The sequence below is a fragment of the Molothrus aeneus genome, chromosome 4 (genome assembly GCF_037042795.1).
Source record: "Molothrus aeneus isolate 106 chromosome 4, BPBGC_Maene_1.0, whole genome shotgun sequence".
Taxonomy (NCBI): domain Eukaryota; kingdom Metazoa; phylum Chordata; class Aves; order Passeriformes; family Icteridae; genus Molothrus; species Molothrus aeneus.
Genome location: NC_089649.1, coordinates 12,423,197 through 12,567,375, shown reverse-complemented (window position 1 = coordinate 12,567,375; position 144,179 = coordinate 12,423,197). Strand labels below are relative to the sequence as shown.

The 144,179-nt window shown below is 38.4% G+C and overlaps 1 pseudogene; it reads right to left on the bottom strand.

The window, feature by feature from the left end:
• Positions 1 to 80,676: 80,676 nt before the first annotated feature.
• Positions 80,677 to 130,039, bottom strand: LOC136555844 (uncharacterized; annotated as a pseudogene).
• Positions 130,040 to 144,179: the final 14,140 nt, after the last annotated feature.

Below are 144,179 nucleotides of genomic sequence, written 5' to 3'. Positions count from 1 at the left end.
GAGTTTCGCTTGGGTCAGACCTTTTATGTGCTTGTGAACAATAAAATTCCAGGATATCACATTCAGATTAGAGGAATGTTTTACATAATCCTCTGAGAATCCAAACCAAAACTCCATTAAACCAAAAGCTTTTTAATTCTCCTGGAATGGAAGATGAAGAATATTGTATCATGCACCCATATAATTGCAAACAAGATGATCTATTAGTAAAATCAGATTCTGGCATGTTTTGACATATAATGCTATAAAGAAACCATTGAGCAAGTAAGGAAATAAAATCCCAAATCCAAAGCAAGAATCATTATCAGAATACCTAAATATAAGTTGCATATGTTACTCCAGACTGAAAATATGTCCTAGAAAACAAACAGGAGATGCTTTAGTGGCAGGAACCAAATACAGAAACAACAAGAAAATAATAACAAGAAAAAGAAGACAACAGCATAAAAGAGACAAAAATATTTAGAAGTATGATAAGTAAATATATACAAAGTTTCTTTGGCCTTCATTTTGCAGTGGTTTTACACTTACATTGTTGAATGGCTGTAAAATTCCTGTACTCATATAGAACTCGGTTCTTTGGAATATTCATCACCATGTCAGGGGGAAATCCTTCAAGATTTATTCTAGTAGCTATTTGGGTTACCTAAAATTTTTTTGTTTGTTGAAAGGAATATTAACTTCTCATTCATGTGTGCCAAAGAGTAACAACGATTAAAAGCCACCAGTTTTCCTGAAGAAGAAATAAAATCAGACTTTCTTGCTTACTGGTACTACATAGATGAATATTACAGCCATAGCTATGAGAGTTTTTTTATCTATTACATATAAAAGGCCAACTGAGGAAAAACTGATGGGAAAGCACTCTGTAGGCATTATGGGGTTCTGGTAGTAAAAAGATAAAAACATGAGTAGTTTATGATGTCTTCAGACTCCAAGGACACTTGTACACCTATATCATGTTTTTCTAGTTTGAACACTTTCATTATCCTATACCACCATGAGGAGCAACATAATTTTCCTACGTTTATGGCTTGTAGCAGCCACATATACACAGGCTACCGACTAAGAAGGTCCCCACCAGTGTAGTATTTTGTGTATTTTGTCTATAAAAATGTCTTCTCCTTGTGTGCTAAATCCTAGTACTGGGAGGGACCAGGAAGCCTGAAGATATTTCTTCTAGAACAGAAATCCTCCTGAAGTTTAACAGAACTTCAGGAAAAAAAGGAAAAAGACATGCTGGTTTTATTTATTTACATTGAAAACACCCAATTAGAAAAAAACCCCAAAACTCCACAACAACAAACAAGCAAAAATTCCCCAACAAAAAAACCCAAAAAACCCAAACCAACCCAGAAGAAAAAGGGGAAAAAAGAAAGAAAAAAGGAAAACAACCCAATTAAAAATATCAATAAAGTAATTTTCTGCTTTTTTCATTTGCAATTGTAGTGATAATAATTCAGTGGGAGACTCAATAATAAGAAGTACTGAGTTTTTTTACCAGATATGGGCTGTTTCTCATAGCCCAGAAACAGTGCATGGATCATCCTTTGCTCCCTGTGCATGACAGACTCCTGACTGCTTTTAAAGAGTCCTGATCTTTTTTTTTGCTCAAATAAAATATTTTCCATCAAGTCTTCCTGCTTCGTTTGGGACCCCCCTGAAAAGCATCACACACTGTGAGACTTGGTAACTTGTAATTTCTAACTTACTTTTTTGTAAAAATCAAAACCAATAATGCAACAGGCAACACTAGTAGTCAATATTTTATAAGCCAGTGTTCTTTTGGTAATGTGCTATTTTTTTTAGGAAAACACTCGACTGTTTGCCACAGGAGAAGGGGTAATAGGCTTAAAGGCTACTTTTTAGCCTTTTCAGCGTGGTTCCAGTCGAATTGCAGGCGCATTAGAGAGCTGGGAGGATACTGGATTTGCCTCAGCTGCTTTGTGCTGCCTCCCTGCTTTGGCTCTCCCAGCGATCCCCACTAGATGGTAGTGTCAGCCCAGCTCCGAATTCCAGCTCCTCCAGCCATGGGCTTTGCCCTTTTTTTTTTTTAATTATTTTATTTATTTATTTTATTTTTTCTTTTTTGGTTTGTTTTGTGGAAGGAATCTCTGTTCTTGCCGTTCTGAGGTGCTTCGTGCTGCTTCTGGGGTGGTGTCTCAGCAGGAAAGGTGACAGCAGTGTTTATTGGATGGGGTTGGTGCAACCCCCAGTATCAATCCAGGCTGGGGATGAACAGATTGAGGACAGCCCTGCCCAGAAGGACTTAGGAGTGCTGGTGGAAGAGAGGCTGGACACGACCCAGCAATGTGCACTCACAGCCCAGAGAGCCAAATGTGTCCTGGGCTGCACCCAGAGCACCGTGGGCAGCAGGGGAGGGAGGGATTCTGTCCCTCTTCTCTCCTCTGCTCTGCTGAGAGCCCACCTGAATTGCTGCATCCAGCTCTGGGCTCCTAGCACAGGAAGGACATGGAGCTGTTGGAGTGACTCCAGAGGAGGCCACAAAGATGGTTGGAGCACCTCTTGCTGTGAAAAATATTTGCTCAGCCTGAAGAATACTCTTGCTGCCTTTTAATATTTAATGGCAGCTTATAATAAGGGTGCAGGCGCATCGCTGGCCGGAGTCTGTGTACAAATCACAAACGGGACAGGACTGCTGTGGAACTTGCCTTGAACTGTTTTATTTTCCAGCATCAGTCTCATTCCATGGTTTGACAATGGGAAGATGCCAGCAGCTCACATCCCAGGCAGCAGACAAAGAACTTAATGTTACAACTTACTTTAAAAGGTTTCTGACCAATCACACCAAGCAAAAGCACATTGACAGTAGTTCTATCCAACCTCTATAAACACAGGTACCTTTGGGTAAACAATGCTTGCTTATTTCGAATACAATACCTGCTTGTAAGCCTTAAAACACAATGCACAGATCTCCATTATTAAGCTTCAAACTTCCTAATATCTTGCTAGATAAACTTTTCTGTAGCTTAGAGAGTTATTCTAGACAAGCGTTAATACACAGACCATTGTTCTATTTGTCCTTGCTTTTCTACTTTTTAAATAATTTTTCTGCTGACCAATCTCATGGCTGCTGCTTAGCTCTAATCACAGTTCTACTGTCTCTGGGGCCTGCCTTTTGAATCTTTCCCAAAATCCTCTGATTTTGTGGATTCCCACACAGACAGACTTCTTACCAGAGCCCATTGTGATAAACTAAAAGAAATTTGGTTTAGACTGGATATAAGGAAGAAGTTTTTACTGTGATGGTCGTGAATCACTGGAGCAGGTTGCCCAGAGAGGTGGTAGATGTCCCATCCCTGGAAACATTCAAGGTCAGGTTGGATAGATCATTTAGATGCACCTGACCTAATTGAAGATGTCCCCGCTCATGGCACAGGGATTGAACTAGGTGACCTTTAGAACTCCATTCTAAGCCAAACCATTCTATGATTTTCTCCTTAGGACTAGGGATGCACACATGGCAGCTTTGTGCAGATCAGGCTGAAGACTATTGAGAGAAATGAAGGAAATAAGAATCATCTCTCTAACAGTGTTGGTTTTTTACCCTCAGATCTATTATCCCATATCTTTTGCATACTCTAATTTTGCATTGCAATATTTAACATAGATAGCAGCTAAGAGGAGGACCATTAATAATGTCTCAGAATGAGCTATATTTTAGCAGTTGTATTTTTGCAACATAAAGTCCTTACTGGTGTTTAAATTTATCTTTTGTTCAGATGCATCATTTGGGTCAGAAATCCTGGCCCTTGTTCTGCATGTGTTTTATACTTTTATCACTGTAACTATTCAAAATCAGTATTCTTTCAGAAAGTGCAATGGAGCAAGTTAAAATGGAGCCAGGAGTACCAGGTCCTGCTTTTCTTCTTGAGATTCAGAGAATATCTAGACTGATAGAAAAATGGACTCCAGTTTCCCAGGCTAAATGTTACCTGTTTTGCCTTAAAAGACAGTTATCTTTAATTTCTCCTTTCCATTTTCACTGTCCTCCTGACCTTCTTAGGTCATTTAGAGTGGCAGGTAGGGCTAAGTATTTTGGTGATGAAGATTTTGAAGATGTTTGGCAAGTTGAGCAGAAACTTTTAAAGGGAAAGACAGAGGAGTTTTTTTGTCCATGAATAAACAACTAAAGCAAAACATTTACTGAAGATTAGTGAGGAATAAGGAAGGATCCTTGTGTGTGCAGTCAGTATATTGCACAGGACATAGTAAATGAGAAAGAGATCAATATGCATTCTTCCAGTCATGTTTTTTCTAAAGTGTTTTAAATTATGGGATCTTCTTTTATTCAGACATACTCTTTTAAGACAGAAAATTACATAAAGACTAACAGTGGCAGTATGTTAAAACCTCAGATATTTTGCTCATAAGGTAGGTAGTAACTAAATTAAAGCTTTATCTCAGTCATACTAATGAGACGCAATTGCATTGCAGTCTTTAATTACATGATTGCTTGGACCAGACCCACAATGCATATAAACGACTTTAGCTCCCTCAGAGTCAATGCCAGTGTACACTAGCAGAGAATGTAATTCCTTTCCTTGAACAGAGTAATTTTCCAGAGAAGAACCTTCATTTACTTAAATTAAAAAAAATTCTATGTATTTTAATCTGGTCTACTTACTCACAGGAGTACGGGGCTGCATAAGCTTATTAAGGGCAGTACACCAGGAAATGTGTTGTTATTATTTTACATCATTAAAGACTGATAATATACTTAATAAACCTGTATCATCATCCATATGGACAAGGGGCAGAGTCCTGGAACCCATTTTTGGCTGGCAGCTGCCTAAATGTGCAGTTTCCCCACTCCATTAATGTGTAATTTTATAGGGATGCTCTGGAGCCCTCTTCAAGTGTTATTGCAGCATTTCTTTCATATACCTCTCTCATGCCAGGATGCAAATATATTGCTCTTAATGCTTCAACCTATTTTTGTTTTGCAACAGCAGTTAGGGTAAAAAAGCTAAATCTAATATTTCCATCCCTCCCCATACAATTTCCTTGATTATAAATACATAATGGTTTTGGATTCCCTGTGCTGAATTGCTGCAGGATCCCTGTGAGCATTAAACGTTGCTCTTAAATGCTGACCAGTTTTAAAGACCCCAGCAGGCATTAAAAGCCTGCCAATGAAGGCAGTGACTTGGCCACATCTCTGATGCAGTGCTGGGTTTAAGCAGCAGACACTACAGAGATGACTCAGGTACACCCTGCACTTGCTGCCATATGCAGGCTACTCTTGCCTTGATTTTTTATGAAAACTGTTGTGTTTTTAAACTTCCTGGAGTTTAATTAATAAACATGACAACAAAAGTGGGACTTGGCACAAAGCCCTTCCCCATCCAGCACATGGGCATAGTAGGGTAATTGCAGTTATTTACATTTGGCATCCAGCTGACTGAACTAACAGCACAGTATCTTTTTTTTCCCTCTTGGAGTAGAGAGGCTATTAAATTAAACAGGTTAATGTAGCTGCAGCATTTCACCCCCTGCTATCCCTGCAGCCATAGTAAATCTGCCACCTGTTTATTTCCATAAAAATTCAATTACAGCACCACGAGTTTATTCTTCTTATGTGTGTTGTTAACTTGAGGCAGTTTCAGACTCAAAGTGCGTGGCCTGTTCCTTTCCAAAGCTGTTTTTCTGATGCTTCTCTTTAGCTGATAGCTTTTCATTTTGTTAAGTATCCCAGCCCCACACCCTTTGAAAATGAGAGAATAGATTTCTGCTGTGGTGCTTTGCCTTGGTGGTGCAAAAGGCGAAGCAACATGTGCACATACACAAATTTATAAACAAATTTATACATATTTGCACACCTCTCATCCCACTGTAGGGCACAAGCAGAGAACAGGCTGTAGGCTCCCAGGAGCAGCAGTTAAAAGAGGTTAGCAAAACAGGCCAATGACTTACAGTAAACCAGACATCTTTTAAAATCAGGCATAAATTCTCCCTCTCTCTCTTTCCTGACTTTCTCTTCTGAGAGATACAAACACATCTCTCTGCAGCAAGGAGGTTCTGAATGAGATGCCGCTTCCTATTTGGGCTGCATTAGGTAAAACACAATCTTTACAAGATCATCCTTGAGGCTTTTGTCATTGAGTCAGAAGCAGCAAATGGCCTGGAGTGGCTCTGTCCCTGCTGGCTGCAGATGCCCGTTTGGGTAGGACAAGAACTGGACGTGGTGAGACTCTCAGAGGGAGGAGAGAAAGGGAAAGTCATGAAGATAAGTCACCTGGCAGAATTGTTTCATGGTATCACCTCATCCCCTCAGGATCCCGAAGGGAATGGTAACATTTCATTCACTCCCTTATTTCTGCTGGGACAAATAAGTTGGAAATGTTATTCTTACAACAGTGTAATTTCTGGTCAAATGCTTGCCTTTTTCCATTTCATCACTGTTTCCTCCTCTTCCTCCAGCTTCACCTGATTTTGTGGTTAAGAACGTTTGCTTCTGCCAAAAGCAACATTTTTAATGGGGAGGGGGGAGGCTGAAGGTCAGAATTCAGAGAAAGAAACAGTGTTTGACTAAGAAAGGCGTGTGCTGCCATCCCTGGTTCTGGTATTGCTGCTAGCACAGGCATTGTGGGAATGAAAGGATCTTTTTCCATGTGCTGCAGCTGGGAAAGCATTTAAGTGATTAAGGAGAACAGGAGCAGGGTGCTTTTTCTGCAGAGAAGGGATAAACATGGTTTTTTTCTTCAGGAGCTGGGATAGTTTCATTGAAAAACTGCAGGAACTATAAGTGCCTCTTTTAGGACTTGTGCAGAGATTCAGGGGCTGATTTCCTCATGCTTCATGTCTGTGCCATGGGACATAGAAAGTGGCCAGAAAGCCTGTGATTTTCCCTAGTGGCAACTTTTGGCAGAAGAACAGACTCATCTGCTCTGGGCAGAGTAGTCCACTGGGCTTGTGGAGCTCTTGAGAGAGACTATAGATTTATTAGCCCTTCTTCAGTGGCAAACAGGCAGGTGTTTTCCTCAAAAAAATACCACACTACCAAAAGAACATTGGCTTATAAAATATTCACTGCTGGTGTTGCCTATTGTGTTATTGGTTTTGGTTTTTACAAATACAGACCCACTCTGAACATGTTTTTTGACTGGCCTCTTCCTCCTGAAGTCAGTCAAGAGAAGATGCTCCAAAGCCATCTTCTCATCCTGCAGTGGCTTGGAGGCTGATTGAAGGTGGGGGAACCTCTCATTGCCCCTCTCTGAAAGGGAGGATGCCTCATCCACTTGCTTCATCTCACTTTCCATGAAAATACTAGTTATAAATCAACTGCGTTGCATTTGGAGGAGAAAATTGGGGCATAAGGAAATCCTGCTGCTACTGAATTATATGGGGTTTATGTCATGTGTTCAATAGCCTTTGACATGAATATGGTGTCTACTTTCATCTACTTTTTCTGAGTTTTGCATAATTATTTATTATGCATTGCTCAGGTTGGATTACACTAACTGTTTTTGGAAATTCCCCTCAATTTTATTTTACTGTTTTCCTCTCCAGAGTTATATCCTTAGGAGAAGAATGGCTGCAGAATTTTGTGAAAAGATTTAAATTTGGAATGACAATATTTTCAAAGGACAATTAAGAGAGGGTAAATGAGGTTTATGTCTATGTTATGGTATTTTGTTAGAACCAGACATGGATGAGTTTTCTTTGGATACCAAATTACTCAACTTCAATACAGTTAAACAGTAGTAATTTTTTTTCCTTATGGATGATTAGAGTCTTTCAAGTAAAATTCTAATTAATTTTTTTCTGTCTTGACTATCATCTTAAGCAAAATTCAACAAGGAATTTATGCCTCTGCTTACATTTAAGAATGCAATTAACTGGAGGTTTCTTTACCTGCCAGAGTTCGTTTGCCTCCTGGTTCAAGGATTTGCATAACCACATTGAAGTCAGAGTAAATGTTTGTGCAGGAAGGAGTTCTTGGCAGGAGCGAGAGCATCAGAACTGAGTCTTTCTGCAAAACACAGGACAGCAAAACATTGCTGTTTTTGTTGTTAAGTAGTAAGGGCTTATTTAAAAAAAGAAAACTGTGGCGATGTGTTTGCTCTTGCTGCAGGTGATCTCATGTGGTTGTTATGAAACTCTTGGAGTCATAAGATTATGTTATCTGTATTAATTGATCATGAGCTACATTAGAAAGGTTGTTGAAGAAATTATTAAAGAAACCCAAAGAAAATGGAACAGTTTCCAAATCTTTCTCATTTGGGGGTTTTAGGGTTTAAATGGAAGATTTAACAGCATCTCTCCACAAGAATGAGTAGGAAAGAAGTTATTTTATCATTATAGAGAAATTGTCATTGTGCTGGACAACTATTCCACGTGATGTCTGAGAAAAAATGGTACATCTTTATATATGTTCCTTGTATCCTTTGTAAGGAACAATTGACCAAGTAGCCCTGTGAAGCTTTTAAAGCTTGAAATTGTTTGCAAGCAATACACAAGAGCTGTTCATCCCTATTGGAATGTGGCCTTTTGCAGGGTAAAATGTGACAACTCTTCGATGCAAAAGAAAAGGACCATGTAGTAAAGGTAGATTCTGTGGGCTGTAGTGAGGCACTATGTAATTACCCCAAGTAACACGTAGTCAAAGAAGTCAGAGTCCCATTTTATTCTAGAGACACTCTTTTTCGTTATGAAGAATGATACAACTTTGATTTTGTTTTTGTCTTTTTTTTAGTTGGTTTTGATTTTTGTTTTTTGTTTATTATATTCTAAAAATTAAGTTTTGGGTTGGCTGAGTTCTTTTTATCGTAGAGCACCATAATTTTAGATTTTTAAAATATCTTTTTATATAGGTTAAATTTCTCAGCCACTATCCTTTATGTGACATAATCCCCTAAAGAAAGTTTTAATGCAGTCAATAAAAGACTTAGGCATGGTTTTTATCTTAATTCAAAAAGGTACTCTCCTGAATCCAGGACACTGGATTCAGATGATCTGATTTTACCAATTCCTTTCAGAATTTTCTAGAAAGGAGGAATGTTAATTTATTGTGCTGAACTTCCTGGAGGAGTATTAATAAATGTTACAGAATAGAAATGTGTTACTATTTATTGATGCTATAATTTCTCAAGCTGTACATAGGAAACCATCCTTCCTGTTATCTTCCATGTTAATTTATTTTAGCTTAGCACATGCATTTATTTTTTGCTGTCTACAGCTTCTTCATAAGAAAAAGATCACCTAAAGATCACTAAAGATCATCATTATCCTTTATCAGGACACACTTGCTATTAACTAAGGCATACTGAGTGCTCTTTGTCACCATACAGTTTGGATTTATTTATATATAATTTATTCTCCTGCTTTTATGGATGGATAAAGTTCAGTGACAGCTGGATCTCGAGTGCTGCTCTGATGAATAGATAGAACAAATAGGGCATTTAGAAGAAAAGCTATATAAAATCCTCAGCAGATTTTTCATGGGAAAAAATTTGGAGACTGCCTCTTATTGTTACACAAATTATCTGGAAAAGGGAAAGGTCTTATTTCTCTTTACCATACCTACAAAATGAAGATGGATTTTTCCAGATTATGTGAAAAGAATGTATGGTTTATCAATATTTCAAAAATAAAAGAAGTCTAGAAATTGCTTCATTCACCAGTCAACAGGAAGCAACTGATGATTTCTAACTATCCTTATTTACGTGACCCAAAATATAACTATATAAGAATTTGATATCAGTGGAAAAGTTGAATTTTGAAAAACATTGTGCAAATATTTTAAAAACATTAAGTATATACATAAGGAAGGAGGGAACTCTACTTTCCCTCCGCTTTTCTTATCCATTTTTCTCAATTTTAATTACTTTTGGTGATGTAGTTTACAAGAACTGGTAGAATACATTGGGAATGTGGGAATAGAACACTGGGAATATGTTTCCTGATTTGACTTCCTGTATCACTGTGAAATCAATGCAAGCTAAAGTTGTGTAAGAAAGAATAGACAAAAGGAAAAATTTCCTGACTGTTGTTGTGCACACAATTTTAAGAGTGATTCTTGATCCCATTAGTGCTAAATTCTCATGTAAAACTTTGTTTTAGCCACTGGCCAAGAAAAAATGGCTGAGGGTTGACAGTATTGCTCAGTCTACCCCTTCTTTCTGTGAGGAACAGATGTCACTATTCCTCTTAAGGAGTAATTGTGTATATACCAGTGGAAAATTACTTAGAAGAGCATCCAAATGGAGTACGCCATTCAAATAACTGCAGGAAGACTTTAAAAAGCTTTAAAACCCCACTGACAGCCAGAACCTGGGGTGTTTGTGGGAAACACTAAGATGTCAACAGCCTGCCAGAGCTTGTCTGTCATTCTAAAAGGAGGTAACACATTTGGAAACTTGTGAGCTTTAAGAGGTAATGACTATAAAGGCAGTCTGGGAGATCACTTCCTCTATGTGTCCCTTCCAAGGACAAGCTGAAGGCTAAAAACTGGTTTCCTGCAAGTTTTTGATCAGAACTTCTTGGAGGTATGAATGAACAACAATGCAGTGAATTTGTGTTTTAACCCTCTGATTGAATTTTACTATTTGGAAAACAGGAACACAGCTCACTTGAAAACTTCAGATGGCATATGAAATTCTCTATGTTTGACTTCTCTCCCTTGTGCTTCATCAAAGTTTTTCCACCAGTGGCAAGATTCATAGTGCAATTAAACTAAATTAGTGATTCCTGTGTGTGGTGGTGTTTGCAGGGCCCCCAGAATGAGGTGAGAGATGAGAATCTTGACTCCATGTTTCAGAAGCCTGATTTATTACTTTATAATATAATATAATATAATATAATATAATATAATATAATATAATATTATATTATATTATATTATATTATATTATATTATATTATATTATATTATATTATATTATATTATATTATATTATATTATATTATATTCATATATTAAAACTATACTAAAGAAAGAGAAAGGAAACATCAGAAGCTAGAAAGGAATGAATAATAAAATCTAGTGACAGACTCAGGGAGTCTGACACAGCTGGCTGTGATTGCCCATTAATTAAAAAAAATTCACATGCTGGGTATACAGTTCTCCAAATCACATTCCAGAGGAGCAAAACATGGAAAAGCTGAAGCTTCCCAGCTTCCCAGGAGAAGAAATCCTGGCAAAAGGATTTTTCATAAAATATGTCAGTGACACCTGTGTGGTCTCTAGAAACAGTGATTTCAGGATTCTTAGATTATATTTCATGTGAAAAATCAAAGGAAACAACCTCCCCCAGTATTTAATTTTGCTTTCAGCACTGTTGGACAGTTGCATTTGCTGTGGCAGAAGCATTCCTGTAAGTTCATTGGCATACAGTGACTTGATCTTTTTCCTCTTAATATTTCAGGAGGATAGCCAGTTGGCTATATAATAATTTATTGTTAGTTTCATGTTTTCTTCAAACAATAACCAAATAATGAACATAGAAAAACAAACAAATATATATATATATACATATATATATATACACACACACACACATATATATATATATATATATATGTGTGTGTGTGTGTGTGTGATTTTTGATCAGAAATGTTCATTTCTTATCTTGGATGTGATTGGGCCACAATGGGGCACAGAACACGTGTGCATAGTTCTATAAAAATGGATTTAAACAAATCAAGTTAGTTTAGTCTAGAGAAAGTTATGTTAGTTCATCCCACTGAGATTTATATCTTTGTGTCTTCTAATTAGATGTTTGTGTGAAAATTTCTTGATGGTTACTAACAGAAGATTGTTTTGTAGACATGCAGAACTTTTTATTTTTAAGAATGTGAGCTGCAGGGAAGCCTTGAAAATTCCTATTAGAAGTGTATTTGAAGACATAATAATTTCACATGGGCTGCACCTTGTACTTGAAAAACAGTGTGACAAGGTGTAGTGATAAAATCAGATAAGCTGTGTTTTCAGTGTTCTTAATCTTCACTGATACTCAGAGAATATCAGTCACAGTTTACCTGTTGAAGTCTTGATCTTGAGCATCAGATTAAGGTCCCTGATTTGTTGCATGAATTAGTTTTACTGTTTATTATTGCTATTAATAAGTAAGATATAAACAGAGGGCTGTACACTGTATTGCCAGTTAGTTACCCTTTGTAAAGTAGAATCATCAGTTCCTGCTACATTTTATGGACTACATAAGAAAAGAAACAGCAGTAGTGTGTGTGTGAGAGAGAGCTCATTACTTTTAAAGGTGTTTTGCAATTCTTTTATTGATGTAATTAAGTCAGGAGAAGAAGCTGTGGAAAGGCTATTCTAGATAAAGGCCCCAGAAGCCCATGAATACAGATGTTCAGTGGCAGGTAGGGATGGGTAGGCAAGGGATCAAGTATAAAAGCAGATATCTTTGCAAACAAATCTGTTGAAGTTTTGCAACCTGCTAGCAAACTAATCTTGACAAATAAGGGGCAGTGGATCTGTGTGAGAGAGATGTACTCCTTCAAGTCCCTGTGTTTCCGAGGTCTGAGCAGCTTCCTGGAACAGAAAAAAACATACAGAAGGGTATGTGACCACTCTGGGAAGGAGGAAATTAAAGCACCATATGAATTCTTCTGCAGAAAAGAAGGAATAGCAGAGGTCTGTGCGGGTGATGCAATGACCTAGGGAATGCAAGAAGTCTCTAAACGAAAATAGAGTCCTTTCATTTTAGGCAGAGCAGATGTTTTACTGCTTATCTTATGGTGAGAATAAAGTCCAGCATTGTGTATTGATTTCTGCTGTTCTGTAAGGAATAAGATGCCAACAAGCAATTTCTTGTGATTCGGGCATTGGAAACTTTGGATACAAAATACTTTCTACATCTAGATAGATGTTTGTTACTCTCTTTGTAAGATTTTGTGGTAATATTACTGATATCATCCCAATTGCAAACTATATATAAAAAGAAACTTGAATATTCTAAAATATCTTCTGTTTTTGAACTCTGAATGCTTTTTAAATTTGAAAAAGTTTGAGATGTTTTTACAACTTAAGAACAAAAAACATTGGAAAGATATTTTGGATCAAAATTATCACTTTTTACACTTTTTCTACTTGCTCTTATTTATCTCAATAGATTTTTTATAATCAAAATGTGTACAATCAATCTCTATGTGTACATTCTCCTATCATCCATTCGTTCAATTTCTTTCAACAGGATCAAGGAAGACATGTGAGGGTGCCAAGAAGAGAAGCAATTACAACAGAAAGAAATGGGCTTGTTAACAAGCCTACAGGCAGTTAAAATGTTATTTGTTCTACTGTGAAGCAATTAACAGCTAAGACTGTAGGAAATTTTTAATTGAGTATTGATTTGAAACAAAAGCAGTGATCACTTAAATAGTTGTGTTCTGGTGAACTGCTCTTATCTTGGCTTAATGCAGACCTTCAGACAACTGTGTTAATTAATCTGTATATGGCATTTGCCTTTTTTAAAACCTTTTGGAGGATCAGGATAGGGATTTTTTTGGATGATCAAAAATGGCAGTGTTTGGAAGATGCTACTATAAGGTTATAGGTGACAGCTATGGAAATTCCGTTCAATTATGTAACAATATTGAAGTTTCATCTTCAAATAACAAAACTGGCATCTGTATTAACTCCAAATGCAGTTGGAGAGTCCTTTGCAGTGTTTAAGTTTTAAATGATATTTGTGGATGTTATTGAACATGTACTCAGGAAAAGGTAACCTGAAATGGAGTCCCAGTGGAGAAGTTGTGTTCGAAAAAGTTTATCATGTCTTAGAAAAGCATCTGTGTGAGACTGAAGGTCTTTCACTCCCTTCTTAGCCATAAAAGCTCAAAAGCTAGTTTCCTGGCAATCCCTCTATGCTTTTGTTTTGTTTTGTTTTGTTTTTTCTTTGTGCTTTTTTGTATTTTTTTGGGGTGTTTTTGCCAGGAAGTGAAGCAGCAGGTTGTTTTTCTCCAGCCCATTTTTTTTGTGTGATATGTTTGTCTCCTTTAGTTTTACATTGCTTCTTGTCAAATAATTCTCTTTGCACACCCTTATCTATGACTGGTTGCTACTCTAAATCTAGTACAGCATAGCTTTTACTTTCAGCTGAGAAATCAAATATCTAGTTCCAGTCAGGAACCTTAAAATATTGATGACAAACACTAATTTATGTTGATTATAGTATGCATGTGAATTGGAAGTAAAATATCTTTGGAAAAATATTAACTGGTGGCATTTATAAATGTCAAAGGGATTGAAAGGCTTTTTCTCTCTTCTTAATGTGCATATAGATTTTAACAAACTCATTGTATCTTTCTTTTTGCTTCTATTTCTCTGCATTTCCTCCTCATGATAATAGTGTCAGCATAGGTCAGAATGTTAACTGTGCTCCTATGGAGCTCTTTCCAAATTCTAGCTTCTTGCATGGTAGGCTGGCCCAGAAGACATTGCCTATCCTAAACTACAAGCAGGTTAGCAATTTTATTACTAAAAAGATATATGAATTGCAATCTTATGTTGCTGACTACTTAGAAATTCACTTTTTGTGTGCATGACTGGTTGCTACTCTAAATCAAATATCTAAGGGTATTGAATGACATTTACTGTGGTTACCACTTGATAGATGTGAAACTCCAGCAGAGTGGCCCAAAATTATACAGAAATATCTGAGCTTAGTGTTGCATCCTCTTCCCTGAACAGTTTTAAAAATGGAGTCTGGAGAAAACTTACCATTGTGAGTCTCTGTAAAGAACTGTCACAGACTGAAGGTGGAACAGTGAAATTCTGGTGCACACACCTCTGCTGTAACCATTTTAATTTAAATTTTCTTGTTAACAATGAGATGCATAACATTTATAATTCAACAGACACTGCAGTAGAATGTGTTGCTAATTATGATGAATTAATATTAGGCTTATTGTGTCTAAACTCGCAAGTCAAAAGATTGAAAAAGTATAAACTATCTTTTAGACAGAGGAAGAAGCATTTAGCAAAAGTAAAAATTCCATACATTTTCCCATATTCCATTCAATTTCCCAAGTACATTTATTAAGTTCTTTTGCCTCCAAAAAAAACCAAGAAATCTCCAGAAAACCAAATTTGACCTGACTGAATTCACTAACAAAGCTGAATATATGTTTCTGTCCCTAGGAGCTAGATTTATTCCTGCCTGAAACACCTGTCAGGCATGTCATGCCTAAATTGAGGGAGACTGAATAACGACTTAATTCAATGAAGAGCAATAATACAATTATTTTGTGATGATCCTGAATATCTGAATATTCTGTAATTACCTAAGCTTTTTGCATACACAGCTTCAGAGTAGAGAGGCTGTTTTGGTTTTTTTTGCTATAGAGCATATCTGAAATTTCAAGTAAAAGGACTAATGTTCATTCCTACTCATGTATTTTCATAATACTTTCGACCCTTTGATTTTAGGTGCCCTCTGTTTCTGTTACAAAAGCAAGAAATTCCACATAAAATATACCTGTCCAGGAAGACAGCACCTGTGCTTCTGACCATGCATCCCGGTGTTCCTTCAGCATAACTCTTGAAAGCAGCTGTCCTGTCACATAGTGGGTGACAAGGAATGACAAAGGCATTGGAGGCACGTCTGATGTCTTCATGCCATCTGGGACCATCTTGCAAGTTAATGTGTGTCACCGTCATATTTTCTGAAAAATCCCCTTGCCCAGGGTTCTTCTCCTGGGAAGCTGAGAAGCCTCAGAGATAAAGGAAAACAGTATTAGCTCATTTGCTTCTCCTGTGTTTTGCTGCTTTGGAATGTGGTTTGGACATTGTTTATCCAACAGGTGCATGTTTTGTTGGTTTCATGTGAATTTGTTTTTTCTTAATGACCAATCACAGCCAGCTGTGTTGGGACTCTGGAGAGAGTCATGAGTTTTTCATTATTATCTTTTAGCCTTCTGTCTGTACCCTTTCTCTATTCTTTAGTATCGATCAGTTTAATATTCTTTAATACAATATAATCTAATACCATAAAATAATAAATTAGCCTTCTAAGAACATGGAGTCAGATTCATTCATTCCTCCCTGTGATGGGGACCTCAGAAAACACCACAAATGTGGGAGTTCATAAGAACAGTGACCTGATGCTTCAGAAATGGCAATTCATAATTTATACTGGAAAATATGTGAATGACAACAAGCTCTGATAATCCAAATATCATTTTTCTTTAAATGGTCTGGTAATTGGTCTGTTACATGGATAAGAAAGTGGTTGGACAGTCACATCAAGAGGGCTGTGGTCAATGGCTCAGAGTCCCAGTGGACATCGGTAACAAGTGGCATCCCTCAGGTCTGTATTGGAACAGTGTTATTTAATATCTTCATTAATGATGCTGGCAGAGGGATCAAGTGCATCTTCAGCCCATGACACCAGGCTAAGTGGTGCAGTTGACACACCTGAAGGATTGGATGCCATCCAGTGGGACCTGGACAACCTCAGGAAGTGGGGCCATGGGAATATCACAAGGTTTAACAAGACCAAGTGCAAGGTGCTGCACCTGGGTCAGAGCAACCTCCAGTATCAATCCAGGCTGGGATGAGCAGGTGGAGAGCAGCCCTGCCCAGAAGGATTTGGGGATGCTGGTGGAGGAGAGGCTGGACATGCCCTGGCCATGGCACTCACAGCTCAGAGAGCCAAAAGTGTCCTGGGCTGCATCCAGAGCACAGGGGAGGGAGGGAGGGGATTCTGCCCCTCTGCTCTGGTGATAGCCCACCTGCAGAGCTGCATCCAGCTCTGGGCTCCCAGCACAGGAAGGACATGGAGCTGTTGGAGTGACTCCAGAGGAGGGACACCAAGGTGACTGGAGGGAAAGAGCACCTCTCCTTGAGGAAAGGCTGAGCATAATGGGTTTGTTCAGACTGGAAAAGAGAAGGCTTGAGGGTGACCTAATTGAGGCCTTCCAGTACCTGAAGGGAGACTACAAGAAAGATGGAAAAGGGGTTTTTATAGGGACATGTAGAGACAGGACAAGGGGGAATGTCTTCAAACTGAAAAAGTAGGTTTAGATGAAATATTAAGAAAAAATTCTTCACTGTGAGGGTGGTGAGGCACTAGCATGGGTTGCTCAGAGAATTTGTGGATGCTCCATCCCTGGGAGAGTTCAAGGCCAGGATGGATGGAGCTCTGAGCAAGCTGATATAGCAAAAAATGTTCCTGTCCACAGAAGGAGGAGAGCTAGGTCATCTTTAAGGTCCATCCTATGATCTATTCCACATTTTTTCTCCAACCCCCCATGTGCCATGTGACAAACACATGTCTGCAGAAAGGCTGAACAGATTTTTGATTGATTATTTATGAGACAAAAATAGTCTCTACCACTGGTACCAGTGGCCCTTTATGGAAGAAAGAGCCAGCAATGTTTAATGTCAATATCTGAGCACAAAGTGATATAAATGGGCACCTGAGTGCTGCCCATGGGGAAATGAAAATCCCAGGCACAGATTGCCTTGGTGTTGTATTCATTGACAAGGGATTTATTGTAAGAACTATTGATTGCAGAAAGTCTTGGGGTCTTTTCCCTCTGGGTAAGTAGATTCTGCTTTAAAAGAGAATAAAGTACTTTAGGCAAAGTTTTATCTGAAGGCAGAAATGTCACAGGGACATTCAGAAATCCATTTTTGGTGCAGAGGACAATGAAAAGAAGATGAACAAAACTCATTCTTCTGTTTCTGCCAATTTTCTACCATTTGACATTGATTTTATCTGGGATACACATAAGAAGACTTTGCTGAAGTGCTCATGAAAGGCAGTGAAGGAAAACTATGTATATATGTACTAATGGTATTGTTATACATCTCATGTGTAATAAAAACATGTAACTCATGTTTTCTGGATTCCAAAGCAGTTGTACTACAACTTACAGGTGCAAATTGGCTGGAAAGGAGTTGTAGCAGGAACAGATTGCTAAATGCCTTTTAAAAAATATTACTTATTTCTTAACAAGCTGCTTTGTGTGCAGTTTCTTTAGTCTCATGAGAAAAAAGTGTAAATTGGAGTTCATGTTTGTCTACATAATTTCACTATATTTTGGTATAGTAACTCAGTGGAGTGGTGAGGAAACATGACATATTTGGCTTAACCTGATGTTTCAGTTCTTTGGCTGGGATGTGAACACAGCTAGTTTTTAATACAAGCATGTAAGTGGAAGTGGATGTATTTGTGGGGTGTGGGGTGGTTCTTTTTGATCAGATTTGTATTTTCTACTAGACCTATCCAAATGTCAGAAGATACAGAGCCATATTCCTTACGTGGGTTCTCTGTCTTTTCAGGATTTCTTGGGAACCCCAGAAATGTCCTTCAATGTCCTCAGATTTTCATGTCAAGAAAATCTGCAGCTTTCCTTCCCACCTTGTTCTGTGATCTGACAGATTTCACAAGCTGTTTTAATCATGGCTTTCCCAGGTCTGTGCCTGTGTGGGGAACTTAATATTCCAGGTAGGGGATGGCAGAAAAAATGTTGCTGGTGGTTTGGAAATCCTGATTCACAATCCTCAACAAGTCTTCAGCCACAGGCAAATATATTTTTTTTGCTCTGGGGAATATGCTATTTCAGTCAAAAGGAGGAAGAGATGTTATTTTTGGAAGCCATTACTGACCATCTTCAGCAGCTTTAGGCACTGAAGACTGGACTGCTTATATTTGGGAAAAGATAGTCTACAACCAAATTTCTCCTCTTTATTTTGTATTGCTGTGGTGGGAAAAAATAACTACATTCATAAAGAAACATATGCTAAGTAGCTTTCCAAGTACTTTGGGCTAGCAGATGCTAATAGAAGTGCAGTTTTTCAAAATTTTAGAGTAATTTCTTTCCCTGCTGCTATAGGAAGCAAAACGGATTAAGAAAATACCTTTGGTCTTGTGAAGTTTTCAAATTTACTTTGTTATGTAGTTTAGGTATTTTGTAATTTGTACCTTTTTTTTTTGGGGTAAAAGTCTTAAAGTTATGAACATACCTGAAAATTCACTCTGACTTACTCTCACTTCTGATTGGTCCAGTTCACTATAACCAGGTGTCCCACCTCACAGAGTCTTCATTAGGATTTATATGTTAGACACCCTTGTGCTGTACAACCCTTCACTTAGAGCAGCTGACAGAGTTAACTCTGGCAGCTCTAAAGTTTACATGATTTCCCACTCCTGACGGGGCTCTTAAGTCTGCATTTCATTTTGTTCAAAGTGAGTGAAAAATCAAAGGAAAAGGAAAATGAAGTAGAAAAATCAGAGTGGCTTGGTGAAAAGGATGGACATCCATCCTCAAATTAGTCAGGAGTTTCAGAATCAAGGTGATGGACTATCATTATTACACCATTTCCAGTTTTTCATTCTTTCAGACATTCTGTACCATGACTTATTATCTTGTGTCAACATCACCTTCTGCCATTTTGGGGAGTCAAATAGTCAGGGTAGAACCAACAATTACACTGAAAGCTGCCCTAAGATTAAAACCATGTGAAGTTTCCTGCATTTGGTGATGGTAGTGAATGCAAAGATGCTCTTACTCTTCTCCTGCTTTTCTCCTCTTTTCAAAAAATTGTTACTCTGAAAATTTAGATGAAGGGTTTTTTTGTAATAAAGGGGCTACAATAATGTGCAAAAATGTCTTAAAGGAATTTTCTCACATCATTCTAACAAGATACTACACATTGTTTGAAATTTCAGAAAAAATTCACTGTATAACTTCACAGCAAATTGTTAAAATGCAGGTTATAGAAAACTATTTATATTATTTTCCTCCTCTAAACTCCAACACACTGGAAGGAAAAGAAATTTTGGAAAATAGTGTTCACTTGTGTTCTACATAGCTCAGAACTACATTATCCATCTGGTGTCTATATGCTCAGTGTCTTCTCACATCTAGTAATTTTTCTGTGCTATGGGACACATTTATTTCAATGACAGGATGGTTTTGGAATGAGATTCTAACCATAACCAGATGATATGATAAGCTTAGACATACTGTGATACGCTTACCCACTGAAATGTTTCCTTAGGTCTTGTAATAACTTGGATGAATAAAGCAGTCATTCAATCACTCAACCTTCATATTTCTGCTTTTTTCTTTTTAGTACAATATATGCTATAATTCAGAGATTATTTCAAGAAAAGAGGTACATCCACTAGGTATGCACATTGGCATATTTTGGGGGAAAAGCTAGTTCCAGAAAAGTCCTTAGTCTTATATATGCTTCACTAGAGAAATAGATTCTTGCAGTTCACAGGTGAAAGAGCAGTGTTTTGAAAGAGGTTTTCAATATGTATGAATCACAAGCAGAAGAACTCTAGTTTCATATTATACTTTAAGGACCACATAAATGTTTTGTTATTAGGCTGCAATATAAGGCTGCAACATATTAGGCTGATCTATATTTAAGAAAAACATGAGGGGTGAGTTATGGCTTCACTGGCTCATAATCTGAGCCATATTTTGCAACACCTAAACAACGAAGTCTCCAAGGTAGTTTGGATTTAATTCTGGAGTGTCTAGAGTTTACCTTGTGAGCACAGTAAAATCTTTTGGGTCTAGTGGTGGGTGGGCTCTGTGCAAAGGCTGTCTTGCTTTGGGGTAGGGGTAGGAGTTTGGAGGCTTTTGGGTTACTTTATTTAATGGTCTTGCTCTGCAATCTGAGGCCAGCATGCTTAGCAGGGGGAGGTAATTATGTTCTCTGCTTTTCTTCTGTAAGTGTTTTGCTTGTTTGATTTGGAAACAGGAGACTTCATGCCAGGGGAGTGGAAAAGGAGTTGGGGTTCAAGTGCATTTTGTTATGCTATAAAGGAGAAAGCACAGCTGTAGGAGCAAGTGGAGTTAGACCCTGAGAGAAGATGTGAGAAACCTGAAACATTCCTGTGGTCTCCCCAGTTGAGGAATTGCACACACCTTATCCGCTGGTCTTCTGTACATGGGCTGGATCTTCTTTTATCAGAATTGACTCTTTTATTTTCTTTTTGTAAGTCTCTAGCATCATGGAATATTATTTAAACTCTTTTTTCAGTGTGCTTTGCAATGGAAGCAAGGCCATACACAGCCAGACTAGTTATTGCCTCCTTTTCACTGAGGTTAGTATGAAGGTATATACATACTTCAGTCTCTCTGGAAAGAAATATTTCAATTCCACAGATGTTACTGGAGTCAAACCCAGTAACACATAATTTCCTCTGCTCTCCAACTAGCCCTGAGGAATTCCACTGTGTATGTAAAACTCATCAGCAACGGTTTAAAGTCTGTACCAAAACAAAAGTGTAAACGTCACCTAACAGGCAAGTTTACAAAAAATCACAGGGATGTTAAGTCCAGGAATAAGTGCCCACTTTCTCAGAGCTTTTTTTGTCATGAGGTTGGGTCCTGAGCATTGGGCAAACAGACCTGTGGACTGTATGGCAGGATTGTGAGCTACAACTTGAATCTGTGTTATAATAGTTGCTAAAAAAACTACAGGTTTCTTCAGTGTAACTTCTCTGAGTGTCCCTTCCCTTCCATTTCAGAGGTTCCTCTGAGAGTTTGGTGCCAATTTAGGGAAAGTTTCAATATTTCTTGCTTTACTTAGTGTCCTGACTGTAATTCAGATTCCCAAAGTATTTAAGTGACCAAATCCAAGGGAGAGAAACTGTGTTACGTGCTTACCTACACTTCGCAGACTGTCAACTGTCAGGCATCAATTCCCAGTATTGCATTATGAGATCTGAATCTCCGTCAGTTTTAAGTTTCTAGGCCCTATAAATATAAACCTCTTGCCTCAAAAATAAAAAAAGTAATGGATATAAATAAACAGATTCTGAAGAGCAGTTGATGCAATGCTCTTCCACTCATTTTTATCTATGTATATCTCCGTCTCATGGACAAGAGATGGATAAAAGATAAACTTGACAGGGCATGCTACTTGGAATATGTCAAAGGCTTTGGCTTACTCAAGTTTGGTTCTGTTCCTGTGTGTTGTTAGTAGGGAAATCTTTAACACCTTAAGGCATAAAATTTGCGGATTGAACTCTTATTGCTAAAGTAAGAGGAATTGTGTTTCAGATGCTTCATGACAGAATTTACAGCTCTTAGTGAGGCATTGGTGATGAGGCATTTCTCTATTCCAAATGGAAAAATTATATTGGCAGAGGTAACTGCAGGAAGATAAGTGAAGCATCTTATGCTTGAAGGGGAAGTTGTGGAAGTATGGAGGGCATATTGCTGGTGGCCTTCTCTCTCTGAAGCGTCCTCTGTAGCTGGAACAGACTTTAACTACTCTTCAAAACTACCCATGGGTGTTTTAAAATATTTATTACTTTCTCCCTCTTTGAAGTTAAAGCCTGCATCTGCCCACCACCAAACAAATCCTTTAAGAATAGACATAGCTTGCTGCTTCTCTGCAGTTGGTACTTAGCAGTGAAGAGACACTTGTGTCTGCAATTAGAAATTAAATTCCTCACCCCCCCCTACTGTGTGGGAAGTTCTCATTCCTTCATTCTTGCCCCCTTGTTGCATGGCTGAGGCATCTGGCTATCTTGAAAAAGCCTGGGACTCTTAAGTCAGACATTTCAACATTAATAGTAATAATTAAGAAAGGTATTCAGCTTGCATTTTTAAGCACTGAATAATCCTTGTCAAGTAGCTAAGAACTGAAGATGAGTACTTGTTATAATCACCATTTTTTGGGAAAATGGACATGGACAGTTAACTACTGAATAGTACCAATTCTTCTTGGGAAGAGCAGGTATAATGACCCCCTTCTTGGTATCTGTGGATATAGAAATCTAATTATAGTGTATTTTACTTAGCAGTTATGTAAGCAGACAGATTTGCTTTTGACCTACTCTTTTCAATGGACCCAGTTAAATCCTCCTGATTTATTCTGGTAGGCGGCACCTTAATTCCAAGTTAGATAAAATAACAACACTTCCATTATGAATAGTATTCTTTTTTTCCAAAGTTATCTCCAAGTTGGAAGGGAGGTGAATAACTAAGCTGAATTACTGAATTCTGACTGTTTGTTCTCAGATTAAGCATAGGTAGCAAAACTAATCACTGCTACTTAACTGCTACTTAAAATATGTCCCTATTGCTGCAGTATTTAGGTAAAATCTCAGATTCTGCATAATTTAAGAATAAGGCTTCAAACCCTAGTGGCACAAGCTCTACAGAGATCAGAAAACAGCTGTTTCTTGGACATCAGCTCCAGAACCTCCATGAGTAGCATTAGTGAGAACATGTTTTGCACCATTTGGAGCACAAGAGAAAAGCTGTTCTGCTCTTTGTTCACCCAGAGCAGACTGGGCAGCCTGAGGCACAGATTCTCCTTCTGCCTGGCCACTAATCACAGGTGTGTTCAGACTCTTAACTCAGTACAAAAAGCTTGCCTGTAGCCACAGAGTAAATTTGGGAGCTTTAGTCAGCCTCTCTTTCGCACAGCTTTGTATTTGGGAGAATAACAGCTTCATCCCTTTTCCTTTGCAGAAGGAAAGCAAAACAGTTCAATAACACTTGCTGTCCTAGACATTAAGCATGTAGGGGGTTTTTCCCCCTGCATCTGATGTCACTTTTTCTAGTGGCACTTGCAGGTGGGGATGTTACTGCTGCCCCAGGCTGCTGCTTCTCTGCTTTGCTGGCAGAGCACTGAGCACTCTCCCCATGCCGGTCTTGTGGGTCAGTGTGCAGTGGCCAGAGGTCTGGGAAAGGTCCAGTTGAGGACACAGAGCTCAAGTGTCAGAGCAGATGTGTGGAACAAACAGGCAGAGCTTCTGGGAGTGTGTCCCCCATGCTTGGCAGACATGGTGGGTACTTGGTGCAGACATCTTTTATGAAAAATCCTTTCCTTAGGATTTTTCCTCCTGAGAAGCTGAGAGGCCTCAGGAACAAAATGTAAACATTGATTATCTGCTGCTGTGGAATGCAACAGGTGGATCTGTGATTGGCCCATGTTGGATGTTTCTAATTAATGGCCAATCACAGCCCAGCTGGCTCAGATTCTCTGTCTGAAACAAAAGCTTTTGTTATCATTCCTGCCTATTCTATTCTTAGTTAGCCTGTAAGATGTATCATAAAATAATAAATCAAGCCTTCTGAAACATGGAGTCAGATTCTCATCTCTTCCCTCCACCAAAAACCTCTGTGAACACCATCACAGGTACTCATCAGTCCCTGGTCAGCAGAGTGCTGGGACTTCCAGTCAGCAGCCTCTGTCAGACTGGGATCTACACCAGAGCTACTGCCCTGAGCAACATAAGAACACTTTGCTCTGTTATCTAAATTTGTCTCTATGGTTAGAATGCCTTCTGCAAAACGCAACAATCCCCTTTCTTTTAGAATAAGCCCACTGATTTCTATATTCTCCAAGTAAAATCCAGTGAAAAAGCAATTTTGGACTAGTAATTATTTCCTTTCAATATTGACTTATTTCTACAGCAGTAGATGATTAAAAAATACTTTGGGGAAAAACATTGAGAAACTTGTTCTGGGAATGCCAATAAGAATTTTATGCCATTACTATAACACTACTGGTTTTTTCTTGTTTCTCTAGTAAAATTTGGTAAGGATCCACCAATTCAGTTTTACAGGACATTGTAAAGTTGTAATTATTTTTTCTTCTAGCAACTTTCCATATTGTATCTCTGCTGCTTTTCTCTGTGCATCAATATCTGAAAAGAATATCTGTCATATTTGTTTTGTCTATTTCCACACAAATAAAAAGATTTTATTAAAACAGTGTCTAAACTTACCCTTCATAGAACATCTAAATCTGTTTCTGAAAGTCAACAGATTTGTTCACCAATAGAGGAACTCACTAAAGTCTGGATAACATCTTCCTGAGCATGAACAAGACTGCTCTGCAGGGACTATGTGGTGCTCCATTAAGAGCCATGGCAGTGAGGATGCAGATTTCTCTATGCTAATCTATAAATATGTAAACTCTGATCTCTGAGTTGAGGGCTCCTTTTCCTTTTCTGTGTGGGCTGTGGCATGTCTAGCACAGTGTGTGATAATGTGTGCATGCCAGCTTGGCTGAAATGTGGTGGGTTTGTTTTGTGCAGAGGCTTTGCAGTTATTAAGTGCACCTTCCTTCTCTGCCGGGTGTGCTTGCCCAGGAACAACAGGCTCCCTGTTACCTGCAACTAGTTGGGCATCCTGACCAGCTCAAGCTTTGAGTCAAAATTTCTTGCCCACCAAATAACTATCAAGTGACTTTAGGTACTGTGCTATTAACTGAAAAGTTAAAGTAACATCATGGCTGCGTTTGACATCGCTGACATGACATTTTCTAAGTTCACACTCATGCCAGCGCTAAATTAACTATGTGAATTCTGACAACCCAAATCAGGTTGCTTTTCCTCCAGACCCCTCCATGTACAGAAGGATCACTGCAGTTCACAAGGGTCTCAAGCATGGATTTTGGGCTGTGCATCATTCTTGTCTGTTTGAAAAATGTAGGCAATAATGAAGCTTATGTTGTTGACTTAGAATTGTTTCTCAGGAAGGATATTTGCTTGTGGTCAAGGTCAAAGCAAAGTAGAGGAAAAACATGTTGATTTTAGTTGGGGAAAAGAAAGCTGTTTTTGAATGACTAAGATTCTGTCAAAAATGTATTATATAATCACCCCAAAGTGGCCTTTGGGTGACCCATTTATTTTGTTTTGCCCTGGCCCTCCACAGCACTACCCATGTGAGTCCATTTCTTGTATAAACTGCTAGGATGTTGTCATTTGGTGTCATTCCTAGTTACATGCTTGCTTTGTCTTTATTTTTTTGAGACTTTGGGGAATAAAACTTTAAACTTCCACTGTGTCTGTATCATAAATCAAACATTTCAGTGGAAGATAATGGTGCACTTAAAAGTGACAGAGACTTCAATCTACATAATACCTAAAGAACAACAGCTTGTTTGCAGCTTGAATTGTAGTTAATTGATTAGAGTCAGAATTTACATATTTAGTGTGGTGTATTAGTTTAGAAAACAACAAAAAATAAATTCATCCTTCTAATGCTTTTGATCAATGTATGAAAATCAGAACAATTTTTTTTTATCTTGTTTTTATTTTATGTACATTATTTAGGTAATGTACACCCCTGGGTAAAGCTTATAGAGAAGTTAATTCAACTATTCTATCATTTTAATTCACTTTCTGCAAATGTTTGAGAAGAACTGGTTTGTGCAGAAATCTCTTCTTTCAGGATTCAAATGCTTCCCACTTCAGTCCATGTACTCCCATGCAATAGTTTTTGTGGGACTGAACCTGCAGAGGTAATTCTCTGCAGGAATATGCTTTTCTATGCTCCCTAGGATGCAGATGGTTTTTGGAGGCCTGTGTGGGGATAGGCTTGTGTCCCTTGTGCTACATAAGGGGTGCAGAGTCCCTTTTTTAGCACACAGAAATAGTGTCAGAGTGCTTGAAGCAATGAGAAATAAACTCAACATGGATAAGGGTACTTTGGCCCTTTGCCAATATTGTGCAAAACTAGGAGAAATTGTTTGGTGCAGTATAAATTGCAATAACCACACTGGGAAGATTGACTATAACCTGGTCTGCTCACTCTGCAGGAAAATGGTTGTCACCAAACTTAAATGCCATACTTGCAGTGAGTGTTTTTGTATACCAGGCAGCCCCTGGCATCAGGAAATATGTCAAAAGGCATGTGCCAGTGTGGTGAGGACCAGCCCAGATTGTTTGTCTCAGCACAGCTCATATTTATTTAAGCAGAGGGAAGAGTGCCACTCGCTCTGAGACAGGACCCTACTCCCCTGGAAGCCAAGAAGAGTATCTGTAAGCAGACAGAATGATACATGGCCAAGGGACTTTGAAACATTCCATTAGATAATCCTTTTTCCCCTTCCAGATCCCTGCTTGCTCCATGAGTACCTCTGTGGTCACTGCCAACCCAAGTGCTCCAGTCTAGAGCTGTTCATGAACACAGTTCTCTGGGTGTCCTGGAGAAGGGAGTGTACAGATCTGTAGAACACCAATCTTTGGTGCCAGTCTATTAAAATACATGCTTTTTCTTTTTCTTTTCTTTTTCTTCTTTTCCTTTTTCTTTCTCTTTTTCTTTCTCTTTTTTTTCTTTTTCTTTTTCTTTTTTTTCTTTTTTCATTTTTCTCTTTTTCTTCTTTTCTTCTTTTCCTTTTTCTTTTTTTCTTTTTCTTTTTTTCTTTTTTCATTTTTATCAGAAGAGCATTAAAAAGGCTAAACACCAAAGGAACTGCAGCATTTTGCTCTACAGTGCAACACATATGACTTACTAATTATTTATGACTATACTTAATGTCTTAATTAATTTAAATATAACTGGTTAACAGGATGGGTCAAGAGAAAATTTAATTTTGAATTGACTATGAATAGGCAATACTGACCATGTGCCTGCAATGGGAAGGTGAAGTATTCAGGACCATTAGCAGAGGTCCCAGACTTTGAGTATATATTTGCAGATTTGTGTTGCAGTGCAGTTTCCTTTTTGACCTGTCCCAGCCCCCTCAGGTGTGCCAACCTTTCCCCCTCCCCCTTTTGCCCTCCTGCCTAAGAGCTGTCCCTCATTCTTAACATTCCAACAGGGCATCGTGAGGTTGGCAGATGCTCCTCAGGTCTGGGCTCATTGGCCTGTCCAAGTGTCTGTATCCCGGGAGCCTTCCCCTCCTCCCACCTGGTTGGCCCTCACCTGTCCCTCCCCTCCCCCTGTCCCTGGGGCTTAAAAGGACATGAGAACATGCAGCTGGGGTGTCTGTCTGAGAGCTGTTACCACATTCAGAGGTCTACCATGCTGAAATAAAACTCTGGATTAAAGACTCTATGACAGAACCTGCTTCTTTTCTCTTCACTGTCGCCTGAACCTTTTCCACCAAAGGTAAACTGAGTTCCTATTTTGCCTGGATTTGTTCTGGGTGCCCAGATGCAGCATCCAGCCAGCCAGAGGTATCTCTGCGGTGAAAACACCACAGCTGCAGCCTTTGGTCCAGCAGCAAGGCCAGACGAAGCCAGGCACCCCACACCCGGAAACATTCGGGGTCAAATATTTAATAGATTTGCAAAATGAGCCAGGTGAGTTCACTTCCCTGTGGGTGATGTCTCTAGGGCCATGTTGAAGGGCTGCATTTGGACCTTGCTGTGATTGATGGCAGCATCTGGATAGCACTTCTGGTGCACAGATGTGGGATTAAAGGTCTAAAAAAGTCAAACTCTCTGAGCCAAACATTATGGAACTACTATGAGATCAGGAGAAATATAAATCTGAATTTGAGTATCTTTAGATCCTCTATCACCTCTGCATTGATCAATTTTTTTTGCCAAAGCAGAGTTTTAGGTGTTGTACTCCACCTCATTTGACTTTCAGCCCTGCAAACTCTCCACCCGCTCATCAGCCGCAGCCAAAGAGTGGCTTAGGTACATATTTATGGTATCCTTGCTGTAGAGCACTTCAGAGATGATCACTGTGTTTCTAAGTGATAACTCAGTGAAAACATAAATTAATGCAAAGGATGACTCTATTATCACTGCTAATCAGGTGAAAAATAACCCAGAAAAAGTTCATCTAATGCATTCTGGATGAATATATCTCTATAACCAACAGCTTTTATAAATGTCTAATTGCTTTTAAAAGCAAGTTTAATGCGCACAAATATTTTTTCTTTAATAAAATATGTGCTTTTCATATTGAAAGTTCTGAGCTTTGCTGTAGGTTCTTCATTGTTCACAACTATATTACTTTTAAAAATTATTACAAAACTAAACAAACAGGCTTCTGTCATAGTTAGGACATGCTCTTACTTTAATAAATTGTCTCCTTGGTAAGTAACTCCATGTTGAGCTCTCAGTATCTCAAGCTTTTCAAAGGAATGCCTTATAAGTTCTGACATTTAGGACATTTTTAAGAACCTTCAAGATGTCTTCTCCATTTTTTTTCTCCTAATTTCCTGTCACACACTGAGTTTATTTAGGAGACTTCATGAGTTTCAGAGACTTCCTCAAAGGTTTCACTGCTAGGAAGAGTGGCATGCTAAAGGCTGCCACCTTTTCTGTAGCTACTTGGAGGTACCTGAAATAAAAGCTTGTTGATAATGCAGTGTTTTTTGTCAATAGTTTGTGACTTCTTTGTTATTCTGGTATTCAAGTAATCCTGAATATTGGCATAGGAGATACTTATATCACTTGTCAATCTGCCCCCTGAATTTCACAGGGAGGGAGCAGAAATGGCAATATCAATATGAAATTTTTGCATATTCTCTTTTTATTGTTTCAATATTGACATGAATTCTAGAAAAATGACCACAAGCCATGACTGTCTGTAGTTAGTGAAGTCTTCTTTCCCCATTGAAGGTTTCATTGTCTTCATCTAGGCATGCTGCTTGTTATCCTGAGCAAAACTTAATTTCAACAAACCCACGGCAGTACATATTTTGAGGCATCACTTCTAATTGTTTTACAATGGCAAGTATAGGTCAGAGCTAGCAGGGAAGCCTGCTAAGTCAACCAAGGTAATAAACTGAAAATGAATCAGAAACTAATTTTCATGACTGACACTTCCTCTCTGAATCAGAGAAGAGAGCAGAATAGCTTGAGAGGAGTTATGGAGAAATATCAGTTTGATTTATGGACAGTAAGCTTGCTGTATATGAACATGGATTTAAATAAAAGCTACCACTTCTTGATTGAAGTGAATCTTTAATGTCACTGTAAAACTTGAAGAGAAAATATAAGAAAACACTATTCCTCCCACTAAATAAGAACTGGGGGTAGAAATGTAAGATCAGTCAAAGAAACTGGATTCAGAGGTGGCACTTTTGCTCTATATTCTTCTTGTGTAAAGATTTATTTTTGTCTTTGATGAATTCAAACAGATGCAGAGAGAATGAACTAGACTGATTTTGTAAGGTTAACACAGCAAAAACCCTGAATTCCTTATGAATATGATGATGATGCCAAAATATTAGGCCTACAAAAAAGAGGGAATTTCATGAGGTGAGTTTATATCTAGTATTCAATATTGAGCTGAGTTTCACAGGTTCAGTTCAGAGTTCAGTCCCCTTCTCTAAGGGATGTTAAACTCCAAGGGACGAAGCAATTAACACCCAAATGCAAATCCTAAAGCAACAGATGACAGAACTTCCATATCTATCTTTCAAACTTATGGCCAGTTTTATGACAGTAACTTCTGATTCTGTAGCTATACCCCCCCAGTCCCCCAATTTATTCTGATGTAAACTATCTTAACTCTCTTAAATTTACTAGAGAGGGAATAATTTTCTCAGAATGAGAGCCAGTGGATAATGACAATGCTCTTGGGAGCATCTGAAAAGGATGCTTACAGAGGAGGGGTTGCAAAACCTGGATTCAGTTGGGTTATCTTTAAACTCTTTAAGATTATTTTAATAGTTAATATGGTTGTATAATCAATAGAGAATTCTCGGTATGCATTAGAAAGACTTTTTTCTCTCTACCAATATTTTCCTTTTCCTTTGGTTCTTTCTCCTGGATAAAGTAAATTATTTGCTATAGATTTATTGTCCTCTTGTCTCTGTATCTCATCTTCTATATAATGTTCTTCCTTACTGATAGTCTAAAGGAGTATTGGCATTGGATGACAAAAAAAAGCAGAATATTCTGACCAGTTAAAATAAAAGAATGGGGATAATGAATTTTCAGAATTTATGGCCACTTCACTTACATAAGAGCATAGAAATAAGCAACCTACCCTCTATCCAAGAAGTTTGATAAACCAGGATGTATACTAGGGAGTTTAAGACAAATAAAGCTTAATGGCAAGTACTGTTGATTTTTATAGGTAGTAATTCTATTTAACTGGATTTTTTGCCAGAGTATTTAGTGGTGCTCATTATCTGGTCTTTATCAGCCTCATTACCCACTTCTTACCATGCTAAAGAAGTTTTCACTTTCATCTTACCTGAAATTCATAAATGCAGTAATTTAATTCTCAGTTCTCTCCACCACTATGCAGCTAATGAATCAAAATGCACATGAATCAAGACTATAAAGAAGTCTTTTGTAGCTTATTTCTTTTATATGCCCCAGGCTTCTTTTTCATAAACTCCTGTGTAGCATGTGAAAACCAGCCTATTTGGGAAGTGACCTAGGATAAACTTCATACATTTAGTTAAAACATCTGTCTTCCAAGTGTTTTGTACTATTATAGTAAATAGTAGTTGATGTGTACCTTTTTTTTTCTTTTTTTTTTTTTTCTGTAAAGATACTCCCCTGTGATAAGAACACCGGGATCCAACACATCTCTAGTGTGCACCTCAGTTTTTGTAGAATATCTCCTCATACCGCATACCTTGTAAGGACTTATTTTTGGAAAATGCCTGCCATTGAAAGGTTGCACTAAAATTATTGGAATAAAATTGGAAGAAATTGCTTTATATTTTGAGTTGGAGTAGACATCTGCATGCTATAGTGCTAAATCTGGAAAGTGCTGGCTCTCTGAGGCTCCTGATTGCTCCTTGACTGCTTGGACTTTTGGGGCCCTGGCTGTCCTATCTTGTCTCTGAGTCCTTACAAAGAAGCTTTTGGGATGCCCATTTTGGTTCTAAATGGAGGAGAAATCAGGTGTTGCTGCATGGAAATGCCAAGGTTTTGCATCCTCCCAGTTCTGCTCAAACTCATAGAAACATAGAATGGGTGGTGTTGGAAGGGACCTTAAAGATCATCCTGTTTCAATCCCCCTGCCATGGGCAGGGACACCATCCACTAGACCAGAATGCTCACAGCCCCATCCAACCTGGCCTTTAACACTTCTTGGGGTGGGCACCAACAACTTCTCTGGGCAAAATGGACATATGGAGATATTCACTACAAGTGAGTATGATGATTATAGAGATATAGGCAGAAGAGAGCAATTTGTTTGTTGCTGGACTTCAATGGAAGGGCACATATCTGCAGGAATATTCAAAAACTGTTTCAGACAGCAGCAGCTTCTGAGGAACAGACTCCAGACCTGTCAGTCAGAGGCAAGTGTTGTGGAAGGAAGTTCAGTGATGGAAAAGGAAGTGGAAGGATGACTTGAATCCTTTGAAAACAGCCAAACTCCCCAGCACTGGCTCACACTATCAGCAAATAGCCTGCCAAACTTGGTTTAAAGAAATAAAGCTGTTTCTGAGTTTTGAAAACATGGAGTCAAAACTCATGTCTGATTCTATGACTTAAAAACATTGAGGGTTTTTTTTTTTCTTAGTTCAATTTAAGAAAGAAAAGAAAGAACCCTTCTGGCTATGGCCATGTATGCCAGCCATCAGCCAGGAGTAAAGCTTTACAGCTGACTTATAAATCCCTGAGAGATGGGTTTTCTAATGGAAATACTGACAGCCCCTGGACTAGCAACACTAGCAGGTACCGTTGTAATAAATGAGACTGTGAGACACATGATACAGGGCCCAGAAGGTAATTAATGGCTAGAGTGAAATAAAATATAGACACAACATCCCGCAGAGAGCATGACTCAATGGAATAAACTTGTAATAAAGCACAAAGAATGTCTGTTTAGTAAAGAGCTGTGTGAAACTGCTTGTAAAATAAATCATGAGCTAGTGCTAGAGACAGCTGAGCTCTCTGTATGTTTCTTTTAAATAGGAGGATTAACAAACGGCCCTTCACTGTAAAAAAACATTTTTGGCAATGCAGAATTGCAGCTAAAATAAAATGAGAAGAAACTAAATGCTAAGTGCATCTATGCAAACAAGATCTTAACACACTTCTCAGCAGAAATAGGACAGAGGGAAGTTATGACTGCACCTACCACCTCATGTTTTTAACCAAGTAACTTTTGGGCTGGCTCTCATTCTGATTTAATCCAACTCATTTTCTCATTTGGAATACTTGACTTTATCCTTGTCGCATGTTGTATATCAAAGCAGGCATCAAAATAGTTCTTACTTCTTAATTTCCTTCTTTAAATTCTAAGCTTTAAAAAAATTTTAAAATCACCATCACAAAAACCTCCCCAAGCCCAGACTCTGTGTCTTTGTTTCTTGCTGTGCTCCCACTTACTTCAAGATGCCTTCTCCATTTTCATTCTCTTCTTTTGCTGTCATACACACTGAGTTTATTTAGGAGACTTCATGAGTTTCAGAGACTTCCTCAAAGGTTTTACTGCTAGGAAGAGTAGCATGCTAAAGGCTGCCACCTTTTCTGTAGTGACTTGTAGGTACCTAAAATAAAAAGCTTATTGCTAGTGCAGTATTTTTTGGCCTGTAGCTATGATACTTGAAGGTAAACTGTTGTTTGGGATTATGCACTATGATGCCTGATCATAGTTTATTATTCTTAATTTACTAGCAATGTATTAATAAGCTCCTACCTTATTATTGTTAATGTATCCTATGTTCATATTTCCAAGGGAGAAGGGTAAATTGTTCCAGATTCCTAATCCAGTAGAGTTAGACAAAGCAAGGAATGTATTCCCAACACTACCAGCTCCCTTACTCTAAATCTTGGAAGGTTTCAGACTTAGAGTGATGCAAGCACTTGCCATGTCACTGCTACTTTAATCTTCATCAAACAGTCTTGGCAAGCCTCAATCCAAAATTCCTTGAGTTAGGACTTGATGAATGATTAATTTCAGCTTCTGTGATTTCTATCACTAATTAACACATAAGAATATCAAAGCCCACTGTTTAAAACTGATGACTGAACTTGAAATGTTCAAGCATGGCAGCACTACAATGTCAAAGTTGACTTTGTGATATGTGAATTGTGTAAAAAACACAATCAAAAATATCTTATCCAAATACAATTTTGTAATTTTCTGTTTCTGTTTTGTTTCATTTTATGTATCCTTAGAGGGGAAAATCAGAAATTGCTTTCTAGTTTCTTATGCTGCAAATCTTCTGTACTGGTGCGTTTCATTGTTTTTATTTCTTGACTGAAGAACAGGGACCTGTTTAGTGTCAAGCTCTGTACAACAGGGGAATACCACACACATCATCTTTTTGACATACTGTTGGAGAATAAAAGACTGCCCTTACAATATCTACACTACAAAAGTTGCTGCAGAAGTTTGTTTTGTGATTTCAAGCAGTCTGCTAGTTAGTTTTGCCACAGTTTCAGCTCCCTATCATTCTCAGGAGGCAAGATACCTTACACTCAGTACTGTATTTTTTTCATGTTAAGGCTTTACTAATAGTCCTTTAATAATTATTCTGAGTGTGAAACATAGCCAGTCACAATAAATAGTTTTATATAAAGTTGGGATCAACTTCAGAACAAAACCCACCAAAACCCTTTAGAAATCTAAAAAATTCTTGAGCTGTTTGAAGTGTAAAATGTGAGAAGTAAACTGGAAAGACCCCCACCTACCCTTGGCAGAAAGTTTGGAGGCTTCAATAAATGAGCTCTTGCAAATTGCAGAGGGTGATTTTAATTATATTTTTTCTGCCTTTCACTTTGCTTTGACTATGACATGAGGGTGCTTGGAAAAATGTTTTCTCAGCTGCTACAGTCACGTGATGTTTATGCTGGACATTTACTAAAAGTGTAAATCCCAGCTGAAGTGAAGTCTGTGCCCTGATTCCTTCTTATTCTGTGTGTAAGATCTTGGACATTTGTTTCATTCCAGAGACAGATTATGGACTGTGAATTATTTTGCTGAGTGAGACCATACTAAAATCCTTCAAATGTGGACCACCCTCTTTCCAAAACCCTAATTTCTCTTGTACTTGAGCAAAAATTATTTAAAATCATTACTTAATTTTTTCTTTTAATTGCCTATTTGCACAGACAAAAATAATTTATGCCTCCTGCTTGTACTGTCTAAGTGACAATTTCTTGTCTGCTATTTCATGTCTTAGATTTATAACTGGCTGAGTCTCATTGCTTGATTTACAGAGGCTGCAGATGAGCGCCCATATATTGCTGATTTAACTAGATTGGTAATCTAAATCTTTATTGTGCATACAAAAAGCCAGGAATTAAATTTAATGCCCTTGACACTTCAAAATATCAGTGAGAGAACCCAGATGTACAGGAACAGTGGCTTTTTATCATCATTATTTATGAATTTTTACATCCAATGTCATTTGTATCTTAGAATTATGTGGCAATTGGGAAACTTTATTGATACCAGAGCAGGTTCCACAGTCTTTGCACTGGGAATTAGAAGGAATTTGAAGCGTTTTTCTTTGATAATGTCACTGTAGAATCGGAAGCCTAATTGTTCATGCTGGGATTTTTTAATATTGCAAAACCAGTGCTTTAATCGTAGCATTGGAACTTTACATGTTTTGTTCAACCTTATAAAAACTGGACCATTATTTTTGATACATTTTGATCACAGGAAGTATTTAGAAATAATGTATAAATAGAAAAGGCTAATAGACATGAGTAGTGATTGAAAAATCAGATAACAGCACTATGGCAAAAATATTCATACCCATTTTTGTCACCCCACTGAGTAGCTGTGTCTTTCAGTGAATTTCTCTGAAGGTTATCAAGGTTTGATGGTAGAATTTGAAGTGTGAGAAGTCTGTTAAAACAAACATTTTCCCTTTCCTCAAAAAGCATTTAAATTCAGGTTCAGAAAGGCTCACTGGTCAAAAAGGCCTTTTGACACCCTCAGTCAAGCATCACCTATTCAGCACCTGTGGGAGGGGAAAAAACAGCAGTTTTATTCTTAATGTTTAAAGAACAATCCAACTCTCTTGTAGCTGTGTTGCACCAGGAAAATTATGATTCTTCCTTTGCAAGAATAAAGGCAGAACTGGCAGAATTGCTTCCACTGACCAATGCAATGACACCCAGACTTAGGAGAGGCACAGACTAAGGAGTGCTCCCTTTGAAGTTATGTGCAAGGGGAGAATTTACAGATCAAATAATTCACTCCTCTATCAATCAGTAGGCAATTAAGTCACATGGTGTGATCTGAAACTGGATTTGTGCCTTTTTTAAGCTCTACAGTGTTCTTAAAAAAAAAAAAACATTGGAAGCATTGAAATGCACTTGAGACATTTTTCCTAATGCTCATCTCTAGATTTGCAATTTATATGCTATCTGAATGAAAGTAATATATACAAGTAGTAAACTGAAAGGAGAAAATGATAGACTTCTAATCCTGGGTACCAATACCTTAAAAGGAAAGGGAAATCACCCTGTGACGAGCCAATCCATTGCTGCAGTAAAAATAGTCAATTTGGTTATAAACATCATGGTGAACTGTGGATTGGTTTTAACAGAGAAATTCTGTGAGTATTTCTAATGTTGATCTTTTAAAACTAAAAATTTATCTTGGGCACTCTTAACCTGAAATGGGAGTATTAAATATCATGTGGAATAAGACATGAAAATTTCATTTCTATCTGGATATCATTCATGTGGACAGAGCTCAATATCCAAGAATTAAAGCAATTTTGGACCATCACTATACAAAATTAAAGACTTTTACTCATATATGACAGTTTGGCATAAAAAATTAGACTAGCACAAAAAAAGACAAATTCCTGAAGAACAACTTCCTTTATGGTTACTCAATGAATTTAAAAAATCTTCAAAGAAAAATAAATATATAAAGCAGAGAGGGAAAATATTAATATCACCAAAACAGTTGTAACTCACAGAAGAGTTGTAAAAATTATCAGCAATAACAATGTAGGTAATGCTCATGAGGAGAAATGCTGAAGTACTGAAATAATAAAATATTTCAGTTTTTTTTCTACTGGCAGATTATTCTTTATGACATGTTATATTGGTAGACCCTCTGTTCAGAAGAATGTATTTTTTAAACTATTTCTGACGATATTTTCCATTTCCTCTGAATATACTTCAGACTCTCATATATGAGACCTTTTATTTCTCTACTTTGTAGACTCTTCTGCAGTCTTAAGTGTTGTGCTGGTCAGGTAGTAATTTCTCTTTAATGATCTTCCTTTTTTGTGTGTGATGAGTACATTGTTTGTGGTGAACATAGCCCTGCTTGATGTAGGCTGTTCTTATTTCATTCTTGAGTACTTCACACACTTTTCTTTTATACAACCTGGTCATTTTATTCCTGCTGTCACTTGAGTTCATGACTGTTTCTTATGGCTGTTTCAGTGCCTGCTCATTTTCACATTCATCACAGGCAGAAAGGTTATCGAGTGCTTAAACCCATAGTTGTTACTATTGTCATCAAGGGAATTCTTAGTTATGATTTCTAAATACTACATATACTGGTTGAATCATGTTTGTCTTCAGAAGCAGAGAAAAGCCATTTATTGTTGAAAATCTCAATAGGAAGATGACTTTCAAGTCTCCACCTATTGATAGCTGGAGTTGACAAGTCTCTAATTCTTCAGAACTTCCTTGCAATCTCTCTTCAAATAAAACAAGTGGCAAACCTGCATACAAAGAGCCAGTACAGGCTTTTTTTCTCTTGAGGGTATGTTGTTAGGAGTTAAAGCAGTTTGATGCAAAAATGTTGATTTTAATTCACTTTAATTAGATCTTCAGTTTCTGTTTCTCTTCTTTTCACTGGCTGCATTCACCAAAATGTATACAATGTATTCAAATTTTTATAGTTTTTCTCAGAGATTCTGTTATTCTGCTACATTAGCCTGGTCATATTTGATCCATGGCATGAATCACTGTTGCACATTTTTCTTATGGCCTTATGCTCTCATTAAAGATAATGAGAAGTGAGAACTACCTGCATGGCATGAGAAGTTACTTGTATCTGAATCTAAAGTGCTTTACAAAGGTTTTTTGAAAAGTAGTCCAGATTTTGCTCTTATGTTGTTCCTTGGCAGAAAGATGTTTTTAATCCATTTTTCCATATTCTCACATAGAACAAGTCAGTCTTTCAGTCTAATCTTGATTTTTCTCTCTTATTTCTATCAGTTTCTTTGCTCCTGTTAGGAATATCTCCACTTCACTTCCTTAGACCCCCCCCAAGTTTATTTTGGTAGGTTTACTTCAGTTAATTTACATAAACCAGCCTCAGTGGTACACATAAAGTTCACTGCTGTTATATTTCTACCAACAGTTACGGGGGGTATTGATGTTGATGGGATCTCAGGGTGTTTGCTGATCCTATCTGATTCTTGGGTCAGCCAGGGTAAAACACTTGGTATGTTGCATTAAAGCAAAAGAAATCCCTCAGCTGGGAAACTGAAGTTCTTTTTGAAGATGTAGTTCACAGTTCACAGATTTTAAGGCATAGTTTGATTGCACCCTCACACTGGACAGGTTTTGAGAGCATTGAGGCTGAGAGGAGGAAAACTCCACATTGTGTGTCATTGCAGCATGTCTGTGCTCTTGTCTATGATCCATTCTCCGCATTTGCACTAGCACTGGGATGCTTTAATGAATTTCCAAGGTATTGATACCTTATTTTTGAATGGGAAGACCTGCCAAGAGGCCTACATCTGCACCTTACTTCACCTGATGTGGTCTAAAAACCTGGGGTTATTTTCTACTGCATAATGTCTGCCGAGAGATCTTGTGTTTTATGTAACAAGGTGAAGTAGAATCTCTCTATGGCAACTCAGGTGTTCTAAGTGTTCTTGTCTTAAACCTTTCAATGTAAATATCCCTAGGGATGATACCACAAAGGAACTTCTAGATGACTGTACAGCATAGGAATTTAGATGAAACAGAGCTTGGGCAGTTCAGTGAACATTCTCCTTCTCCTTGTTAGCCTTTATAATAATTATGGTATATATGCCATGTTAGGAAACTGTGAGCCCTTCTACACCCAACTGTGTTGGACTCTACCAAAAGAAAACATTCTGATCAACAAGAAATGAAGGACAGAGTTCTGTGAATTCTGCTGTGTCTAGTTTGAGTGCTCAGAGACAGAATTGGGTGGGAAGAGAGAAGGACTGGAAGTCTCCTGGCCTTTACTTCTGAAGAAAACTGTAGGTTCGTAGGTTCTGCAAATGGCCACCTCTTTTGGGATCCCACTCTCCAGTATTTTACAATATCCTTAGGAAGCTATTATTTTCAAAAGCTCCAGAAGGAAAACTGGAAAATAACAAGAAAAGGGCAGAGAAAACGTTAATATTCAGGAGATGTTTTTTCCCTATAAAACTTTCTTCTGCTTTAAGAGTACCAAAATCAAGTACATCTATAAAGCTGTTTCCTAGGTTTAATATCACCTTGGAAACTAAGTTCCCTCAGGAAGTTAAAGATGGTTAGGTAGATGATGAATCCACAGTTTGGAAACTGGTTTGCTCTGTGTCCTTTTCCAAAACAGACGTACATTTTGGAAGCAATTATACCCAGACTATAAAAAAAAAAGGGATTCTGTGGCTAATGTAAACCAAAGGATTTACCACTGAGGATTGTTCAGAGACTTAGGCCTATCAACTTAAGCCCTATGAAAGCAGCACTAACACTCTTGGACTTTATTAATTTTCAAGTGCACAAAAAAACCTCAAAAAATCCCCAAACAAAACAAACAAACAACCAAGAAAAAACAACCCCTCTCCCCCAAAAAAAACAACTCCCAAAAAACCCATCAAAACTCCCCTGCTTCTTTCCCTCTCTTGTTCCTTTCTTTCAACTGACATTACTAGAGAATGAATAGTCATGCATTATGCAGCACAATTATTCTATGGGAAATGTTCACAGTCATCTAAATTAATGGAATAAGTATGTAAGCTTCCAACTGCTAGACTCAGAGGATTTTCAAGCACAGATACAGTAACAACAGCTGGTATCTTTAAGAATTCTAAGTAATTTAATTTTAAAAAATTGAGTATGCAGCATATTTTGACTGAGTTGCAAAGAAAGAATCCCCATTGCTTCTGCTCTTACTGTATCATATTGCTTTTCATGCTTTCCCCAGAGTATTGAAAGAATGCTGCAGATGTTCTCATTTAAACATTCTGTGTCCTGTTAAATAGATGAGAGAGAAGTCTCTGTGCAAAGTCTCCATGTGAAGTCTTGACTACTTTTCAGAATGAAAATTGTGAAATATTTTCCTTCTCCATCAGTTTTTTTTTTTTCTCATGTGAGTGTTGAACTTCTATAAAGAATACCAGTTTTCACTTTTTGGAGAATGTGAGGAAGCAGTATATCCAAACAAATTGATAAAATTTAAATTAAAGTCAAGATTTCAATTGAATTTCAGTATTTGTACTAGATCTTGTGTTAGTGTTCATGAGTTAAATAGTGTAAAATGGGGAACTGATATCTAAGGATTTATTTACACCATAATTAATACTTATAACTTATTTATTTGCACATTGAAGTTAATACTAATGAATGAAAACTGGGAACATCAGCATTGATTTCAACCTGAATGGAACTGTAGAGGCAGTTTCACATTTAATGTAGGAACATCTGCAATTTAACAGTATTCACGGAATCACAGAATGAATTATGTTGGAAAAGACCTTTGAGATCATCAAGTCCAACCTATGACCTAACACCTCCTTATCTAAACCACGGCACTGAGTGTCACATTCAGTCTTTTTTTAAACACATCTAGGGATGATGCCTCCACCACCTCCCTGGGCAGTCCATTCTGATGCCCAGTTACTTTTTCTGTGAAGAATTTTTTCCTGATGTCTAGCCTAAACTTCCCCTGGCACAGCTTAAGACTGCGTCCTCTTGTTCTGTCAGTGGTTGCCTGGGAGGAGACACCAACGCCCACCTGGCTACTGTCACCTTTCAGGAAGTTGGAGTTGTAGAGAGTGATAAGGTCTCCTGTCACAGACATCTTTTATGAAAAATCCTTTCCTTAGGATTTTTCCTCCTGAGAAGCTGAGAGGCCTCAGGAACAAAATATAAACATTGATTATCTGCTGCTCTGGAATGCAACAGGTGGATCTGTGATTGGTCTCATGAGGTTGTTTCTAATTAATGGCCAATCACAGCCCAGCTGGCTCAGACAGAGAGTTCGAGCCACAAGCCTTTGTTATCTTTTTTTTTTTTTTTTATTCTTAGCTAGCCTTCTGATGTAATTCTTTCTTCAATTCTTTTAGTATAGTTTTAATATAATTTATATCATAAAATAATAAATCAAGCCTTCTGAAACATGGAGTCAGATCCTCGTCTCTTCCCTCATCCTAAGACCCCTGTGAACATGGTCACAGTCTCCCCTGAGCTTCCTTTTTTTCCCAGGCTAAACAACCCCTGCTCCCTTGGGCAGTTCTTGTGGCCCAAGCCCCTCACCAGCCTTTTTGCCCTCCTGTGGACATGTTCAAGAATCTCAAATTCCTTCCTAAACTGAGGAGCCCAGAACTGGACACAGCACTCAAGGTGTGGCCTCACCAGTGCTGAGTATAGAGGAAGGATGACCTCCCTGCTCCTGCTGGCCACACTATTCCTGATCCAGGCCAGGAGCCATCGGCCTTCTTGGCCACCAGGGCACTCTGCTGGCTCATGTTCAGTCAGCAGCTGTCCAGTACCCCCAGGTCTCTTTCTGTCTGGGCACTGTGCAGCCACTCTGTCCCAGGCTGTAGTGCTGCAGGGGGTTGTTGTGGCCAAAATGCACAACTTGGCACTTGGACTTGTTAAACTTCAGGTTGTTGGACTTGGCCCATCCATCCAGCTGTTCCAGGTCCTTCTGAAGAGCCCTCCTATCCTACAACTTGGTGTAGGATAGGAGCTTGGTGTCATCTGCAAATCTACTGATGGTGGACTCATTCCCCCTCAATCCAGGTCATTAATGAAGGTATTGAACAGAACAGGCCCCAGCACAGACCCCTGAGGGACACCACTGGTGCCTGGCCACCAGCTGGATGCAGCACCACTCACCACCACTCTCTGGCCCGGCCATCCAGCCAGTTCTGAACCCATCACAGAGTGCTCCTGTCCGAGCCGTGGGCTGCAGCTTTTCCAGGAGTGTGCTGGGGGAGACAGTGTCAAAGGCCTTGCTGAAGTCCAAATAGGCAATATCCACAGCCTTCCCTGCATTCACCAGGCAGGTCACCTGGTCAAAAAAGGAGATCAGGTTGTCCAGGCAGTACCTGGCCCTCCTAACCCCATGCTGGCTGGGTCTGATCCCTTGGTCATTCTGTAGGTTTGCTGTTTGATCTCACCCAGGATGATCTGTTCCATCATTTTGTCAGGCATTGAGGTCAGGCTGACAGGCCTGGAGTTTCCTGGATCCTCCTTCCAGCCACTCTTGTGGCTGGGTGTCACCCTGGGCAGCTTCCAGTCCTCTGGGACCTCCCCAGTGAGCCAGCACTGATGGTAAATGATGAAGAGGAGCTTGGTGAGTTCTCCTGACAGGTCCCTCAGCACCCTGGGACGGATCCCATCCAGTCCCACAGAGATGTGAGTATCTAAATGGCTCAGCAGTTCTCTGACTGCTTCCTCCTGGACAACAGGGGGGCCATTCTGCTCCCTGACCCCACCTACAAGCCCAGGAGGAACATTGTCCTGAGTACAACCTGTCTTCCTGCTGAAAACTGGGGCAAAGAAGGTGTTAAGTACCTCAATCTTTTCCTCATCTTTAATTATTAAATTCCTTCCCACATCTAACAGAATGGAGGTTGTCCTTGCCCTTCCTTTTGTGATTAATGTATTTATAAAATATTATTTATTGTCCTTCACAAAAGTGGCCAGATTGAATTCTAACTGGGCTTTTGCATCTCTGATTTTTTCCTACATGACCTATCAAATCCCTTAAGCATTTCCTGAGATACATGAGCCTCTGTCCTCACACCCTCTGGGTATGATTTACCCTCTTTTTTTTCCTTAGTTCCTTGCTCCTTGCCTATTCAGGCTGGTAATTTTCCTTGTTGTCTCATCTTTTGGCACATAGAGACAGTCTGTTCCTGTAGATTTCAGATTTTCTGAAGCCTTCAAGATTTCTATTTTGAAGCATGCCCATCCTTCCTGGACTCCTTTGTTTTTAAGGGCTGCTTCCCAAGAAACTCGCCGAATAAATCTCTTGAATAGGCCAAAGTCTGCCCTCTGAAAGTCCAGTGTGGAAGTTTAATTGGTGTCCCTCCTTGTTTCACCAAATATTGAAAACTCCATAATTTCATGATCACTGTGCCCCAGAGGGCCTTCAACCACCACATCTCCTTCCAGCCCTTCTGTGTTTGCAAACAGCAGTTCTAATGTAGTCCTTCTGGTAGGCTCGCTCACCAGCTGTGACAAGGAGGACCTTCCAGGAATGAAGGACTGGACTGTCCTAGGCTGTCTCTTCTCTGCTGTGTTGAGTTCCCAGCAGATATCCAACAGGCTAAAGCCACCTACAAGAAAAGGGCTGGTGATCCTGAAACTTCCTCCAGGTGCTTTTAGAATAATTCATCCAACTCTTTTACCTGGTTGGGTGGACGATAACAGACTCCCACCAGGACGTCAGCCTTGTTGGCCTTCACCCTGATTCTTACCCATCATCATCATCATCATTATCAAACTTATCATCATTAATCTCAATTTCCACGGCACTGAGAGCCTCCCTAATAAAGAGAGTCACCTCTCCACCTCTTCTCCCTCTCCTGTCTCTTCTGAAGAGCTTGTAGCCATCCAGTGCAGCACTCCAGCCATGTGAGTTATCCCACCACATTTCTGTGATGTTGACGACATCACAGCTTTGCTGTTGCACCATGGCCTCTAACTCCTCCTGTTTGTTACCCATGCTGTCTGCATTAGTGTACATGCACCTCACCTGGGCTGCTGATTTCACCTCTGACTCTGGCTTTTACCACCCTTGGGCTTTTTCTGGAGAGCCCAGTTGCATCCTCTTTCCCCTTCAAACCTAGTTTAAAGCCCTTTCCATCAGTCCCCACAATTCATGGTCTAGAATCCTTCTGCCCTTGATAGATAGAAGGACCCCATCTGGCTCCAGCAGGCCAGATGCTGATCAAAGAACCCAAAATTCTGCTGATGACACTAGCCCTCAAATCACTTGTTGATAACATGGGTTCTCCTGCTCCTTTCATCATTTGTCCCTGCCACTGAAGGGACTGAGGAGAACACTACCTGAGTTCCTGCCCCATCCATCAACCAATCCACCCAGAGCCCTGAAGTCCCTTTAATTGCCTTGGTGCTCTTCTTTTAAATCTCATCCCTGCCAGCCTGGAGTATCAGCAGTGGGTAATAATCAGAGGGCTGAATCAGCCCAGGGAGTCTCCTGGTGACATGCCTTACCTGGGCCCCAGGGAGGCAGCAGACCTCCCTATGGGATGGGTCCCATAGATGTTTGGGCCCTCTCTTTCCCTTGGAAGGGAGTCACCCACTATGACTGCCCTTCTTCTCTTTTTAATGCTAGAGGTAGTCTAACAGGCAAAGTGTAATTGGGAGGCTCTCCGGGATTATTTTCTTTGGTGTTGTCTGGCTGACCCTCTGGATCCAGGGCCTCACACCTGGGTAGGTGATGGGGGTTGGGAGGAATTTTCATTAACTCCCCAAGCAGGGATCCATTTTCACTCCCCTTCATTTACTAGGTCTCCTCCTTCAGCCTGATGGTAGGAGGCATGGGAGTCCTCTGACTCCTGGTGGGCTTCTCTCAGGGATGGAAGGGTGAAACTCCACCAGTCTATTTCCCTTTCACTTTCCTTAATACTCCTTAGTCTTTCTACTTCCTCCTTAAGCTCAGCCACCAGGCAGAGGAGATCATTCACCTGTTTGCACCACATGCAGGCGTCTTTTGCACTGACCCCTGGTACTACTGACAGCCTCAAACACTCCGTACAGGAAGGGGTCCAGACAGATGCATCCTTCTTGGGGGGTTCTGTTTGGGTTGGTACACTTTTACTAGCTATAGCTTTTGATTGTTTGGAGACCATTGCTGAAACAAAAAAAAAAACAACAACCCTAACAAAATTTAAGAGGTAAAGTTCTTCTCAAAGCAAACAAATAGTTATCATGTTAAAGGATATAGATAGCTAGGTAGATTGTATCGCTGGCTGGGGTCTGTGTACAAATCACAAACGGGGCAGGACTGCTGTGAAACGTGCCTTGAGCTGTTTTATTTTCCAGCATCAATCTCATTACATGGTTATGACAATGGGAAGATGCCACCAGCTCACATCCTGGGCAGCAGACCAAGAACTTAATGTGACAACTTACTTTATAAGGTTTTTGACCAATCACACAAAGCAAAAGCACATTGACAGTAGTTCTATCCAACCACTATAAGCACACGTACCTTTGGGTAAACAATGCTTGCTTATTTCGAATACAATACCTGCTTGTAAGCCTTAAAACACAATGCACAGATCTCCATTATTAAGCTTCAAACTTCCTAATATCTTGCTAGATAAACTTTTCTGTAGCTTAGGGAGTTATTCTAGACAAGCGTTAATACACAGACCATTGTTCTATTTGTCCTTGCTTTTCTACTTTTTAAATAATTTTTCTGCTGACTTATCTAATGGCTACTGCTTAGCTCTAATCACAGTTCTGCTGTCTCTGAGGCCTGCCTTTTGCAGCTTTCCCAAAATCCTCTGATTTTGTGGATTCCCACAGACTGATCTGAAGCATTTGATAAATACATGGTATAGAGGCCTACTCTGAGCTCCTTACTGTATCATTGGGAATTATAATTGCATGAGGTGAAAAGTGTTGGACAGTTCAGAAAACCAGGCAGGAAAAGGATGTGATTTTAACTGGATTGTTTTCTGAGGAACTTTTCTGATCTCACCTGGAGAGAAGCGCCCTTCACTATGTATGAAATCATGCTTCCAAGAAAACAGTCCAGCAGCTGGTATTGACTGGAATGGAGGGAAAAGCCTTCCTTTGCTCTAGAAGGAAGGAGAACTTGCAAAAATATCTCTGGTATCTGGCTGGCAGCTACAGCTGGCAAAGCAGATTATCTTTCTGAGATGGGATAAAAATGAGAAATATTTTTGTAAATACATTTACCTACTATTTATTTACAGAAAGTTGATGTCTACACTTGTATATGAATGCCATTAGTTCTGTGTATAACTGGGGACAGGTACCTTAAGTTGCTTTGCATGGATCTTAGGCAGTAGATGGGGTTTAAATGTGGTCGTAATTTCTAGACATGTGTGGAGGTGACAGGAAACTTAAGCATTAATTTATAAAATGTCTTGCTTGTAATTAATATAAGCTTTTTTAGTTCTTTAGTTTTCTTCTGTCTTGGATTACTTGTGATCATGGTTTAAATTTTTTGTTTGTACCAGGTTCTAGTTGCATTGGTTGGGAAAACCAATGATGACAGCAAAGAATATGGAACATTTCCTACTAAGGATCCCCTCTCACGCCCTCAAACTCAAATAAGAGATCACAAATATCTTCTCCCCATCTTCCTCCTGCCCCCAGATTTGTGAGCCATTTAAACTTTGGAGTATGAATGCACAGTGTGGAGCAGAGGCAGGATCTCTCCCAAGTGGTTGATCAATCTGCCACCTCATTTTTACTCATAAATTCACTCATTCAGTGCAGAATTCATGACAATTATAATAAAGCAACATTGCCAGTACAGCTACACTGGAGCCTGACTGAGCTCATTATTGCAGACAAAAGTGCATAGTGAGTATAAGAATTTATTTTGACCTTATGTAAGGGATTTCAGTTGTGCTTTTTTTTCCTAAAATTCTCTCTTTAAACAGTGAAAGCGATTACCATACACAAGCTTCAAACCAGCAGCATTTTGCAATTGGATTTAAAATATGTACTGATAATGTTGTTTTCTTGCCTGTGAGAGCTTAAAACTTTCTAAAGAAAAATAATAGGTCCACCTTATAAATGACTTTATGTGGCTTTTTCAACCACATAAATAAATACATCAAGTGTGTGCTGGATTGAGCTACTTAGGCCTTATTGCAATTACTTCTGAGTATGAGGATTGATAATATAAAATTATATAAAATTCAGAATGGGGCCTGCTCCAAAGCTTCCTCAAGTAGAGAAATGACACCTTTATTCAACACAGATTTTTAAATGATCCAAAACTCTGGAAGCCTCTGTACAGAGGACCTCCAGGGTGGGTACATGAGTCTGAAAACAATCATGAGCCCTTTACAAGGTTGGCTGTAGGAACTTATCTATCATTCTGACATACTGGAAGAAATCTACTGGAAATCTTGGTGGCGAGAACAAGAATTGGACTTGTTGAGATTTAAGATATCCAAAAGCAGATTAATGTGAAGACATCCCATTAATCAACCTAACAAGAGGAAAATCCAGACAGAGGGAAAGCATAGAGCTGTCTAGCTACAGAGTGGCCCACTATTTTTTCCATACACATTCTAGTGCTAGAGTGTTTCTTGAGCTATTCTCACAGATTTTATGTATTGGGCTTTAGCACATAGCACTTTATAATCAGATTGTACTCTTTTACTGTCCTTGACCCTCTAAACCTTGAGCTTCTTTTCTTTCATGCAGCACTGGAATCAACAGGGCACAGTTTCTGGGGAAAAGTAAAAAGAAAGAGGGGCTTGTGCATGTGGCTTGTGATTCCTAACTATGTAAACATGTTATTGTCAGATTTTGTTAGTCTTCCCATTGTACTGAGTAAGGCAAAACATTTCCCTGCATCTTCGTTCCTTTGAGGTCCTGGGCTTAGCTGGAGGTCACACAACCATTTTTTAATGTTAAGGTTATATATTTGGACAGGTAGGAAAAATACCAACAGCTGAACCACCAGTGAAATTTGCACAGGTGCTTTATCTGTGTAAAGATATGAAGAAATATGTTAGATCACCTTATTGCTGCAACATAGCTTTTATCTTCCTGATATTTGGTAAAAACTAATCAAACTATGGATAACTTTGAAAATTTATGTGTTTTCAGTCTTTTCTCTACATTGAATAAAGTAACAAACTCTTAAAGCCAAGAGAATATATATCTAGCAGTTTCTGTTTAAAAGTGAATTCCACATTTTAAAAACCTTTTGTATAATAAGCATTCTTCATACAGAAGTGCAGTAACAGCCTTTAAGTCACTGTCATTTTTCTCAAATCTATAGTCCCTGCATCAAGAATTTGCTAGGCACCATTAGAACTGCCTCTCTGTTGTTAAGGACTGATTGTGTGCAGAAGTGAAGGTACTCTCTTGTCAATTTGTATGATGCCTGTCTGATGTCCTGAAATGTGGATTGGTGATACATACTAATGAAACACTGCTAATGTGCTATAGCAGTTAATAGAGAAATGCTGTCTCATCTTCATTCCAGCTGGCAGCCAGAATCCTTTGGAATGATACTACCAACACCAATTTAGGCAACAGTAATTTCATGTTCTGTAGTTTTCTGTAGTAAAGTAGTAAACAATAATGTTTTAATACCAGAACCCATGTCTGGAATGCTATCCATGAATGTGTTCTAAATTTGTTCTGAATGTGTTCTAAACAGCAAGAACTTGAAATGGTTTCAAGATAGCAACTATGGAAAGGAAGAGGCTACAGTTCACTCCACTGTCTTTTCATCTCTTGTCTTTCAGCACGTCCCTTCTGTCTCCTGTATTCTTCCCTTTATTGCCAAGGGCCTAGAGTTCAACATTTATTCCTACAACAGTCAGTCTTCTCTGGTATCAAGTTTTCATAGTCATAGGAATCCAAATTTCCAACCTAAATTCCTTGGCAATACAACGAACTTTTACCTTAGTAAGATGTGCTTTCTTCTGCTGTTGGCATGAGTTGCTTTAATCAGATTAGGAAGAAGGTAAAGTCAAGGAGACAGGAAAAAAGGTCTGGAAAATAAGAAATCTGGCAGCATGGAAATGTACAACTAAAAAGGAGCAAAGTAGAGTCAGCATAACTTTTTCTGCTATAACAAAACTGAAGTTTCTAAAATAAGTGATTTAAAAAAAAAAGTAAAGCAAGCTGCCCACTCCCTTTAATGTCTTCTATAATCCTATGTTGGAAAGTTCTCCTGTTCCCCAAGGATCAAAATGGCATGGATTTTCATCACATCCCATGGCAGATTAGCCTGGAAGAATAACTTCTTCCTGCACAGGAGCCAAGTAGCTGGGGAAAAGGCACCAGGGAAGTGACAACCATACAGAGCAGCACTCCTTGGAGATGCTGCAGGCCAGGAACGGAGTGCCTCTGCCTAATTCAAGCTCCATTAGAAGCACTAATATTCCATAGAATAATAAAGTGCTTCTAATATTCCATTAGAAGCACTTTATGACATCAGTGAGGACTGCTGTGGTCTGGAGGCTTTCACAGTTCATCTAGAAGCAGCTAGAAATTTGTGACCATGTTGGATGAAACATTTTGGGACACTGTATTCCAGAAGGCAGAAAGACTTCTCTTTGCTTGTGCTGAAACACTAACTTGTCTTTTTGTAGAATAAAGTGTATTTTCAAGACTATTTTATCTCTCTTCTAAATGAATTCATAAATCTCAGATAAAAAAAAAACTGTTGATCAACCCCTATATATAAAATAAATTGTTGTTATGCAGAAGTGGGTTTTGAAATTAAAACCCCTCACAATCTGAACAAAAAATTTTTGAATTTTTTTAGCTGAATCTTTAGTAACAGAAAGCACTTGAAATGCCATTTTTCTTTGCCTCTACTGTGTGGCATGTTTTTTACCCTACAGTCTTTGCTTGGGATTGTTCTTGCTTAGAATTTATAATGTTGTTTCTTTTATTTGGTCGGAGCTCCTCCAACCCTTATGTGAACTTGCAGTTCTGAACTGGCTTCTATTACAGAGTTCAGTTAAAATGGCTTTTTTAGGCCATGAGTAAATCATACTATGATAACTTAATCATCTCTTACATATTAATTTTTTAAAAATAAAGTAATTTCACAGTTTGTTTTTGTTATTCTCAGTTTCTGGCTAAGCAATGTGAACTTGGATTAGCAGTGGAGAGTTTGGTACTTTCTCTTTGGTACCTCAGAGGAATGGGTTTTTAGGAGGGTGTTGCCTATTTAATGCTTTATGAAGAAACATGAATGAAGAGCTGAGGGAATTCTTGATGAAATGGTTATACAACAAGAACAAGCAAAAAATGTGTGAATTTTTGATTAATATCTTTAGATGTGAGGTACTTAATGAGTGTGATCTACTACAAAATCCCTTGATAACCAGGGGAGTTGTGCCAGAGTTGTCTTTCCATTTAAAGATTAGTGTACATCATATTTGCTGAATCATGAACTTTATTTCAGCACACAGTCCTTATTTGACTTTGAAAAGACAAAAGAAAGCCAACCTAAGCCTCAAAATAGAATATACTACATGATCTTTTATTTGAATATTCTGGACAAGGAAAGACTGAAAGAAGTATTTTGTGTGACAAAAGAAATTGGATTTGACAGTTCCTCTTTGAAGAACTGCAGAATAACCAACAAGTTTGATTCCAAAAAATGACATTAACAAAGTGGTAACGTTGGCTGGCAGTTTATAGTGCTTTTCCAAAATGAGAGTGTGGGGGCTTTAATAAAAATAAATATAAAAAAAAGAAAAAAAGAGAAAAATAAAAAGTCCTCCAGGTTATCTGGACAAGCAGAAGCAGGGGATGAAGAAATTAAACACCTTTGCAATGTTGCCTTGCAGTAATGCACACTGAATATGTGCTGTGTCCGTAATTGAGAGTCAGGAGCAGCACAAAAAGTTTAGCAAGGAGCCACCTCCACGTTAATTATCATGCTTCAGTTTTAAGTCTTTCATCAGGTAACCCCATAATTTTAATTTTCTTCAATAGAAAGAAATGTTTTTAAATCTTAATGAGGCTGATGCAGTTGATGTGTATGCATTCACTTACAATGCTCTGCGTCTCATTAAAGGTGATTCATAAGTGTTTCTCCATACTCCTGTACAGTTCAAAGAGGAACAGAGATAAATAGAGTATATTTTGAAATATTTTTAGGTTTTACTGCTTGACAGCAAAAGTAGAGAGTTCTCAATAGCCAAAAGAACTGGACAGTTTTGTTACACAGTAAAGACAGTAACTAGAAACATATGAGAGAAGATTGATGTGCTTCCAGACTTCTTCCATAAAATACAGCTCTGTCTACCCAGGACAATTAAACTTCTCTTTTTTAGTCTGTTGAACTAGATGCTGTGGAAGCTATGACCACGTGCACGAAGTTGCTCCATGCTGTCTGGAGTTTTCTTTGGCTGCAGGCACACTCATCAACATGCAGCCTTGCTAGAGTAATTTGTGGCTGGAAGGTTGCATGGTACAATGGTTTAGGAAGGACAACTTGGCAGTCTCAGATTTGGAGATAACTTTTCTTATGCTATTACTACACAAAACCAGCACTCTTTACCTTCTGTGGAGGAGGTCGAGTGCTTTCAAGAAGCCATGATTTACTGCATATCTGTGGCATTCCAGTCCTGGAGATGATGTGGTGACCCATGTTTTCAATGGAACGAAGTTGACAATGAATGAAAATGACAGTCAGATGTGTGATGTGTTCATTAAATTTGATATTCCAAGGAGATAGATATTTAACTACTTTTTAATTATCCCATTGAGTTAAAAAAAAGTTTGATCTTTCTTTCAAATAAAATTGAGATAGATGTTTCACCAGTCATAAAAAAGTATGTGTAAATATATTTATTTCAATATGTGCAACATTCCTGATATCTGCTTCATTAAATTTTTTTCTGTAAGATCTTGACAATAACCGTGCTATTTTAAAAGCTCTACACAGTTTCTTTTCAGTGTTTTTGTCTTTATTTCTCTGATCTCAGCAAAATCTCATTAAAGTGACATATTTTAACCAATGAAATGAAAATTTAAACACTGCTTGTCACTTTTTGGGGGAAGGAAATAAAAAGAAATTTACATATACCAGTAAAGAAAAGGGCACGTTCTGCAAAGAGTATTTGAAATGCTTATTAAAAAATGTTAGGAAAGTTTGTCTGAAACTTCAGCACAGTTTTATTCCTAACTGGGGAAACTTTGTTTTGAAATTGTACTTTCTGTTTACTTTTCAAAGCCTTTTTATTCATCTGGAGGCAGAATTCTAAATCATACTCTTCTACAAGTGGTGTTTTCTTTTTGTTTTGTTTTAAAATTAGGACTTTCTTAATTCATCATAAACCCTTACAAAGCAGGTGCTTCATGGAATGTGATAATGTTATTGAAGGTGTTGTTTTGAAGAGATGATGATGGGAATATTCTACATGTGTGCTGGCTGTGTTACATGCAGATATATTAAATGTTGCTGCAGAAAGGAAAGATCATGATTACAGGAAAAGTATCACATGTTATTGTTCACACAGGTGATTCACTTATCTTTTCAGCTGCCTCCACATAAAATCCTTGTCTCTGTTTCCTCCAATGAGGTTGGAAATGCTCCTGTCAATTTTCACCAAAAGTAAACACAATTATGGTACATGTATTTATAGTAACTGCCTTTGTTTTTCAATCTAGAATGTATTTTAGGAGGATATGATTTTCTTCTGTACTTCTGCTGCCAGCAGACACATCAAGTGCATTACTAATGCTGTCTTTTACGTTTTCCTTGCTGCTTCTGTCACAGACAATTTTAGAATGTGTGTAGGTTTCTGAAAGCTGAGCTGGCACACTTAAACACTGCTGAGTGGCTCCTCTTTGGGAATGGGGACATCCTGGGTTCACCAGCTCTCCCTGGGCTGAGTCTCTGAGCACTGCTCTCTGTCTGTAGATGGCAGTGGGCATACACTGTGCAACAACTTTTCCAGTGCAGCATCACAGTAAGAAACTACTTCAGATTCCTAGTTTCAGACCTCTTCTCTTCTCTTCTCTTCTCTTCTCTTCTCTTCTCTTCTCTTCTCTTCTCTTCTCTTCTCTTCTCTTCTCTTCTCTTCTCTTCTCTTCTCTTCTCTTCTCTTCTCTTCTCTTCTCTTCTCTTCTCTTCTCCCTTCCCTTTCCTCTTCCCCAGGAAAAACATGATTTATCCTGAATATCACTGTCTTTTACACTAAAGCTGCTTACCCTTTAAAAAAAAAAATTTTCTTCTGAGCCAAGTAGACAGATTGAAATATGACCAGTCTATGTATTTGCACTGACAGTTCTCCAGTCTGATACTCAGGCAGTAATGTTTAGCAGCTTCCAGTGAGAAAGCTGAAGTGGGGGTGGGTGTGCAGAAACCCAGTATGTTGGTGTACACTTAGTCTCTGTAATATTCAATGGATACTGTGTTGTTTCTCTCAGTGAGGAGGTATTTTATACAGGTCTTTTATTTTACATCTTTTTCCCCACTTTACTATTCATATTGCTCAACTCTAGGCTCCAAGTGGGACATTCCTAGTTTTCAAATCCTGTCTTTGGAGTTATTTCAATCTCTCAGGTAAGTATGAATGAAAGTAAATAAAATTAAATGGCCAGCAGGTTAAAGCAGGTCATTCTTCCCCTCTGCTATGCACTTGTGTCACTTCACTGGAATGCTGACTGCAGTCCTGGTGTCCTCAAGATAAGGACATGGAACTGTTAGAGAAGGAGGCCTCCAAGTTGCTAAGAGGACTGGAGCACCTCCCCTATACGGACAGGCTGAGAAAGCTGGGGCTGTTCAGCCTGGAGAAGAGAAGGTTGCATGGAGACCTGGAAGCAACTTTCCAGTATCTGAAGGGGTTACAGGAAAGCTGGAGAGGTATTCTTCATCAGGAACTGTAGTGATAGGACAAGGAGTAATGGGCACAAATTGAAAGAGGGGAAATTGATACTGGATTTTAGGAAGAAATTCTTTACTGTGAGGATGGCAAGGTGTTGTAGTGTGTTTTTATACTTTGTAATACTTTGAAGTAGTTTTGTTTTGTATCCCTATATTTTTCCCAAATGGTTTATCCCAAACTGTACCTCCCTCCGTTTACCTGTGGTATCCCTCTCCTGGGACGAAATCATCCCCAAGCCCCCACCCTGGCTCTCTGTCAATCACTCAGCCTCCCATCCCCTCCATCCAGAAGTTTTGGTCCAAGTCGTCGAGTGATTAGCCAGAGGCTAGGAGTCAGCCTGCCAAGCCTTGCCCCATACGCTGTCCTAAATGTCTATCCCCCAGCATCCATCCCTTAGAGTCACTTATTGGTTGGTAAAATGTTATCTACTTTTGGTTTCCACCTCCCTTTAAATGTAACCTTGGCACATCTCTCAGGGCTCTCAGCAGGAGGCCCCCTGAGGTGCAGGAGCTCCTTTGGGACTCCTAATAAAACCTTGGATTAACCCCTGCTAAGAGTTGGCCCTTTATCTTCTACCGATGTCTCTGGTGTCTCTTGTGCTGCAAAGACGACCAGCCCAGGTGCCCTCAGTACCCTTGGGGCACAGAGAGTGTCTCCCCCTGTCGGCCGTGTCAGGGCTGCCCCCTCCGGTGTCTGCTGACTCGGGACTGGCCCAGGGTTCCTGAGAGGCTCGCAGGGGGACCGAGACAGCAAGGCACTGGCACAGATTGCCCAGAGAAGTTGTGGATGCCCCATCCCTGGAAGTGTTGAAGGCCAGTTTGGTTGGGGATCTGAGCAACCTGGTCTAGTAGGAAGTGTCCCTGCCTATAGCACTGAGGTTGGGACTAGATGGCCTTTAAGACCCATTCCAACCCCTTAACATTCTGAAATTCTGTGAAAAAGCCAGTGGACCCACCCTCCCCATGTTGCGTCTCATGTATTTCAGTACCACAAAAAGCAGTATCATCACTTTTTCCCCCTGTCTCCTGAAAGGAAGTTTTCTGCATGTCATCCATACTTGTGTATTATGCAGGGCTGCAAGTGTGCTGAAATAAATCTTTCTAGATTATATATCTTTTTAGCAACTAGAGAGATTCTGTCAGCATAAGTTCAGAAGGTTCAGTAAGGTCTCTTATATTTCCTTAAAATCTTTTCTATTTTAAGGTATGTGTACATGTAATGCCAGTGCAAATATCCAGAGGGCCAAAAGGAAAACATGCCAATGTTTACTTTTCTTGTTACTGGGTTTTAAATACAAACAGGCAATATGTAAAACAGAAAATAAAAGAAGAGGCAGGAATGCGGATAAAGGGTTAATTTGGAATATGAATGCCAGAACTTGGTGCTGGTTTTCCACTTAGGTGAGAAAAGTCCTGCCTTCAAGCTGCTATGGATACGCAACATTTTGTGCCTGGATTTCATATCCCTTCCTGTAAAAGCATTATTTTTGCCTCTGGGGCTTGATGAAATAGGCATGTTGAATTGTGAAGTACCAGATGTTGGAGGAAGGGAACATAATGGGAGGTGAGGAAGCTGCTTTTAAGCTCTCCATGGCTATTTTGGGAACTTTATCACATAAACAATGAATCCAAAGTTATGGAAGCACAGGATGTGGAGCGAAACCACTAAAAACCAAAAAACATGCATGAGAGAAAAGTGCATGTAAAAAGCATTTCCAAGATGCTGTTAGTGAATGAGCATAAAAGGAAATGTCTTTAAGATGAACACAGAAAAGTAGAAGTAGCAGAGTCAATTACTCCAAGCCTGCAAAAGCAATTTGATATCCAACAATCCACATGAAACTGTGTCTCTTGAAGTCAGAGCTGGCTACAGGAGGTCTGTGTAAGTAGGATTTCTCCTCTCCCCATTCAAAAAGTCTGTTAAATGTTACTGGAGCCCTACATTCTTTCAAAAAAACAAAAAAAAAAGGTAATTTCATAACAAACATATACTAAATTCTATATTAATTAGATTATAATTTTATAAAGTAAGCTGATAAATGTGCCCTGGGCCAGGAGGACAAGGTAATTATTCCATACTACAGGACCTTACCTCTGTGGCTGTTTTGGCTTTGATCCTGTGAGCTCTTTATGTCACACCTAATCTGAAGCAGATGGGCTGCTCTGTTGAAGTCATTGCTTGCTGACCTGAAGTTTTCCACTGAACCAAGCTAGCATCAGATGAAACATTTGGCATGAAGTCTGAAGAGTAATAAATTGAACTATGCAAACTTAAAAGTTGATTCATGTTTGAATCATAAAAGATTTTGGGTTGGAAGGGACCTTTAAAGGTCAATGTCCCTGCAGTGAGCAGGGACATTTTCCTCTAGAACAGGTTGGGCAGAGCCCTGTCCAACCTGACTGTGAGAGATGGGGCATTTACCAACTCTCTGGCCAGCCTTTTTCAATGAGCTGGACACAGTGCTCTAGGTGCAGTCCCAGCAGAGGTGAGTCATCTCCCCTAACCAGTGAAATTCTTTTTAACATTTACTGGAGAGAAAAAAAAATCTTAAAATATTTCCTCAGTTTTTGCCTTATTAATTCTCACTCTAATTTTTTCCCAGCAAATATTCATCTGAAGACACTTGGAAAATTGTTGTAAAGGGAACACTATTAGGTCACAGTACCTGTGAAGTGGGATGCACTGTCATTACGTGTTACAGCACACACACTCCTTTGCGGGGGATAGCACACCTCCCAGAGATAAACAGCAGGCCTGGGCAACTTAGAGATTAGAGATCCAGGATCCACACTGTTCCTCTAAAAAGGTAATGTTGACATTTGTCTGATAGAGCAGGTTGCTTTTCTGACTGCTACATTCAATACTGCTACACTTCATACTGCTACTGCAGAAATGAAGGGGTAACTCTGATCTGTCTAAAGGGGAATTAAAAGAAGTCAGAAGTAGATCAAATAAAGGCCAGATCTTCCCTCCTTGTTCATGGGGAAGCCCACTGAAGGTCATTTGAATTTGAAGTCTGTAGGACTGAGCACCGAAGGTGCAGAGCTCCAAGCAGATTTTGGTTGCGGTTTTAAATCTCAGCTTCATTTGATGTCCGTTGTTTGTATGTGATTGCTAGCAAAGTTTTAATAGCTGAGTATGATTTAAGATCAAGTAGGAAGTAGCAGGAAGGGATCAGTTGTGACTTAGGAGGCTTAACCAAGCCATATGTGAAGATCATGAAGTTATATGGTGACTTTTTAAATATATAAAACATAATTATACATGCACAAACTGCTTAAGTCACCACAAAATTAACCACTAGGAAAGCAAGTATACTTATGGCACGACTAAAGTAAATATATGTACATTTCAAGTTATTACAAAATTCCAATTCTGAAGGAAGTATTTACTTGTATACACCTATAAATATGTGACTTGTGACCAAACTGCTTCCAGGAGTGAGGCTAACCAATAATGGAAAAGTTTTACTTAAAGATGATCTGCATCCATGTAACTGGAGTTTGTCAGGTGTTCCCAACCAGGATCCCATGCTCCTTTTAGTTAGGCACTGAGTTACTTTTATACCTTTTGGTGTAGAAACATAACTGTGTGTAGGTCATCAGCTCACGAGACAGCTGTTGCAAGCTTGTGCTTTCCTAGAAGGCAAATTTGTTGCTGCAGTTTTTGTCTTACTTCCATCAAATTTTATTTTTATCCTGCCAACTACTCCCCATCAAGGAAGCTTAGGGTGAGCTTGCCAGGGATATCCTTCACCATCAGTATGTTTACCAGCTTGTACATGTAGGAGTCCCATTACTAGGCAGAGATCATAACATGACAAACAATAAGACATGCTTGCAGAAACCACTTAAACTTTCTTAGACTTCAAGATCCAAGAAGATGATATAAGTGCTCAAGAAAGATACCCCTGGCCCTTCCTTCAATTTTTTTTTTTTTTTGCAGAGAAATCTTCATGAAGTAAATAACTACCTCAGCTATTCTCTCTCTCAGCCTTGGCTCCCTCCTTGTCTGTCCAATGGGACTAAAACCAAGCCAGGTAATTTGACTCAAATGTTATAAACAGCATACAGTGTTAATTTTCAGAGGTATGGTGTTTACTGTTCTTTGTTTTAAAAGTTTATGGCTAAGTTCACAAACCTTGAGGATACAAAATTAATTATTCCTTAATGTACTAAGGAGCTTGTGATTTGGGACCTCTTGTGTCTAAAATTTATGGTATTTAATGTTTTCATAGTTAAAGCATTGCAACCAATCCTCAGAACCCATTTCATAGAGGCAGAAATGCATCTTATTTGCTTAGCCACACTGATGACAGGGTAGTGTAGCAAAATTAGCAATCAGATAGCACACAATCATTGTGGACTTAAACCTGGTTTTTAAATAATGAGCAGCATATAGATAAGATAACCAGAATATTCATGCAACACTTGATATGCTGAGAGGTCTCAGCCAAAAACCATTCTCTTCTGGGTAATGAGTAAGTAGGGTTTTGGTTTTTTTTTTTTTGATAGTAAGTTATTTTTGTTATTTTCTCAAATAAATTAGATTTTTTATTTGGCAGAAATTAGTATAAAAATGGGTCCTTTTATTTCAGATTATAATGGAAAAATCTATACTTGTCTTCAAGTACAGTCACAGGTCATTGACATTCAATATATTCAAGATCTTCAAATCTCACAGCAGTATTACCTTTTTTCATTTTTTTTTCTTTTACATGCTTTAGACTGTCTCTGGCCCAAGTCTAGTGATAGCAGTAAGGAACAGCAAGTGGGAAAATCCAGGCTAAAAACCAGAATATTCCTTATGTTCTCTCCTTGTTTTAATGGTTGTAGTTTGCTGATGTTTAGTGCTGCTGAGAAAGCAGCTGCACGTACTTGCTGTCAGTGTGTCCTGACAGGGAATACCTGTAAAAAGCCTTTGTTTTTTACTAGTAACATGTGAGCCTGGCTTAGAGTTGGAAAAGACTGCTTCACCTGTAGGACCCATGAGCAGGATGATGCTCTTCAAGTGCTTCATTTTCAAATAAGACAGAATAAAAAGTAACAAGCTTTCAGTTGGATTTCCAATTAAAAGTTTAAGGGCATGTGATGATGGTGTTTTGTGGTCTGTCAGTGATTTGTCCAATAATGCTGGGAACCCCTCAAATAAACTGTGAAGTTGGTAGATGATGTTTGAACTCTGAGAAAGCTGTTTTCTCTGTTTTTTTGTTTGTTTGGGTTTTGCTTTGTTTTGTTTTGTTTTTTGCCAGTGGTGAATCTGTAGACCTGGAATGACGCCAGCCAACAAAGGCCATGAGTTAAGAGCCTCTCAATTCTAAAAGGCAGGTGGGAGGAGAATCTGTATCATAGGAGCACTCTTGGAAACTTGATGCTGAGGCAATAACTTGAAGTAGAAAAATATGTTAATTAAAACACTATATGAGACCAAAACAGCAGTCCAAGGGCCCAGCAGAGCACATTCATGATGAGCTTTACTCTGGAAGTTTTCCTTGGCTGATTCTCTTTATTACTATAATCCAAGCAAATGTTAATATATATCCTGAAAAGACAAGAAGATTCCCCAGAAGTATTCATGTACTAACACTATTAACCAATCCTTTAATGTATTCTGTTCTTTTTTGGCTAAAGAATAGCGTGATAAATTAATGTCTTGAGAATCAATAAATCTGTTCAGTATGTACTTTTTGGAAGCCCATTGTGGTGGTTTGACAGGAAATGTGTTTTTTGGGATGCTATGGTTGGGCCAATGGACGTTCAGACTTTAATATTGGCATCTAACCTGGCCATTGGGACATGGACACGCCTCTGAGAACACGGGGTTAAAAGCAGAGCTCTCCCCTGGGAGGGTCTTCTTGGGTTTCCGGCGGGAAAGAGTTCGGGTCTCTCCCCTGGCCCAGCTGCTGGCTGGGCAGGGGGAGGGAAAAGCCATGAGGCCGAGAGAGGTAGGCCTGGGCCCGGGGGTGGAAGGGTGGAAGAGAGAGAGAGACCGGGAGCCATCGGGCAGCCCCCACTGAGAGACACAGAGAGAGAGAAAGAGAGAGAGCCGCTGCCTGAGACTGTAACCTTGAAACTGGATAAACATGGGCCTGTGCCGGCAGCACGGCTGGGACGGAGAAGAAGGGGGGGGTTCAGCTGGCTGCTTGTAGGAGCTTTTAACCCCTTTTCGGAGAATGAGAACTTTACAGAACATTGACCTTTCCTAGAAGAGAGATAGAGTGGAAGATGAGGAAGGAAATGTGCAAGTGTGAGAGAGGTCTGGGCGAGTGAGAGATAGTGGAAGAATAGAGAAGAATCCTAGTGGGAAGAGATGATGGAGTGGCTTTTGCTGGACTCTTTTTGTACAGCCATGGACAGAACCATGTTCCTTGTGATACAGAGACTGCATCTAGGGGGAGGCAATGCCTCAGAACCAAGAGGGTTCAGTGTTGGTGCCCCTCGGCCCCAGGGGGTGAAAAAATATGGGGGGGACAAGTGTCCCAAAGGAGAGATTGTGGGGACAGGTGTCCCAAAGGAGAGACTGTGCCTTTTTTGGATCGGGACAAAGCATCCTTAAAAAGACAACCCTAGAAGCAGCTCTGGTCCGTGTTCAGTGGTGAGAGCACTGGACATGAGAGGAAGAGGTCATGACGGTAGATGTACTCCGGGCAGTGCCATGAGTGACACGTAAACAACGAGGCTTCAGCTGTGTTTCCAGGGGAAGCCCATGGTACAAGAAGGACTCCTCTCCTCTTGATGAACTGAGGATTGATTGTCTGAAGGGTGGTTCTGGACCAAGAGTTGGTGATTTGGGGAATAGATGTATTGTATTGGAAATTTGCTGCGGGGAGGAGGAAATGTATTTGTAAGGTTTTCATTTTCCCTGTGTGTGTTCCTTTTTATCTATAGTTGTAGTGTATTTAATAAAGTTTTGTTTTCTTTCTTCCCTAAGTAGGAGCTTGCTTTGCTTATTCCTGGTCACATCTCACAGCAGAAACCAGGGAGAGGGTATCCTCATGGGTGCACCGGCATTGTGCCAGTGTCAAACCATGACACCCATGATTAAGTAAACCTTAGTAATTTGGTACTCAATGTGTTGCGGGTTTTTTTCCTGAAACAATCAAACTCTTCTAGTTTTCCTAGGGAATAATATTGCTAGTAAAGTCATTAGTGTTTGCACATCAGTTTTGAGCCAAATTATGAATATCCCTGAATGCAAAGGGGTAAGTTTCTAAACTACATCATTACAGAACAAGTGTATTGAGAATAAGATCTTTTTTTAATCCAAAGTGCTTGGGGAGTTTACCCCTGAGTATTCAAATTAATCATTAATCACAAAAGCAATTTGTTGGGCATTTGAAAATCGTTACCAGTTTAAAAGACTTAGTTTCTATTTCAAAGCTTTCAGTGGGCAAAAAAGCTGCAGCTGTCACTTGAGAATACCCAATCTACAAAGCAATTTAAACACTGTGTTTACAACAGACATATGTGGTTTTAATTTTCACGTTTTTTTGTGATCTACTTTGATATGTATTATTCATTCATAGCAGGGAAAAATAACCTTCAAGTATGTTTGATATGTTGAACCTGGCACATTCAAAGCCAGTCTGCAGAGTTCCTCATGGGACAAACTGGTGGGAAGCATCTTGCCCTACAGAAGTCCAACAGCAGCTTCAAGCTGAGTTTATGTACACATTCATAGAGGCTTTCTGGTGAAAAATAAGTGACATTGGGGGTAGGACAAAGAATAACACAATTTCCAGGAGATTGCTGCTGTCTTATATGACAATTATAGTGTGAGTTTGGTCCAGTGTAACTTTACAAGAGCATTTCAGTTTGGTATTTAATAACCCTGCCCTCAGTAAACAGGCATATCTGAAATATGCCATTCTGGCACAGATGTGCAAGTCCTAGGCATCGTACCTTTTGGAAAATCCTTCAATAAGTTGCTTTGGGAATTAGCATTGCTACAGAGGCACGTAGCCCAGATAGTGAGGAGGAATATTTGAATTTCTGTGCGTTTAAGTCTTTAAAAAATGCCTGTATGTGGAGATGTTGTTGTACTAAACTATATAGGTTTTATTATTTGTGTACAAGGATTATTTGCACTTGTTCTATAAAAATGGGAATTTATTTCAAAACTTAATGAAAGCAATTGATCATATAAAACACTGTACTCATTTGAAAGCAAACCAGTGTGAGATACCAAGTCAGAAATACCATTGAATAGGAAAATTAAAATAAATGCAGTAATAATACAGAAACACTGACAGGGTCAGAATTGAACTTGACATCCTGTCGGCCAGGGTGTTGGTAGCAGTCCCATTAAATGGTGGCTGTAGTCCTCCTGCAGCGGCAGGTGTGGTTCTGTTGGAGCAGTGATCCTGTAGAAGGATTTTGTCTTCCTCTGAATGTCCAGTGGTGATTATGTAGCTCTTGTCCTCTGGGAATTCAGTGGATAAAGCCAGTTGTGATGTTGCAAATTTCAGATTATATCCAGGTAGGAATGCTTGGCTCCTCCCCCTTGGGCAGAGCATCTCACATTGGGATGCTGTAATTTTATCAGTCATGCAGTGAAACTTTGATGGCAAATTAACAGAAGATATTCCCCTGAAGTGAGTTATGAGGGATGGGTCATTGAAGAGATAAAAAACTCTGCCCTATCTGGTTTTAAGGGATGGTGATAGAATACATACTTTCGGTTACATCTTGCATTGTAACCTAAGACAAAGACGAATGCTACCACATCACTCTAGCAATACAGGACTTAAATATCTTTTAAGAAAAATAAATTTGACTCCATGTAGAAGTGTAGAAGAACTGCAGGACATCTTCAGTAGGACCGATGTAAAGTGACCTCACAAAAAATCAGCTTTCTTCAGACAAAGAAACAAAACAGTAATGCCACTTTTTTTGGTCTTTTTTAAGTCCCCCCAAAGTTCAAAAATAAACTTTCTGATCATCATGCATGAATGCCTGGTCTCTTTACAGTGGTTCTGACAGCTGGAGGAACCTGTATTGCTGCTCATATCTATTCTATTTGACAAGCTTTATTTTAATATAAATACTTAAGGATTCTTCTGAGAAAAATTTTCAAAAGCAATATAGACATGACAGTGTGTGAATAAGAGTGAATTCTGTGACTCCATGGGCAGTAGAAAATATCTCAGAGTGAGTTATCTACACAAAATTTAGTACTGATTTAGTATGATTTGGAAATGTCTCTTTTTTTTGTAGATTAAATGAACCAAAGGTGAGCACTAAATGTAATATTTTCTTTTAAATTATTAGAATAATATATTACAGAAAATTTAATTTGAAGAAGAAAGGAAATTTCAATATGTGAAAAACTGAATTCTAGAGCTTTTGGAAGAGAGCTGAAGTTTAGAAAGCATGCTATCCAAAATTCTTATAATTAATTAAGTTACTGGAGAAAGTGTAGAGAGTTTAATGACATTCCTGTCTCATAACTTCTGCACGATCACATTACTTTAGGCTTTGTTCAACAGTGTCAAATCAGTTTTATTGACTTAAGTTGTAATATTTTTAAATCTTTATAAATCATAATAAAACCAGCCTCACTTTTCCAAATGAGACTTAGAGAAAAGTAAAAATATCTCAATCAGCTAAAATGAGAAATAATATGATGTAGAATTTAAATAAGGCCAGGGGAGAAGGACACAGTGGCACAATTTTACTATTTCACAAATTTTTTAAGACTGTACACTTTTATTTTCTAATCAATTTCTAGGAACAGTGCCTTGGAACAGTGCTGGGCTCTTCCCAGTGGCTGATTTGTGGCTCTGTTTTGGATTTGTGCTGAACACAACCAAAACATTTCTGTGTTATCAACAGGGTTGATAAGCTGGGGGTGCTTGAGAAGGCAGGTAGGGACATAGCCTGGATGAGTGATCCCAAGGGACCAGTGGGATATTCCAGACAGTATGGCATCATGCCCAGTATATAAAGTGAAGGGAAGAAGGAGGAAGGAGAGGACACTTAGACTGATGGTGGTATCTTCCCCAGTCACTGTTACCTGTGATGGGGCCCTGCTGCCCTGGAGATGGCTGAACACCTATCTGGCCACGGGAAGCAGTGAATTAATTTCTTGTTTTGCTTTGTTTTTCTTGTGTGTGTGGCTTTTGCTTTCCCTGATAAACTTTCTTTATTTCAACCCACAAGTTGTCTCCCTTTTACCCTTCCAATCCTCTTTCCAAAATCAGAATAACCCATATTCCTTGCAATCCATGAGAACATGTTCCATGTTCTCTTGCTTTTTCCTACCTTGAAGAGTGCAGAAAACATACAGATAATAAGGAAACCTTAGAGCTGAATGTTGAACCCATCAGTAGATAGTAGAAAATCATTATATTCTCACTGTTTTCCATCTGTCTTTGATTAACAGCCAAAATATTCTCCGTATGCTGCTCTGCTGATTCAGATGTAAGTGAATATCTGGATCCAGATATGGAATCTGGGAGGGATATTAACTACTTTATAAATTAGAACAGTTACAGAGCTGGTGTATTTTGTGATTTTTGAGCTACACAGTTGTGCTAGGGGAATGGACTCATCAGTTGGGAAAGGCTTGTTAAAAACTGTGCACTGATGTGTGATGAGATATTAAGGAGTCAGAGTTTTATAACCTAATAAGAGAAGATTACTGTGTATATAACTATATTTTAAATTCTATTCTGTCTCTAATGAAGAAATATCATATTTTAAAATGTGATTGAAAGCCAGTGTATACAAAGAAAGTAGGAAACTTCATTTGTTTTCAAAGTAAAAAGTTAGTCTCTGCTTTACATGTTCTAAAAATTTCAATTTATCAATGGCATAGCTCCAAAAAATAACTGCCATAATACTGGGATGAACTTTCTTGTATGACCCACATTCACACTCAGAATGTACTGCTTTATTTCTGGTGGCTCTTTCTATCCCTACTGGAACTGTTTTTCTAGTTGCTGTTTATTTCAGAAGCTAAGAGATACTGCAGAGCAGTGCTCTATTAAATGCTACCTCCAGGAAAAACTGAGAAGTTCTAATTAGCCTCAGAAAGAAACTACAACTGTGCCAAACCTCTGACATTTAAAGAGGTAAAAGCAGGTTGAAAGATTTGGGTTTTGTTTTTCACTTTTATGTTTCTATCGGTAAAGCTGGATTTTACTTTCAGTGAAAATGTTGGTGGAAGTTCTGAATAGCACACAAATTAAAATTATGTCTTCAGAATTGTTCAGAATAGTTTTCAAAAACTGGCTAGCTGGCTTTTCTTAGGCTTTGTGCACACTCCAGATAAAACATAAAGCATCAAACTTTCCTGAAATGTTATTTCCTTTCTTATAGCAAATGTGATCTGAAAATAATGGAAGATTATTTAAAAGGTCTGATAGTGCTCATTTCAAGGTTAGTAGATTTTAGACTGGCTTTCAAAGGTTTAGGAGCTAGCATTTCAACTGCAGATGTAGTAATCTCTAAGATTTTCAGAAATTACTATTATATATAAAAATTCCTAAATCTAGAACTAATAGTAAAGGTATTTTAAAATTCTTAATATTTTATTAATTGAGAAAATGGAAGAAACTGGGGTGATACTGAACAAATGTCAGGAAATGAATATTAGAAGAGAAATATTTATTTTTACTATTTATTTCTTTGCTTTATATGCTTTCTGTACATTTCATAATTTGATCTCAGAATGGTGAGAAGAAGATGTGGGGATTGTCTTGCAAATCCATGTATGTTTTGAATATCAAGGTGATGTTATACCCATGGGAAAGAATAAGAATTATTTTGCTGAAAAGTAGAGAAAATCAGTTTATAATTTCTACTATAGTGCCTATAGTAGAAATTACTTGGCAGTTGCTGTAAGATACTGGTTGCTGGGGGAGGTGTTCAGCAGAGCCTCTAGATAAAACTGCAGTCAGAGCCCACTATTCCACTAAGAGCTGCCAGTTAATGTCCAATTAAATTCTCAGGAGGAAGAGTTAGTTGAAAGACTGAATCCTGAATCAACACACACAGAAAGAGGAAGAATTGAGAGAATACACAGGTGTTTAGAATAGCAAAAGTCTGGTCTTGGACTCAGAAATGGGATGGAGAGCAGTTGAAAGTAGAACAGCTGAAATATTATATTATTTGCATGATTAAAAAAATTAAAATTTCCATTCAGCTTGAAAAAGTAATTTTTAAGCCTGAACCCATATACAACAGGCACTGAACTAGTTTTTCCAAACCTGAAATGTGTATGTACAAAGACATTTCATATACAAGAAAGAAGATTTAATTATTCTTTGTTTATATTTAATTATTTAGATAGATATTTAGAACATTTATTCTATTATTCTATTAATTTATTTAATTATTCAGTTCTCTAACACCTGAGTTGTCTCATTGACTCACTTAAGCAGGTGAGGTTTAGACTGAAGTCTTCCACTGAAGTCGTCCCTTTTGTCCAAAACGTCCTGCTTGGCACACACAGGTGCCCTAAGCAGATCCCAGAATCACAGAAAGGTTTAGGTTGGAAGGGACTTTACAGATCATCTCATTCCAACTCTCTACCATGGGCAGGGACATTTTTCACCAGATCGGATTGCTCAAAGCCCCATCCAACTTGGCCTTGAACATTTTTAGGCATGAGACAAGAATGTCCACAGTGTTTATGTTCCCACTGCATATGCAGCAACGGGGTGGTGAGGTGGCCAAGCCTGATTTCATAATCCCGTTTGCTTCATTGCTGTGGTATGTGTCCGACTGTTGGTTGTTGCAGACATCTTTTATGAAAAATCCTTTCTTTAGGATTTTTCCTCTTGAGAAGCTGAGAAGCTGAGAAGCTTCAAGAACAAAATGTAAACATTGATTATCTTCTGCTGTGGAATGCAACAGGTGGATCTTTGATTGGCCCACGTTGGTTGTTTCTAATTAATGGCCAATCACAGCCCAGCTGGCTCAGACAGAGAGTCCAATCCACAAGCCTTTGTTATCATTCCTTCCTATCCTATTCTTAGCTAGCCTTCTGATGAAATCCTTTCTTCTATTCTTTTAGTATAGTTTTAACATAATATATATCATAAAATAATAAATCAAGCCTTCTAAAACATAGCCAAATCCTCGTCTCTTCCCTCATTCTAAAACCCCTGTGAACAATGTCACAGTTGGTGATCTCTGAGCCAGCCAGCAGTGGAACACCCGGAGACGGGCTGGCATCAGCAGCCTGAGGGATCTGTGGGGCGCATGGGGAAACTCTCTGGTTCTAGGAGTTCCACTGTGGCCATGTGGCACAGCAACAAGGAAGGAGCAGGCACAATTGAAGTGCCAAAACTGAAGATGTTTATTAAAATAAATAAAAGGGCACAAACGAGGGTGCAAAACAAAACATAAAGGGGCTGCTTCAGAAGTCCTCAAAGTGGGGCCTACACACACACACACACATACACACATATATATATGTGTGTGTGTGTGTGTGTGTGTATGTATGTGTATATATATATATACACACACACTATAGTCTCTCATAGAATGTTCTAGAAGCCTTCTGGCCAGTCACGGGCTGTTGATCTCCATGGCCACTCCCAACTGGTCCCAGAGTCCTTTGCAGAGGACCATAAGCTGTCTGGATGCCATTAGTTGTGGCTTCTTATTTCTTGAGGCATGAGGTTGGTTGGTTGTCTGCAGTGTGGATGCGTGGCCAGTTTGCAGCCTGTTCCCTCCAGGACAAGCTCCCACACTTCATAACTTCCAATGGGGAAAAAGTAGCTGTAAAGATGTGCTGGCACATGCCACGCTATGCTGACATGTGCTAGTTTTATCTTCCTCTGACAGAAATTTCCTTTGGCTGCCTGACTACAGTTTGTACAATGACTCTGTCCTGTCCTGTCTTAATCAGTGTGGTTCCACCGCTGCAGGCAGCAGTTTCATTACAAACTTTAGAAGATCATTTTTTCTGTATTAGGAGAGAGCTTTCACGTCAGACCTTGTTTCTTGCCGTGATGGGCTTAGTAGCAGGTGTGCAAGAGTTGTCACAGACAGTTAGTGAATAGCTGAATTCCTGCCACTCAGAGGTAGGGTGTAAAGCTACCACGATGACTGTCAAAATGAGTTTTTTGATGGCTCCTAATAGCAGAGTTAAATTAGGATATTGAAGTTTCTTAGGAGCCAAAAAACTTTTAAAAGCAAATACCATATATGGTGGTATAGAAAAAGAGAACAGTGATAAAAGAGATATTTGTCTTTTCCCTGTATATTTCAAAATGAAAATGGCAGTTAAAATGCTGCGTGGGATTTATGCCTATTTGCACAAACACATGCATATTTATGTCATGAATTTCCCTGAAGTGTACCTAAAGCAAAGTGAATGCTGAAATCTAATCCATCCTTTTGCATAAACATCTGAATTCTCTCTTCCTCTTCTTGAGGTTTTCTTTTTCTTCATCTTAAATTCATAAAGGATCCAAAGAAAGCATCAGGATATTTTTACTCTAATAGCAGGTTTAAACATGAATACTGTGCTGGTCTCTATGAAGCTACATTATATGAACATTTTTTATTGTTGATCAGATTTTGAAGCACCCCATTTTTCTGTTGTCCTTCTTCAGAGTAAACATCCTTTCTATAAAACATGACTGCTTATATGTCTGTAAGTGTATGAAAAAATAAATTGTTCATGATCTGACCCATAAAGAAATATTTATTCTTGGTAAGATACTAAGCTGTTGTGTGACTTGGGAGAAACAACTCTGCCTCTATATTTCCTGACAGCTGTGAAACAATTCTACTTCAAATGTCACAGGATTTGAATTTCAAAATAATTTAAAGACTGAAATCAGGACTTTAATGTTTTTAAAACTTTCACAACCAACTGAGAAAGAAGCTGCAAATGATTCTAAGTGTCAGGAGAATAGTAATTTTCATGTGTACAGGGCTTTAAAATTCTGATATTCTTCTTTCAGAAATGTTGGAATGAGCACCTTAGTCCCCTTGGAACTAAATGGACAAAAAGAATAACCCCAAAACTCCTGAGAGACCTGCAAATGACTGAGGCATAGAGTAAGACCAGCAGGGAACCTGAATTCTTTATTCAAAGAAACAAGCTGGTTTTAAATACTTCTTCAAGACACATTATTTCCTTATATGATCATTCTCACTAAGCGACCAATCAGACATTGCCACATGAGCAATGTGCTTTCTCCATGTCCCCACATGGGGTGATCATGTGCTGTTCAGGAGCTTGGCAGCTTCCAGCAGCCTCCTCTCCATAGGGGTGTGATGTGTGGCATCTCCTCCCCACAAGGTCAGGCAGAGACCTGCAGGCGACTCCCACAGCCTGTAACTCAATTCTATCCCATCTCTGCCCACAATTTCCTCTTTTTTGTTTTATACAAACAAGAATAATGAAAAAAAAACCACCCCCAACATTGGAACATGTTTGGCCCACTGCCCGAACCAACCAAGCTCTATTCATCTAGTTCCCTCAGCTTCCCCACCACCTGATGATGAAGTTGGAGTAACCAAGACTGGTTGGACTAGTCTTGCAGGTATCCATCATGGACTGGAATCTGTGGAAACACAAGCATATCCTCTCCCCCAGGTTATCAACAGAAAGGGTCCTTCCCATTTTCTATTTTCAAGATTCTTAATAAGTCTTAAGTAAGCCTGCGATCCACAAGAATCTCGTTGTAAGGGGATTAGGTCATTCTGAATGCAATTCAAAAAATTAAGAATATATAAGGCTTTTGTGGGGGTATATCCAATCCCTGCACTCCCTCATTTTTGTTTTAACAACTGTAACATGAACATGTTTCAACCTATGAAATTACAGAGAGCATGTAACATAACATGCACTTCTCTTACTATGAAGAGTAAAACAATACATCTAATAAAACAACAAGCACACGCACAACAAAAATAAGCAAGGTAGTATTTTCAACTACCTAAATACTTTACTATCACCCAGTGTCTGTAATTGCTGGGATGCTGTTGTTCTTCTATTATTTCTAGAGTTCCATATTGTTATTAGATTTCTAAAGTCCATACCTCTTGGGTGTATTCTCATGGCTGCAGATCTTCACAGCATAGACTCTCTCTTCTGCATGCTGTTCTCTCTCAGGTCAGGGATCCTCCAAGGCTCTCCCTGACTGGCTATCCCACCCCCTTTTATCCCGGTCATCTTCATCAGTTACAGCTGCAGCCCAATTAAGGACATCGCAGCTGCAGCCCATCGAGGGCAACCGGGACCTCTGGGGCAAAGCTTCTATACAGATATTCAAATACAATACATATCCTCTACTATATTTCCCCCTTTGCTTTTACTTAAGTTAACAGTTGTATAGATGTTTAATTACAATACATACATTTCCCCATGACTCCCAGGTCATGTACAACACCCATAGCTCTTTGCTCAAAGGCCATACTCTTTCAGGATGCCCCATTTCACAGTGAGGACAGAAACTTGTAGAGTGAGACATGCTCAATTTAGTCAAAGAATTTCACCCAGGATTTCCTCCTATTTCAACCAGGGTGGGCGGAAACATCCCCTCATGAAACAGGCAGTTTAGTCACAAGGTTGGCAGAAAGAAATCCCAAAAAGATTAATGGATAGTCTCTCCAAAAAACTAGAACAAGTAGTGTCAAAATGGCCAGACAGGATGTCCAAGAAATCATGTGCAGAGAAGTATAACATAAGGCCAGATGCACCTCCCTTAATAGGTCTGAGCTGGGATGAGAGTATACCAGATAAATTGCATACAAGGAAACTAAAGACCTCACCCAGTTTAGGCAGAAAAAGTACTGCCTTAGGGCTTTGCTGGCTGCAACAACACACAGATAATCTTTTGCTGAAGGAACTGCAGGGGAGAGAGGGAATAACCATTCACCTCCCTCAAATTCCTCTGTGTATGAAGCAGGATTCAGTGAAAAATTTTGGGTGGACAGGGGAACTGTATTGATTAAAATAGGGTATCCCTTGTGGAGAATACTCTGGTGGTGCAGTGTTTTTGTTTGTGTGTTTGTTGCAACAGTGTTGGTGTACTTACTGTTTCCAAAGATGTTTTATTTCTTTTGGCAGAAGAAGTTGGATTTGCACTCACATGCTGATGGAATCATTTAAAGTCCAGTTTTAACAGGAACACCATTCCCGTGACAGGGTGGCCCAAAGAGCTTCTGTTAGGAGGTGGTATACACAAATAAAACATTACTGTGACATCTTCAAAGTGACAGAAGGGACCACTAAATTGATAACTATTCAGAAATGGAGCACCTCAGATCAGGAGAGTGGCACAACTTTCCCTCCAGTATATAAATTACATGACTCCTCTCCCCACACTTGCAAAATGCATAGTTCACTCAGTGATAGATGCCTCAGCTAAGTGAGAAGACAAGGTGAGGAAATACTGGGAAGTCACCTTACAGACCAATACTGAGCAACAGCTTGACACTGGAGGCAAAGATAGTGCCCAGGCTGGAGAACTGGTGTCTGTATGAAGTATTTTCAAACATGAATATCTGTTCTTCTCTCTTATTGTCATCTATACTAATTCCTTTGCTGTCTTTAAGGGCTGTACTGAATAACTTCAGTTCTGGGAACAGAATAAGTGGGAGGTAAATGGGATTCCTATTCCTGGTTTGGCAGTAGTATGGATAGCCACTCACCAAACAGGGGATGATCCAGTGGCCAAGTGGAATGACAGGCTAGATGAGCTGACCAGATAGAACCTCCATTAAACCAGGAGGCAGTAGCTGACAACTTGGAACACCCCCTGGAGTGGTTGCATGTGAAATGAAGCCACTCTGGGCAAAAGGTACTTACAGGTTTGTGCCTGAGGCTGGCATTTTATGAGAGAGAATTTTAAGACATGCATTCCAGCCTGTGAGGAATGTTGAGTCCAGCTTGAGAGGCATCCCTTAGAGGAGACTGCACTACATCTAAGAGAAGGACAAGGATTATAGGAGACTTGACAAATTGATTATATTGAATACTTTAAGTGATCAGAAAGAAAAGAGTGTGTGTTAGTAGGGGTAAAAATAATTCCAGGGGAATTATTACCTCATTCTGGTGTTATAGTTATGTTCCTGGCTCCAAAGGACCGAGAACCAGTGTGTTTGTAGTACAGAATAACTGTATACAATGTTAATAGCCTTTATTATTTTTGTTGCCATTGTTATGTTTTGGAGGTGGAACAGCATGTTGGACTTGAGTGTGAAGTCGAAATAGAGAACTTAGTACCCAAGTCCAGAAGGCTTCCAAAATGACTATGCAGAATATTGAACTTATATGTGAGTTTTATAGTTCTGTTGCTACATGATATTAAATATGTTAAAAATTCCAAGTTGCTAGATACTCCTAGCCTTCCTCTCTCTCTCAGTCTCTTTCTGTGTTGTTCTCTTTTCTTCTACCGCTATCGTTATGAAAAATGTTGAGTCACAGGGTGGTAAGGCAGACCAATCTGATTCTTATTTATGCCTCAACATACGTTATACATGAGGTGAAGGATTCCTGTAGGGGCTGTACACATGCTGGCAGCCCTGTCCCCTTGGAGACTTCACCTGAAGTGTCAATCAGGGCAGAGAAAGCTTCCATGATCGGGCTGCAAGAAACCCCCCACTGTCCCCCTGTTCTTCTAAGTTCTTCTAAACCTTCGGATGTTTACATTTTTGTAATGGAGTTTCTCACACACTTTTCATGTAAATAATGATTGTTTTGCATTACTTTATGGAGGAGGAGAAAATTGATGGACTGTTGGTTTGACCAGTGTGGCTGGAGAGGTGGCAATTTCATCCTCCAATCCATGGTCACTTTTGAAAGTCTATAAATATTGGAGTTGGGAAATAAACTACCCTCTTTTTACCTTTGGACATTCCAGCTTGTGCACGTTGTTTGTTTCGTCTCCTATTCGTGTCCAGAGGTACAGCAGTAATGATCTGTCCTTGTCTTCTGTTTATCTTTTTTCTCTCTCTGCTCTCTTTTCTATCCCCATTCGGTAGGAACACTCATCCTTCTTTATCAATAAATGGTTCTCAGATATAATATTGTGTTCGTACTTCATCCAAGAAGCTTATCAAAAATGTGAGTCCTCCCCAGCTCCCCCTTTGACAGCAGGATAGGACAAGGTGTCAAAATGAAGTTCCTAATGGGGAGAGATCAATAAAAAATGCCTTCATTGCCATGGTCACCTGGGGGCCAGGGCTACTTTATATTTTTATGATTGATCCAGACATTGATGTAAAATCCTTACTGGTGAAATTGTCACATTAATTAAAGGTCTGTGACATAGCAAATAATGGAGACAATTAATTAGACAATCATTCCACTTGACAGTCAGATGTTGCAGTGGTGCCTGGGTGCCACTGGTGCTCTGAGGACAAATGCCGAACACTTTGTCAGTGGCCTCATGTTCAACCTGTTGTGGAGTGTTCTAACTCTGCTACATGTTCCTCTCTGCCTCAACAATTCTCTCTTCCCCAGAAAATATGTAAAGAAGGCAGGTCTTGGGAAGGAAAAAGGTGAGAGATGTTGCTCTGCTGTTGCAGTTCCAATAAAATAAAGCCAGGCAAATGATGGGCCTCTCATAACAGATAGTGAAATTCTCCTGGGCAAATTAAGACAAATCAGCTGGAGAGAAAAGGATCTGATTTTTTTTTTTTCTCCTATTTCTGTCAAGTTGTTGCCTTCTTTTTTCAGAGCTGCTTGGTAACAACCTGCTGGAATGTGCTGTATGCTGATATTTGCATTTTTTTTCAAGTTAATACCAATCTTGGAAATTAGAGAAAGGTGGTTGTTAGAGAGAACTTTGTGGTCCAACTTCTTGCTCAGGACAGGACAATTTGGAAATTAGGTCAGAATACTCAGAGCTTTGTCAGTTGAGGTTTAAAATTTCAAAATTTGGGATTTCCTTATCTGCCCTGGGAAAGCTGTCCTAGTGTTAGACCATGTATAGACCTAGAGAAGCTGCCTTTACTCACAACATCCTCCGTCAGGCTGCACTGTTATCTGAGAAATTCTCATTAGGCCTCAGCCTCAACGAACTGCACTTGGACAAAGCCCCTCTCCAGCTTATCAGAAACACTGTCTGTTCCCAGGAACTAGTGCTGTCTAATGAGCACCTGGTTTTTTACAAGCAACCTTACAAACTTTTTTTCTTGTCTGAATAACAACCCAAGTAGAATAATATTTCTGTTGCCAAACCGTTAATGAAAGTTACCAACTTGAATTTTGGCCAGGGTGGAAAATTACTGTGACTAAGGCCAACCCTGTTGAGATCAGTAAACAGGTCCAAAGTAAGATCTGTTTGAGGTCTCAACTCCCAAAAGATAACTGGCAAATGTGTGTGTCAAGCACTGATAACTGGGCGGCTGTGGAGCCAAGGAACTCTTAGTAGTAACAGACAAGGATGGTTGGTAATAACCAAGGACTATTGTTATTAAAATCCTGTGAGAAAGACTAAGTTTTGGCAGGAGAAGGGAGGCCAGGTGGAAATAGGGCAGCATTTTTTCACAGGAAAGACCCACAACAGTAGAGCAGAAGCGTAGGAATGATTGGCAGCAAGTGGACATGGACTGTAAGGCAGGACTGGGATGACTCAAGACCCCTGAAGCTCTCTAACCCAGGCCCAAAAGATATGAAAGAACAGACTATGCATGTTAACTAATTAGCATAGAAAGTGAGAAACCTGTCTTTGGGGCAGTGAAATCTGTCCATAAAGAGGTACCCCCCCACCCCACTCCATGCCTGATTGGCACCCTCCAGCCCCTGGACATCTCATCAGCCAGACTGATGCAGCTGGATTGCCACTTACTGCCTGGACTGATGCTGAGACCAGGATTGGCATGCCATCAGATGGATTGACAGGGGCTGGTGATCCCTTTTTGCCTCTCTTTTTTCTCATTTTTTTTCTCTTTTTTCTTTCCCTTTCTTTAATTAATCTCCCCCTTTTTAAATAACCTGTTTAATTTCTCTTTTCCCTTCCACCCTACACCTTTATCCAACCCCTCCTGTCATGAGCTAAATTTCTCTTTTCCCTTTACCTTTCTGTTTTATCCCAAACCCACTCCTGTGTGCCTATATAGTAGGTCAGGAACTAACATAGCAATTTCCATGTCAAGCACATAATTTATTAATAAAACTTTCTGATTGATTGAGAACCCTCTGAATGTTGCCATGAATTTCAACCAATGAATATTTTTTAATCTTATGTGCTTTTTTCCTACTAAGGGATGTTCATCACAGACCACTCCAGTGAAGACTTTTTTTCCTTTTACCTGAAGGATATTTTCTGTTTTGCATCTTGCCTCTTGTTGTTTCACTGCATATATGCAAGACAAAGGTGAACTGTTTGAACTTCTATCAATTGTTATTGATAGAAATACCTCAGGTTAGTTCCTGCTCATGATTTTGGATGCTTGGGGAGGTGAAAGAAATCCTCTGAGTTTTGTGTGTGTGTATTTACTTCATCATCTACATTCATAATTCTGATGGCTTCTGATAACACATTTTTCACTGCTTTGATTTATATCTACAATAAATAGTAGCCCTTAAACTACCTTTACTTCAGCAATGGAATTGTACTTACCTACTTTCAAGCTCTGTATAGCCTTCATAACATGTATAGAGGCAGTTCTTATCATTCCCTGACCTCAACAAGCAGTCATTCAATTGACTTCTCAACCCTAGTAAAAATTATTTCTATGCCTAAGCAGTTTTGAACCAGTTATAAAATGTATTGGGTAGGAAGCAAACTTATGCTTCTCAGCCTTTTAGTGATTTTAATACAAAAAATGTGGTATTGCATCTAGAATAACTGGAAATTAAAAAAGCTACGGAAATGGATAATTTTATTCTGAAAACAAGTGTCACAGTTTCCATACTGATGTTAAGTTTAATTTTGAAATTGTCTTTTTAATTTGAAATAATCCCTTTCCAGTGAAGGAGATGCTGGGATATTGTAGTAAAAAATGTTGAATTGAGTCAGACAAAAAACTGCTTTGTCAGAATTGTTCTGTACATAACATGAAATTCTCTATTAAGTGAATGATTGTATTAAACTTAGACCTTTCTACTTCATATTTGTCCCTAAAAGTATTCCCAATCTTTAGTTTAAACTGTGTTCTGCTACAGGTAAATGTCTTGATCGTCTTGATAATAGTTTTGACAATGCAATTAGAAGCCAAATTGATATGAAAGGAAGCTACTGAATACTAATCTTCTGCTCTTAATATGTAAACACATACATTTATATATATATATATATATATATATGTATATATACACACTTGCCCCACAGGGAACACCATACCAAAGTCTAGAAACCTCAACATTTTGAATTTATAGCTCTTAAATGCAGCAAGATGGAGTGTGTTTGAATAAAACAGTATTTTAGCCAGTTGTGTATGCAACTTGCATTTTACTCAACTTTGGAAGGACATAGCAATGAAACTGCTCAGGTTTTGATTAGGATTTGATTGCTTTATTTCATTCCTCATGGGTTCCTTCCAAATCAGGAAGGGAAATCTATGATTTTCCATTTTCTCTTTGTTATTTCAGAGGTTACAATAAAGAATCCATCACAATAAGTGAAATCTTGGCTTGAGTTAAACTTTCTAATTTTATATTATGCTTCATTTTTGGCCCATGATTTTGGAATTAGGCCCTGAAAGTTGTAGTTAGGAAGCGTGTAGGTGGCTAGGGCATGGAATAAACTGAGAGCTTGCTTCTACTGTGGTATACATGATAAGGATAAAAATGGTAAAAATAATAATGGTAATAGTAATAATAATAAATGTTCATCAGAACATATTTTCAAAGGCAAATACAGTTCTAGATATTTGTTTAGATAAAAATTCTTCCAGTGAGAAGTACAGAATCTGCCTAAGAGTGAATGGGAGGAAATGGGACAGTCAAATGCTGCAGTTTCTGGAAGTCAGAAGTCACTAGGGCACCATACCCACTTGTAAAATAAAGAAACAGGTTAGCTGAATTAGACTTTGATATGGAAGGTGAATTATTTTATAAAGCCAGCCCTCTCTTTTTATTGTCTAGTTAGTAGTCCTTGAAGGGGTAATATAATTGTAATGTGCCCATTTAGGAGCTGTTTATAATGTTTTAGTTTCTGCCAGACTGAAGAATTTTAAACCTAAGCAGCTAACTTATTAATGAGTTAGGTACTCATTAAAAAGAAGAAAAGCACTTTTGTTTAATAGCTATGATTTTAAATCATGAGTACTTAGGCATACTGATCCATCATTTTTACAGACAGCTTTTAAATTATTTTACTGCAGTTTTGACACAACTTTCTAGCTGAGATGTCTTCATCATCTTCCATTTTTCTTGGTGTGTTGATTTGGCACAGCCCGATTTTTTGGTAGTGGGGAAGAGACACAGGTAGCTTCTGTGAGAAGCTGCTAAAAGCTTCAGCCATGTTGGACAGAGCCAATCTCTCATGGCTCTGAAGATGGACTTGCTGCTGACCCAATTAGGGAGGTTGGTAACACCTCTGTGATGACATATTAAAAGAAGAAAATCAAAACAGCACCTTCTCTTTACCTGTCCTAGACAACCCAGGCTGTCTGGTGGCAACAGTACAGACGGGGGAAAGGGGACTATGGGGAGAACATAGGACACCTACACAAAAAGCTACATAGCATAACTATACATCAATAAGTCTTCTCTTAACTTACACACAATATTAATCTCTTAATTGCAAGAGCCAGTCATCTCATTACTCATCTATAACATTGGCACTGTAGGATCTTGCAAGAATCTTTGAATTGGTGGAACTTGTTGGCAATGGTACCTACAAGCAGCAGCTTTTCTTCTAGTCAGAGAAGAGAAGGAAGTGAGGACACAAGAGGGAAAAGAAGATGACAACACCAAGGTCACTGGGAAAGAAAGAAGGGGAGGAGGTGCTCCAAGTTTTGGAGCAGAAATTTCTCCCATGCCATAGTGAGGACCATGGTGAAACAAATTGTCCCCCTGTAATGCATGAGGTTCATGGGGTATGCAGAGATCCACGTGCAGCCCATGGGAAAAGTGCTCACACCAGAGCGGGTGAATGCCAGAGAAAGCTGTGATCCAGTGGGAGACCTGAATGGAGAGAGAGGGCCCTGCTTCCAGACACAGAGAGATCCCTGCTTCCAGAGACAGAGAGAGAGGGCCCTGCTTCCAGAGATAGAGAGAGAGGGCCCTTGCTTCCAGAGACAGAGAGAGAGGGCCCTGCTTCCAGAGATAGAGAGAGAGGGCCCTGCTTCCCAAGATAAAGAGAGAGGGCCCTTGCTTCCAGAGATAGAGAGAGGGGGCCCTGCTTCCAGAGACAGAGAGAGAGGGCCCTGCTTCCAGAGATAGAGAGAGAGGGCCCTTGCTTCCAGAGACAGAGAGAGAGAGCCCCTGCTTCCAGAGACAGAGGGCCCTTGCTTCCAGAGACAGAGAGAGAGGGCCCTGCTTCCAGAGACAGAGAGGGAGGGCCCTGCTTCCAAACTAGAGCAGCCTATCCTTGGAGGACTGCACCCTGTGGATGAGTGACACACACACCACAACAGATTTGGGATGACTGTTTGCACATGGGAGGGACCCCACAGCATAGCAGGGAACAGATCCTCTCCCTGAATGAATGGAAAAAGATCTCAAGTGACGAACTGACCAAAACCCCCATGCCCTCTCTCCTTGTGCTACTAGTAAGAAGGAGGAAAGGGCTGAGGGGAAAAAAAGTGTTTTAAAGACTTGCTTTACTTCTTATTATCCTCCTCTGACTCTCTTAATAATAAATTTCCTTTGTACCATTTTGCCCTTAGAATGTTTTTTTCTCCAGTCCTTATCTCAACTCATGAAGCCTTCATTCATTTTTCCCTCTCCTCTGCTCAACTGTAATTAAAGAGGGTAAGTGCATGAGTTTTGTGAGGGCCTGGCATTTGGTGTTTGGCATTTGTCAAACCATGACACTTGGAATTTCATTTTTATGAGAATTTTTATTGATTTTTGAAGTGTATTTAAAATTTGACCCAGTTTACCATGTGTCAATGTGTTATTCACACTTTAAATCTTGTTCTAAACTGGTGAAATTATTTTTTTCCACAGGGGAAAGGATTTTCTGCAGTTGAAACATATTCTTTGTTAGTAGAGAGTTGACTCTCTTTTTAATGGTCTAGTAATTTTGGTCAGATTATTAGCTGTCCCTGGATGAGAAAAAGACTGAATGGCTGTTCCTTTTAATCCAAATAATCCTGGTCTCTGAAGAGATTAACATAAACAGATACAGTTGCTTCCTTTTGCCTGAGCTTCAGTGGTTTGGTTAGTTAGACTGTATGCCATCTCTGATTCATAAAGAGCAAACAAAAAAAACCCTAAAACTCTGTGAAAGCAATGGCTAATTAAAACCATAACTACTGACTGAGAAAGCAGCACGAACTGGGTCAAAGAGTGTATTGTTTATTGTTCACAACACAGACTGGGTCAGAAAAGAATTATTGCTCACATGAGATAACTCCAGTTTCTGTTTGCAATTCTATTCAAGTTGATGTAGTATTGATATTCTTGCACAGGCCCAGTGAACTTTTAAGCTGGATAATTTGCATGAGTAACAAATTTCGTATGAAATAGGTATAAATTAAAATTGTTGATGGGAACTGCTCATCTGTGAGATACAGCACATGGATGTCATCTGGTAATTGACTGGGCTTATGCTGCTAAACATGAAATTAATATGTTTCGTAGCTGCAGTAAGCCCTGATGAAAGAAACGATCAAAAGAGGATGGTTATTAAATTTTTTTAAATTAAAATTGGTGCCCTCACAAATAAAGAATATTGTGTGCAAATCTTATATAGCTAATTTATGTATCTCTTTCATTCGAAAGGCCCAACTTTTTAATTTGGCCTCTCCTAGACAAAGAAACTTCCTTGTGCACCTAACTGATCTCAATACTAATGAATCTCAAAGTATAACACTTTTTTTCTATGAGGTACTGATTTGTTGCCTAATGTGTAATTGTGGAAGTTTCAACAGTTAGGTAAAATGCATTCTTTAAGAACTGCTCCAGTGGTGTGTATACATAATGTCATGTCTCTGTACACATATTATTGCTGCCTCCAATTGGCCCTGTTTTCTGCCACTCTTTGTGCTTCAAGCAGTGCCTTGCTTAGAAAGCAGCTCCCAAGTGCTCCATTGCATCAGTCAGAACCTCAGTCTTCAATGGCAAATTCTGTCTGAATATTGGTTTATGTGGTCCTACGTCAAATCTTGTTGATTATTTACCAATTGTTTAGTTAAGGTACAACAAATACTGTAGGGCTCAGACCAGGATAGAATACAAATGCATATAAGACATCTGAATTTACAGGTAATCAACAACTTCAGGTACTTGACGTCTAGTAGCTTTTAAAAACAGACTTACAACCTTCAGACTATGTACCCCCAGGACAATGAGGGGCATGAGGTATAACTTGAGCATGGTTGGAGTTTTCACCAAAGCAAATCATATTCTGCACAAGTTCATGCATTATTTTAGCATGAAACATTGCCAAACGTTTTGTTTGGAAGACTTCTTCCGCTGCTAAAAAATGGGAAAATAACTGGAATATGTATTTAAAAATCTCAGTATTTTAGCTAGCTCTCCTGTAAAAAAACCTCAATCCCAAACAGAATATGCAGAGGATTCAGCCTTTGAACAGACCAAAGACTGATTAAAAAAAGACATTTTCTAATGAAAATGAGGTATTGATCATAAGATGTATTTTCATTTACTTAAGGCAATCCAAAAAATCCATTGCTAGAAATAAAATGCTTTGGTGCTGTATCATTGTTACCCCAAGATAGTTATAACTATAAGGTCGTGTGGTTTTCACATTACATGTCAAAACTAGTTTGACACTGAAAGTATGTCTCTGCCTATTGCAGAAAGCAAATAACTCTGGATGGCATATTTTCCATTTGCAATTCCTGTTACAGTTCTAGGAATGATAATGTATCACAATTGCTTTCCTGGCAAAAATCAAACCAATAAATGTATTATGTTTTTAGCAATAACAACAACAACAACAACAAAACAACAACAGTTATTTTATATTATGTTAATGTTTGGTAAATACATTAGAAATCTTGAAGTAAAAGACTGCATAAATATTTAAATCCTGGTTAGAATAATCTTGAAATCTAGGCAGCTCACACTGCAGCACCTTGATGAAGTGCTGGGAAGTAAAGCTTCTCAAGGGTCATTATGATAAATAATAAATTCTCTTTCAAGGCATACTTCACATGAATGAAATGCTAGGGAGCCCACAAAGTTCTAAATAATAGGTACTCTCTTCCTATATTCTGAGTTCAGCTCCCTGCTCCAGGAGTTCATAGCTATGCCTGTTCTGCTATATTTTTCCTTTCCAGAAGTCTTTCTGTTTCTCTCCCTTTCTTCTTCTTCTTCTTCTTCTTCTTCTTCTTCTTCTTCTTCTTCTTCTTCTTCTTCTTCTTCTTCTTCTTCTCCTTCTCCTTCTTCTTCTCCTTCTTCCCATAGAATGTAACATCAAATGAATTTAAAGATTTTCTATGTCCAGTGGGCTAAGTCTATGCTCTCATCATAAGTGATGTTATGTTGTATGCACTCTTATTTTCAGTGTTCCTTCATTTTCTGAACTTTGCCAGTAAAGTTTGTGGTTTTTTTACCTCTTAAGAATATCTCATTGGTATTTTCTCCTTTGCATGTACCCAGAGCAAAAGAATCTTGGTTTCACCCTGGAATTCAGTGCCTGGGGTGAAATAGGAGTGACCCTCTGAATACACAAGGGGATATTGCAAGTGATGTTCATAACTTTGAAAGTAAAGAGGTTTGTTTAAAGGCATTGAGCATTGAAGAGAGGAGAGATTAAATTCAGCCTTCAGCTTCTAATTTCAAGTCAATTCCTCTGCCAAGGAAGTGAAAGATCTGGATCATGTAGAAACTAGTCCCTGTTTTTCCATCACTTCCTAAAGATAAGTCAAGTGATAAAAAACTGAGATGTATTTTCCAATAACAGCTTCCTTTCTGATAAATCCCTAAGTGTGAAATCAACTACTGAATGATATCCAAAGAGCTGAGGAGTGATTTAAATAAGGCCACTGTGACCTACTGTCTCATAAGCCTAGTGTGAAACAGAAGCTGGTCTCCTCTACAGTGTCACAGAGGCATCTCTTGATGGCTTTTGTAGATAGGAGATTGTCACTTGCAGAGTACTCTTGCGTTACTTCAGCACTGTAGCACACTTGTCAGCTTTTAGTATGGGTCTTGCCTAGCTTGGATAGATTATGTTCTTAAAGTTTATAGAAAGGGATTAAGAACACTCTGCTGTAGTGTTGAAGTGGTAGGGTTTCACTTGGACTGGAAAGGAAGGTGATTTATGTGAATCCCTTAAACATCTGCTAGCGCTGAGTATCACGTAGGGATATAATTAGCTGAAAAGATCCGGTTAAGTAACAACAGCCACCAATCAAAACTCAAAAAAACCAAACCCCCAAACCCACCAAAAAACTCCACATAAAACTTCTTTTTTTAATGGATTAAATAAATGAGAACTTATATCAATGTTAATTCATTCTACTAAGAGACAGAGATGGTTGACGGGGCCTTTGTGTTCCCTTTCAGACATTTTTCTAAAAGTTGTGTGTAGCAGCTGCTCTTTATTTGTGTGGAGTGACTATATACAATCAGGAACAACTCTGCTTTGTCGGTTGAAGTGGGTGATGGAAATGAAAGCTAATAATTTCTTTTAAAAAGTCTTGATATTGGTAAAAGAAAGATCACGAACTACAGCAAACTTGTGTAGTAAAGAACAACTGTAAGACACCACTTCAGTGCTGTCTGTTCCAGGCACTGCTACACCTTCTGACTAAGTCCTGAATCTGCCTGCTGACACAGTCAAAATATTTGCTGACACTGACAAATAATTAATCTGAAGTTTGAAGAAATAACTCAGCATATTTGCAGGAACTTCTGCACATCAAACATTTTTACATTTGTACCGTATTCTTTCCCGACATCCACAAATGCCCTCCCTTTTAGTTTAATTCAAATTCACTAGAATCTTATGTCAATTATAGCTCATCCATACAACTCTGAAATGCATAAATATTTTCCTTGATCCATCTTTTTTTTGGACTGCTCAGAGCTGTTGGGTGATGATCATACAAGACTGGAGCCTCTTAGGAGCCTAAGCAATGAGCAGTTGGAATGCTCTGTTGGTTTTTATTGCCATTTATTGGCCAATTATCTGGCCAGACAAAATAGACCAAGTGAACTGTTCTTTTTTCCTTATCTCTCAGCTAATTTCCAGAGACGTACAAACATAACATAACTCTGATGACATGTAACTTAGATGAGTATTAGACTCTGCATCTGTTTGGAAGGTAGGTTTGTATTCCAGCCTTAGACAAAAAGTGATTTCATGTTAAGAATACACAGCAGCGGTGCTGTAAAGTCTGTGAAGACACAAAAGAGTGCTTATTACCTTTTGAGATGGGAAGATCAACTTACCAAACTTTGAAAGTTCAAGGACTTGGTGGTTTCTCAAAGAGATCTCAGCCTGATCTAGACTGAATGGTTGAGAAAATGAGTAATTGGCCATCTGTGGCTTGCAGGACAGAATCAGCAGAAGGAGCATGATTTAAAACATAAATACTTTGCAAAGAAACTGGCTGGAATTAGCCTGTAAGCTTTCCATTATGATATCTTCATATGGCAAAGATACATTCATGAACAAGAAAGCAATATGTGAGCGGGGAGAAAAGAAAAACAGAAGTTTTGTGTAGCAAAAGAGGTCATCACTCTGTTGCACAGGTGCCTGGTGCTTTTAATATAATAAAAATTGCTGGTCAATTAAAGAAACACAGGCAGATACAGAAATAACTGAGACCTTCCTATTGTCTTTTGCTACCTTTAAAGTAGTAAAGTTCAAGGTACAATATCCCTGGTTTGTGCTGAAATTCTATTTCAGAATCTGACAGGTAGCACACATATTTAGAAACCTTCTGCCAGTTTGTTTTTATTACTTGCAGGGGCAGAGTTGGCACTTCTGTCAGTCAACAGTATGAGCAAATCACTTGGAGATCTTAGGGAACTGATATTGAGATATCTTCATGATCATGAAGAAAAAAAAAAAAAGGTTTGAATTAAAAAAGTTTTGTTTTGATTGTTTTTAGAGAGCTATATTATAAAGGACATTTGTGATATATTAATGCTTTTCTTGGATTGCTCTTTCCCTGAAACAACCTTAGAAGAAAGAAACTGGAATGTGTAAAATAGAAACCAGAATTGAGGACCATTTGAAGCTAAAGCTTTTTTACTAAAGAGCTAAGATTAATAAGGATGAGAAGTCCTTAAGTCTGCTTATTTAGCATGACAGATAACTAAGATACATATATATATATATATATATATATACACACACTTCTAGTCTAGAAGGACCCATGGTACATCTGTACCATATGTCCCTGCAAAATACAAGTCCAAAGTGTTCCCCTGAGAATGCAAGCCCAAAGTGAAATCTATGGTAGATGAAATAAAAAGCCAAAACCCCTAATTTTTAGCATTACAGGAAGAAAGGAAGAATAGAGCAAAAGATGTGTACTCAGTCCACACAAAACAGGGGTGGTTATAAGTTAATGCTGTGATGTGGTTTGAGTAGGAAACTCAGCAATGTATAATAAAGTTCACTTTATAGCTTCAACTACCTGAATTTCTCTATGCAGTGTATCCAAGAGGTTTTTGAGTATATCAAAATATTTATGTAGTCCCCTTTGACACAGCTGAAATCCTGTAAGACACTTACTGTCTGACAACAGAACTTCAATGTACAGTTCTGAAAAAAATCAGGTATCTCCCCTCTCCTCCATCTCTCTAGAGGATTTTATAAACTATTCATTTTACAATATTCTGTTAATAACTATGCAATATTCTGTTGATAACTAGGTGCTGTTTTGTTCAGCAGCAGCTATATAAAGTAAGCCAAGAAAAAACAAATACTATTTCCAGGTGAATAGGTGTTAATATCTTCACCCAAGTTTATTTCCAGTTCTTGCTCTACTAAACTCCCCCTGAATTCAGCAAGTATGCCTCAGTAAAGAACAAATAATCAATAATTAAATGCCTTAAGTTTTGTTTCAGGGCAAGGAAATGACTGTTGGATTGCTGATCAGCCAAGCTTTTCTAGAAAGACCAAATCATAAGATTTCCATATATAAAAAATTCATTGTGTAGAATTCAAAATCAGTTCAAAGATATCCATCTCTGATCCATTGCAGCTCTCATGAGAAATACAGGTAAATATTTTTAATAATGTTTTTTGTTCTATAATGGTTATACTTTTATGGGGAGAAAAAGATGATCAAGCACTCATTCGTGTATCAACTATTATCTTATTTAACTTACCTAAAGGAAAATACTGTTTTGCTTTTTTTGAGAAGTGGTTAAAATGAAAAGCAAAGTCTCACTTGAGAGTGTATTGTCTAAATGAGTATCATTTTGGCAGGTGCAATCTGAAGCATGCATTAGTACTGGTCTCAGACACTGAGCCATCTGTCAATGTCAAGAAGTTTTGAACTGGGTTGTGAAGTGAATTTGGGACAATGTTGGTTTGACCCAGTTTAATTTTATAATACAGGAATGATTACTTTATATCCTGTGGTTCCAGTTAGCAGCAGTTTGCCTCTTGCCACTTATTGTGTTATTGGTCCTTTGAATTTGAATGTTTTGAAAAAAAATGTGTATTTTCTTTCTCTTCTGCAGAGTCCCAAAGTGAATGTGCCAGGAGTATGGTGGCAGAGAAATTATGAGAATTAAAGTATGTTCTACTTTTCTCTAATGCTTCCAGGATTTCTGATAGATAGATTGATTAGTACTTTTAGTTAGCAGGAGTTCTAGACTAAATGGGAGAGATTAATTGTAAGCCAGTGATCGACAGATGGTTGCAAAGACCTCTTTACAGTTGTGCCAATATAGTCACTCAGAATTAAGATTTATGCGGTTGCACATAATGGATATGCAATAGAATTTAGATATTTGTTGCTTTTATTATACTATCTACAGACAGGCTATTCTGTGATTTCTACTTTGTGCTAATTACCTTGAATTCTGATGTTAAACAAGGTTCTGTTTTGGTAGTTTTGGAAAGCTAAGTATGGTAATGAGACATAGAAAGTATCTAATGAGAGGTTCAACATTTGAGGCTTTCATCTACTTTTGAGAAATAAGGTGATGGTGATTATAGTTAAAACTGTCATCTTCACATCAAGGTGTTTCTTGGATAACATAGATATGAAAGTAAGTAGCATTCAATGTCAACTTAGATCTGGCTCGAATGATAGACTAGAACAGCTTAAAGCAGTTTTGTTTCAGCTTGTTATCAGCAGGGTTGTATCACATTGTCCGTTGTGATGCAATTTCAATCCCCCCAAGTGCTCCTTGATGCTTTTTCTTCTGGATTTAATAGTTAGCATGGAGAATCTAGCATAGAGAGGAATCCTATCAGGGCTTCACCAACAAATTTGATCTAAAATAAATGGGTGTTCAATGCATCAATCAAATTTTGAATATTCCAATACTTGCTAGAGCTGGGAAAGAACGTGTTCATTCATCATATCTCCTTTTGTATTATTAATACAGAGTTATTGTGTGTATTTCAAAGGCATAACTCCAGGACAAAGTTGGACAGTTTGCATCATGACCAATGCATTGAATATGATTAAAAAATCTTAAGGGAGGAAAAGTTCAGTGAAATATTTCAGAGTAGACCCTGGAATCAGAATTTTATATGAACATTTGCCTATGATATTAAAGTTGATTGCTGTAAAAACAAGTTGATGCAAGTTAGTTTGATCTTAAAATGGAAAACTTGTGAAGCACTGGTTCTTCAGTCTCCAAATGTTGAGAAGAACCCATATCCATTCCAAGACTGATTTGGAGTTTTACTCTTCAGGCATGAAGAAAATGCAAATGTTAGCCTAATATTTAAATGTTTTGAAAAGAAGGATGTCTGTAGGATACCAGATAGCTAGCTTTGGGGGTTTGGTGGGTTTTGTTTATTTATTGTGGTTTTTATTCCTTTTTTTTTTTAATTGATGGAGAAATAGAAAGACAGGGCCAACACCTGCTGAGATGTCCACAGCTACTCACACATCTTATCTCTAATTGAAGTGCTACAGTTCCAACAAACTGTTTTGCCTGTAGGCAAATTCTCACTTTTCGAACATTGTCAGCATGCCTAGGGATTTAACTCGAGGGGAAACTCAGGCTGGTTATATTTATGTTTTAACCTGTACTTGTCAATGTAAGTCTGGGGATCAATATCTGGAGTTCCACCCTCTTCACTCAGGATTTTATCCATTTTACTTACATGTGAATATGACAGAGTGCAAATCAATGTGCTGTGCTTAATAGTGTTTAAACAAACAAGTGTCTGTTTGCTGATTGCCAAGCACTTGTGCAGCTCCTCATTTTCCACTCATAGCCAGACCTTGGCTCACCAAGTTCTTGTAACAGACACAGAAATAGCACTCAGAGTTCTGACTGTAACAGAAAATATCACGTACACATTCATTGCCCTAGGCTTTGTGTATGTCTCCCAGGAGTAAATAGATAACCCATAAGCTTATAAACTGCTATTTTTTTCCTATTTGATGAAATAGAAACAGGAATAGGAGGAAGCCCTGAAGCATAGGTCATTTTATTTTATTCAGTAACAGGCGCAGAACATGACAAACTAGAGACAGTAGTGTGGAAGAATCACAGGAGACACTGGGTAAAACCTCCAGTGGCATCTTTCATGTCCTGACATCTGTGTTCCCGAGGTCACACAACTCATATCTTCCCTGAACCTTATTAGACTGCTCCAGCAGGACCATCCCTATGCTCATGAGACCTTTGAAATGCTTTCCATGCTTTTTGTTATTTTAGCTTCCTACCACACATCAGAAAGACCAAAGTTCTCCTTTATTATTTTACTACCTGTTAGCAGCAGTAGCCTGGGTGGCAGTTTGGAGTGAGTAGAATAAAAATTCAGTGTTCTGCTAATGACTCAATACAAAGGCCTCTCTTTTTCTTGGCTGGTTTTTTTTTTTAACTTTTTTTTTTTGTCAGGAGTAATCTCTATTTCATCTCTGCTACAAGCAGTGCTTTTTGGCCAATTTATGACTGCAGCTGCCTGGAGAAAGCCTAAAGGAGATACAATAAAACCAGACTATACAGCAAAACATATTCTATAAACACGCAACATGCACAAAGAAATAATTTGAAGGATGAGGGGGAAATGTCAAATAGGATGTCTGAAAACCAATTTGGCTTAAAATTCGAGACATTATGTATATGTGGCATTTGCCAGCTTTCCATTTATCCTCGGAGGGAAGGCAGACATCAATCATACCTGCATGTCAGCTACTGTCAGCAGTGCCAAAACTCTTCACTGGACTTTCTCATCTGGCACAAGTTAATTTAGAATAGATTAATGTAAGAACTCTTGCTGTGATTTTTCCTTATAGGCACACCAAAATTATTTCACTTAAAATATGTGCTATGAAACTGAAAAATATCTCCTAAGTTGCTATTGATCCAAGCTTGCCTGCATTCAAATGTTGCTGCTTATTAGGAATTACTTTTCTTTCTATGATTAGAACACTTTGAAAGGTTCTAGAGCTAGAATAGTCTTCTAAAGATGAACTTAAGTGCTTATGAGCTCTGAAACAAATACAGTGAAAGCATCTCTCACAGATCTTAGAGGTCTTAGGTCTTAGAAGTCTTTTCCAGTCTAGATGATTCTATGATTCTAAGCATGTCTGCAATGCTTTGATTAAAAAAGTAAGTTTTCCTCGTGTCTAAATGAAAGATTGCTTCTCACTTCTCACATATACAATATTTAATCCCATTATTCCCAGTAGAGATCTATTACTTACTATTATTTATTAACAAATTTGACATATTTCTAAATCTGTTTTCATGTGATTTGTTCTTACATTTTTCTGAACTTAGTAAGATGATTTCTTTCTGCTTTGGCCAGATTTTGTTGGCTTTATTCCCTTTGATATTCTCTAAATTTCTTTTAAGCACAAACTGGAGTTCTCATAGGGTGCTGGATTTAAGGGGGAGCATAGGGCAATACTGAAGTATGAAAAATACAGAACTATCTAGTTTATGGTCTGTGTCTATGATGTTAAGTGTGCACGTTACTGAATGTTCAGTGAATTTGGCAGTTACTTTTTTCAGCTTTTCATTGTCAGTCTTGGAGCAGACTTGACAAATAAAATTATAAAAGTTATTTTAAATTGCTTTAGCCACATAGCTACTGCCTATTGAGCCTTCACATGCTTTATCTGAGTGCTTTTAAAAAATACATTGTCAGTTGTCACAAAATCTATGATGCTGGAATTTCTGTGCCCTCTGATGTTTTGTAATATTTTTGTAAAAATATTTTCAAATCCCTCTGTACCTATGAAACTCCAAAGGGTAATTCTGTTCAAACTAGACCATCAGAACTTGGGCAGCTGTCTAAAAAAGTTTTGCAACTTTTGTTCTTCAAAAGATAGAGTGTTTAGTTGTTTCTTTTTTGTTTTTTTTGGCTGGACCTGAAGTCTCCTTCCTTTATTTAACACTGGTCTACTATATTCTTCTGGAGTTAGCATGCTTCCTGTGGCATTCCATCATTGTGTCAAGGTGGTGCTTCACAATATTTTTCACATTTTCTGCCTCATATATCAAACTGTAGTAGTTATCCACAAGGCATAGCTGTCATTCTGCAAAAATTTTAGTAATGCTTTCATTTTTATCTGACAGAAAGAAGTACCTAAAGTAATAAAAAATCATTTCTACTTCATATTTGTTTTGGTGCTCATTCTGTCCCTGTCAGTGTCTGTATGTTATAGTAGGTGAGATTTATACATCCCCTTACTTGGCATTTTGTGAGAGCCATGCACAGAACCCGAGACTATGAAATTATTTGTCTTGTCAGGATTAAAAAAATATATATTATTTTGACTCACAAAACCTTCCATTGAATGTATTATATATGCTCTATATGATCATAAATCAGCACTTCATTGAACAGTTTCTGTTCTCTGCATGCTCTTTTTTTTTCTGTTGAGATTCTTACATTCTCATGTTTCTACAGTTCTGAAGATCATTAAGTTTTGCGGTACATTTGCAGAGAATTATTTTATTCAGTAGAGGACACAATGACAAATCTTGTACTTTATTTACTATTCAGTTGAATTGTGCAATTTATCTTCAAATTCAGTCCTCTAAGTAATTAAAATATTCCTGAGGAGAATATAAAATAAATCTGTCATATTTTAAAGTAATAATCTGCATTCAAATCAATATATACGGTCATATCATATGGCTGAAAAAAATTTGAAATCTGAATATCAGAGCTTTTAACATGTTTTACCTATTCTGGAGATTTTACCTCAATGTTCAATGTTACTTCTATGCAGCCAATACCTTTCTGTGATCACTCAAATGTCATGTTTTCAAGGCCATCTGTTTGATACTTCACCTGATTTTTCATGAGGTACAGGTTAACTTCAAAGAAAAAAAAGGATGTACATCTCCATTGGGCTGAGTCTGTAATTCATTTGTTAAATCATGTCTGAAATATGAGAAGTATGACTAAACTAGAATTATTCAGTTTATTGATCATTAATAGAAGTCTAATAGTACTGTACAATAATTCCACCTGTTTCCAAAATACTCCCACACTGACTCCTCCATGTTATTGACTCCCATATATTGTCACAGATTGAGAAAAAAAGGCTTTGGAAAAGGTAATGCAAATATTGGCAGGTTATTTCAGTGCTGCCTAGTCTGTAAAGGTACACAGATTTACAAAGATTTAAATTTCTTGTTGTATGGAGACACTCTGCCCAGTATTAGCAATTCAAACAAGGAGCTGTGGGTTATATAGAGAGCAAGAAGTGTCAGGGTTTCAAAGTTAATTAGACTAAACAGACAACTAATTATGTCTTATTAAAATGTAAAGGACCTGTGACAAATTGCACTAATTGCATGTTCTCATATATCTGAAGAGGTCAAGCTACTTAAAAAGCATGTTGTTAATGGAAGACAAATGTAGTTTTATATGCTCGATAGGAATATTAAAAACTGCATTATTTATGACTCTGGTAGGAACACTTAATAATTTTAAGCTTTAAATCAAACTGTTCATTAAGCTAGGGAGTCAGCACACAGTCCTGAAAATAGTCTGTAAAAACCTGCTGCCAATGTAATATTAATTTGAAGGTCTATTGTTCCCCTGCCCCAGCAATACAGATATACTGCTATTTTAAAGTATGTAAACCCTAAGGGAGTTAGAGCTCTTTGAAGTTTTCCCCTACTGTCCCAATCAAATAGCACAAAACCATTTTGTCATATTAATATTTTCAAGAACTGAGTAAAAATCAACCACTCTCAGGTCTAAATGTTTGCAACTCTATGTGATAATTACCAGTAAATTGAAGAAGAATGAAATAGTGGTTAAAAGGACAAAGAATACAGAAGAAAAGTGAGAAAACCCCCTAAAATCTTTGGTGTTGCTGTTAAATACAAAGCCATTATTCTGACTAGATACACTAATATTTAAAGTACTGGTTATCTACTGTTTAAATGCTTTTAAGTAAGTGTGTAAACTAGGGTACTTATGATCTGCAAATGAAGCAAGCCAAGACTAATGCAAGAGTGAAGATTTGCCATGATGGAACAAAAGGGAGATGCCATTTCAAATCACAACTAACACAGAATCACATTTAGAAAGCCTTTGTCACAGGCTTGGGAGTACATTATTTCTTAGACTGCTCTTAGGATAAAAATCAGTGCTAAGAAATACATCTGGAGTGAAAGCCAAGGACACCACAGTGATGTTAAATTTATAATGCTTGCACTGGGAGGTAACCCTACTTGCTAAGACAGACATTCAAAATCACAAACTGTCCCAGACACTTCTATAGCAGAGAACATGGAAGACAGTGTTAGAAATTTTGTGGTACTATAAGAGCATTACAGATAACAGTCTGCAGGAGTAGCTTTAATTTCAGATATTGTGAAGAATCATGTCCATGATCCTCTGAGTTTTTAGGGGGAAAGATGATATGGTTGAGTATGATGTTAGCATACATTACATTTATCTTTGAACTTAACATTTATTACATTTCAAGTTTATTATTCTTGAATTCTTGCACATTTCTCCCTTGAAAAATTAATGTCTAGATCAATAATTATTCTTGCTGGTAGTTTGTAAGAGTCCCAGGAATCCAACTGATAGTGGAGCCCTGGAAAATGTTAAAAATAGTCTTTGAAAATATTAGGCCTTGTGTTTTCTCAGATCACTGCACCTGTGTAAGCAGTATGATAAATAATATAATTGTTAGATGTGATGATTGTTTAGTAGTTAAATGTAATTATTATATAACCATAAGAAGAATTGTGAGAAACTGTGTTGGAAATTTAAAGGGGGCTATGTTTAGCTGAAATCTGTGTATACAGTAGAACAATATAAGTTTGATAATTATCATGAAAGTTATATAACGATAGAGTATAAAACATGTTCACCTTGAATGTATGGTCGGAATCAGATTTGGGTGGAAATCACCCCGATTCCCAGAGGTCTTCAATAAAAAGCACCGCATATAATTGCTTCTGTGATTATGTGTTTTTGAACACTAACACAACTATCGTAGTGCCTAATTGCTTCCATGTTAGTGAAATGTCATTAGTTGGGATTTTTTTCTGACAGCAAAACCATGTAGTTCTTGTTGAAATACATTGTTTTGGCTGGATAGATACAAATTTCAAATCTGAGTAAACTCTAGAAAATAATCTTTAGTAGGAGAGATGTATTTTGATATGGAACCTTTCATACCTTTCATGGAATGGAAACTTGGTATGAATTTGATATGGAACCTTTCATGGAACCTTTTCTTCATTATGAAAAAAATCAAAATAAACCCCACAAAGCCAAAGAAACAGGACAGAACTTTGAGTGTGACAAATATGGAGATTTAGATTCCATTTCTAATTTAAAAAAATATTCTTCATTGCAAGCATACAAAATGGTAAAACAAAGCATTTTTCTTTTCTTCTTAGTTTAAAGAAAAGGAATACAGAATCAACCAGACTGGAAAAGACCTTGGAGATCATCCAAACTATGATCGAACACCACCTTGTCAAATAAACCATGGCACTAAATGCCACATCCAGTCTTTCCTTGAACAAATAAACCAGGGCACTAAATGCCACATCCAGTCTTTCCTTGAACACCTCCAGTGACTCCACCACCTCCCTGGGCAGCTCGTTCCAATGCCCAATAATCCATTCTGGGAAGAACTTCTTCCTAATGTCCAAGCTAAACCTCTCTTGGTGCAATTGAAGACTGTGTCCTCTTGTCCTGTCAGTGGTTGCCTTTGAGAAGAGACTGAAGCCCACTTGGCTACAGCCTCCTTTCAGGGAGTTGTGGAGAGTGATATGAGCCTCCTTTTCTCAAGACTAAACACTCACAACTCCCTCAGCTGTTCCTGACAGGGTTTGTGTTCCAGACTCTTCCCCAGCCTCGTTGCCCTTCTCTGCATGTGCTCCAGCATCTCAATGTCCTTCCCAAACTGAGGGGCCAGAACTGGACACAGCACTCAAGGTGTGGCCTCACCAGTGCCGAGTACAGGGGAAGGATGACCTCCCTGCTCCTGCTGGCCACACTATTCCTGATACAGACCAGAAGCCATCGGCCTTCTTGGCCACCAGGGCACTCTGCTGGCTCATGTTCAGTCAGCAGCTGTCCAGTACCCCCAGGTCTCTTTCTGTCTGGGCACTGTGCAGCCACTCTGTCCCAGGCTGTAGTGCTGCAGGGCCAAAATGCAGAACTTGGCACTTGGACTTGTTAAAGTTCATATTGTTTGATTTGGCTCACCTATCCAGCCTGCCCAGGTCCCTTTGCAGAGCCCTCCTACCCTCCAGCAGATCGACACTCACTCCCAGCTCAGTGTCATCTACATGTTTGCTAATGGCAGAGTAGGTTTCTTAGGACCCAGCAAAGTAGCTCAGCCACCATGGGTTATATTTCTATCTATGTATTCTATACATTCTTCTGCATCTGTCCTAGTTTCGATGGAATTTATTTCTTATTTCGTAGGAGAATTGTGTTATTGTTTTCTAGGCATTATTGCAAACAAAAAACTGTTGGATTTGGTTGATTTTGGTGCGGGTTGTGTGTGTGTGTGGTGTTTTTTTGGGTTTTTTTTGTGGTTTTTTGGTTGGTTTTTGTTTGGTTTTTTTGGGGTTTTTTAGTTTTTTTTTGTGTTTTTTTTTTAGGTTTGGTTTGGGTTTTTTAATATAAAATCTACATACCTAGTAAACATATGAAGAATATTCTATGAAATTTCTTTGGTCAACTCAGCCATGCTGAATTGTACAAGGTAGATACAGGGCATGTGTTGTACAGGATAACTGAAACAGCTAATATATGGTGTGACTGCAACACAAATGTCTGAGAACTTGCCTTTTGCTTGTTGTATGCTGTGCATGAACTATTATACATAATAAGTCAGTGCATTATATCAATTAAAATGTTAAAAGTCTTGATTACGACTCTTCCCTGAAGTTGATGAGAATCTTCTACTTTACAAGGCAGTTGCACTTTTGAGCCCATTCAATTTTGGCAGTTGTTTTGATTACATAGCCTTTAATTAAAGAAAAAAAATTGGATTCAACAGATATTTCTTGCTAGCTTGATAGGCTAGCAAGAAATATCTGGCATTGCTGGAATGAAATTTTGTGTAATGTTTCTAAAAGCTACTACTGATTTGTCTGTGTTTTCCCTGGCTGTGCACCACTGGTCATATTTCTGAAATATACATTTCTTCATTAAAGGGAGAGGCTAAAATCATCTTTTTGATTAGCTGAAATGGATAAGAGTAATATCCTAGTTTCATTTAAGGAATAAATCTATAGCTATGTTTCTTAATGTCTTGGCTGCATCAGAAAATAAATTACAGTTATTAATGATGAATACAGTTATATAAAATATAGAAGAATGAGTAGAAATTATTTAATACAAATGGATATATTTTGTTTACTGATAGAATAATTTAAGTGCTTTGAACCATGCCCCTAAGTAATCCTTAAACTATCAATATAGGGTACACAATACTTTGCTTCAGCCAGCTAATTAAATATAAGATGAAATGTGTCATTTTATAGCCTCCTGACTTAAAATAAGAATATTCAAATATATAAATAGAAGATTTTCTAAGGTATTCTTCTGAAAGTGTAGAGCTGATATAGTTTGACAGTCTCCTTATTTTCTAAACCTCATAATTGGTTTATCCAGTATATTCCTATGCTGGTAAAAATGTTCAGTCCCTGTACAGCACTATGTCATACCTCTCCTTGTTATGAGAAGTGCATCAGAAAAAAAAATTTTTTTTCACTCCTTTCTCATATTTATCCCCTAAGGCTGTAGTTTAATTGGCCTATGAACAAACTCACACTCAAGAATGTCTGAAAAATCTTGCAGCTACACAGTGGTGACTCTGAACCAGATACTATAAGATCCTTTTTTGCCATCAACAGTACTAGAGCTACATCCCTTGATGTTCCTGATTTTTCACATGAATATTGCCTTAGCTGGCCTTTGGCACTTAATGATGGTACTGAGCTTATATTTGCTTCTTGTTAATGAGCTATCATGGAGTGTTGTTAATTAGTCTAATTTTAACCACGTGTAAAAGCCATACAGACTCTGCTTTAATATAAGTTTGTGATAAAATTAGTTTTCTATGAGACTGTCTCTTCTTAACTGACCTGTGCAGTAGCAAAAAGAAATTAGCTACCTCAGAAACAATTATGTTACATAGACATAATCTTAATACAGTACTGGTAGGAGCACCTTTTATCATTTTCCCAAGAGAGGGACTGCAGCAGAAATCTAAACTTGAAATATTGGTATGCCCTGCACAGAAAATGTGTATACCAATGACACCTGAGTAGATTGAAACAGAAGTCGTTGGTGGAATGAAATCTTCTTCTGGAATGATTAGGTTATACTCCCCAGTATGTAGAGCTTACAGAGAGCTGCCAAAGTAAATCCACACAGAGAGGAAGGAGGAAATTGCTGTTTCTGAATGGCAGCCTCTGGCTGTGCTCCCCAGAGAAGATGTCAGGACCAGAGATGATGAGTTTCAGGGTCTGACAAGGATAATAAATTGATCCAAAATAACCCAAACCTGGTGAACCCTTGGGTGTTGCGCATGATGTGTGTGTCTGACAGGATTTGTGTGCATACCTCTTGCATCCAGGGAGGGAGACAAAGGACTGTCCGGCTGGCTGAGCCTGTTACAATGTTACAACAGGTTATGGTGTTATAGCTGATTATTTTGGCTTTAATCTGGCTTCTTTGGATTAGATTGGAGACCAGAGGGAGCAAGCAATTTACTGATATTGCCAGACATGCATTTTTAAAAAATTGGTCAGTAATAATAGAGACAGACATAAAACTTCCATGATCTGTGTGACATCTCTTGTAATTCTATCACTGCAAAAGTAATCCTGACTGTGATGACTAGTCTCAGTACAATACTTATTGGTAACTGATTCTATCAGGCAAATGAAAGCATTATACATATAGTGGAAATGCATGCTGCATGCATGTGAAATGCATACAGTCTCACTATAGAATTTACTGCAAAGGGGAATAGAGTTACTCAGACATAGTTGTAAAATCAACCTTTTCCTTCCAGATATTTTCACCAAAAAAACCCAAAAAAAACAAACCAATTGTTCTTATGGACAGACAGGACTAGATACTTATGTTTCTTGCAAATCAGTTTGCAGCCAGATGGATCAATTTACTACTCTGCAGATAAGTGATTTTCATGCAGTTCTGTTCAGAGATTGCTGCTTTCTTCTTCACAGTATTTGGCTTCACCAGAGTATTGCAAATTTGTAATGGAATTCATAGACTTTCATAGAGTTTCTTGTGATAGTCTCTAAAGTATCAATATTCAAGTAGACAGTGAAAAGAAAGGCAGAAATAATTTTCTCCTATTATGTAAGTCTATACACTGAAGAATTAATTCAGAAAATCAGACTTATTTGTGTTTACCTGTCTTTTCTTATTCCTGCAAATTTGAACTCTTTACTTTCTGTGCAATATAAAACACTCCCTAATTTCCTCTTGTTCTACATTAATCCCCATTTCAAAGTCATAGATGATTTGTAAATAACATTGTTTTGTTACTTGTACATTTTGTGATGGGATAGCAAATGCTAAAAATTATCGCACCATTTGAATTAACTGCATAAACAAAATTGAACAAGAAATCCTTAGAATATTTTAACAATCTGTAGTATCTCTTAATTCTGGAGAGGAGTAGTTTTTTCTCATATTTGCAGTAAATTTAAAGAAATTTATTCTCTATGGCCTTAAACCAAATATATTTTTCAGTTTAATGTCCTTGTTTCTGCATCTGCAAAATGATCACTTGACTAATACACAAGGCTTGGGGTGCTCTGTCTGGGTGCCGTTACTTAAGTAGCAACATATTTATTTGTCACTATAAGGGATAAAAATCTCTTTGTTTTGCACCTATTCAAAGCTTAACTACATGGCAATTTAACTGTCAGACTGTCATTTGGCAAATAGAGTGAATTCAGGTATGGAGCCCTTGATTCCTCTTTCAATTTACTTCTTTACAAAACCTTTTATTTTCATCTTGGATTCTTTTCTCCCATTCTCGGTAAACTTTTTAATTATAGTCTGCAGTTGTTTCCTTAAGCCTGATAGATATTTCCAGCAGCAACATGCTGAAATTATAATTGAAATGAGGGGCTGTAATCATCCTTATCATCTGCATATGTCCCCACATTGTGATCATTAATTTATTCTGGTTTGCTATCTTAGTAAATTAAAACTGATTCATACTTTGTAAATATAATCAAAGACAACAGCTGCCCTCTTCTGTATCTTTAATAAAATGGAATCTTCTCAGCAATCTTTTTGTCTGGAAAAATTACTCTTTTATTTCAAGACTAAATCTCTTCTTTTTTTGTATCAGTTTGATGAATGGCATAAATCATTTGAGTCTACTTCCAAAATGCTGCTATTATAGAGGCATCATTAGGGGGTCCACAGGATAAACTTGCATTTTGATTTCCAATAAAAGCAGGACTAAAATCTCGATTTGATACTTTAATAGTTGAATTGAATCTCTAAATTCAGCACAACAGCTTTTCAAGGGACAGTTGGAAATTCTATTCTTCCAATAAAATATTTATAACAGTCTTCAGTAGAAACATTTCAAAAGGATCATAGAAGTGCTACTTTGATTTTCGTCTGTCTTGGCTTTCCATAGCTAAGTAAATAGTAGTTCTTACAAATTTTTAGCTGATGATATTCTGAAGATTTTTTGGGCATAGATATTTTCTGAAATTTAACTTCTCTGTTTTGGAATAGCCAATTTGATTATGATTAAGCATAAAATGTTTTCTGCCCATATTCTTGAGGCACAGTGTATTAAGGCAAGAGAATCACAGGAAATATTATATGTGCCTATCTTTCAGAATAGAATTCCATTAATTTTATGACATTATGCATAGTAAAGGGACTCTCTTTACTCAGTGCAAAGAGTTAATTTTGCCTGTAAAATGAACTCAAATTTACAGGCTGAAGTTGACAGATTGAATAAAGGACACAAGGCTTCCCTTCATTTTTGTTTTCTGTTTCCTTAAGGCCTTTCCAATCTGTAGATTTTATTATCTCTCTCTCTGGTTACTGCACTGCATCAAATGTTAGAAAGGTCAATAAAATCTCTTGGCTATTGAAGCCAATAGTAAATAGAATTATCAGGACACATATCTTTCCTCTCATTTCATGGAATACCTCCCTTGTAGTTATTGTTTTAAACTATTGTTGCATATTTTTTAGTTTAGAAATTTGGGCCGGTCAGTCCTGGCTGCTATTAATAATGTGAAGATTGAAAACCTGATTTCTATAAGAGTCAGACTAGTCCCTGAGCAAGAAAACACGCATTTATTTATGTACATTTAACATTTTCAAAATAACACAATGTACTGTAAGATTCCTAAGATGCAAAGGTGTTATAAAAATGACAGACTTCTACAAAAGCTGTGACATAGTCTCTCATCCAAATTATTTGTCAATGTCTCAGAAAACAGAATCTGTGCTTTTCACTGAAATGAGTGATTTTTCATCTCGGTGATGTGAAGGACAGTATTTAGTGCAGAAACAGTGACCACCCATCTAGAACATCCATTTTGGGATGGCTTCTATAGTACCTTTCCTCCATCCCTGTAACATTCCCTTCATTGTCATCAGCAGGCAAACAGCTGCTGGCTCTATTTTTCCTGGTATGTACTACTCTAATTGCAAGGACGGAAAAGTGATGTTCTCTGAGTTAAGCATGATCCAAGACCTGTGAAAAGCTGGATCTATGCAAAGTTTATGAGAGGAAGAAACTGGCTCCCGCTCAGTGGGAAACAGTGGTAATTAGGAGTTAGGCACTGCTGTCTCTGAAATCAGTGCTGAGTGCTTTTCCTTGCAGAAGGAAATATGCAAGACTTTGTTTCTGTCAGGTCTTTGCACCCTGTGTGCTGTTAAATTCTGGTGGAGGATTTTCTGGCACATTAACTAGTGGCTGCATGTTGAAAGCTCCCATGTGATTGCAGGAAGTGTGCTGTACAGTATTTCTTTCATATGATAGGTGATGATGGAGAATGAATGTGATGGGGAACAGGAGCACAGGCGTAGGAAACTTAAAAAGGAAAGGCAAAGAGCAAGTTTCTTCCACATCATATGTACAGGGAAGTTTTTAAGAACATGTCTGCTGGCTGGCTCTGAGATTTCTGAAAGTCAAACTGAGTTGTTCCCTTCTTGTTTCCCACTGATTCTTGTGGTAGACTTGGTGGAAAGGTGGGTTGTGCACTGGACAGGTGAATGAATGAAAACAAAGATTTATTAATTAGATTTTGAAACAATATTTTTAACCATATGGTTTAAAAGGTATTTAGCTGTTGGAATTCAGGACATCCCTCTGGCTGTCCTGGATGGCCAAGACCCCTGCCAGGGGGCTCAGAGACCCTGGCATAGTGCCCAAGACGCCTGTGGTTTTCATTATGACCCATGGAGCAAGTTACCAACCTTATATGAAGATCTGCATGCCACGACAGTTTAAGTAGAATGATAGTGGATTTATCATGGGGTGAAAAAATAGATTTTTGGCGTTTTTAGAATGGGGGTTCAGGGGGCAAGATGGAGGAATCTGGGCATGTCCAACCTTTCTCCTTCTTCTTCTTGGCCTTCATCTTCTGCTATGATGGTGGCACTTTTGGATTGGTTTAGAATAGAAGCTCACTGTCTAACATAGGTGATAGGTATTGGAAAGTAATTGTAAATATTGTACATGTAGTTTTTAGTATAAAGACATAACACTGCCCCGGGAGCAGGCAGAATGCCTTGGACTGTCTTGCTGAGCAGACCTCAGCTGGACAGGAGAAAGAATTTTATAGATAAGGAACAAAAAACAACCTTGAGACCAAGCCCTGACTCCTTATTTGAGCGCTGGGCTAGGAAAAGAGACTTTTTAAAATATCTTGGGGTCATTCTGACCAGCTAGAGAACGTGAGATTTAGCATGCTTTCTGCTACTAATTAATGAAAAAAACCCAAAATTGGTGGGGCTGGAGGCTTGAGACTGTATTACTCTTTAAGCAGTCACTAAATAATATGTAAAACTACATTAATACAATTTAAAACACTTTAAATAAAAAAAAACTACCCTCTCTTACATGGTCCAAAGTGCTGCTTCAGGTTTTTAATTGTTCTGTGAACTGCTAAAGTCTCACTTGGCAGAAGTTCTCTGATTACCTTCTGGTGGTAATCCCACTGTTGCCATCAGATCTAAATGATTGCAAATGTGAGTGCACAGCTCTGCCATTTAAACAAGTGTTGTACCTTTCTGTCTGGTCAGAGTTGTATGAGCTCTTCAGCAAGTGTTTTCAAGTAGGTAATGCCCACATAGTTGTTGGTGACAGGGTTTGCAATGGGACCAAACTGCAACAAGGTCTCCCTTCTCTGCTGGCTCAATCAAAAGAGTTTCATGGAAACTAGGAACAGTTTTCTATGTAAAAAATGCTCTGGGTGACACAGAGATTAAGTATTTAAGAGGGAAGAATGAAGTGCTCCTTCAGGCTGTGGTAAGTGAGGAACTGTCTGCCTGGGGAGGTGGTGGAGTCACCATCCCTGGATGTGGCACAAAGCCTGGATGTGCACTGGTTTAGTTGAGGTGTTGGGGCTGGGTTGGACTTGATGATCTTGAAGGTCTCTTCCAACCCAGTGATTCTGTGAATTCTGAACCTTTGCTGAGTCAGTGAATTGTATATTGCTCAATGATGTCTGCAATATCAGGTGTTTCTCTTCCACATTTCTAAAGTGGCAGCTCTCTACTGTCAAAACCTAACGAGAACAGCCTCTCAGTGGATTCCTAGCAGTCTGCCTTTTGTCTTTCTTCCCTTTATATTGGAAAGTTTTGAATAAATGTCCTGCAAAATTTGAATGACTTAGCAGACACAGCATTATACCTACCTCCTATACAGCACAGTATTATACCTACCTCCATTCACAAATCTAAAACATGATTTAGCAAGAAACCTGTTCTGATTTGGAAATTAGTTGGCAGTTGTTAAACATTTTGCCTTTTTTTATGACTAAGAAAAACAGTAATAAAGGCATAGAATTAATAAAGGATCAAAAATAAATGAAAAATTATTGGCTAAGGCTAATAGCATGAGTGAAACATCTGTCTGACCAATCTTACTTTACTTAGATTACTTAGATAACCAAGATGTTTGAAAAAGAATGATACCTATAGTTTGCTGACCTGAACTCAGAGGGCAAACTTGGGAGAGAAATTAAGCATAGCTGTGCATTAGAAAGTAGAAAAATAATCCTCAAGAGCCATTGTATAATGATATACATTGGACAGTAAAATGGCATCACTTGTATAGGAGATTGTTCTGTTTGTGGCCAGGACAGGGTTAATTTTTGGAGTAGCCAGAAGAGGGGCATGGTAAGAGAGCAGAAATTCACTGGCATCCTAAATTTTATCAGTTATAGAAAGGTACTTTCCACACACTTATGAGATGCTTGGAAAAGGACTGTCTGGTGTTAGCAAACCAGGGAGTGAATTTCTGCTGTAAATGTTACCACATCTGTTTTCTCTCAAGCTCTCCTAAGCTTTGCAATTGCTTTTAGTGACTACCCTTTACTGAGAGGAAAACAAAATTATATGTGTATGCACCCAAAATAGACTTGAAATCAGACCCTGAAACTGTGATTTATGTTTCTCTTTACAAGGAAGAGAAGCTGTTTCTGCAGCCAACCAGTTTCATTCTTTTGCCAAGAGAGGTTAGACCAGATGACCTTTGCTGTTCCTTTCAACCTGGTATTCTATGACTCTTTTTATTTGGGGTCCTTATCTATACCAAGACACAAATTAGGGCTATATGCCAATAACCAAACTCTGTTTTTTAAGCCTTTCTAGAGGCTCAAAACTTTCCTCCTCCTAGCTCCAGCGGCATTGCTGGATATACCTTGTGGAGGCTTGCACATAAAACTAAGAAAAGAAGCTCTGAATAACACTCAAGATAACTCAGGCTTTTGTTTAGTACTTGTGTAGCTAATATTTGGAAAATCACTTGTCAGAAGTGTGGTTCATTTATAGTTTTTACTGTTCTTTTTAGCTCTACCTGAAGAAAGATAATTTCAACTGACAGACCAATCTTTCTTTTTAATGACATGAAATATAGGGAGAAATGGAATTATTGCTTCCATAAATCATGGCTGATGATTCCAAAGCTGTTTTTGAAGTCTAGGTCTTCAGAGGTACATTATCAGAAAACTGCAATGCTAAGCTCTCAGACGCATGGTATTATCTGACATCTAGCATTCTATAAATTCCATGAACTTTGATTTAAAAGGATGCAGACAGGTAATTTTTCAATTTTGAAACTTTTAAATTTTCAGATTTTTAGTGCCTTGAAAATGTACTTTGTCCCCCTATTGATCGCATTCTTTTCCATTCAGCCACATTGATTTGTTCTCCAGTCTCTCAAACGTAACAGAATCCAGGCAAGACTGCTTTTATTTAACAACTATTTAAATAGCACTTTAATATCTTCCTGCAGCAGTATGTTCAAATGATGCTAGGACAGCTCTGAGGATGTTATTCAGCAGTGTGCTGTTGAAGTCAAAAGAGGACACAACATATTATTTGTGTGCAAACCACTGGGAAAAAAATAGTTCTTATTACCTTGATCCTATTTTCAATAGATTTTTGATGGAAAATTTTGAAGTATCTGTCAAAATAAATGACAACTTAAGCTAGTTAAGCTGGGGGTGTTTAGCCTGGAGAAAAGGAGGCTCAGGTGTGACTTTATCACTCTCTACAAGGCCCTGAAAGGAGGATGTAGCCAGGTGGGAGTTGGACACTTCTCCCAGGCAGGAGGTGACAGAACAAGAGGACAGGGCCTCAAGCTGCATCAGGGCAGGTTCCTGGTGAACATGAGGAAAAAGTTCTTCACAGAAAGGATTGCTAAGCATTGGAATGGGCTGCCCAGGGAGGAGGTAGAATCACCATCCCTGGAAATGTTAAAGAAATGACTGAACGTGGCACTTGATGTCATGGTCTAGTTGACATGGTGGTGACTGGTCAAAGGTTGGACTCAATGCTCTCAGAGGCCTTTTTCAATCTAAATGATTCTGTGGTACTGTAAACTATAACTATTGAAATTAGGAAAATTGTAATTAATTTTGTAAATCCATACTGAGGGATTATGATTTCTACAGATAGCTCATTTTAAACTTAGTTCCATGTCCATTTCTAGATGCCCAAAAAAAATATTAAGTACATTTGTGTATATTTCTAAGTCCTTAGGCTTTATTCAGCTTAGCTGATATAACCCAAAGCTAAGAGAGAGTACTACTCCCTGCAGCTTGAAATTTGTGCCTTTGGTGACTTGGAAAGTGTATGCAGGAAGCTGCAACAAAGAGTGAAGTTCTGATAGCTCAGATTTGCTTGCCCCCTACAACTCACAAGTCATTATGGGCACAGAAAGTCCAGTTTAGGTGCTGTGCTAGGCAGTAGAAGTATTACCCCTCAACATGACAGTGAACCCTAAATTTCTTTCCCTCTGCAACTGCAAGTGAATATGAGGAAAGTGTTTCTCATCAAAATGAAATCCAGGATAGCATGAACCCTGTGCAAAGTATCACTTAAAATGGTTCAAATTACACTGAAGGTACGTGGTACTGCCATGGATGTACTAAAATATTTCTGACCATATATATGTCTTAAATTATTTTTATTTCTTTTGAGCTAGTGAAGATCCCTTTCTTTCTTTTAAGATCTGTGAAAGACCTAATTTCTTCTTTTAAAAGCAATCCTCAAGGTTCTCTCTCATTATGCAGCTAATTTTTTTTTTTTTAGAGAGCTTACATAGGAGGTCAGGACATGAATTCAGTTTCTTCCTCCTGAGATAGCTCTGTAACTCTGGAAAAGAATAATGTATAGATAGTCTTTGATAATTCTCAAGAAAATATGGGATCAAAAGAGAGGACCAGAAAAACTGTGACTGTATCATTGGCAAGTGGCTAAGGGATTTAAATGATCAGGGAGCTCAGTGGGGAAGAGGAGTGGGGAAGTGGGCTTTATTTTTTCTGCTTGGTATTGTACCTGGTATGGTTCATAGAATCACTTCCCAATTCCACTCACACAAAATGGAATGGAGTCTTGAGAATAATACCAAAGTGCATTTTTTTAAAATTAATAGAGTCATGTTATGTCCTGAGAAAGTCTGCAAATCCTTGAGCAATTTAGGTAGAGGATTTTCTCTTGCATTTTTAGATTTATCAACATTATCAGATTGGCAGTTCTGGGCTGAGCAAGGATACAATGCCAGGTAGCCAGGAAAAGTTGATTTCATTGATGCAAAACTCAACATGAGCCATCAATGTGCACTTGCAGCCAAGAAATCCAGATGTATCCTGGACTGCACCCAAAGCAGCATGGGCAGCAGGGGAGGGAGGGAGGGAGGGAGGGGATCCTGCCCCTCTGCTCTGCTCTGGTGAGAGCCCCCTCTGCAGTGCTGCATCCAGCTCTGGGCCCCCCAACATGAGGACATGGAACTGTTGGAACAAGTCCAGAGCAGGTCAGGAGGTTGATAAGAGGACTGCAACTCCTTCCCTATGAGGATAGACTGAGAAAGCTGTTCAGCCTGGAGAAGAGAAGGTTGTGTGGAAACCTCATAGCAACCTTACAGTATGTAAAGGGGCTACAGGGAAGCTGGAGAGGGATTCTTCATCAGGAACTGTAGTGATAGGATAAGGAGTTCAAACTGAGGTTCAAACTGAAAGACTAGATTTAGCTTAGATGTTAGAGAAAAAAAATCTCTGTTAGGATGGTAAGGCCCTAGCACATGTTGCCCAGGGAAGCTTTGGGTGGCTGAGTCCTGGCAGTGTTCAAAGCCAGGCTGGATTGAACACCTTGGTCTATGGAGATGTGTTCCTGCTCATGGAACTAGATTCTCTTTAAGGTCCTTTCAATCCAAACCATTCTGTGATTCTATGAATTCAAAAGTTGAGAAGAGATACAGGACTCCTGCACACCATGGCCAAGATTAGATGGGGACTGAACAGGAGTTTTCAGAATTACAGTTTTGGACTTGGATACTCAAAATTAGTAGAGTTTTCTGCTCTCTCATGCTCTCCCCCCTCTCTTTTGATTTTTGATTTTCTAGATCTGCTCTTCAGTATTGCATTGAAAAGAAAGTTTAGAATCAAGAAATAAAATAATCAGAAAATCCAACAAGTTTCTGTACAGCCTGGGATCTGAATTATGCCTCTCAAGTTCAACTGTACTCCAGAAATCATGAAATGTGTTATATATTCACTTCCTTACCCCCAAAAGTGCTCCTTCATGTACATGCCCCAATACTTTTACCTGTACCAAAGGGATTATAAGAGGTGATGGTGCAGTGAGAATTATTATGAAATGAAAAGCTTCTGTTGAACCACAAACTCTGTGGGTGGCACAAACTTCAAAATGACCCTTAGGTAGCAGCTTTATGAATGCTTTATGCTGGCACATCATCAAAAGAACTAATCCATCTTTTTTTCTCTGTTTCTTCCCACTCCCTTTTTTGTGTCGGTACAATCATCTTGGGAAGTAGTTTGGAGCTGAAATGAATGTGGGAAGCTCATCGGTGTGCTTTTAGCCCCAGGGGATTTTCTGATCCTATTCACTGTACATCCAACACTTTTAATAGCACAAAGGGAGAACTTTAGTTGTAGGTGAGTGCCTGGTAACAAGGATATAAATCTTTCCCTTTAAGTAAAATTCCTACTTTTTCCTGCTCAAAGTACTTCTGAAATTGTTTCTTTGGATCAACAATGACCCAGTGGACAAACCATGAGAAGATGATGTTAGGGAAACATGGCCATTAGTGTCAAGCACAGAGTTTCAGTATTTTTCTTAAAATAAAAAACAAGACATGTCAGATAAGGATTTATTACTAGGTAGCAAATGCATCATCCCTGCCCTGGAAATCATTGTGGAGAACCTAGACCAGACTGCAAAAAAGCATCTCTAGTAGAGACTGTTCAATATGGAGTCAATTACAGTTCTATTTCAGTCAGGAATTCGTAATGATTTAGCTTCTCTTGGAAGGAATGTCAATCAAATAACAATCTTGGTCCTATTTAAGAAAAAGTTCCAGTTCTTTTTGTGGTAGCTTGCAAAAAACTAAACTTGTAAGTCTATATAATATTATATTAGTCCTGCATGGCAGTGGTAAGTCTGGCAGGCAGCCCACTCAACACAATGTACACATGCCAACACCACATTGCAATGGAAAAATCAATTCTCAGCCAACTGTATTTGGATTGGAAGGAATTTGAGGACAGTTACTGTTCTGAGTCCTAAATTGACACCATGATGTCTTTGCTCAAAGATAAATTGTAGCACTTGTTTAAGACTGCATCTGAGAAAAATATTTTTATTAAGAATAGTGTTAATGCCATTTCATTTGAAAATAATGAGATAGGGTGAGTAAGAAAGAGACAGACATATCCTATAAAAATTAGAAAACTAATTAGTGAGATGCCTGCTGGTGGTGTATGGAAACAAAGATGAGATTAAGGAAGAGCATGGTGATGCTTTGATAAAATTAAAAAAATGAACACAAAACAAAGAAAATGTCTAGGAGAAATAACAGGACAGTTTATGAATAACAATAATAATAATAATAACAATAATAATACTAACAATAATAATAATTCAGCTTTCCTTATTGCATGTTGTTTTAAAGCTGTTTAAACACAGAGGAGCAAAGAAAATTAAGTCCCTGTGAATAATACGGATCTAATCCAGGGAGGTTTGAAAAATACCCCAAAACTTGATTGAAACCAAATGAGGTTAGAAGTTGTTGCCAAAAAACTTGATACTTTTTATTTAATAGTAAAAGAGGCAAGAAGAGAGAAAGAGAGAATAGAGAAAACAAGAGAGAGAAAGAGGAAGTGGCGGAAGGAAGTGGCGGAAGGAAGGAAGGGGCGGAAGGAAGTGGTGGAAGGAAGTGGTGGAAGGAAGTGGCGGAAGGAAGGAAGTGGCGGAAGGAAGTGGCGGAAGGAAGGAAGGAAGGAAGGAAGGAAGGAAGGAAGGAAGGAAGGAAGGAAGGAAGGAAGGAAGGAAGGAAGGAAGGAAGGAAGGAAGGAAGGAAGGAAGGAAGTGGCGGAAGGAAGGAAGTGGCGGAAGTGGCGGAAGTGGCGGAAGGGAGGGGTAGTTTTCTCTGCAGCTTTTATACAGTTTTGCTATTATAGGCAAAACTCTTTCATGAAGATGTCTAAGTCATAAATTAAAACATTTCAGTCTCTGACACATGTTCCCTGGTCTGTCTCTACAGTCAAATAATCTTATTAAAGTGCTTTTAGGATTTGGTCTCAGGTTGGTTTCATTACATGTGGTTACTAACAATGAAGATTATGCCTTGTAGTTTGCTAAAAAGGCTGATGAAAACAACATGAATGTTATTGGGATTAACTATCTATTTTGTCTTGTAATACTGCAATTGTTGTATTTTATTTTTCTGTATTTGGAGACAAATCCCTTTCCTTTTCCAGCCATACTTGATTTGACAAGTGATAGTATAGCTCCTCTTTTTCATGCTGTCCTAAGTGGTTGCCATGGTGTCACCAAAACTGTAGGAAAAACAAAAAAACTCTCCAAAAACATTTTTAGTGTTAGAGAGTCAAGGTATTACTTTATTCTGGCCAGGATGTTGTTTTGGCCAGGATGTGCAACAGAAGTAATTTCATCCACACATTGCCCAGGTTGTGCAGAGAAAATCACTCCATCACACATAAATTTTAGTAGATTTTTCACATGTTTTATACAGTCAAACTCCATAGAAATTCATAGGTTCAATGTTCATTGGTCCCAAGTCGTGCAGTTCTTAGTATTTGATTTCCTATTGGATACAGATTTCTTCACTTCCGGTGTTGCTTGGGTTCTCATTCTTATCTCTTTTTCCCAGACCAGGTGTCTCCAGCCATGCCAGGGGTGATGTTTGGAGTTGATGGTCATTTCTGGTTGCTGTCTTTTGTGTATCTTTTGCACGACTCCTAGTCTGTCCAGATGTTAAACTCATCAGATGTCACCTGGTGGAACAGTTCCCTGAAAAGAAACTTCAATTCCCTTCCCTCTGAGCAAAGGCAAACAAAACTGACTAATGTTACATAAAAACTTTTAAACTTTGTATAATTTCCAGTCCATTGTATAAAATCTCAATCCATTTAAAGTTTTTTTTCAGTCCTCATTCAAGTCCTGTTTTAAGTTTGGAGAGCCTTGATTTAAATAGCTGGTGTGCAAAAGCTAGATGGCGTCTATAAGTCTGAAGTTGCCTTTTAGGTGTAGTGGGTTTCTTGCAAACTTCTTTCATGTGATTCAATTCAATCCTACAAAAAAAAAAAAAAAGGAAAAAAAATCCTATAAAAATTGGACGCTCTTTTTCATAAATGAACATTTAACTTCACATTAGCATTGAACCTAAACCACTCAGCAAAACATAGTACCTATAATTAAATGAGTAAATAGAATTAATTTATTTAGTTGCATGAAACACTAGTAGCAAAAAGGAACTACTGATGGTTTGGTTTTTTGGTTTTAAAAGAAAGACTGCCTGTAAGGACTGGCTTAATTAAAATACTGCTTGTGACACTTTTCTTTGGCCTATTAATGCTGTACCTAAATCAAGTGTTTGATGAAGTTATCTCATGCATATTGCCTCCTGAAAAATTCTCTTTGACTTTCTTTGATTTATTTATTTTTATGATTTGGGCAAAAGCCCCCAAACCAGGCCTTTCATGAGTTCTCCTTTAATGCAATTTAAGCAGAGAAACAGTTCCATATTTTGACTAGTGTGTAGAAAAGGCCATTTTCCTGCAGATAATGAATGAAAGAAAATCTTTTATAACCTTGAATGCCTGTGAATCAAAACTTAATGACTTTTCTCAGTAATCAATAAGCAGAACAACACCAATTGGAAAATAGCTGTTTCATAAACAAAATAAATGGTTTTAAATATGTTTAGAAGAGATTTTAATGTCAGCAGAGGTATGATGTTCTCGCAGTGAGTCTCTGTGACTAATCCACTGGAAAGACTTACTGTTAGGGAACTCAAGGTCTGCTTTTCAAAGGAAATATTGGTAAGAATTATTATTCCCTTGTCCCCAGCAGTTCTCATAATTCCCTTACACTCCGAGTAGGATTTACAAATACAAAATAAATGACAGGACTGGAATGCTCTGAGGCCCTCTGTTAACAGAGCTAAAAAGGAAGCCCAGATGATTTGAATCTTAGAGTTACATATTAGGCACCTACATATTTTTACCCCTCTAGGCAATGTGGTAAGAAAATAGACAAATATAGGCCACTAACAAGTGGCAGCAACAAAAAAATCTACATTAAGAAGACCTTAATAACATATTTACAAGACAGATCTTGAAGAAACTTGATTGTGACTTTGGGATTTAGGATGCTTTGGCCAGTGCCAAAGATTTTCACTTAGGAAGACAAAGCAAGGTTAGATAGATAAAGACACATGGAAAGATCAGTCAACCTAGGTGATAATCAGGTAGCTCAACATATATATATATATATATATATATATATATATATATATATATATATGTATATATATATATATATATATATGTATATATATATATGTATATATATGCAGGGAAAATTCCCCTCAGGAGCTGAAATGTAGATGAAATCTTTCATATTTGAGGATCATTTATATGGTATTTTCAAGGTACTTTGCTAGCACAGCCTGAATAAGAACTTAATGGGTAGATGAGCTTCCATATCCTATTCCTATTAGTCCCAGACTACCTTAAGGGAATACTTGACAACAGGTAAGTCCATTTTTATATCTTCTGCTGAGAATACTAATGATAGATTGTGTTTCATTTTCTTAAATACAAAGCCTGCTAGAGACTGCTCTTCTTGAACAGTGTATGTTGTTTTAATCCACAGAAAATATGTGGTCTACTGTTTCCCTTATAATTTCTCACACAAATGAAATAACGTTAGAGAATGTGTGAGAAAAAGCTTTCTTGTGTTATTTCTGTCCTTTCCTGTGACTTTAGACCATTCCTTCTGATAATGCCTTTTGAATTCTGAATTATAATAGGTTGCCTGGATTCCGTCCAAGCCTTTCTTTGATTTGGGTTTGTTTTTAGGGAAGTAAAGGTCTTGGGGGCCTTTCAGGTGGAATTAAGACTCACTTAAAGTTAAATCCCATGGCAGAACTTTATGAAATATTCAAACTAAGCCATATGTTGTTTGGACTATCAGTAATTAATGTAAGATGTACCTATGGCTGTGAACATTGTGTCATCTAATGGATGAAGAGATATTTTCTTTTAGAAAGAAATTATCATTTTTTAACAGGTCACATATTTTCCATTTAATCAGAACCCAAATGAATTAAGTCCTTACATTGGATTATTTTGTGTCATGAAAAGTGATGTCAGTTTAGGGCTCAAACATTTTAATGCAAACAAAACATGGTCTGAAAGCATCAATTATATCTGTGGGGATATATTTGCACCTCCAAACCTCAATTTTCTGTGCTTGTCTGGCTATTAAAGAGAGGATTGAAGGCCCTGATCCATCTGAAAAAAATCCTCATGCAAGGAAGCCCTCTATGTAAAATGTTTTATGCATTTAGTTGAGCATTTCACAGGATAAAAATGAGGTTAAGAATATTGCTTCTTGATGATGAAAAGATCAAGCTCAGTCTCAAGAATCACATGGAAGTGAGAGCAAAGGAGAATATTATTATGTGACTGTTAAAAGACATGGTATGCCTGTAGTTCTAATTACCCCATTTTAAAATGACTTCTAAAATTTGACTAAGAAAAGAAATGTGCAAGAGATAGAGTATGAGAAACACCAGTCCAGTTTGATGACCATGTGGCACATTTTAAACATTTACATAAATGTTTAAGCATGTAAATAAATGTTCATATGCCAGTCAGTGGAATAACTTAACTGTCTGTGAGAAATTTGAAAAAATCAGATGAAGCAAAGCAGAAAATGATCAGTAGAGATTTTATAAGAGAAATTTCAGAGCTGATAGGAAAAATGCTGTTATGAAAATCAGCTTGTGTATGTCATAGTAAGAAGAAACTATGATTAAATAATCAGTCTCCTCTCAGCCTCAACAGATTCAACAACCACTGAGGTAGAATGAGTGAGAATGGGGTTTTCTTACAGCTTTGACACTTTTGTTCATCTGGGCTTCTTGTAATCTGTATAACTGCACTAATGCCAGCTACTGTCTCTCCTTGGGTGAATAACTCTGTGTTAATAACATTGAACAACTGCCAATATATTAGATATGACTTAGAGGCCAATATATTATGTATGACTTAGAGGCTCACTATACTTCGTTCTTGGTATGGTGATGTTTCTTATCTTCTTTCTAAAATACAAGATATCCCTGCATTCTGGAAACTGTTTAAGGCTTTGCTTCCAACTTCTCCACCCATGGTAGGGAAATGCATGCAGGAAAAAGCAAGAGGAGAGACTTAGTGGAGAGAAGCCAGATTATCACTGTTTGAAGCCTCTGAAGAGGCATGCACGACTTCTTGAATCTTATTAGGCACAGTTTATTTGGCCCACAGCTTGTTTGTGTCAGAATTTTTAATCTTTAAAATGAGTGTCACTGTATCCATTGTCTACCAGACAGGGCTCTGTGGGGATATGTGTATTAAAAATAGAGTTAGTCAGTTCATGTGAATCTCAGGCCATTTAAGTATGAAAGAGAGAGGCTGATACTTTACATAAGCTGTTGATGCACTGCTGCCTGCACAGGGTAAAATGATTTTACTGGATTATACTCACTTTAGTAAGCTAGAATTTTGCCCATCAATGGACAATGAGAACAGGTTGTTTAAAGCAAACATATATTGTGTTTGGCAATTTACTAAGATTTAGAGTGCAAAGAAAAACAGAGCTGTGACACAATTCACCGTGAAATTAAATAGCAGCTTACCCTAGCAGCAAGCAGAAATCAGCCCTCTGCCAGAAACCAAAGCACTGCTCCCACACACAGAGGTTAATACCTATCTTCTACCACATTCTGCACAAATTCAGACTCCTTGCAGTGTCCCCTGGCAGTCAATACACTTGGGCTATTTCAGATTAGAAGGGAACTTGTTCCAGGCAGAATACAACCATGGAAAACAGACTATTACAAGGTATCTCTGCCATGGTATCATGGCTTCTCTGCATGAGGTTCAGAACTTTTTGGTTCTCCTGACATAGATTTAAAAAAAAAAAAGAAAAAAGTTTACTTTCTTTAACACTCCCATGTGTGGATGCAGTTACTTAGTGGTTTATATCTTAGAAGAACTAAAAAACACTCTTCCCCCCATCCCCAGACATGCTAGCTTCCATTAAGATAGAAAATAAAATTGAACAGTAATACTCATTAACAAATGAAAAAATAGCTGTGATGTGAGCATAAATGCTAAGTTTCTTATCTCCTACATGCCTAGAAAATATAGATCAAAAATATGTTTGTAAATAGACTTTGTAAGTGAAAGATTAGACAGCCCATGCCCTCTATCCCAGGTTCTTTAAACCCCTAAACCTCAAAACCTCAAACAGAAGGAAGGCTGGAGCCTACATTGGAGCAGAAGCCTCACTTCCTTTCAACTCTCTAGCCCACTCTAGGTTTAAACTGCTTATAGACTGCTGTGGGTATGGAATTTGGATTTACAGTTTCAAGGAAGACATTCAGAAAACAGGCCTTTATTTTGTCAGCATAAGAAAGATGTATGTCATAGAGTTGTATTCACATTTAGACTTTTTATCTCTTGGAGTACACTGTCATGTCTCCACTTCTATTTAGCTCAATGCCTAAAATGGGGATTTTATGCAAACACCCCTCCCTAACCCCCCAGTTTTCACAGAGTTGCTTCATTTTTTGCAGGAGAAAATTATGAGATGGGGAAAGGCTGGGCAAGGCTGGAGCACCTTAGTGCTTAGTGACAGCTCATACAGAATTGTAATGGTCTGTTATTTTCCTTTCCTTCATGTGATAAAGCCACATAAATTTATAGTATCTCTCTCTCTCTCTCTCTCTCTCTGCATATATATATATATACACACACACACACAGATATATATATATATATATATACATACAGACACACACACACACACAACACAAAAGTACCCAGTGTGGAGAAATTAGTCAGCTGAAACTAATGACAGACAGAAAATGAGACCTTTATCTCATTTGAAGGGCCATTACTAAGCCCTTGTTTTATCAATTTCATCTTGAAAAAACCTCAATAGCTAATATGGCAATTCCTGGGAAGTTGAAGGATAAACTATATGTTTGAAATATTTATGAGAGCAGAACTACAAGCTAAGAAGTAGGCCATTTATGAAAAAGTAATAAAAATCTATTCAAGTTAGTATGAAATCTGCTGTAGGATCTTCACTTCAAATACATTTACTGATGCATGAAAACCATTAGTCTGAACTTGGCACAATATCAGCAAGTAATTGCATTAGAGGGAAACCTAGGCTTGGTTTGCCAGTTTTAGTTCTAGGCAACAAACAAAAGAAATGATGGCTTTGTTACAAGAAAATGTATGCTCTTGTAGTTCTGAGGCTTTGAGCAAGGGTTATTTTGGAACATATGTGATGTCAGTGTGGCTGCTGTCAGGTTTAGTATAATTTTGGTCCCATATGAGTTGACATGAGCATTCTGTAGTACTGACAATTTGCAAGGTGGTATATACATTGAAGGCAAGTGCTCTGGTAATTACTTTAAATGCAGTCTTCTGGGCTTTTGAAGTATTTTGGGAGCTCAGGACAGATTCCTATCTATATGCATGTGTCATCACAATGCTAGGAGAGCTGTTCATTGGCTTAGAAAAGAGAATTAAACTGGCATGTGGGAAGTTCAACTCAAAAGCAGTTGGAAAAGACATTTGCATCATCTTAAAAGGTCACCAGGTCCTTTACTAATCCTTCTTTTAATGTCTGAAGTCTCTTTCACTTTTTCTCGGAAAGAATAGTCATTCAGTTGCTAATGGAATAATGTGCAACATTATGAATCTCCTCAATGGAAAAAATAATCCATGTTCTTTCATGGCATTAGGTGAGAAAAGTGGAATAAGAAGGAACAGTGAAGTTTTCACTGGTTGTACTGGTTAATGGCACATGTATGTTGGCAAACCCAGCTGCAATAATCTTCAAATTTACTGTCATTTTGTCCTGAAAATTATAAACACCTGACCTTAGTTCTCAGTTACAGTATGCTCAGGTAAGAATTTTAGACTGGAAGGAGTGAGAAGGCAGAACATTTCTTAATCTGAATAAGGCAAAAGTACCTTAGACTCTTCTAAAGCAGAGGGGTCAGCTTGAGCTCTGGAAAGCCCTTTGGCCAACGTAGCCTGAATTTCAGTTTTGAAATCAAAATATTATCATTGTTAGACTCCATAGGGCATGTGAGAAATGTTAGTTTGGCTATGGCTCTCTCTAGCATATCAGTATAATGTGCTTTCATGCTGTGAGGAGGACATGCTCCTGCTAGCCACTTTAGATAACAAGTGGCATTTTTTACCTCCTTATAGGATTGTGTTCAAGTTCTGTGAAAAAAATGATGAGGAAAATTCAGTGTTTTGGTTTGAAAAGACAAGTATCTACTAAGGAAGGCAGGAGCCTCCCTTGAAATAGACAATGTAAACCCCCCATCCCTCCAAATTATTATAAATTTGGAATTAAGGGGCTCTTAGGCAAAGATATGAGAGTAGGAATAACGGTTCTTTATAGGAAAAAATAAAAATAAAATAAAAATTCAGTAATACAAAACAACAGTGACAGGGTCAGATTATGACCTGACACCCTGTGGGTCAGGGTGTTAGTAGCAATCCCATTAAATGGTGGCTGCAGCCCTCCTGCAGTGACAGGTGTGGTTCTGTTGGAGCAGTGATCTGTAGAAGGGTGGAGTTTTGTTTTGAAAGTCCAGTGGTGGTGTAGATGGGCCTGGTCTTCCTCTGGGAATCCAGTGGAGAAGAAAGCTGCTCCTCTGGGAATCCAGTGGGAAAAGGCTGCCTGTGGTGTTCCAAATCTCAGATTATATCCATGTAGGAATGCTTGGCTCCTCCCCTGGGTGGAGCATCTCCCAAAGGGATGAAGGAATTTTATCAGCCATGCAGTGACACTCAATGGCCCATTAAAAGAAGATATTTCCCAGAGGGAGGATTGGTTGTGGAAGAGATAAAGCAAACCACCCCACCTGGTTTTAACAGGTGGCTCAATTAACAGAAGGTAGCTGCCTCACCTGGTTCTAACAGATGGCAATAGAATACACACCCCCACACCCCCCATCTTGCTACCTGAGACAATGGGCCAAGTACTTTTACAGTGCATCCCCTGTCTGACCCCAAATGTCATAGGTAGTTATCTGTTCTCAGATATAACATCGAGCTCTTTAGTCTCTCACCTGATACTGAATATAGCAAACAGTAATGGTGGGACACACTCAGATTTTCTTGCTCCCATGGGAATTTGTCCACAAACACTGTGCATCCAAAAACCAGTTACCTCATGTAGTGTGTATCATTTCACAACCATTACCCTCGGCCCACCCCAAGTGCAGGCTGTTGTCTTTATATCTGTGTGCAGAAACTTTTGGGTTTATTTTCCTTCTCCTACATGCCTCAGAAATCAGCTGTGCCATCGAAACATCTCTGAATCATGTTGAGGGATGCACCCTGAAGTTGCCTACTAGCTCTGTTTGGCTGGCACTGTACCTTCCAGAAGTATGCATGCATTGTCTTCTCTCACACATGAATCTCGTCTCACACTCCTCTTCCACTTTGGCAAATTAATTCTTCCTGGCAGTCAATCACAAGCTGCTTTTGGCAGTAATTTGCTCTTTATGCACCTCTGCTCTAAGGGTCAGGCCACACTGGTGTCACATGTTGATCCAGTCCTATCTAATCCATCAATTTTTCTTTCTTACACCTGTTAGCTACATTACTGTAATTTTTGTGTTATGTTTCTCTAACCTTGATGGGAATTATTTCTTTCTATTTTTTTTTTTCATGTTGTGCCTTGGGGTTGTTATAGTATGTACATTATTTTTGCTTCCACTCCAGGCTGAGAGCAGTAAACTTTCAACTGGCAAAAAGGTTTTAGGAGAAAAATCCTCTGTACCTTGACATTTTCTTCAAGGTCTGTGAGCAACCTTTTCTTATAGCCTTGAAAATTAGGCAGCAACAACAATTTTGTTTCATAGTCCTTTAAATACATCACCTTTTCTAGGATCTAAGAGTGAGGCTTCCTAAAAGAGGGCTCTGACTGAAAGCTTGGGTGGGTGTAACTGCTGCAATTTGAGGTCTTGCCTTTCCCTTCTGCAGGGATTGAGAGACCCTGCTGCCTGGGGAATGAGATGCAGTTTTTCAGAACCATCTTCACCTGGTTTTCATCCCAGAGCTACCTGTTATTTACTGAAACAGATGAAATATCCATGGAGAGTGAATATGCCTTACAGCTTCCAGGGAGGTCTTTCTCAGACATCTGTGCAGATACCCCAGAAGGTAAACTTCTAATAGGTGTGAGTTCAAAATCTTTCTGTACAGAAGTAGCCTCTCTTAAAAATAACAGAAGAAATAACAGTAGAAAGTAGCTTTTCAAAAACTATAGGTAATACAGAAACCAGATTTGAAAGATGAAATGCCTACAAAGCCTAGGCCTATCTTACAGACACTTTGAAATGCTTTCAGGAAAGAATATCAGCTGATGGATCATTGAGAGACAGAAAAATGTTATCTGGCAGCAGTCTGATAACTATTACTATTCAGAAAAAAAGAGAAAAGCACTTCAGGAAAACGAAATCCCTGCTAAAGAATCTTGAAAGTATGTAAGCTGGAATATTAGAATGGACACACCAGAGCAGACCAAAGCTTAGTGTTACATCCCCTACAGTGCCATTGATGTAGGCAGAGGAATGATACAGCCAAGCTGAATTTGCAGCAACATTTTCCCACAGCATTCCTCAGTCCTTCATGGACATGTATCTCACCTGTCATACTCCAAAATTGGTATCTCCATAACAGGCTCCACCACCTTTTAGGACTGCAGGATGGCATTAGCTCCTAGGACAGTGCAGTATATGGCCACAATGCTGCTTCCCCTCATCTTTTTACAGTTCATAGCAAGAAAGAGCTATTGTTTAATTATCTTATCTGTCTTTTTCATTTAATGGATGGATTTAATTGAATGCATATTTTTCAGTCTGCTTGAATTCCATGGAGAAGTTTCCTGCTGCTGAGGGGCCTTCCTGTCTTTGGGACTGGTTTGGTAAAATGACATTATTTTCATGGAATCATAGAATGGTTTGGATTGGAAGTGACCTTCAAGATCTTCTCATTCCAACCCTCCTGTCTAAAATTCTCAGCATTTAGAACTTCAACAGGCAGGGACACCTTTCACTGGACCAGGTTGATCAGAGCTCTGGCCAACCTGGACTTAATTCAATTTAGAAAAAAAATATACATGCCACAATGTCATTGGACCTGCTATTTGATTGCAATGTTTGGGACAATCTCCTGGTCACTGAGGTCGTCATCCGCCAGCTCACACTAGTCAAGAAACCTCTGTGAACACAAATCTGAAAAGATCAATGTGCACTCTGCAAAATCATGCTGATCACAGTGTTCAAATAAAAATAATAAATCTTCTCATTATGAGTAATGGTGTGAAAGGTGGAATGAATGTCTTGGCAAGATGGCAAATGACCAAAAAAAGAGCAAGCTGGGCAGACTGCAAGAATGTTCTCATACATTGTGTCAGCCTCATGTTCTTCCAAGTGTTTTAAATATGTGCTCAGTGATGGAGTGTGGTATTTCTGAGGGGGCTGCAATTCCCAGAGAGGGTTTCCAGGATGTTCTTGGTGGGAAACAATTTAGACTTCCTGCTTTTGATGTCAAGCAAAACAAATATTTAAGAAAGAATCTTCTGCCACTGTTCAGCTTTATCAAGCTAAATATTTATTACTATTGATAATAGCATAAGAAATAACATACAGTGCCAGGCTTTCAATACTAATAAGCTGGTTATTTAATTATATTTATTATTTAATAATAGTCTTATTGCACATTTATTAAGTTTATTGCAAAATAATGTTTTGCTGTTGTCACAAATCAGAGCAGCCTCTGACTTTCTGCTGACAGTTAAAGTATCTGTAATACAATAGGACTTTCATGGCAGCATCTAAGTTTGGGGTTTCAGGGCATTTGGACTGTTCTTCAGTAACTCAACCAGGGCACTAGACACCTGGAAAATAACCAAAAATCCACAAACCCCAGGTTCAGTAACTTCATCAATGTACAGGTCTCTCCAGCTGGCATTTTGGTCTTAATTTGTCCTTTTTTCAAAGTATTGAAAAAGTATTGAAAGATTGAAAGAGACAAGAAAGGTCTATATCATCTTTTCCCTTCAGATCTAAAGCTGTTTTGAGACCTTCATAAGGCAGACTGCCATCTCTGAGAACATGTAGACTTGTGTGCTCAGGTCATGGGAAATCATTAATTCTGTCACATTCAGAGATACCAGTGACAAAGCAAAGTTAATGCTCTAGTTCACCTTTCACTGCCAGATGCACCAGAACTATATCCCAAATGGAAAGTACCTCTCAAGTACCCACTTTGGATACCATATTTAGAAAAATAAATGTCTGTTAAAGATCATATTACCTTTTTGACTGTTTCTAGCTTCACAGAAAGCCCATGTTTTCAAAGTTTTATTTTATCCAGAGCAGATGGAGTTTCAAACTGTGTGAGTGTTAGAGGGGGCTAGGCAAGGTGACTTGCATTCTACTTTGGGAAATGAGATTTTTCTGCAGAAATGGTGTTATTGTAATTATCTATGTTATTCTTACTCCAATATGAGAAAAGTAATGACATATTGCTTGAGGCTAAATTCTGAAATTAGAAATTGAAGTCGGGACAGAACCTAGATGTTGGCTTAATAAACATTGCTCTGTGCTGCCTGCTCCCTGCTTCCCACCAGCCCTTTGTGCTCCTGGGACAGCCAGGAGTTGCAGTTTGAAATGACAAAACCCCTAGTGTTTTTCAACAATTTTATGCATTAGGTGTTGCACTGAGTGAGTGCTCTGTGGTACTGATATCAAGCCCCGCGAGGTTTGAGCCCTCAAGACTTGAATCAAAATTTATTAATTTTTTTTTAGTTGTTGATCAGTAGTTATAGCTAAGCATAGCTCATTAAGCAATTGCTTGGCTAATTCTTTATTTTATGAAATAGGGAAGTGAAGATGAATGGGCTGTCTGGATGAGAGCCACCAGGAATGAAGTGAGCAGAACTAAGCAGTAACTGGGGAAAAGATAATTACGGCAGTGGGAGATTGCAGCAACCGACTGGTTGACCACCTACTAAAAATGGGCCCCTGACTCAAGTAGAGGAATGAATTGCATGTGAGGACTAATTAACATTAGAAGCAAGAGATACAATAAGCAAATAGAGGTTTGAGCATTAACTAATGAAATAGTTATATAATCTGTAACCAATGAATGCTGATGCTTCTGTTTGTTGAGATGTATAAACAGTGTAAAGTTTTGATGAGTTAGTGTAAAGTTTTGTGGGTTACCAACTGCCTCCCTCCTCTGTGCAAACTAAAATAAGAAGTAGAAATACATTGGTGTGTATTGATGCTTAGCACTGGGTAATGGGCCTGTATTCAGATCAGTTAGATTGTAAGGAACTGTTGGTAGTTTTTCAGAAATCTCTATCCTCTCTTCTGCCTCGTTCCTACCTCATGGCGTTTGTTAATCCTCAAGAAAATAGGAATTATCACGACTTTTCCAGTGTTTTTGAAAAGTGGATGTACAAACATACTAGATTCAAAGTGCTTAAGTTTTGTTGATTGTAGGAAATAAGAAAAGTCCTACAGAAAAAAGGGCCTTTGTTCGCTTCTGTTTACTTCTGTTCACAAAAAGCACTTTGGGAAATGTACAGCAGGCATGAAGACTAAAAACAAGTTATTTAATGTGTGTATGGACACTGCATGATCAGAGTGCTGACTGGTCAAGAGGACATGTGGACAGCAACACAGGAGGTGGCATGCTGCCAATGTGTGTTTGTTTTAGCTCACAAGAATGTTATCAAGTATAAGTTTAGTCAGAGTATTTTTAGCACAGTATTACCTAGTTTTACAGTATATAAGGCCTTGCTTGATGGCAAATAAATTTGATTGCCTTTGGAAGAAGAAAGAGTCTGTGCCCTCATTCATGACAATGGATCGAGTACTGTTATATAACATTTTTCCTGCTTATCATTAGAAGGATTTCCCCAACAGAGTTGATTTCCCTTTGAGAAAACTTCCATATTCATAGAGGGATTGGGGTGACATCAGGTTGGTGCTCAGTCACTAGTGGGGTTACAGGGCTCTATCCTCCATCTAAGAGGCTTCAACTGTGCTCTTCAACAACTTATAACAACCCGGATGCAGGACTTGAAGGTAAATTTGCTGATGACACTAAATTGCAAGGAGTTGTCAACTTCCTCAAGGGCAGAGAGGCTCTGCAGAGAGACCTTAAAAAATTAGAGGGCTGGGCAGTCACCAAGCAGCAGATCAAGTGCTGGAGAGTAGATTTTTCATTCCCTTTGCTCACTATCCAGCTCTTCTTATAATCTACTGCAATAGTCTTCAAATTGCATCTTGAAAAAGGAAAAGAAGTGCCATTTGATGAGATTTAGGAGATTGACTCAGGTTCACTGTTGAACAAACAAACTGGTCTAGATGTTCCCGCTCGTGGTTGGGAGGTTGGACTAGATAGCCTTTAAAAGTACTTTTGATACAAGCTGTTCTATGATTCTTTGATTAACGTGTTTGTCCACCTCTAGAGGAGATCAGGTTTGTGTCTACTGGTGTCTTGGTACTGGAATGGATTTGTCTGGTTTAGACCCATTACTTGGTTAAATCATTCTGCCCAGGGAAGCTCCTGAAGCACATGTAGCAATGATAGAACAGAGCATACTTGTACATCTCTTTATGTTCTTCAAGTGTTTTGCATTCTTGTTATGTGTTTGTTGGCTTTGTAAAGCTGCAATGACTCTCACTGGCATTTTGACCAGAGAGCTAATGTTCCTATTGCAAGTTAATTTTCTGCAATTTCAGAGGCAAATCTGAAAGAACCAGGAAATCTGAGTAACCTCAGATTTGGGTTTATGTTCCCACTTTTGCACAGTTAAGTAATTTTTTTTCAGAGAAATCCTAGGTCTGAAAAAGTCCCAGGTCTGAAATCTGCCCCAAATGAAGGAAAAATATTTGTCTTGATCTGTGTTTCATTTCTTTGAATTACAGTAGAGCAAAATCCATTAAAGAGATGTGAGTCAAGAAGACCTCAGGGACACTGTTTTTGTAAATTTGTATTTGTAAAGCAAAAAAACCTCTCTTACTTATGTGCTAAAACCACACCACTGTTCAGGAAATCACATTAAAATGAACTTAAATTTAAGCTTGTGCATTTATCTCACTAAACATGTGCTAAACAGGCTTCCTGGGACAAAGGCTTTTTCGAACAGAAACTATAATTAACGTATTGCAATTCTGGAATAAAAACTGCTACAGACACAAAAATCAGTTGTAATCATAATACCATACTCAATACATTGAAATAATCCTATTTTGTATTATTTTAACTTCAATATTCAGCTTTTAAACAAAAATTACAAATGGTCAAATTTAAATATGAATCAGCTTTTAAATTGTAATTATATTTCATGAGTTCTAAATAAAACAAAATAATTGCAAATGTGTTGCCAGACTATGTGAAAATTCAAATAACTTCCCCAAGAATGTCCTTAACAGCTACACAAGTAGATTTGCTTATATATTTTAATAGTTGTAAGAACAAAACTGCAATCCCAAATGCCATACTGTTCTCAAATGTTTTATAGTAAGCAAAGGACAGAAAAAAAAATCTCATATATATTTCAATAACCATTTAAATCCTAATTCTAGCTTGATTCTGTAAATTAATAGCTCCTATATAATTTATTTTACATATGTGATATATGTTTTCCTTTTGAGCTTTTAATTGCCCCTTCTTTGTATGGACTTAAATTCCTTAGTTAGGTAAACAAGAGAGAATTAAGAATGTTTGTGATTTGCATGCACAAACAGTATCTATAGGTTCTGGTGATGCTTTTTCTGGATTTACATCAGTGAGTAAAGCCTGACCTTATTCCTGTGAATATGAAGTTTTGATGCGATACATTCATGGTAAAGTAGTAGTTAAACAAAATGTCATTTCAGAACTTTGCTGGCAGGATCTCTGTGTGCTTTGAGGAAAGAGTATGGAAAACATATGCTCACCTAATTTAGCTTGGCTGAATGTGCTGCAAGAATTCTTTGTGTTTGTTTCCTCCTTCAAAAGAAATAATTTCCCCATTTCTTACAAACCCTGATGATTATAATTTAGTTACTTTCTTCTTACAGAATTTCCTGTTTATTTGTTAAACAGTGTCCTGTATCTTCCTTGGACAAGTCAGACAGTACTGACACACAGTATGTTTAGTACCAGTGAAGTGAACATGTCCAGGAAAATATTTGGGTACAAAGCCTCAATTGTCTCTGGTTTTTAGAAAGCCTTTGTCATTATTTTGGATCAGGACAGCTACTATACTCGTGGTTTGGTTTAATGATTAAATTGTGGTAAGGACCTTTTCTTGTAGGAACTCTTGGGAGCAAACCCTTAGTTCTGGAAGCCAAAATTCTTCTTAGAGGAATGGGACCTGACAAAGCAGATAAATGAACATCTGGAGGGTCATTCAAAATTGGTTGAAATACTAAATAAAGGTTGAACAGTTAGAAAAATCTGTAGGTGTGGGTAGCACAGCCATTTATTTGTGTGGTTTATCCTCTGGCTGTCAAAGGCTGCCAAAATCTGGAAGGTTTCGTAGGAGGTTTGTTGGTAGCTAAAGGCTTTCCAAAGAAATTGCTTGGATTCACATTCTATGTTATTTTCTTGGCATGTTTATCTGTCTCTTAAATGTTCAGGACAGTGTTTTCTGTCTGAAAAGGAATTTTTTTCTCCTTTGTGGATCCTTTGCATCTGCAAGTGGTGCAGATAAGACCTAGTGAGAACTGTGTCTGGGAATTGGGAATGTACATCTGTAACTCATTTTTAGTAGAAAATTTTAAATATGATGTAATAAATAATAGTGTGGTACTGAAACACTGTTGCTTTACCACCACTGAATAGTCATTTCATTGGCAATGTAGCCCTCATACTCTGAGGAGAGGCTCAATTCTTTTCCCATTCAGAAGTTAGAAATTACCATGCTGATCTGCCTACCCGGCTTTCATGACTAGCCTACAAAAATTTCCAGTGCCTCTGTGTAATTGCAGTATTTACTTGTTTCTACTGGTTTAATTCTTGCAAACCTGTTTTTTTTTTTTAATGCTTGACACTTGAAGATAATTATCTGCAGTGGATGAGGTTTAAAACTTCATATTTTTCAGTCACAGCAGTTCTCCAGTGTTATCTGTTCCAAGGGAAAATTATATTGAAGAAGTTCTTTCAAATACATTTTTTTCTCATTTTACCTTTTTGGGAAATTTTATTCATTTTGAAATTACATTCTTGAAGTTATTTTCTACTATTTGTGGGAAAGATGGTAGCTTATAAAACAGAGAAATGGAAATAGCTTACAAAATAGAGGTGGAAATTTCTTGGAAATTTGGACTAATGTGAATGTTTATGAAATGGTTTTGATACTGGGAAGTTAAAAACTATAAAAAGATGACTCTAAGTTACCTCACCATTTGCAGATGATTTCTTCTTTGGAGTAAATTGCAGTTTGGGCAACTCATAAAAACACTCCAGTGGTATTGCAGTTTCCTTCTTTGTCTGTCATGTTCCAAGCTGACTCTTTCTTTGTGATTGCTGTGCCTTTCTACCCCAGACAGAATGTACTTACCCAGTAAAACCTCCTTATTCTCTTATATGTAAAAGTTTTGTCTTAGTAGCTGCTGTGGAGATGCCACCTTCTCTCTTCAAGCTCACAAGTGTTGTTCCAAGGATATAAGATTGCTAAGACTATGAACAGGCAGTACCAGGCAGATTCTCTGTGATGATATAATTTGCAAATTTGCAAGCCCTACTTTTCTTTTTTTTAATCATTCCTCCTTTACATTATTTGAACTGCTCATTCTTTGTTGATTGAGCTACATTTTTGCCCATCAGAAAACAATTTGCAGAATTTATGTTTCAGGAGGATGAATACTTACTGCAAGGTAATCTTTCAGGGAAGCACTTATATCTCAATATAAGGCTCAGAATAGGATTCAAGCAAATTCTCAATAACAAGATTCATTTTACTGCTTAGCTGTAATAAAGTTGTGCCTTGAATTGTACTGTCTTTAGGTCATACGCAAAGAAAAGGATTAATACTCAATATTAAACCTGTGCATTTATTCAGTGATTATAAGAGATTTCTTACTGATTTTTAAAATGCTGCAATTCACAATAGATTGAGTTTAGCTCGTAAAGAAAAATGTACACCTTATTTAATCCATTTTTCCTAAATTTTCTGAAACCTTCATGTATTAGGAAAAGACGAGTTTCCACTATCTGTATTCCCTAAACCTTTGTAATTTACACAGTTGAACACACCATTGAAGGATCTGTGAATTTTTTTGGTCTTGCATATGCACAACGGTAAAACGATGTTTTAACTTTGTTGAAATATTTGAATTTATACAGTTCTGTATGAGCAGATTCACAAAAACAAGTGTTTCCACAGAAAGACAGCATGAATTCACATTTTTTCTCTTTTACAACTATTTCATCTCTTGAAATGCAATTTTCAGCAATTCCTCTTTTGTGTAAACTCAATTTTGATCTGATCATGCATTTGTGGTCTCCTGAGTATTCCGTACTCCCCAAGATTTAATTAAGATATTTTTCTAAAGTTTTACCACAATATTTGGGTTCTACTTTAAGAAGGAAAACAGTTGAAGCCTCTTAGAATTTGGGTTGTATCATGTAGTTATGCAGAGACTGGATAATGATCTCTGTGTTTTAACTGCTGTATATGCACTCTGGAGCTAAGCTTCTCTACAATCAAGTGTGAAACCAATTAAGTCAGCCAAATTCTGCTGAGAAATTACCTGCTGAGGAAGAAGGAATTGTGGTGCCTGTGTTTAAGTAAATGTCTTTAAAAGAAACACCTTTGAAATTCAGAGAAACTTGGGACATTTTCCTGCTTTGGAGAAAGGGTTTGCTTACCTGTGCAGGAGATGAATTTCAAGAATTGGTTATACATAGCAAAAGACCTCTAAAATTTATATGAGTGAAACCCAAAGAAAGAATAATGAATCTTTTCTTTGATGCTTAAATGATACCACTACTGGATTAAAGCAAGTTGTCCAAGTGATTTACTTGGGTGGTGAATGATGGTTACCTTGCACCACTTCTGCATCCAAATGCTAAGCACATGGTGCTCCTTGGAATACTCTCAAATGACCTACTTTGCATATGAAACATATTTATAAAGGATATATTAAGTCCTTCCTACTCTCCCTCCAGTTTTTCAAGCTGAACAATGTTTCAGTGATCTCCAAGATATTTGATAACTTTTTTCTTCAAGTACAAAGTACAGATATTTAGTACTGCACTCACACTTCAGTACAGCTTTAATGAGTTTGTTACATGCACATTGACAGTACCTATTGTCCTCCATACTCCTCCTTCTGGGCAAAGCTGGTTACAGGGTGAAGATTTTAATTCTAGATTTTAATAAGAAGTCAAAGCCTTTGGAATCTTGCCATGTATTTCCTCATCACATTGTACTTCTACTCTTTAGTTTAAAATGCAGTTAAAGCCTAAATAAGTACCCTGAGATTGTTACCTTTATGTCACTGCCTTTGGTGCACTTACACATCCAGAAGGCTGTAAAGGAGAACTGGGAAAAAGAGGCAGCCAGGCAGCTTTTTGGTTTAGAACTAATGTTTTCCAATCATAACATTTTGTCTAAAAAATGGATATTTTGCAAACAAAGTCTGCACCAAATTTGAGAAAGAGAGGAATGATTTTTACTAAAAATATTCAGTAAGTGATGCAATGGAGACTGTGGAGAACTGAGAAACACTTTTTTCTTCATAGTCATAAATGCTCCCTTCAGCTACAAAAGAAACATCTGTCTCCAAGATTTGTTTGTGAACTATTGTTACCACAGCAGGTTTGTTTTTCTGGGTGAGTTTGTATGTGTTGGTTTGTTGGGTTTTTGGGAAATTGATGTGTTGATTTACAGGTGTAACTCAATGACAGTATAATATAAATGACTGTAAGATCATTCCTTGCTAAGAAATGGCTGAAATTGGAATCTTTCTCTCTAGCTCTTGCTCAGTCATATAAATGTATGTAAACAATTATAGTTACAGTGATCCTGCAGTATACAAGGAAAGTAACTGAAATGTGAGATTGCTGTTAAAATTTACTCATTTTGAGTATTTTTGCAGTCTCTAGAGTTGCTGTGCAAATGTTCTTTAGGCCTACTCCCAATTTTTCTATTGTTTTCTTTTGCTGATCAGAGGACTGGAACACCTCTCCTATGAAAACAGGGTCTGGAGATACCTGATAACACCTTCCAGTACCTAAAGGGGCTTCAAGACATCAGGGGAGGGACTTTTTACAAGGCATATAGTGATAGGACGAGGGGGAATGTCTTAAATTGAAGAGGGCAGGTTTAGATTGGCTAGTAGGAGGAAATTCTTCCCTGTGAGGGTGGTGAGACACTGGAACAGGTTGTCCACAGAAGCTATGGATGCCCCATCTAGTAGGAGGAAATTCTTCCCTGTGAGGGTGGTGAGACACTGGAACAGGTTGTCCACAGAAGCTATGGATGCCCCATCCCTGGAAGTGTTCAAATCCAGGCTGGATGGGGCTCTGAGCAACCTGGTCTAAGTGGAATGTGTCCCTGTCCACGGCAGGGGTTTGGAACAAGATGAACTTTGAGGTCTCTTCCAACCCAAACCACTCTGTGCTTCTATTGTTGAAGCAAGTGCTGAAAGCAACCTATCTTCAATCCCAAACTGTAGCACCTTATTTAATCAACAGTGTAATCTACTATTTGCTCATAAACTCCTTGTATCCTTTTGTTTAGGATTGCAATGAAGATGTGAATTCATGTGGGTAAAAATGCCAGAGTCTTAATTTCCATTGCAATAGTACTTTGAAACAGAATATCCTTTGTTGACAGGGTTTGTTTTTGCAGAAATACTCCCTGCTTTGTGGACTTGAACTCATTTTTTGTTCCGACCACTGCGGGATTTGGAAATCCACTTGTGTCTCAAAGCAAGAAAAGGTTTTTGTTTTATTCAAGAAAGCCTTTCAACAATGAAGCATCAACAGAGATGTTTATTCTTTTAATGATAGATTTCTCCTTTGCTTCAGTGTCTCTGCTCATTGAGTTTAAAATGTAAAGCTGCTTATTATGCAAGTCATGGGATTCTTTAGAATTTAAAAGAAGGGAAACATCAAATAGCAAAGCAATGCTTTCCAGTGCTTATCTGGCAGACTAGAGAACCATGATATTCCACTTGAATCAACTGTTTAAATGAGGAGTTTAATGACAGTCATTGTGTAAGATTTGCTCATGTAGCAAACTTGAGAACTTACACAAAGAATAGAAGCTTGATGAAACACAGTTAAGAAATGCATGCCAAACCATCTTGTTTCCACATTTTTTTACATTAGTAGATGTACTCTTTTTTCCATAAATGGAGAAGATTCTATCCCTTAATAAGAAAGAAGTCAAAAAGTGTTCCTTTGAATTCTAATTAAGTTTATTTATCTCTAGGAAAAATCTGAAGCCTTCTCTCTGTTGAACATGTTACAAAAATGTGTTTTTCTCTGGCATGCAAGTTTCTATTTGTGGGCAAGCAGAACCCATAAAATGGTCCAAGAAATGTGTTTCTACTTGCTGAACGGTACTTAGTAGTGGGGCTTTCACAGTCACAAGTTTTGCTAAAAATTAATATGGGATAGGATTCATCTTATCTATAAGATGTGCAATTTATGTGTTTACACCTAGTGGACATAAATCATCTGACTTGCTTTATGTGCATCTCACTTTAGGGTGAGATGTGTAGTCCATTGTAATATTGCTGCCTAAAATCAAAAGACAAAACTTTTAACAGTGTTTAAGTGGTAAAAAGCAACTCTTTATTGAAAGCTTTCAGATGCACAAATATGGCTCTGTGCACATGTGATAAAGGATTTCTACAATTGTTATAAGGTTAATTAATTACTAAATCTAGCAGGTACATCCAATAGGAGATCAGTTGCCCCGGTAACCCACCCTTGTGCCAGCCCCTTGGAGCTGGTCCAGGGGCTTCTTTGACTCATTTCTTCTTGTGTCTCTTAAGTTCTGGTGGAAAACAAGATGTCCTTGTCAGGAGGTCTCTTCTTAAGTATAAGACTAAACAGAATTTCAAGAATATGTACATAGGGGTTAGCTTATTGTGAGAAAGGGCAGGAAACGTCCTAGAAACCATACAACTATATAAAAAATCTACAAAGCTACAAATATATGAAAAAATATATAAAAAACTAACAAAATCTTTAGCCATCAATGCCACTCATCTCCATGGACTATGATGAGATTCTAGTGAAAGCATCTCAGACATAGAATTTTGCAATGTAGTTGTCTATTTTGTTCTGTCAAATCCTCCCATGTGGGCCCCATTAATTGGGAAAAACATTCTATGAATTTCATGCACTTTGTCCAAAAGTTTCCTATAGACATAATTTTCAGCTATACATTTACAGAGCTTGTGTGTTTGTAGGAGTTTAGCCCTTGTTAAGGGCATAATTTTTTTTCCAGTACATATGTTTTTAGAAATCATTATTCCTTGAGGGCAGAGGAAAGATTAGACACCAAGTGACTCCTGTAAAAACTCTTTCCCCTCTGTTTATCCCAAAGAATGATTCTAGACCACTCAATTTGTGGAATTGCATTCCTTTATCTAAAGATATGGGTGGAGTCTTTCTACTCTTATTAAGGGTGACAGTATATGAGTACTCTTACATTCACTTTATGTATGTGTTCTGATACAGTTGCCCAGAAAAATGCTTGGATAATTGCTGAATTGCTTATGTAAAATAGAGACAGAATTTATAGCATGTGATCTGTACATAATGTTAGACTGTAGAATGTGACTTCTGTGCAATGAAGTGCTTAGAAATGTATTATAAACTAAGAATTATATACTAACATTTTTTCAGCGATAATTTTTAATATGAAATAAATTTAATGATGAGTATGGCACATCCATGGGCAACTGAAGAATTAATTTGAACAAATTGCTTTCCATAAAGTGTTTCCCTACTCCAGCTATAAACAATACAGATACTGAAATATCTTTTTCAGAATACAAATATGCATTTACATTAAAATTAACAGTGTAATCAGAAAGAGAGTGCAGGTCATATGGTAAATTATTTTTAATGTTAAACTGCTATGTTTGTACAGATCTTGGCTTTTATAGGTGGCACCATTTGAGTACAGAATATTTAATTTCTGGCAAGCATATTATAGATAGATGGACATATGGGTGGGATGGGACTCTGAACAACCTGCTCTAAAGGAGGGTTCCCTGCCCATGGCAGAGTGTTGGAACTGGATAATCTTCAAGGTCCCTTCCAACCCAAGACTTTCTATGATTCTATCATATTTGTTTGTACCTCATTGCAACAAAGTTGATAATTAGATATATGTACAGCATGAAACGTAGCCACTCTACTACTGGCACTTGTACTATGAGCCCACATCTCACAGTGCAGCTCTAGACATTTTTGCCTCATTTACTTATGTTTTCCCCCCTCTTTCCCCTTGCTGTCTTGGGAATCGTTCATATTCCATAACCATGTTTTGTGTCCAAAAGTGCCACTGCCCCCCCCATTCCAGCTTGGGAATTGGGAATACTGTGATGGGTGAAGGGTGGTCCAGGATCCTGTGGAGGCTGGGAGCCAGGAGCTGCTTTTCCTTCTGGTGGGGTGATCCACATAGTTGTTGCCATACGGCATGGTGGGTCTGACCTGGGGTCCTGTTGCCCTGTGGTTTTTGTCCTATATCTTCCCCTCTTGTGGCTTTTTGTTTTGTTTTGTTTTTTTTGTTTGTTTGGTTTTTTTAAATCTCCTTTAGGCACTGCGACCAGGGCCAGCCAGTTTGTTTCTCTGCCCCTCTGCCATTTGGGAGCCCAGGGCCGGTGCGTGCTGTGCCAAGGCCCAGGAGCCGGGAGCGCTCCCTGCCGGGCCGTTCCCTCTGTGCGGCACCCGGCCGTTGGACCAGCAGTGGCGGGTGAGCTGCGCAAAGGAAGGATCATCCACACAACCCCGCTCTCTTTTCTGCCACTGTTTCGGGGGTTTTGCTACACTTTAGCTCAGCATCCCGCATCCGCCAGGACCCCCGCTGCTTCTGCCGCTGCTTTGGGGTTAGTGCTGCACTTTGATTTGACACCCCTGGGGTCTGCTCGCCTCTGGTCTTCCAGCCGGCTGCTCCTAAGATACTGCTACAGTCCAGCTCGCCACCTGGAGTGGCACTGAGACCGGCTGCTCCCTGCGAGTTTTGCAAACTCAGAGGAGGAGCCACCTCCTCTCTTTCCCTTTCTGCCGCCCGAGCCGCCATGACCGTGCAGAGAGGCGGCCGAACTGGCGCCACAGCGCGCCCTGCAGGCGCGGGGGAATCATCGCACCCGCCCTGCCCGGCCGGGAGCACCAGCGCCCCTTCTGGCCGTGCCCGGAACTGCACCGGAGGGGAAAGCGCCCGACCTTGTTTGTTGTTGCTGCGGTTGTTGTTGATTGTTCTATCTATCTATCTATCTATCTATCTATCTATCTATCTATCTATCTATCTCTCTCTCTCTCTCTCTCTCTATATATATATATATTCTAGTAAGGTCTGACTGTTCAATATCTAGCGTTTATTTGCCTTTTTCCCATGCTCTGTGGGTGTTCTGTTTGTCAATAAACCGTTGGGGTTTTTTTCGCTTTCATCTGCTAGAATTCATTTCCTATCTGTGAAAAGGGATGGTTGGAACCCTTTTAAAGGAAACAGTCCAGGGTGTTTTCTCCTAGACTTGTGTCCAAACTGAGACACTCACCCTAGAGGGTTTTCTAGATGTGGTGCTTCCCAAACTTTTTTATTGAAAGAACAGGGCAGAATAACATAATAAATTAACTAGTGTGCTGTACATATCCCACTTTGCTGTTGGCAAGGCAGTGTGACATGAAACTGGGAGAGGTCCTGTCAGTCATACCTGAAATAGAACACACATTCCAGCCCTGTGATGGTGTTCACAGGGGTCTTAGGATGAGGGAAGAGACGAGGATCTGACTCCATGTTTCAGAAGGCTTGATTTATTATTTTATTATATATATTACATTAAAACTATACTAAAAGAATAGAAGAAAAGATTACCTCAGAAGGCTAGCTAAGAATAGAATAGAAGGACTGATAACACAGGCTTTGTCTCGGACTCTCTGTCCGAGCCAGCTGGGCTGCGATTGGTCATTAATTAGAAACATCCAACATGGGCCAATCAAAGATCCACCTGTTGCATTCCACAGCAGCAGATAATCAATGTTTACATTTTGTTCCTGAGGCCTCTCAGCTTCTCAGGAGGAAAAATCCTAAGGAAAGGATTTTTCATAAAAGATATCTGTGACACAGCCCTGCCATGACTCCAGCACGTGGGATAATACATCCAGCTCTGGATGGGGCTGCTTGAGATCATGACTCCTCTGCTGATGCAGGACTGCCTGACCTTGTATGCAATGCATACATTGCAGCCCAATTTAATGATCAGCAGTATCCAACACCATACTGTGCATCACAGGGTTGCTGAAGAATACTGTGGCAATTGCCACATGTTTCTATGTTGCACTCTGGAAGCAGAGTGATTGACTTGTTAAAGAGAACCAGACAGAGGCAGTTAAAGCACAAATATCTGCAGTGCATCTTCAGCCCATGCAACTTTCCGTCTGTAAATCTCGGCATGATGTTGAAACCTATTCCTAGCACACATAAATAGCATGAAAAACATACTAGGAAAACCAGCTGTATTAGTGACAAGGAGTCCTATCAGCTTTCTAAGAGCTGCTCTGCTGCTGGAAATTATGGTATAAAAAAGTGAACAAATGGACGTTTACACATTCACAGTTTATGATGACTATTCACAATTTATTTTTAAAGTATTCCCAGTACAACATACCAATTCTTGTTTTATGTTTGTCTTTTGCAACTTGCAACACTTGAGTTTGCAGCGGTATGAATCTGCCACAAACATGCCTGTGATGTTCTCCATGATCCTTTGTTACAAATTGCAATTCAGTTGAAAATCAAACCAGGCAATGAACTTGCATGGAATCCAATCCTCCTGGTTTGTAAGCCTACAAAGAAAATAGATCAGTGGCATTCCAGTTTAGTTTCACAGCCAGATCAATTACGGAAATGTGCTACGTCAGTGAGGCTGCTTTGACTCAAGGCCACATTCTTATCCTCCCACTCCAGAAAATCTGACATGAATGATGAACACAAAGAAAGGATCCCTAGCTTCCAGGAGGTGATGTGCTCAAAGGTTTTTCATCTTCAAATTCTGTCTCAGCCATCAAAGTTTGTGGACATCAGGTTATTTTGAGATTGTTTTTGTGTAAGAACTGGCACCTATGATTTTCTTTTAAATATATTCAGATTTTTGGAAAAGAGCTCTCCCACTATGTATTTCTAAAGAAACCCACATGCAAGGATTGAATTTAGGCACATTTTCACTGACTTTCATAACTATGACATGCAATTTGCCATAGCTCTGAAACTATGCTTCCATCTATGGAAAATTTTAATTTTTAAGGCATAAATGTCCAGTGAAAGGAAAAAGAATTTATCCAGCTTGATTTGAGACATCAACGGTACTAGGTAACTACTACTTTTTTGTTTTTCCTCTTCCTTCAGTATGACAACATGTGGTTTTACTGACTGGGGTTTTTTTCCCCTTAGAGAAAAGTGAAATATGGCTTCTCCAGATGTGGATTGTTCTTATATTATTGAATAGAATTGGGTGTTTGGGGTATAGAGAATCCACCATGTGACATTTGTTATGATATTTTATGGTGTCCTCTGCTAAGGTTTGAACAATAGCTTAATAATTCACAGTAATATCTAGAGAGAACAAAGTAGCTTCAAAAGACAATAGATAAAAGTAAAAATTAATATATTCTGGCTTAGGTTAAAGCTGTTTTAATTCTTTTTACTGAAATGATTACCTAATTCAAGACATTTCTACTAGTAAAAAATCTGGAAAATTAGTGCAGTAAACAGAACAGTATATTCTAAAAGTAATTGTGTTGTCTGTCTGACAAAAACCTGTTAAAAACCTTTTGAAATATTAAAGGACCATCTAAGGATATTCTCTGATGGCTTCAGTAGTGGCTGATCTCTTCAAACTCATAGTGAGTTGGAGAAATTGAGAAAACAAATCCATAGGATTTGTTTTTCTGGAAAAGGAGCAAGAAAGAACAATTGAACTTCATTAAAATTACAAGATAGTTTTGTTTTCTGGATTCTGCTAGAGCTTAAAAGGAGTATCTGATCATCAAAATCCTGAAGAGATTTGGCAGCTTAGAATGCAGTAAGCTAAATTTGTTGTAAAAATTATTTCTTTTGGCAGTAACACTGATCTATGAATATTAATGGTTCAACTTAACATACATTAGAATTCTATGGAAAGCATTCACAAGGAAGTCTGTAGATGCTCATCTTTACCAGTCAATCCATGAAACATGATTTTGTTTCAAGGGAGGAAAAACATAACAAAGAATCCCCTTTTACTTATCTGTGAATCACTTGACTCATGGTTGACTTTCAGCTGTATAATGTTCCTTCTGACCTGTTGGGAGCTGACACACTTTTCCATGGGAGTCCCAGAGCGGGCATTTGCAATCAATAGCCTTGATGTGTGTTGCTGTTATGTCTTCTTGAGTGGACACAAGAGAACAAGCACTCACTGCCAAATACCTGTGATCTCTATATTCACACTGAAGGAGCTTCTGCTGATAACATATGCATTAACCTCTCTTTAAAACTTTTATAGAAAAGAGCGAGGAATAAAACTGAGGTTCTGGGTATGCTCCAAAACATATTATAATTGTAGTTCTTCCCAAGGACAAACAATAAGTGGAGTGAGCACAAAGCAAGTGAGAGGGTCTCAAAAAGGCATTCTTGTTTGGCAGCTAATTGTGGGATTGGCTAAAATGCCATTGGGGCTGGCAATGGTAATGCAGAGCTCTCTGTGGTCAGGATCCTGATAGACCTGAGGACCAGCTGGTACTTAAAAGAAACAATTTTTTTGTCAGAAACCTGTGGTACAGTGTGGGGTATCAATGACAGCTGGCAGCTCCAAAAGGGCAAGTGAGCTGTGTGCTGAGTGTGACCTCTGGCCATTATGACATTAACCAGGAGCCTGGAATTGAATCAGCACCATGATAACGCAGAGATAGTGACTTGGATCAGCCTGGATTCAGAAATTGCCCAGCAAGTTCATGGTCCTGGGGCGTGATCCAGAAAGTCAAGTCAGTATGCAAGGGTCAGGATAAGGAGGTATGAGAATTGACAGTGGCAGGGATGAAGGGCAAGATGTTTAGTTTGCAAGCTTCTCTGAAGGGAAAGGCAGGGGATCCTGCACTGAGGCTCCTTCCAGCGCCTCCTTCACTCTGGCTCTTGGCAGCCAGATGTCTCTGAGAGTTGGAAGCTCAACTCCCAGAGCCAGTAGGGCTTGGAATCAGAATCCCAGAATACTTTGAGTTGGAAGAGACCATTACAGGTCAGCCATTCCAACCCTCCTGCAATGAGCAGGAACACCTCTGGTTAGATCAGGGTGCTCTCAGCCCTGTCCAACCTGATCTTGAACACTTCCAGCAACAAAGCATCTAGTACCTCTCTGGGCAACCTGTTCCAGTGTTTCACTGCCTTCATCATAAAAAAATTTCTTTATGTCTAGTCTGAACCTACCATCTTGCAGTTTAAAGCCATTAGCCCTTGTCAAATCACTACAGGCCCCATTTTTCTTATAAGCCCCTTTTAAGCATTGAAAGGTCACAATATCTTCTCCCTGGTGCCTCCTCTTTCCTAGGTTTAACACTCCCTAATTTCTCAGCCTTTTCCCACAGGAGAGATGCTCCAATCCTCTGATAATTTGTTCTGGCCCTCCTCTGGACCTCTTTCAACAGGTCCATATCTTTTCTCTGCTTAGGATCCCAGAGATGGATGCAGCACTGCAGGTAGGGTCAGAGAGGAGCACTGAGGCAGACTGTTATCGCCATTAGTCTGAATGCCTAAGGAATGGATGTGAAGGTTGTGCTTACTTGGTATAGGAAAAGAGAGTCTTTACCTCACCTCACTACACAACATGTGTAGCACGTGTACATATATATATATATAAAAGATGCGTGTGGGATACACTGAAAATAATCCTTGCTTGGATATGATTTTTTATTGTTTGTTGCTGTATGTCAAAATGTGTTACGAATCTTCTGGCTCAATATCAATGTGTTTTCTGGTCTGCATTTTTAAAATTTTAATTTTATTTTGGTAAATTCAATCAGCATGAGAAGGGTTGCGCAAGAAATAATCTAAATGAAAGCAAAATAGGAGCAAGATTGGCACTGTAGGAAAAAGGAATGCAATCCCCCCAAAAAAATTTAACAGCGCAGTGCAGATGGTCACAGCAATATTTTTTGTAAGTCATAGCAGGCTGATTATGTGTTCCAGTTTGCTGTGTAGGCAGGTGTCATTCCAAACCTCTTCTCACCCTGAAATTTGCTCTTTATCTGATCTTAATCAATAGCTAGTCATATGTATTAGTCATGTAGGTATGCATAAAGTGTGGTTATGTACAAATATGCTGTGTGAAATACAAGGATTAATTGATGGTAAGGCGGAGCTTTTATGTTGGAGGCATTCCTTTGCAAAAGGGACATTGTTACCCTGTAATGAGTTAGCCTTTTAAAGACTTAGGCAGTGCTCAGAACAGTCATTACCAAACTGTCTGGGCAAGGAGACTGTTTGGAGGAAGCGCAGGAAACATTGGCATATCCAAAGCAAGGGATAGTGCTGGGTTGCTTGAGAAAAGGAAGGCTTCAGCTCTTCCTAACTTCTCCTGGAGACAAAGTGGGAAGACCCTGGAGACAAAGTGGGTAAAGTGGGTGTTTACACCTGATTCTTGAAGGGGAATAGGGTCAATAAAAGACAAAGGGTCTGTCAAACTCCCAATTTCTCTCTGTGAAGGTTTTATGATAAAGCTGAGAATTGTATGTCAGCTTATTAGAGTTATTTCATCTGGCAAGTATGCAGAGGTGACTGTTTTATCTGCTCTGAAAACTCAGAGGATAGAAAGGTGTTTTTAGTGGAGGACAGGGACTGGGACCAGCAATGAATGGGCAGACACACAGAAGATAACCTCACTCTGATTGCAGAGCTGGTTTAAGAACTGGTAATGAAGGAATCTGGAAGGGTAAATCTCCTGGTGCATGAAGTGAGTTACGTAGGAGAGCACTCCAACCTCAGGGATCCAGAGAGTCTGGTGCAGCAATGCTAGAGGGGAAAAAGCAATTTAAAATAAGTAAGACTTTTATATTTGTCTGGTTTCATAGTGGTTTTGCTCTGTCAGTCTCAGTTATAAAGTCAAGGACTAAAGAGGGTATTTGAGCTGAGAACATCCTGTTATGAAATTTAATAAGTACTGCTAGTACTATTTCATCCAGAAATGCTTCCACTTACTGTGAAGCAATTACATTCTCTGCTCTCCCCCTCTCTCTGTGTCTTTTTCTTTCCATTTCCAATAAATATCAGAGTAGTCTGCCCGCATTTTTCTTAACTTAATGTGTTAGCTACAGTGGGAATTGCACCTTAATATGATTTTAATTTATGTTAACATAACTGAAAGGGTTTAGCAACCCTCAGCACCTGAGTATCATGGGAATAAAAGGGGGGCACTATGGGATTATTCCATTACCTCTACATTTTTTTTTTTTACATTTCTTTTATTCTCCCATTTTCTGTAGTAATATCCTAAACTCTCATAAAGTCTGAATATATTAGCTATTTGGATGCTAAGAAAAAAACATATTATCTGGTTTTTTATCACAAGGGTATAAAGCATAATGTTTTAATTGCAGGCAAGAAAGCATAGCTGGAAATACCAGCCAACAGAGAGCTGTCAGAGCTCTTTCTGTCTCTTAATTGTTGGCTTTGAGCAGAACACCAAAGATGACAAAACTCAGGATTCATTTTGGGGAGCTGCTGATGCTGAAAGTGAGATACCAAACATCTGTTTCTGGCTTGTTAACTTACAAGCTACCTTGATGTTTACTTGTTTGGTTTTTTTACTACAGCTTCAGCATGAGGTTTTACTGCATCCCCTCTTTTTTTTTTCCTAGTACCTACTCTTACACAAAGCTTTCTTACAAATCTGATATTTTCTATCTAGATCTGCCAAACTGAAAGCATAATCTGATACCTAAGTGATGCTTTCACATCACTCACCACTCCTCCATCAAAGAGGACACTCCTCCAATGCTCTTTTTCTCTTTCCTGCAAATTTACTGTTGAAGAGTGCTGGGTCAGTTTATTTCAGGACACGGGACCTTCATATATGTCCTCCAAAGTACCAGTAACATGTGCCAGATGGGATAGATTGTCCTTGAGGGGTGTCTCAGTGAAGACACCCAGCCTCTGTCAGGGCTGTGAGCCCTGAGGGTGCCCCCAGACCTCTTGAGGGATGTGTGGGCTGCACATCAGTTTTACATGCAGAAATTTAAGGGATACAACTCTCAGGGCTTTATCCATCATGAGTGGTCCAGCTGTGGGAGCCACAATATCTGATAACATTTTGAATTCCTGTGTCCTTTTGGCACCAAAAAGCACCTTCTCTTTTTAGTGTACCCAAGGTATGATGAGAGTGTGTTATTCTCATGTTTCCCAATTTTTGTTCCCCCATCCCATTTGGCTAAGTCCCACTGCCTTTCTGATTCTCCTCTACCTTCTCTCATCATGTTTAAGGGGTGACCCTTCTCCTATTAGAGGTCTGTCCTCCTGAAAGTCACATGTGGTAGGAAGACTTTCTTACTCAATTACAGAGGGAGAAAAATTGGAGTCTCCTATCACAGGCATCTTTTATGAAAAATCCTTTCCTTAGGACTTTTCCTCCTGAGAAGCTGAGAGGCCTCAGGAACAAAATGTAAACAATGGTCATCTGCTGCTGTGGAATGCAACAGGTGGATCTTTGATTGGCCCATGTTGGATGTTTCTAACTAATGACCAATCACAGCCCAGCTGGCTCGGACAGAGAGTCCGAGCCACAAGCCTTTGTTATCATTCCTTCCTATTCTATTCTTACCTAGCCTTCTGATGAAATCCCTTCTTCTATTCTTTTAGTATAGTTTTAACGTAATATATATAATAAAATAATAAATCAAGCCTTCTGAAACATGGAGTCAGATCCTCGTCTCTTCCCTCAACCTGAGACCCCTGTGAACACTGTCACAGTCTCCTGTAAGAGATTTGGGTGCTTTCTATTAGACTAGATCTCCTAAGCATCCTTGCACAAGCTACTGAAACTGAATGTCTAGCACATGTCCATGTCCTTAAGCTCTAAATGTGGCTCACAGTATTAGACAAATCTCAATTTGCTTACTGTTGAAGTAATGAAACCTTTTTGATTTTTTGCTGTGATCAGAATAAAGAAAATGGTGTTCCCAAAATGCAAATCTTGCTTTTTCTTTTCTTCATGGGACAACTTTACCAGGCTTATGCCTGTTTGAGTGCCTGTAGCTTATTTGAAGGAACAAGAAACATCAGCCCTGCACTAACAAAATGAAGTCTTATGTAAGGGTAAGTTTTTGAGCATACTTCAAAGGGTATCCACTGAATCTGTGGAGGTTGCTTATTTTCTGTGGGGGACAATATTGTACCTTAATTAGGCTTTTCAAATGTAAATTCCCAGCAATGAAACATTTTAAGGATAAAAGCATTTGTTTGTGGCATAATTCCTCAAAATGTCAAGAAATCTGAGTCTGTAATCTCCATACATTTTGATTACTTGCTATCAGAAGTAGCTACTTGCAAAGCAGTACTTTTTTTTTTTCCCTCTTCTTTTTTTCCCCTTTTAACACTCTAGCCACATCTACTCTGAACTTATACCTGGTGCCTGTCCTGTCTCTTGCCACCAACATATGACTGTTTGAGTGGGAACAAAACCACTTCGACAGATGGGGATAAATTCAGGGATGCCAAACAACCAGGTCCTGAACTAACTTTGAATGCTAACATGCCATTCACACCCTGTAGTGTCAGAACAACAGCCTATTCACAGCCCCAGGTCATTAGGAGAGAAGGGAGAGAGCAGAACATGTGGTCACGTTAATAAACCTGAGGATTATGTAGTTAGGTTTGATCCTGTAAAAATGGCTAAGAAATTAAAATAAATTGTCTAGCATCTGAACTAGAGAACCAAGTCAGATAATGCATGGAAGGAAATAATGCATTTTCCGTGTGAGCAGTGTAAGCATACTCTGTATATGTCCAATTGCTGAGGAAATTTGAAAGAAATCCAAAAGAAATTCTTTGTCCAGGATTTTACAAATGACTTGTTTAGCTGCAGCAGTGAGATTTTGGAGCTTATGGAGTCATCTTCAAAAGCCATCCTTAATACTCACCCACTCCTAGTGATGGGCAGATCCTGACTGTAAGAGCCTGAATGAGAGATATGGGACTCCAGGGGCTCTCCAAAATGCAGTTTATTCCATCCAAGATGTTACAGCACCCCAGGGTTGTGGGTGACAGAGCCTGTGTCCACAGCTGTCAACTCCAGCTGCAGGCAGGCCTGGAGACCCTTTGGTTTTGGTTACAGTGCATTATATACTTTTCTTTTGGTTACAGTGCATTATATACTTTTCTTTGCTGAGCATCTTCATACAGTAGAACCAATCTATACCTTAACTATTATCGATAGCCTATCATAACTACTGTAATTACCATATTCATGTTACTGTTCTCCAATCACTACAAGTTAGTACATTACAGTTTAAGCTAGAAGTTGTTTTTCAGTTTTCTTGCAGTGGAAAATTCTGAGACCTTTTTTCTACTTGACACATTTGCTGCCTTGTTTGCCTGTGCTATCTTTGTGCTTGGTAAAAACATCTCCTTGTTTGGGGTGGGTTTATCCTTTGCTCTAAGTCATAAAAAATCCTTCTAACTAACACACCCTTTGCCTCCCTGGTTATCCAGTAAGACTGGCTCAGCAATTCTTTTCTTCTAGATCAAAACTTGCTTCCATCTCTATTCCTTCATCAGACTCCACATTTAAAAATCTTTCTGCTAAGCATGCATATCTGTGAGACTTTCTTGTCAAACTTTTATCCTTCCCAACACCTGACAATTGCAGAAGAGGAGACAGGCTGTTCAGTCCTCTTCAGTGGCTTTCCAGAGTGGCCTGTGTAGCAAACCAGGTATGCAGCAGCAGTGTTCTGTAGCTGCTGCGTTAGGTCCACATAATTTTTCAAAGAAAGATTTTGAAGTGAAAGACATTACATAGAAGATAAATTGCTACATGAAAAGAAACAGTTCATCTGGCTCATGTCCATGTCCTCCTCATCATATGGCTCTCCAGGGAATACAGACTTGTAACTTGTGAATTCACAGTACCCCCTGCTCCAGTGAACTGTACATTGCTGGAATTTGTACGCTGTACTCTGCAAGGATTTGTCTCCTTTGTTTTTCAAGGAAAGCCTGAGCCCTGAGGTCCAGTGTCCATCCTCTTCCTTGTTATTAATTCCTTTTCATGCAAAGAAATTAAACTTCTTGATAGGGGCTTTGGGTAAGGTAGGTTTAACTCAGAGGAAAAAAAATTTGGAAGGGAAAAGCCCTTTATCATCTAGTACTTATTATCATGGCCAAAATTGCATGAGTCTTTGTACTTGGTGTTTTTGGCTACTTCAGGCTTTCAAAAACATTTAGCAAAAAGGAAAACTAGGCTCAGGGGCTGAGATGGAATTTAGGACAACTGAATAGTACTCAGACTTAACAAATTAGGCTGGCTTTTATCTGGATCAAGGTTGTTGACTCTTTTGGGGTATCATTGTTTAGGATTTCATTTACAGTTTGGGGTTAAATTAAACACAGTCTACCTGGCCTGGGTTTTATTTAACTTTCCTTCTGGGCACATATTGAAGTTTGTTTATGATGGAGATTTTTCCAAGCCAAGTCTAGGTTTGTTACCAGGGTTTGTAAGGAGTGAATGACACTTCCTGGCCTTCTTCAGCTTTAAACTTAGAATTTTTTAATGATGACCTCCTGTTGCAGCTCCTTCATCCAAGTTTCCTGTTACATTTTTTCCATGCACATGTTTTTTTCAATTTGGAAGAAGGGTATACTTCAGATTAAGAAATGGAGCAGAGAAAGAAATTTCCTTTGTGAAACATGCCTTTTTGAGATAATCCATACATGGTGTTTTTGACCACAGACTTGATATGTGCAGGCAACATTTGATTTAAAAGTTGCTATGGAAAACTAAACCCTGTTTTAAAAGGTATTTATAATTCATTTCCAAGATAGCAGCATAGATCATTAGACCCTTGTTTTTGAGAATGCAATTGCAGTTCTAGTCAGTCACAACCGATTTAACCGGCTTGAGTGTATGGAGTGTTTGGCTCATTTGGAATCTAGAGAGCTCAGATTATTTTCTGGTAGAAGAGGGACACTTTCTCAGAAATACTTCTCTACATTATAAAATCATTGGCTTCTGAGAAATACATACATATAGAAATATGTAAATTCCTGTGAGAATAGATAAACCTAGCCTTTTTTCCTAGCTCTTGATCTGATAACGCTTATTTTATGTATCTAAATGCATAATACTTTCAGGAGAACAATCAGCCTAGCCTAGGAGAGTCTTGTAAGCATGATCAGCTATGAACCACACCACACACATCTTTTCCTGCAAAATAGCTCTTTGCAGTCCTGTTCTGCTGCTGTCTCACAGGGGAAGGGCAGGAAACACAGGCACCAGAGTGCTGTGGAGAAGTAGCACTGTGAGCCCCATTCCTGCCCTGTTCCTTGTGTTAGGGCAGGAGGCGGGATGTGTTTGTGGCCAGTGTACCTTTCAGCTGTACATAACACATATTTTGACCATGGCCCCTGAGAATTGCAGATGGACTTTAAGGTTAGGTTGAATTACGAATATGACCCGATCAACTGAGGACAATTGTTCCTTAATTTCTAGTCTGTCAGGTTTAAATCCTCCCTTGGGGCAGATGGTAGCCACATTTGAGACAGCTGCTTGATGTACTAAGACCCAGCACTGTGGCTAGATTGCTTTCGAGTTGTTTTTTTGGTTTTTTTTGTTGTTTTGTTTTTGTATGTATGCATGTGCTTTTCAAAAGCTGTTCATCTTCAAAAATCAGTATTTTGAAAGACAGAGGAAATCCTGTTACATATTGACTTTCTCTTTAAATGCCAGATGTTGTGAGCTTTTCATCTGCTGATCACTTCCTAGACAGATGCCTTGAAATAAGATTTTAGCCCTTGCTACCTCTAAAAGTGTTCTCCTGCTTCTCTCCTTCATCCTATCTTCCCATTCCTCACACCAAACTCTGAATTTCAGTATTCCTAGAGGCATACAAAAATTCCTGTACTCCCACAGGCATACAGAAATATATGACTTATTTCTACTCTTTCTATTGTTTTAGTCTTGCATTTTATTTATGCTCACCAGCATCCTCAGGCATAGAGATTATATATTTGGGACATTAACAGAGATAAACTACTTGCCACAAAAGAACTAATAGATATGGAAGAACCTGTGAAACTCTGGATCAGGCATCACTTTTTTTACTCTGATCTATTGTTTTTAGTGATTCCATTATGATCTCTGAACTGCTGGAATTCAGCTGCAAACTGAATGTTTGACAGCAGCTTTTCAGGAGCCTAAAAAACCTCAGAAATGTAAGTAAGAATGGATATCAGATATGGATATTCATCTCTACTCTCTTGGCTGCTCTTGGTGCTGATCTATGCCAGGGAAAGAAGTCTTGGGGGTTTTCCCTTATACAGTTAGGAACAAAAAGGAAAACCTTGGGATCATGACAGAGGACTGTCTATGTTTTGATCTGCAGTCACATCGGGGCTGGGGTAGAGTGTGGTGTTTTCTAAGATGTTTGCATGGAGTTTTCTAAACCACCCCTGTTGAAATGGTACTCTTTCATATGAATAATTAAAAATTTGGTGGACAGGACACTTTAAATTAGATCCAATCTACTTGAAGGAGAAGAGTAATCTGAAGGATCTGATTTTCCTACCAACCTAATATGCACTTTCTCTGCAGTGCACATCAAGATCCTTTGTGCTTTTGAGCAATGAAGTTTAATTAATTCTTTTTCAGCCTCTTTTTTTTTTTAATATTTCCATCATAATTTTGAAGGTATTTTTAAATGGGTATTTTCTAGCTTAGTTTCCTCTCTGAAACCCAATCTTAACTGCAATCTCTGAGCGCTACATAAGTGTAATGTTGGCTATGTGGCTGTAGAGTTAAAATGAGAAACAGTTTAGCTCATAATTTCTGATTGTAGATCTAGTTCTGAGTCAATCAGACCTATATTTAAAAAGCAATTAGAAGTTTTAAAGGATTTTAGGAACTTAAATACCATTTCAGACTGTGGTTTCAGATTGCTTGAAAATGTCAGCATGCAGATAGATTGGGAGAAAAATAGTATTTGCAAAACATTAAGACAGCATTCAGAAAGACCAAATAGCCTGGCAACAAAACACATATTTGCTATACCATGAGTACCAAGTTCCATGTTTTTTTCCCAAAACATTCCAATATATTTAAATTTTGTGTTGGGCTTTTGGCTCATGAACAGACTGTTTCCAGCAGATCCTGCAGGGAATTTGCTGTGGCTGGGTCTAGAGACAAGAATGCTATGAGCTTTTAAAACAAGGGAGCTGCATGAAGAAGTTGCAACACAGCCCACAGTGACCAAGTTAGAAAAGAGTTAATGTTGCTAGGCTGGAGAGGCTGGCCAGAGGCACAGCTTACTTGCAGTAGTTATATATATATATATATGTATATATATATAAACATATATATATATATGTGTGTGTGTGTGTGTATATGTA